General features: G+C 42.9%; 3 protein-coding genes and 1 pseudogene across 9 annotated transcripts; 2 read left to right on the top strand and 2 right to left on the bottom strand.

Annotated features, from left to right (window-relative positions):
* Positions 1-5,442: 5,442 nt before the first annotated feature.
* FAM89A (family with sequence similarity 89 member A) lies at positions 5,443-24,909 on the top strand. The gene is made up of 2 exons (XM_055588020.1): positions 5,443-5,778; positions 23,822-24,909. The coding sequence occupies exons 1-2, from the start codon at positions 5,506-5,508 to the stop codon at positions 24,083-24,085; spliced, it is 537 nt and encodes a 178-aa protein (XP_055443995.1). The 5' UTR covers positions 5,443-5,505; the 3' UTR covers positions 24,086-24,909.
* Positions 14,266-14,620, bottom strand: LOC129641221 (short coiled-coil protein B-like; annotated as a pseudogene).
* A 12,270-nt stretch (positions 24,910-37,179) lies between the features above and the next one.
* Positions 37,180-58,378, bottom strand: ARV1 (ARV1 homolog, fatty acid homeostasis modulator). Its single transcript, XM_055588010.1, has 6 exons — positions 58,114-58,378; positions 49,220-49,339; positions 46,531-46,684; positions 41,570-41,794; positions 40,408-40,554; positions 37,180-37,624 (listed from the first exon to the last, which is right to left on the bottom strand). Exons 1-5 carry the CDS (start codon positions 58,318-58,320, stop codon positions 40,412-40,414), a joined length of 849 nt encoding a protein of 282 aa, XP_055443985.1. The 5' UTR covers positions 58,321-58,378; the 3' UTR covers positions 37,180-37,624; positions 40,408-40,411.
* A 125-nt stretch (positions 58,379-58,503) lies between these two features.
* Positions 58,504-140,429, top strand: TTC13 (tetratricopeptide repeat domain 13). 7 transcript variants are annotated; one of them, XM_055587961.1, is made up of 23 exons: positions 58,504-58,866; positions 76,535-76,629; positions 80,153-80,228; positions 83,580-83,650; positions 93,716-93,781; positions 95,310-95,402; positions 98,094-98,210; positions 99,156-99,266; positions 104,621-104,703; positions 106,320-106,461; positions 107,420-107,594; positions 110,718-110,874; positions 122,256-122,386; positions 122,906-123,038; positions 123,546-123,638; positions 126,458-126,541; positions 127,366-127,450; positions 130,883-130,989; positions 133,540-133,675; positions 135,040-135,119; positions 137,709-137,787; positions 137,930-138,009; positions 139,653-140,429. In XM_055587961.1, the coding sequence occupies exons 1-23, from the start codon at positions 58,602-58,604 to the stop codon at positions 139,765-139,767; spliced, it is 2,574 nt and encodes an 857-aa protein (XP_055443936.1). In that variant the 5' UTR covers positions 58,504-58,601; the 3' UTR covers positions 139,768-140,429. The 7 variants fall into 7 exon arrangements, with proteins under 7 accessions (XP_055443936.1, XP_055443933.1, XP_055443944.1 ...); XM_055587958.1 differs by having other exon boundaries at positions 130,880-130,989; XM_055587994.1 differs by lacking the exon at positions 58,504-58,866 and adding an exon at positions 82,469-82,567 and having other exon boundaries at positions 76,575-76,629; positions 130,880-130,989.
* The last annotated feature ends 3,750 nt before the right edge of the window (positions 140,430-144,179 follow it).

Below are 144,179 nucleotides of genomic sequence, written 5' to 3'. Positions count from 1 at the left end.
CCAAGTACTGGTTGAAAGGTACTCTCACAGTGATCTCTTCCATTTCAGGTGTTAACCATCACCTCTAAGTGTCCACTCTGGTCCAGCCTTTCACAACCAAACAGCTCCCTGGATTCTGTCTCTGGCATCTCCCCAGTAAAAAAAACAGTGGCCTTTGTCAAGATCCCATCATTAACGAGATAAGCAAACCTAAGCAAACCAGCTACCTTATTCATCGGATGGAACTCTAATGCTCACCTCCCAGAGGTTGTGCAGGCTAAAGGAGAAAAATCTATGATAAATCTATCAAGTGTTAGTTTTTTGTTTCCTATCCTTTGCTTCAGGCCTTCATTTCCTCTCAATTCAAATATGCTTTAGCAAGGACTTCCCTGGCAGTTCAGGGGATAAGACAATGCAGGGAGGGTAGGTTCTATCTCTGATCTGGGAGCTAAGATCCCACACGTCTGGAGGCCAAAAAACCAAAATACAAAACAGAAGCAATATGTAACAAATTCAATAAAAACTTTCAAAATGGTCCACCTCAAAACAAACAAACAAAAATCTTTAAAAAAATAAAAGATCCATTTGCCACTCAACTATTCTCCCTGGCTCTAATCTCTGCCTCTACCTGCAGTCTACTGAATATGCAAGTGCCAGAATGATCTTCTAAGTCTCAGGCTATGCTGCTTTAAGGGGCTTATCTGGTGGCTCAGACAGTAAAGAATCTGCCTGCAATGCAGGAGACCACGGTTCAATCCCTGGGTCAGGAAGATCCCTTTGAGAAGGGAATGGCTACCCACTCCAGTATTCTTGCCTGAAGAATTCCATGGACAGAGGAGCCTGGTGGGCTATACAGTCCATGGACTCAAAAAGAGTTGGACACAACTGAATGACTAACACTTTCACTTTCATGTTGCAATTAAAATGCTTAATAGCTACCCCTGGCTAAGAAATAGAATCTAAACTTCCGAGCACTCATTCTGAAACCTTCCCTGGTCTAAGGTTAAGAGCTGTGACACCCTTTGTCTCCCAAATGTAACCCTCCTTCCAAACAACCAGGACTCTTCCCATCCCTCCCTGGTCTGGCTTCACTTACTGAAAGCCTACTTACCCTTCTAACCCAGTTTAAATGAACACGCTCCTAGCATACCTTTTCTAAACCCCTCAAAGAATCTTTCCCTGCTGGAGCTGCCAGTGTTTGCTTTCTACTTCTCTTACAATGTCATCTCTCCTGATAGACTGTACATGACTTGAAGTCATGGATTGAACTCCAGCCATCTTCATGTTCATCATAGAGCTTAGCACTGGGGTTTACATATAGTAGATACTCAAAGTTACATCTAATGATACATTCTTGAATTTTTTGAAATATCATTAGGTGCCTAGCATCATGTCAGTTGCTATGGCAGCTACAAAAAGCCTTGCCCTTGTACCTGACTAAATAAACAAAATATTGTTGCACTCACAAAGCAACCATGTAAGAGCAATGTGTAAGAATCTAGGAGACACTGCTTTGGGAAAGAACTGCAGTGTGCTTCCTTCATTCCTTCTCCTGGAAAGAAAAAAAAAAGAAGAATAAGAATCTATGATTACATGCTAAGTTCTTAGTTCACTTTGTGTCTACACAGTTGTATATAAAGTTCTTTGAAAGGCTTTGTGTACATTTTAAAATTTAAAATGCTTTAGAAATGACAGAAACATAAGAAATTTTATCTTGGAATAAATACATTTGCTAAAATTGAGGCCAAATACATTGCACAACTCATCTCAAAGTATTCTAATTTTAGGTCTGGCCACAAGAGAAAAATGTTTACCATGGACAAGGAAACATGGTTCTCACTGGTTAGCAGAATTTAGGGCATCAACTCTAAAAAGACAGCTCAATCAACTTACAATGTATTTTTCAGGTTATTTCTATACTATCCACAACCTAAGTTATTAAATGTTAAGAATTACAAAAAAGCACAAAAGGACTCTGTGATGTTCCAGAAAGCACATGCCAAGTGGGTAGGGATTAGAGATGGAATGAAGAAGTGGCTGGATTGGTGGAAGGAGAGGATGGAGGGAGATGAGGATGCTCTCAGTGAGTCTTCGAAAGTTCACCCTGAGATCAAGTGCACAGCTGCCTGAAAAGGCTGGGAAACGAAGCTGAGATCCACTGAGTGTCATCAGATGTGAAGTCAGAGCTCTCAGGCCCAGGACCTAGATACTGATCTGCAAAAAAGTCTAAGAAGAGGTATGGGTTAATGACTACAGCACTGAAATAAAAGTCTGTATTTTCTGAGCTCCAAGAGCTTGTGAACAACAAACAAAAGAGGGAAAAGACTGATTTAGCTGCATAGGAGATGGCTAGGGTTCACTCTGATTTGAGGTCAGAAGGCTGGCATTTCAGACTTAAAGCAAAAACACGTATTTTCAGAAGTTTTTAAAAATTACTTCATTCCTGACATAAGCATGAACCTTAAAGGATACTTATATTTGCCTTGAAATAGATGGGGAAACAGTGGAAACAGTGTCAGACTTTATTTTTCTGGGCTCCAAAATCACTACAGATGGTGACTGCAGCCATGAAATTAAAAGACGGTTACTCCTTGGAAGGAAAGTTATGACCAACCTAGATAGCATATTCAAAAGCAGAGACATTACTTTGCCAACAAAGGCCCATCTAGTCAAGGCTATGGTTTTTCCTGTGGTCATGTATGGATGTGAAAGTTGGACTGTGAAGAAGGCTGAGCACCAAAGAATTGATGCTTTTGAACTGTGGTGTTGGAGAAGACTCTTGGGAGTCCCTTGGACTGCAAGGAGATCCAACCAGTCCATTCTGAAGGAGATCAGCCCTGGGATTTCTTTGGAAGGAATGATGCTAAAGCTGAAACTCCAGTACTTTGGCCCCTCATGCGAAGAGTTGACTCATTGGAAAAGACTCTGATGCCGGGAGGGATTGGGGGCGGGAGGAGAAGGGGACGTCAGAGGATGAGATGGCTGGATGGCATCACTGACTCGATGGACGTGAGTCTGAGTGAACTCCGGGAGTTGGTGATGAACAGGGAGGCCTGGTGTGCTGCGATTCATGGGGTTGCAAAGAGTCGGACACAACTGAGCGACTGATCTGATCTGATCTGATCTGATATTTGCCTTTGAATAAGCACAAACTATTGAAGAAGGAAATGGCAACCCACTCCAGTATTCTTGCCTGAGAAATTCCATGGGCAGAGGAGCCTGGTGGGCTATGTATTCCAAGGGGTCACAGAGTCGGACATAGCTTAACTACTAAACAGCAATAAAGCAGGTACTGATATGCCCCATGGGTGTTAAAATATTTAATGGGCTTTTGCATAATTATGTTTTGAGTTTATACAAATAAAATCTTAATCAGTATCACAGACATTCTGCAGAAATTTCTCTTCACACTGGATGTTATTGTTTGTTAATATAAATGATTTCCCCTCATTGAGCATATACCTGAACATAGAACCTGCCTTGAAAATTGTAGGTTTTGCATCATGTAAACTGTCTCTCTTGTCCTGGCACCAGGGACCTCATTCTGCTATCCCACTGGCTCCAACCCTCTTTCCTTCTGGTCATGTGTAATCCTCTCAAGTATATGCTTTCAGTAATTTAAGTGCCTACATACTTTGAAATTATTTCTTTTCTTATTGCACCATCACATAACCTGCTACCACCTTACGTCAATGATTTCTGCTAATTATTGTAGGACAGACAGCAACTTGACACACCAAATTAAAACAATCCATGCCAAGGTGTGAAGGAAAGATCAAATGTCCCATCCCTTCCTCTCCCCCGTCCCTTACTCTCTCACACAAGCAAATCTGTAACTCTCCCAGACACCCACTGTTTAAATAAGCAAATGAATGAATATCTGAAATCAGGAAATGTAACTAGGCTATTAGTGGAAGGTGAGGCGCAGAGATGAGGATGAAAATTCTGGGCATTGGGTGGGGTGAGCCTTCATGACACCCTTGCATCACACTGCTTACACTGGGGCTTCTCCATGTTCCTCTCACCAGGTTGCAAGGGTGTATCAAGAACATCTGCCAATGTTGCAGATTGATGCTGGAGAGGAGTCTATGGGGAATGGTAGATAAAGGGGGAAAAACCCCAAAAGTGCAGGGCTCTTTAATGTCTGAGAGTGTTCAGAACACTTTATAATTGTGATCCCATCGAATGCATTTAGAACAATCAAGTCCCTTTTATAACGAAAGCCAACAGTAGGCATTATAATGTATCCATTCTCTGTATACGCATTAGTTTTTAATCTGCAGTGAGGCTGTCTCTGCAAATCGATCTTAACTTCTTATCTTTACTGTCTCTAATCTGGTTGTAACATCTGTCATTTTTATTCTTCCTCCAAAAGATAGAGCCTTCTTTCTTTTCTCTCCCTCTCTGAGATGTGAATCGTATTTGTTTTTGCCTCAGAGTTGAATAGTTTCTGAGATATAATCCTTTTCTTCACTCTCCTAACATCTCCATTGAGAACTACTCTTGTGTTCAGAGTAGCCAGGTTGAAGGACACGTTTGGTCGCATTTTGAGGTTTCTAAAGATGACTCTTGGCTCCTCTTGGCCAAGCTCTTCTTGATTCAGCGCTCCTTTTGGCTGCTGTCGGTACGGACAATGGTATGGACGTTGCCATTTACAGAGAAGGCCTGTGGGCCCTCGAGTGAACTAGTGACTAGCCCGAGCCTGGGGGCCCCAGCTCTCCCGGCAGGAAGTCACACTTAGCAGGAGGCGGTCTAGATTCAGCCCTCGCGGACGGGCGGGAGCGGGGGTGGGGTGCGGTGGGTTCCCGTGGCCAGAGCCCCGCCTCCTTCCCCGCGGTCTCCGCGGACCCCGTCGGCTGCGACCACGCCGCCTCTAAGGACCGTGACCGCCGGCGCGATCCCAGCACTACCAAACCTTCCCGACGTCCTGCCTGCCCCGAGGGGGAGCCTTTATACCCCGATTCGCCGCACCAACTGGCCTCGTCAGATCGCATCTGAGGTGACCCTCGCCTATCAGTAATTACAAGCAGCTTTGAGGTCTCTTGGCGGAGCCCACCTTGCCGGGAGTGGGGCAGCCAGGGCAGGGCTCGACTCCACGAGGAGGGCCGGCAGGCGAGAGTCCCAGGAGGTGCTAAAGGTGAGCCAGGGACCGGCCCGGGGATGGACGCAGGGGTGGAGGGTGAGTGGGCGGGGCCGCAGGAAAGCCGGGGAGGTGGGGCCCCAAGAGGGCGCGGGCGCGGGACGGGGACGCAGGGAGGGGGCACGGGAGGGGACGGGGCGGGGCGAGGATGGGGGCGGAGCGCGGGGAGGGGACACAGGGAGGGGGCGCTGAGAGGGGGCGGGGCGTGGGGGGGTGGAGGCACGGGGAGGGGCGGGGCGGGGCGCGGGGCAGGGCAGCGATGTGGGGAGGGGAAGTGGGCGGAGCGCCCCCGGGAAGGGGGCGGGCTGGGGAGCAAGGGCCCCAGGCGGCGGCGGCGGCGGTGGCTGCGGCTGCGGACCGGAGAGCGCGCGGTCAGGCCGGACGGGATGAGCGGAGCCGGGGCTGCCGGCTCCGTGCGCGGGCTGCGGGTGGACGGGCTGCCTCCGCTGCCCAAGAGCCTGAGCGGGCTGCTGCACTCGGCGTCGGGCGGCGGCGCGTCGGGGGGTTGGAGGCACCTGGAGAGGTTGTACGCGCAGAAGTCCCGCATCCAGGACGAGCTGAGCCGCGGGAGCGCGGGAGGCGGCGGGGCTAGGGCGGCGGCGCTGCCCGCCAAGCCCCCCAACCTGGACGCCGCGCTGGCCCTGTTGCGCAAGGAGATGGTAAGGGAGGTCCGCGGGCCGGAGCGGGGGTCCTTTCCAGCCGGGCTCGCCGTTCTGGGAAAGTTCGCCGGAAGTCCCTGCGCCACCCGCCCGTCTCAGGCTCTTTGGCCCCAGGCGCCGACGCGTAAAGAGGGAAACTGCCCTCTCAACTACCCCGTTTTGCTTGTCCTCTCTGTGCCCACTACTGGACCCTCGCCCAGGGAGGTACCCCTTTCAAAAGGCAGTTTTCTGGAGACCCGGCGCTCCTCGTCTGGCCCCAGCTGGCTCAGAGACCCATGAGGAGCTGCGTGGGGCTAGCGCTTGGCCTCGGGCCGGGGGCGGCTGGTCACCCCTCCCCAGGGGGCAGCTCATGTCCCGGGGTCGGGGGGCGGCCTTCACTGCGCCCGCGGGGTTAAGAGCTGTGTGCAATTGTGTTTTCCTGCCCTGAAGAGAATAGCTTTTTGTCCTCGCGAGTGTAGACTGCGGATTGGAATAGCCCTCGCCCCTTCCTCCCCGCCCAGGGCGCGTGCAGAATCGGATTACAGCGGAGCGGCTCCTCACCCTGATAGTCTCCGCGTGGTGGCCGGTTCCCCAAGCCCGCTAGAGAGGATTGGGGGGGTGGAGTCCTCGCCGTGTGGGTGAAGTCCATGTGGGTTCTTCAGGTTGTGCCTGGGCTGCAAACAATGGGGCTTAGTTTTTCTCGGTCGTTGGAAAGTATGTTAGGTGTTCGTGGACTAGGACTAATGAGTTAAAGTGAAGCCGAAAGCAGCTCAAGGGTCTCCAGCTTTCTCCAGGCTTAGGCCAGCTCAGAAGACAACAGAAAAACCGTCTAACGCTCCTGCAGGCCTCTGATCACCTTTCTTGGCCACTCTCTCAGTTTAGAATTTGCACTTTCCTTTTACCTAATGCAGATTACCCCCTACAGGTAAGTACTTTATTAAGGAAATCTAATATATGAAAAATTTTTTTTATCCCCCCAAATAAGTTGGCACCTAAATTTATAATAGGAATCCTTTAAATATGCTTTAAGTATATTACGATATTATTTAGAAAAATTCAATTTTGCATTTCTTTCGGGAAAATGTCTGTCCTGAAAAGTAAGAATTAAATCTAGAAACAGCGTTAACACCTTTTAAGCAATTCAGTATTGTCTTCCCACTCTGTGGCTGCCACTGAAGTGATTTCCAGTTCTGCCTGAGAAGATTTTCTAAGCTTCTTACAGAATGACTTAAATTTCAAGCCAACTGTTTTTATTTATTAATCAGCATTAATCAACACCAGGATTGCACAGCTGGTAAGCTGTATTTTCATTAGATAAGCCTACACCCAGTATCTTTAGAGTCTGAACTTGGATGCAGCATAAATAAAGAGGGTGAAATAGGAAGACTCATCCTGGTTAATTTAAGGGACCAGAGACAGGAAAACCTCAGGCCACTCCCCCTGTGAAGCTCTCTCTGGTTTATAAACATGCTCTGGAGTCTTGCACACTCCTAAGTGGTAACTTGGGAGTAACCATGCTGTTCCCAAAAGTGTTTTTCCAGGTCCCTCCTGGTGCAACTAAAGTACAGTCATGGCCTTCTAATTATGCCCTGGACCAGAGCTCTCTCTCAGCCTATCGGAAACACAAGAAAAAAACAGCCGTCTGATATTTAGCTGAGATAAAAACAAAACATGGCTACAGGCCTTGACAAGTCCCTTTCAAGGAGTGTCACAAAGTCTTTAGGAGTATTCTGGGGTTTTTTTGCCTTTTTGAGATTTACTAACTTAGGGCAGTGGGGTCTCAGTGGTCGCTTCAAACTGAGGCTCCCATGAGGGTGGGGGTGGGGGCTTGCAAGATTAGAGTTGAGAGTTTGTGCTTGAATTATCTGCCCAGTAGTCTGTGTTGATCTATTTAATTTGAAGGCCTTAGGTCAAATCTATGCCCAGGGAACTAACAAGAAGTCCTGGCAGAATGTAGTTAGTTCCTTTTTAAAAAGTATACAAGCACACAGGAGCAGTAGTGTGGAAGCCCTCTGAATTGCGACTGCATTTTAAGAAGAGAATGGGTGATAGAAAATGCAGACTGACGTGCGCTCCTGTTGGAATAGGGCAGGCGTGGACATTCCACCTGAGAGGACCGGTTGGGGCCAAGTGGGCTGCGGAAAGCCTCAAGAGTAGCAAAGGAACAGGTAAAGCTGGAGAACTGGCTTCGAAGAGTTAATGTGAACGCAGGGTGCTTAGAGGGGTGAGCTGGCTGAGCTTGGGAGGTACTGGAGATGTGCTTGGAGAGATGAGAGCCTGCAGCAGCCTGGGGATCCCAGAATGTGAAACGAGAATCACGTGGGAGACACTTCATTGAAATAGAATCCACAGGACTTGCTGGGTAAATATCAGAGTCAGGATGGTGATGATAAGGAGCCAGAGATGACTTTTTTTTTTTAATAATTTTATTTATGTTATTTATTTTTGACTGTGCTGGCTTTTCTCTAGTTGTGGTGAGCACAGGCTACTGTCTAGCTGCAATGAGAGGGCTTCTTATGGTGGCTTCTCTTGCAGAGCTCAGGCTCTGAGGTGCTCAGGCTTCAGTAGTTGTGGCACGTGGACTCAGTAGTTGCCACTCCTGGGCTCTAGAGCACAGGCTCAGTAGCTGTGGTGCACGGACTTAGTTGCTCTGTGGCGTATGGGATCTTCCTGGACCAGGGATTGAACCCGTGTCTCCTGCATTGGCAGGCAGATTCTTTACCACTGAGCCACCAGGGAAGCCCCCAGAAATAAGTTTTTTAATGGAAAGTGCCCCTAAGCAAAACAATTAATAATTACAGTCGAGCTTCCCTGATGGCTCAGTTCAGTTCAGAGAAGTCGTTCAATCAAGTCCAACTCTTTGCCACCCCATGGACTGCCTGCCCCATGCCGGGCTTCCCTGTCCTTCATCAACTCCTGGAGCTTACTCAAACTCATGTCCATCGAGTTGGTGGTACCATTTAACCATCTCATCCTCTGTCATCCCCTTCTCCTCCTGCCTTCAATCTTTCCCAGCATCAGGGTCTTTTCCAATGAGTCAGTTCTTCGCATCAGGTGGTCAAAGTATTGGAGTTTCAGCTTCAGCATCAGTCCTTCCAATGAATGAATATTCAGTAATTTCCTTTAGGATTGACTGGTTGGATCTCCTTGCAGTCCAAGGGACTCTCAAGAATCTTCTCCAACATGCTTCTTCAAAAGCATCAGTTCTTCTGTGCTCAGCTTTCTTTATAGTCCAATCCTCATATCCAAACATGACGACTGGAAAAATCATAGCTTTGACCAGACAGACCTTTGTTGGCAAAGCGATGTCTCTGCTTTTTAATATGCTGTCTAGGTTGGTCATAGCTTTTCTTCCAAGGAGCAAGCGTCTTGTAATTTCATGGCTGCAGTCACCATCTGCAGTGATTTTGGAGCCCCAAAAACGAAGTCTGTCTCTGTTTCTGTTGTTTCCCCATCTATTTGCCATGAAGTGATAGGACTGGATGCCACGATCTTAGTTTTCTGAATGTTGAGTTTTAAGCCAACTTTTTCACTCTCCTCTTTCACTTTCATCAAGAGGATCTTTAGTTCTTCTTCCCTTTGTGCCATAAGGGTGGTGTCATCTGCATATCTGAAGTTGTTGATATTTCTCCCAGCAATCTTGACCCAGCTTGTGCTTCATCCAGCCTAGCATTTCACATGATGTACTCTGCGTATAAGTTAAATAAGCACGGTGACAATATGTAGCCTTGACGTACTCCTTTCCCGACTTGCAACCAGTCTGTTCCATGTCTAGTTCTAATTGTTACTTCTTGACCTGCATACATATTTCTCAGGAGACAGGTAAGGTGTTCTGGTATTCCCATCTCTTTCAAAATTTTCCATAGTTTATTGTGATCCACACAGTCAAAGGCTTTGGCATAGTCAATAAAGCAGAAGTAGATGTTTTTCTGTATTCTCTTGCTTTTTCAATGATCCAACGGATGTTGGCAATTTGATCTCTAGTTCCTCTGCCTTTTCTAAATCCAACGTGAACATTTAGAAGTTCACGATTCACATACTGTTGAAGCCAAGCTTGGAGAATTTTGAGCATTACTTTGCTAGCATGTGAGATGAGTGTAATTGTGCAGTAGTTTGAACATTCTTTGGCATTGCCCTTCTTTGGGATTGGAATGAAAACTGACCTTTTCCAGTCCTGTGACCCAAATTTACTGGCATATTGACTGCAGCACTTTTATAGCATCATCTTTTAGGATTTGAAATAGCTCAACTGGAATTCCATCGCCTCCACTAGCTTTGTTCGTAGTGATGCTTCCTAATGCCCACTTGACTTCGAATTCCAGGATGTCTGGCTCTAGGTGAGTGATCACACCATCGTGGTTATCTGGGTCATTCAGATCTTTTTTGTATAATTCTTCTGTATATTGTTGCCACCTCTTCTTAATATCTTCTGCTGCTGTCTCCTAATGGGTCAGTAGTAAAAAATCTGCCTGCCAGTGCAGGAGACATAGGTTCAATCCCTGATCTGGGAAGATCCCACATGCTGTAGAGCAACTAAGCCCATGTGCCATGACTATTAAGCCTGTGCTCTAGACCCCGGGGGGCTGCACCCGCTGAGCCCACATGTCACAATTCCTGAAGCCCATATGCGCTGGAGCCCGTGCCCAGCAACTAGGGCAGCCACTGCAGCGAGAAGCCCAAGCACCACAACTAGAGAGAAGTCCTCGAGGCAAACAAGATGTGTCACGGCCATAAATAAATAATATTTTAAAAATTACAGTCCTAGCACCTGATCACTTTACTATTTGGGGATATCTCCTGGTAGGCACAGTGTAAATGTTTTCCTTACATCATCTTATTTGATTTTTATAACTTCTCCATGAGATAGATACTGAAAGTCTACATTTAAAAAAATAGGATTCAGAATTTAAGTAGCTCACCTAATGTGACAATCTCAGCCAGACGTGTCTGGCTCCAAGACCCTGTTAAATCATAGGGTTTTACTGCTATGGGGGGTGGGGGGGCACATGTTGCAAGTATTTTCTAGGTCAGTGTATATTAAAATGTCAAACTCCATGGCGTGCCATTAATGTGGCAGTAATAACTTTAGTCATTCATCATTGGGAAAGGGGGGGTCATCACAGCAATAAGGGAGTCAGGAGAAGTGGCTGCTTATGGGGGAAGGTGGTTTGCCGTCGCATCAGTGGATGTTAAACATTTCAGAACGCGGAGCTGGAGGCTGGCAGAGCCTGGCCTGCAGATAACTGATTGCCGGATGATCAGGGCAGAACACAGGGAGCTAGTGTTGAGGGGCGCCTGTGTGGGTGACGCCCTGCTGTGCTTTGCGAGTCCTGATGTCCGCTGGAGTTTCAGCACTTCCTGTGCTAGTAATGGGCTTACTCTGAAGTTCTGTGCCATTGTGAGCTCCCTTCCCCTCCCCCAGCGAGCCCATTTGGAGAGCTGTGAGGGTCAGACAGATGCTTTTTGCTCTTTAGACCTGAAAGCATCCTTTAAAACAAGAAGTTCAGATTGTTTCCCCCCACCCCGCCCAACAGAGTATATTTGGATTGTATCAGACAGATGTTTGCCACGTGTCTGCTGGTTATAAAGTGCTGTAGAGGATACAGGGCTGAACTAGGATATAGGGCTGAACTCTCCAGGTGTTAAGGAGCTTATAACATCTAGCGGAGGTGGGCATCTTTACAGGAGTACCATTGCTGTAGTTTAGACCTTGTGTCACTTTTCATGTCTGAAGACTTTATTAATAATAGAGACTCAGTTTGAACCAGCTCTTGCAAAAGGAGGGCCTTGTAGGGCCGGATGTGTACAGAGGCAGACCAGAACCAGGGTTGGTGGGGAACCCAGGAAGACTACTGTAATCTTCTTTACCCTCCTTTTTTCCACCCCCCGCTACATTTTGGAATGTGACTGTCTACAGTGTCCACACTCCCAGTTTCAGCCATGCTTCTTACTGCCACTTTGGAAATACTGTGTGGAAGAATACCAGTGGGCCCAGCTTGGGGCGTCTGGATAGCTATTGGTGACTGAGGCCAAGATGGTGTTTTATTTACTAAGGTGGTGTGACTCTGCAGATGGGTGCAGGGCTGGGCATCCCTAAAAGAAAGAAGAGTTTGCAGAAATGGAGCAGGGGGCTACTGCTGGACAGCCAAAATATAAGATCGCTAGTATTTTTAAACATTTTTTCTTTTTTAACTTTTTATTTTATATTGGGGTATAGCCGATTAACAAAACAATGTTGTGATAGTTTCAACTGAACAGTGAAGGGACTCAGCCATACCTACACATGTATCCATCTCCCCCAAATTTCCCTTGCATCCAGGCTCCCACATAATGTTGACAGAGCTCCGTCTGCCATACAGTAGGTCCTTGTTGGTTATCCATTTAAAATATAGCAGTGTACATGTCCATTGCAAACTCCCTCACTGTCCCTTCCCCTCATTCTCCCCACACCCCACCCCACAGCCACAAATTTGTTCTTTAAGGCTGTGAGTTTTTTTTTTCTGTTTTGTAAATAAGTTCATTTGTATCATGTTATATTTCACATATAAGGGATGTTGGGTTTCCCTGGTGGCTCAGACAGTAAACAATCTGCCTGCAAAGCAGGAGACCTGGGTTCAGTCCTGGGTTGGGAAGATACCCTGGGAGAGGGTGTGGCAATCCACTCCAGTATTATTGCCTGGGAAGTCTCATGGACAGAGGAGCCTGGAGGGCTACAGTCCATAGGCTCACAAAGAGTCAGATATGACTGAGTGACCAACACTTCTACTTTCTTATAAGGGATGTCATACGATATTTGTCCTCTGCCTTCCTTCACTCAGTATGACAATCCCTAGGTCTATCCATGTTGCTGAAAATGGCATTATTTTGTTCTTTTTAATGGCTGAGTAATATTCCATTGTGTATGTTCCATATTTTCTTAATCCATTCCTCTGTTGATGGACATCTAGGTTGCTTCCATGTCTTGACTATTGTAAACAGTGCTGCAACGAACATTGGGGTGCATGTATCCTTTCAGATCATGTTTTTCTCCAGACATATGCCCAGGAGTGGGACTGCAGGGTGCTATGGTAGCTCTATATTTAGCTTTTTAAGAAACCTCCATACTGTTCTGCATAGTGGCTATACCAATTTTATTCCCTGCAGACCTCTTTCTGGATAAATATACTTTGGCCTCAAGGGCCCCACAATTTGAAAGATTTTTATCTGGTATGCTGACAGGCTAGCTTGGCTCAGAGGATCTTTGTTGGCATTTCAAATCCTTGCATGTGGTTGAAGCACACACGTGACTCTCAGAGTCCACAGGGATCCTGGCACACATCTTTCCTTGCAGGGTTCTTCAGAGACCACTGCCCAGCAGCCCTGTAAGTTTAGCTCATCAAGCTTATTAGGTCCTCAGAAGCGTCATATGAAAGTGTAGAGACAGAAAGAGAGCCTCAGACATGGAGACGGGAGATGGTAGATCTCTGAGGATTCTTGAGTTCCACTTCTCAAACCATCAGCAGCGCCTTTCTAAATAGTAACTTTGAAAACTCTCTGCCTCATTTTTTCTTTTTTTCAAACTATCCAATAGTTGCTTTGGTCACCCACCTGTGAGTGGGAAGTTGTCCACACAGAACTTTTGAATTCCTGAACTGCAATGGTTTGGGTGAAGAATTGAATCTGAGAAAAACGGTTTGATTCCTGAGAGCAGCAACACTTAACTTTCCCGCATTTTAGTTGTTGTTCAGTCACTAAGTTGTATCCAACTTTTTGCCACCCCATGGATGCAGCTCGCCAGGCTTCCTTAGCCTTCACCATCTCCTGGGGCTTGCTCAAACTCATGTCCATCTAGTCGATGCTGCCATCCTGCTATCTCATCCTCTGTTGCCCCCTTATCCTCCCGCCTTTAATCTTTCCCAGCACCAGGGTCTTTTCCAAAGAGTTGGCTCTTCCCATCAGGTAGCCAAAGTATTGGAGCTTCAACTTCAGCATCAGTCCTTCCAATGAAAATTCAGAGTAGATTTCCTTTAGGATTGACTGGTTTGATCTCCTTGCGGTCCAAGGGACTCTGAATAGTCTTCTCCAGAACCACAATTTGAAAGCATCAATTCTTCAGCATTCAGCCTTCTTTATGGTCTAACTCTCATATCTGTACATGACTACTAGAAAAAACCATAGTTTTGACTGTATGGACCTTTGTTTGTTGGCAAAGGGATGTCTCTGCTTTTTAATACACTGTCTAGGTTTGTCATAGCTTTTCTTCCTAGGAGTAAGGGTCTTTTAATTTTAGTTGAGACAACACCTAAATGCCTGACAGCCTTGTGTGGTGAACTAGAAACTAGGAGACGGCCATGAACTTGAATAGCCCAGATCCCTGCAGAGTTCAGTCTTCACCCTATATGAGACAACAGGGTCTCAGAGAGGGGGTTTGAGTCTTTAAATGGGCTTATGGTTGGAGGCCAGTCTCAAGTCAAGCCCATGCAGTGCCATCTGGAATAAGAGTGTTAGCTCTCAGTGTAGGATTCTTGGTTAGCCTTGGTCAAAGGAGACTGGGGATGGCCACTGGCCTTTAATATCGTGTGGACACCAACCCTTTCTCTTGCTTTTTATGTCAGTTGTCTAAAAACACTAGACACTGACATGAAGTTTTCTGTTTATTGTCCAAGAACTTGGTTTCCTGATTTTTAGCTTCAGATTTTCTCTTTTACTGAATCTACTCTTGCAGAGAGGCAATTTCAATTAGTTATCATTCAAGAAAATGACAAAATGCAAACTAACCTTCAAATGGGTGTTGAATTCCCATGTGTCATTAGTTAAGTCATGCTTTTTCCTCTAGTCCCACTTGATTTTTAGAATCAACTGCATTCATGTGTGCATTCATCATCTTAAGTAATGAACTTGCAGGCCTTTGACACATCCTTGATGAATAGTCCACTGTTTGTGATCCCAGAATTGAGGGATTGGAAGGAAAGCATCCCATTTCCCTTCTCTGCCCTCTCCCCTGCAATTTCATTTTCATAATTTAAAAAAATTTTCTTACAGAAATAGTCACCCAAGGGAATAACAGTACTTATATAGGAATATCTTTTGCAGTGATATATAGTAGTATTCTATAATAATAATATATAACAGTGATAGAATATTATACAATTGTTGAAAAGAATGTGGTAACTATGTAAATGAACATACGTGTTCAAGGTTTGGAAAAGTAAATTACAAAACAGTACATATATACATTTGTATGTGCATTGTGTCTTGAGGGAGGTAAACAGCTAAACAGCTAAAAGTGGATATGTTTAGAACAGTAGTTCTTAAATTATGGTCTGAGGACACCTATGGGTTCCCAAATCCTTTTGTGGGAGTGTCCATAATTAGGTGGTGATCATATGGGCAAATGTGACTTTCCAAAATAGTACCTAAGGAAATATATCAATATTTGGAAGGTCTACATTCAGTGAATCAATTTTCCACATTTTTCATATAACTAATGCTTGGTGCATGGTTAAAAGATCCATTCAAAATGCAAGACTGGTGGATTTTAATGAAACAGTGTTAAAAGCTCATTGGCATAGTTTCAAATTCCACACTGGAGCCAGCTTAAGGATAGTGCCAAACAATAATATCCACTGTTAACTTGAAAGGTGGTTTAAATACTCCTTTTTCCCAAGTACATATCTATGTGAGGCCAGGTTTATTTAAACCAAAAGAGCATGTTATGAGAGATCAAGTACAGAAGAAGATAAGCCAGACATTAAAAAGATTTCTTACACAATCTCATTTATAAAAATGTGATATATGTTAGCAGTGGGTGTCGTGTTTTTGAATGGCTTTATATGAGAGTTTCTCAATTTTCATTTCTAATAAGGTAACTATTGATACGTATAATTTACATAAATAGGAGCTCTTTGGGACCTTCAGTAATTTTAAGAGTCTAAAGGGGTCCCAACCAAGACCAAAACACTTTAAGATTGCTGCATTAGGATATGAAATTAGGGAAGACTATATAATTATGAGCCATTGAATTTTTAATACAGTTAGAATATTTTATTTTTGTAATTGGGAAAGAAAATAAAGGAATGTGCAAAGACATGTCTTAAAGACAGTGGTCAATTGCTTTTTTTCTTTTTCCTTTTCTGCGTAGGACAGAATGAGAGGAAATGGGCTTCATTGGTACAACCATTATTGTAGGTTAGAGATGGACAAGGATGTCTTCACTCACACTGCTGAGCTGCAGAATGGGCTCCATCCATCGGTGTGGGCGCCTTCAGGTGTAGCACCTGGTCTGCTTGCTCTCTCTGAATCACCAGGGCTCTTTTGAGGCAGTCCTCAGCTCGGTGGGGCTGCAGCATTAACAGGAGATGAGGTTGACAGATGCATACCCCCTGGGGAGGAGCCGAGTGACTGATGGAAGCCTGCTTAGGGAGCCCAGAATCACAGTTCACCTGGGAGCTTGGGGTCCTGCAGGAGTATCTCCGGCCAGCTCAGGCAGCTGAGTTCATAGCTCTTTCTCTGTTAGATCAACACTGATGAAGCTTTTCTCTTTGGTCTTTTTTTTTTAAACAGCATGCAGGTCAGCGTTCTGTCAACACATCCTTTATTCAGAAATCAGGTTATGATCCATTAAGTCAGTCACTGCAATCTTTAATTACATTCCAGTCCTGCGGATGCATACTAGACACTCATTAAATTTGGGGCATTTACTAATAGTATTGTCTAAAATAAATTTACAAGCCATTTATTATGTTTTTAAAGGTTCATTATGAGTTAATGCATATTCATAGTAGAAAATCTGGAAAACTCAGAAAGGTGAAAGTCAAAGTGTTAGTCACTCAGTCATGTCTAACTCTTGTGACTGCATGGACTGTAGCCCACCAGGATCCTGTGTCTATGGGATTCTCCAGGCAAGAGTACTGGAGTGGGTTGCCATTCCTTTCTCCAGGGGATCTTCCCAACCCAGGGATCGAACCCAGGTCTCCTGCATTACAGGCAGGTCCTTTACCATCTGAGCCACCAGAGAAAATTCAGAAAGGCTAATAATAAGAGTCACTTGTGATCTCAGCAGCTTGCGGCCCCCAGCTGACATGGCGCCCTCTCCCAGCATAGTCTGTGTGGGCAGTGCACGCTGATGGTCGGGCACGCATGCTGGAGCCCCACCACCCGGCTGCAGCCCCTGCTCTTAGTGAAGGACCTGCATCTTTCAGGGCTCAGTTTCCTCATAACAGAATCCACACCTACTTCACAAAACAAGGATGAGGATTACCTATTTGTGTACAGCTGAGATTTTCTACTCCAGAGTCACTAGCGATGAACTGGTTAGCTGGTTAAAAGTTACATGATATTTTAAGGCTTTTGATAGATATTGCCAGTGAGTCCTGCTGAGAGGTTTTACAAGCATGCAGCCCTACCAGCAATGCACATAAGTTATATACTTTATTATAACTAGTTTTTAAAATTAAGAGTAACATGCTTGTTGGAAAAAAATTTTTTTAGCAGTACAGAAGGCTGTAAATATCCAGTCCCACTTTGCAGAAGTGAATTCTGCTCACAGACATTTTCTCTTCTAGTCAAAAGCTTGCATGTGTGTATGGATAATGTATAAAGTGAGGTCCTACTCAGCGTACTATTCTGTACCTTGAACTTTTCTGCCTAATGGTGTGCATTGGTCAGTGATCTACTCTTGTACTTAGAGAGCTGCTCTTTTAAGTAACTGCCTGGTTTTTATTGTATGTGTGTGTGTGTTCAGTTGCTAAGTCATGTCTGACTCTTGCGACCCCATGGACTGTTGCCCACCAGGCTCCTCTGTCCATGGGATTTCCCAGGCAAGAATACTGGAGTGGGTTGCCATTTGCTTCTCCAGGAGATCTTCCCAACCCAGGGATCAAACCTGGGTCTCCTTCATTGCAGGCAGATTCTTTACCACTGAGCCACTACAGAAACCCTTTTATTGTATGACTATAATTTTTTCAGTCAAGTTTCTATCATCCGTTACGTTTCAAACTAAATGTTCACCCACCAGACTTTTTCTGCATCTGTCTCCATATTTTGGGGCCCCCTGTTCCTGATTCTGTAGCTTAACTTCAGACCTATGCATCCCTTGTACCATGTGAGGTGGGGTATCTTTCATCTTATGGTTGAGGAATCACAGTAGGAGGAGATAGTGGACTGGCACGGGAGAAGCTCATTGCAGAGTGACCCCAGTGTGACCCCAGTGTGATCACTGGGACTAAACTGTGCTGGCACCAGATTTACTCCCCTGCCCCCACCCTGGGCCCAATTTCCTATCTGGACCTGGGTAAGACCATCTCCTCGTATGTTTGTCTTGTTTTCTACTCATTGCTATATTTCAGAAAAAGTTGCTTTTATGTCTCTTGAAAAAGACAGACATAAAAGAGCTTCATACAAGCACGAGAATTACCCCCAACTTTTGTTTTTGGGCTTCCCTGGTGGCTTTTAGCTTCTTAAATAAAACAGACTATTTTTCTTAAGTATATTTTTTACTCCTAAAAACTTCCTAAAATTTTTCATGATGCTTTGTTTTCAATCAGTTAATTTCCCACCACAGTTCTCTTTCATCTCCTAAGCCTCATATCCTAATGGTAACATTTCTGTTATCATCTAAAAGTCAGGAAGAACTTCCTCCTTAACATCACCTTCCAGGGATATTCAGAGACTTGGTGACCCGAAACCCAGCTGGGAACCACCATCCTGTCTGAGGTGTATACATGCGGCTAGCCCATTGTGAGTTTTGAAACTGTTTTGAGGGTGGTTCAGGATTGTTTGGCCCTATTGTTGGAGATGCTGGGGATGAGTGAGCCACCTGTGTGTACAGCAAGTGGGGTGCAGGGAGCTCTGTTTGTGGGACAGGATCAGGAAGGAAGCAGGAAGCCTGAACAGAGAGAGGAAGGAGTCAGGCCAGCAGTTTAAAGCGTGATGAGTGGCTTGTTCTTGATTGTCTCAGAAGTCTACAACAAGGGGCTACAAATTACAGGGTCTAAGAATTCTGTACTTTTCTAAAATGAGGCTGTCTGAATTTTTCAACTGGGTTTTCAGGAAAGAGCTGTGTTTTCTGAATGCAGCTGTGACTCAGCGCCTGTCCTTTGGGGAACACATCACTAAGGTGACGGGCTTCTGCAGCAGGATGAGGACAGAGGTGAGGGATAGTGGGCTTGCTGAGGGCATGTGCCCCTGCCTCTGCCCACTTTTTTTCCGGAAAGATGAGAAGTTCTTGTTTGTGGGTGATTTAATCATGTCCTAAAATGTAACTGCAGTTTAGTTCTGTGGCCAGGCCTTCTTTCTGCTTCCCACACCCCCGAGCCTCATGCCCTCCTGTTGAGAGCCTGCTCTCTGTCCCTGCCTCCCAGCTGTGGGCTCTGCAGTGAGCACTCAGGAAGGAATCTTCGTTTGTCTCTTCTCCTGTCAGGCAAGAGGTGAGTGCTTTTCTGATGACATGGCGAGAACCATGTGGCCTGTGGCTTTCCTCAGGGGCACCTTGGGGTGGAGCCAGGGGCCTGTGGATCCCAAACCCACTGCCAGGCCACTTCATCATGAGGCGTTCTCTGGGAAGGCATCGGGGTCTCTATAGCTTTCCCTTGGTCACCAGTGTCTGAGTTTCCTCCACCAGGGTCTGCACTGGGTGCTGAGGGACCCAAGGGGGAGATGGGTCTGTGCCTTCTGGGTGTGTCCTCAAGTAGAAGGAAGACCATGTGCACCCACAGCAAAGGTAGAGAGTGAGCATCGCCATGAGACAGGCAGAGATGGTGAGGGAAGGTGAGGAGCACTGGTGACTGAGTCCATCCAAGTCAGAAGAGGAGGGGGAGCTGGTGTTGCACTTTAAAAAATAGATATATTTATTTATTTGTTGCTGCGCTGGGTCTTCAGGCTTCTTGTTGCAGTGGCTTCTCTCATTGTGGAGCATGGGCTCTAGGGCGCTAGGGTTTCCGTAGCTGAGGCTTGCAGGCTCTATAGCACAAGCTCAAAAGTTGTGGCGCATGGGCTTAGTTGCTCCATGGTGTGTGGGATCTTCCTGGATCAGGGATCAAGCCGTCTCTCCTGCATTGGCAGGCAGATTCTTAACCACTGGGCCACCTGGAAAGCCCGGGATGCAGTGGGAAACAATTATCTCCCAATTTAAAAAAATAAAAAAAGGTAAGGAAAAAACTTGGAGAATTAAATAAAATGAATCTGACGCTATTTAAAAAAAAAAACACAGAGCCAGGGGACAATCAGGATGAAGGGACCTCGCTGACCGGTGGAGGAGGAACAGGGAGAATTGTTCCAGGTCAGATTATGGGATGCCGCCTAGGGATTTTCAGTTTACCTGTAGAAAATTCAGGTGAAAATGTTTAAACTACCTCAGCAGGGGAAGAGGTGTCCTGGGTGGGAAGCTAGATTGCTCCTGTATGTACTTAGCTCCTGTCCTCCTGGCTAATCTGGAGGGTTGCTGGTGAACCAGAGGAAGCTGAATCTCATGTCTGAAGGAGGCCCTGAGAAGCCAGGCTGTGGGCGTGCACATGTGCTGTGTTTAAATCCCTGTCAAATTAGTCCAAACCCTCGGCATCTGTTGGCTTGTGTAACAGGCGTGTATAGGGCTCTGCTGTATTCCTAGGTGGGTCAGACTTGGTTTCTAGGCCAGCGTTCCGCCCGATGACAAGGCAGCTTTGTGAGTCACCGGCCGCCACAGTGCAGAAAGGTCCAGGTTATGATCCAACCCCCAGCCTGTGCATTTCCCACATAGGCCTGGGAATGCCTCGGACACTTCAGCACCTAAGGAGAACAACCTGGAGCCGCACTCGGGCCAGCACGGTGTTGAGGGAAGTCAGGGCTTCTGCAGTCACCAGGGCCCACCTCCAGTGGTCCAGGAGAGTGGCACACCTGGGCCGATAGCACATCGCTCTACTACTTTTTCCTTTACAGTTTTGGGTTCGCTAGAGGTAAAGAACCCACCTGCCATTGCAGGAGACATAAGAGATTCGGGTTTGATCTCTGGGTCAGGAAGATCCCCTGGAGGACGGCATGGCAACCCACTCCAGTATTTTTGCCTGGAGAATCCCATGGACAGAGGAGCCTGGTGGGCTGCTGTTCATGGGGTCACAGAGAGTCGGCAAGGCTTAGCAACTTAACAACAACAAAATAGCCCATTAACTTTGAAAGTAGGATGCCTTGGGGCGGAGCGTGCCTGGAGGCCACGCCCCCAGCGTCCTGGAAGTCTCTTCCTGGGAACAGCTTCTTTAGAAGTTCTACCATAGAAGGAATTCTGGAAGGACAGGAATCACGCCAGAAACAACAGGATCTGCCTCTCTATCTGGGTCTTCCTTTTGAGTGTCTTGGCTAACACGCCAGATCAGTGTGAGTGGCTCCGTTTCCGTGGTCTGTTCAGCTGTACCAGAGAGGTCGCTGGTGAATAAGAGTGGTTGATGGTGGGAAGAGTGACCTGGAATTTAGTCTTGTCACCGGATAGCTTCTCTTGTGTAGAAAATATCATTGCCGGGTAATTATAAAGACTAAATCCTTTGACATGCTCTGTGTTTCTTTTAAAAATATATTTATTAATAAATATTAATATTTAATTTATTTTTAATAATTTTTAAAATATTTTTTATTTTTTAAATTATTAAAGTGTGATAACATATTTACAGGAGACTTGGAAAATACAGACCAAGGTTACATATCGTTCCACTATCAGTTCAGTTCAGTCGCTCAGTCGTGTCCAACTCTTTGCAACCCCAGAACCGCAGCACCCAGGCCTCCCTGTCCATCACCAACTCCTGGAGTCCAGCCAAACCCATGTCCATTGAGTCGGTGATGCCATCCAACAATCTCGTCTTCTGTCATCCCCTTCTCCTGCCCTCAATCTTTCCCAGCATCAGGGTCTTTTCAAATGAGTCAGTTCTTTGCATTAAGTGGCCAAAGTATTGGAGTTTCAGCTTCAGTATTAGTCCTTCCAATGAACACCCAGGACTGATTTCCTTTAGGATGGACTGGTTGGATCTCCTTGCAGTCCAAGGGACTCTCAAGAGTCTTCTCCAGCACCACAGTTCAAAAGCATCAGTTCTTCTGCGCTAAGCTTTCTTTATAGTCGAACTCTCACATCCATACAAGACTACTGGAAAAACCATAGCCTTGACTAGACGGATCTTTGTTGACAAAGTAATGTCTCTGCTTATTAATATGCGGTCTAGGTTGGTCAGAAGCTTCCTTCCAAGGAGTAAGCGTCTTTTAATTTCATGGCTGCAAGCACCATCTGCAGTGATTTTGGAGCCCAGAAAAATAAAGTCAGCCACTGTTTCCCCATCTATTTGCCATGAAGTGATGGGACCAGATGCCATGATCTTAGTTTTCTGAATGTGAGCTTTAAGCCAACTTTTTCAGTCTCCTCTTTCACTTTCATCACACACCACTATATATTACAATTATTTTTTTAAGTAGATAAATTAAGCTTTTTAGTTGGGGTTTTAATATCAAACTCTCAAAAATTAATGGAATAAATATACAGAGAAGCAGAGGGATATAGTAGACCAGAAAAAACACTGTGAACCAATTCAACATAATTAAGATTTATACAATTTTCACACAACAGTAGGATACAAATTCTATTCAAGTTCTCATACAGTGTAAACTAGGAGACACTGAAACATATCCGGGGACATAAAAACAAGGTGCAAAGATTTCATGGTCTAAAGGTATTGAAATCATACAGTCTGTTCTCATATCACTGTGGAATTATGTTAGACATCTGTATCAAAAGATATGTGAAAATAACCCACATATTTCCAAGTGCACTGTGACATTTACCAAGAGAGATCTTCAACTTAGCCATTGAAAGCCTCAATAAAGTTAGACTGAAAAAAACACATATTCCTTGTGTTATACATATTTATATATAAATATGTTACACACATACATATACATATGTTACACATATTTCCCTTGCATCTTGAGTGCTTTAGTGTAGTGCTTGGTACGTGGGAGACATTTGATTGCTGTTTATTAAAATAGTTGATAGTTCATTTAATCCTCCCAATAGATTAAGAGAAATTATTTCATTTTGTCATCAAGGCATAGAGATGATAAATAACTTGCTTGAGAGCCCAGAAGCAGAAGGGCCCAGGGCAGGTCTCCTGGCATCTGTTTAGAGTTTCCCATCTTGAGAGTCCCTGAGGTTGACTGCTCAGCAGCTTGCTCGGCGTCCCCATTCCCAGTGGCCCTGGACCTGGGCCGGAGTCAGAGTCTGCAGGCTTCACAAGAGTGGTTCTCACGCACTGGAGAGAGTAGTAGATGTGCTGGTCTGCGCTGCATTTCTAGATGAATTAACCCTTCTCTCTCTGGGATTGATGCATTTTCCTGTCCTGACTATTCTCTTTTCCCTGGGATGGGCCCCTGGGGGAGGGAGGAACTTGAAGATAAATGTGTGACTTTGAAATGTTCTTTGTTCTGTTATCACTTGGGGAAATAGTTCCCAGGGGAATCTGTAGAGGCCCAGGTTTTACTAAGGCTTATTCGGTGGTTCTCTCTGGGGAGTGACCCCACAGCCATCTTAGGAGGAGATGTCCTCTTCTCCAAAGGAGAGGGAGTCTGACTCCTTGTGAGTCTGGAGACCCAGCTGATTGGAGGTGGGTGCTCCAGGGGGCAGCGTATGACACTAACTGCTGAGCTGCTGGTTCTGTTACAGAGACTGTTGCCCCAGGAAGGAGAGAGCACGTGGGGGTCTTCTCTGAATCTGATCGTAGCAGGAAGAGATGACACCCTTGCATCTTGGTGTCCAAAGTGAAGCTGGCTGGGGCTTTCAAAATGTGCAAGGCTGTTGCTCTGCAGGGCGGGCCAGATCACCAGGCGATGTTCTGCAGGCCAGGCTCGCTGCCCCACACATGTGGTTGTTCCCTGACATGTTGGGTAACGTCTGAGGTGTGGGCATTGCATAATTAAGGTTTTCTCAAAACTGAAGAGCCAGAGCATTCAAGTGATGCTCTGAGTCACTGGCCATGTGGAAAGAACATGCCGGCACGGGCAGATTGCTGACTGAGAGCACCGCTAAGATTTCACTCTGTTGCTGACTTCTCGCTTTTACCTCCCTGCCCCTTCCCTCAAGGTTGGCCTCCGACAGCTGGACATGTCCTTGCTCTGCCAGTTGTACAGCCTCTATGAGTCCATCCAGGAATACAAGGGAGCCTGCCAGGCAGCGGCCAGCCCAGACAGCACTTACGCTCTGGAGAACGGCTTCTTCGATGAAGAGGACGAATATTTCCAGGAGCAGAACTCCCTCCAGGATGGGAAGGAGCGAGGCCCCCCAAGGGACCTGACGCTGCCCGTCTCCCCACTCTCCAGCGGCGACTGGATCCTGGAGTCCATCTAAAGGATGCAGGAGGCAGGCCACTGTCAGCACGGGCTTCTCTTCTGTGGGCCGTCCTCGAGCCTGTGGGACCAGCACTGCCAGCTTAATTTGCAGGCGGGGACATGTGCCTGGGCGTGGGGGCCGTGGTCTGTTTGGAGGGCCACTTTCTGCTGAGTGATCTGGAGGTGCTCAGCAGTCTCCTCACACCCCGGTCCTGAGACCCTGTGGCCAAGGGGTTATACTGAGAGAATAATGAGAGAATCCCTGGAGAAGACCTCTTGTATTCTGGGCAAGATGAAACAGCTTGTATATAGCTAGTTACTTTTCTGCTGGTGGGGTTTGCTTCCAGTTTGCAGTGTGTGAGAGCTCACATTTCACTACTGCCCTTCCTCAGGACCTTCTGCTGCCTTTCTTGCTGTTTCATGAGCTTCAGAGCCACTTGGTTGAGCTTTATTTATTTGTAAGCTGCATTACTAATTGTCCAGGGGACTCAGTAAAAAAAGTGTACTGAGAAAGTAAACCTTTCAGGCCACACCAATCAAGAGACTTGCATTCTCTGAACCTGTCCAGATATTTTGTGTCCTTCTGTGTGCATCAGAGATGGGTGGAAGACAGTGCAGAGTTACCTCGAGCTGGGAAACAAAACGGGCAAGCGATGTGTATCATTCACTGTAAGGTGGTGAACGGTTTTGGTTTTAAAGATTCTGGGTATCAGCTGTAGTATGTTAGAAAGCAAACTCTTCCACTCAATACGGTGATCACCTGAAGCCTTACTATATTTATTAAAATCTTTTATGAACACTTTACACTTTGTAGGTTAAAAGTAAAGATAAAAGGCTAAACTATCTGTGGTTGTATATTATTTTGGTCTGACTTTCATAACTCGAACGCATTGAATCCAGTGACTGAAAGAAAACTGCAGTTTGCTCACTTACCATTAAGAATTTTGAAAGAAGCTCTGTTCCTCTGTTGGCCCATCCTTAATGTTGATTTATCAGTAGACTGCAACATACTTAGGGCTCAGTGCTGTTCAGTCATTGCATACTCTGGACCCCTTGCTCCTCTTCTCTTTGGTGCAATAATTGCTTTATTAGCACCTTTTTTGGGTCAGAGTGAGGAAGGAAAACTCACCATTGTTAATCAGCCTGTTAACAGCCTGTTATGAACACAACTCTGTGTCGGGAGCTGGGGTGAGGGGCAGAGGAGGAAGAGTTCTCCTGTTCATTTTCTATGTTGCGAATGGTCACTGAAATGAGGGGTGGCAGTAAATTGCCTTTAGCATGTGGCCTGACTGGTGGGGAAAATTGAAAGTGGTAAAACCCGGTGAAGGAGAAGGGGGTGACAGAGGATGAGATGGTTGGATGGCATCACTGATTCAGTGGTCACAGTTTGAACAAACCCTGGGAGATGATGAAGAACAGGGAAGCCTGGTGTGCTGCAGTCCATGGGGTTGCAAAGAGTTGGACACAACTTAGTGACTGAACAACAGCAACAAAACCAGGTGACGACTGGTTGTCTGCTGGGACCTCTTTCTTTGAGGCTGGCCCCTTCTTCACATGAGTTGAACCCAAGACCAGCTGACCTCAACCTTGACCACACTAAAATGCTTGGGGGAACTTTTAGAACAATATTGTTTGTTGTCGTCGTTTAGTTGCTGAGTCCTGTCCGACTCTTTTGTGACCCCATGGACTGTAGCCTACAAGGCTCCTCTGTCCATAGCATTTCCCAGGCAAAAATACTGGAGCGGGTTGCCATTTCCTTCTCCAGGGGATCTCCCCAACTCAGAGATAGAACCCGTGTCTCCTGCATTGATAGGCAGATTATTTACCACTGAGCTACCAGGGAAGCCCAGGACAGTATTGGGCCTGGATTAAGACTCCCCCTTGCCCTTGTCCCCTCTCCAGCATCATTTTTGATTTAATTAGTAAGGAGTGAGGCCTGAGCATCCCTGTGGTTCTAAAAGTCACCCAGGTGATTCTCATGTAGATCTAGTTACAGTCTAGAGTTCAAAGTGTCCAGGTAGCAGGCATCACCAGCAATGTGGTACGGAATCTCACCCCACCCGGCCTTCTGCCCCAGGTCCTGCATGCACCTTGACAAGATTCCTCCTGTGTAGATGATTCTTCTGCACAGAGTTCCAGAAGAATGCTGCTTTAAGTTAGCCCAGCACCAACAGAGCTGCTTGGAGAGGGCTGTGGTGCCCCCCTACAGCACTAAAGAATTGCCTGGCCTGCCCCAAACCCTGGTCACTGTCCTCTCAGAGGGCCAGGCTTGCAGGGCTGGGAGCCCTCTGATTCAGAGTGCAGGCATTCCCTTGTCTGCTGCCTCTGGCTCCTTCTAGACCTGCGGTGACTCATGGTGCCTGTGAGTCTCTGAAGGCAGGAAGTATGTCAGAGTGTAAGGTGGGATGAATCAAGGTGAGCAAGGGACCCTTCCCTTCCTGTTGGGCTGAGATGTTCCTTGCTCCTGTAGTGAAGTAGTGTATACACGTAAACCACTGTGGTGGCTAATGCTCCGCTTGAAATATATTAATATATAAACCACCCCAAACTGTCTCTTACTCCACAGGTAGTATACTGCTGTAAGTATTGCTTAGCAAGGAGTATTAAAATTCCCCAGATCGTAAAATGTTTTCTAATAGACCCTTCTACAAAGGTGCCTTAGATGATTAGAAAATAAATTCCATCGGTGTCCTTTTTTGCTACCTGGCATAAATCATTACCTGTAAGTTCAGAGTGGGTCTGTCTTGGTACTCAGTGACCAGCAGAGAAATGGAGGTGATACAGCCATTCAGTGTTACCTGATGAAAGCTGAAGAAATTGTGAATTAATTTGAAGGCAACATCCATAGTAGTTAAACACCTTCAGCTTTCTAGGCATAAGTGCAATGAACTCAGAATTGTTGCTACTTTAAGTCCTGGAATTCACAGATGATACCATTCTTGTTATGTGCCCAGTGGAATTCACAGTTAACCAACCTGGCTCCTTGCTTTCATTTCTCTGTAACCTAGGGTGATGTCATTCATTCACCCAACATTTGTCTAGCGTTTTTCTGGATCACATTGATCCAGGCGGCAAGAACAGGTGAATAACGAAGAACGTCTGGCAGATGTTGCACTTCCACAAATAGCCTCGTACATGACAGTAAGTTTTATGACGGGGCAAGTACCGTGGACCGCTGAGTCCTAGAAGACTCAGCCACTACTTGAGGATGTTGGTGAAGATAACATCTAAGCTGGCTTTGGAGAATGAGTGAGTTCTTCAAGAGGCAAAGAGTAAGAAGGAATGGTGTAAACAAATTCTCCAAAATCATTTATGTGCAGTACTGTGTGTGTTCATAAAACATTTTCATTTCTATAAATGGATTCAGCCACTTACTTAAGACCATGGCTAAATAACAGCAGAGCTGCAGTTCTCAGATGCAGTTTGTGCTTTGTGTTTAAGGCACAAGCAGGCGCAGGTATAACGTGAAACCTAAGGAGACTGTCTGGTCTAGCCCCTTCACTTTCATCACAGAGCTTTAGTATTTAATGATTTGTTGTGTAGTGCATTCTGCAGGATCTTGGTCTAACGTCTACACGCACAGGCCGTATTTCTTTCAGAGTCTGTGGTAATACGTATATGCCAAGTGTATGTGACTGAAAGCAACCAGCATCACTTCACTGTAGGCAAGTTGGCAATTGAGTCCCATCTTTTTTTTTTGCAAATTAGAATTCTTCATACGTGTGTGTGTGTGTTATAAAACAAGGACAAATGCTACTTCAGTGTTTGTAACCTTGTGTGTATGTGTGTGTGCTCAGTCATATCCGACTCTTTGCGGCCCCCTGGACTGTAGCCTGTCAGGCTCTTCTGTCTGGAATTTTTCAGGCAAGAATACTGGAGTGGGGTGCTGTTTCTTCCTCCAGGGGATCTTCCCGACTCAGGGAATCTGCGTCTCTCGAGTCTCCTGCATTGGCAGGCAGATTCTTTACCACTGAGCCACCTGGGAAGCCCATATGTGTATAAAATATACTAAAATATATTTTATTTATAGAATTTTACTAAAATACTATATACTAAAACACCCAGGTGATTCTGCCATGTTATTTGCTCTCAAGAAAGGGGCAAAGTGAAGAATCCCAGTGCAACTTGGTGGGCCCAAATATGGACCTTCCCACAGTCTATGTCGTGCTTGCCCCCACTCCCAGACCACTATCCCTTTTGGTGTTCCAACTCCCAGTTCCTGCAGCAGGAAACCCCAGTGGTCTGGCGTGGGCACTGGGGGAGTCGAAGGTACCGGAAGGGCTGACTGGGTGAAGGAGGACACGTGACCTTTAAAACAACGCTGCATTGTGGGGAGTGGGCCATGTGACTCGGGCAGCTGCCAGGGCCCTGTCTTCTTTGGTACAAATGCATGTGGGACGGCCACTCCTCCAGCAGAGAGTATTCCAACAGAGTACTTCTCAATGTTGTTTTTGGTACAAAATAAATGCAAAGGAGATGGCGGGGTAGGGAGTGGCGCAGGCTGGGCCAGCACATTCTGCAGACCTCAGATCATGGCAGCGCTCTCGGGGGCTCAGTTGAGGGGGGTGGAGGTGCTGCTGCTCCAGAGGATTTGCAGGCCCAGCAAGTAAAAGCCCAAGCCTGTCCCACCTTGTCCTCATGGACTGTACTTTCAGTTCACAGACATGTATCCGAGCCTGTTATATATGGAGGTAGCAGAACTCATGTTGGAAGATAGCATCTGGAGGTTACGCCTGAAGAACAGCTGACACCTGCTGCGTCGATGTCACGGGTGAAAATGCTTTGGGGCCGTGTGGGCCTGCCGAGCACCTAGTGGGGGCTTTGGAGAGGGTGTCAACAGCCTGCCTGATGCCTTTGTTCTAATCAATTGTGATGAGGATGCCTGATTTTCCACCCCACTTCTCTGGCCTCCAGTTAACTGAAAAACAGGCCCCTGGATACCCAGCTTCCAGCCTGATTCTCTTGACTCCTTGAAGAACTTGCACAAGCCAGTTGAGTATCTATGGAATGCTGAGCAAAAACCCTTATTAAATACATGACTAAAGCAAAATTAGCAAAATAAAAGCAGAAAGCAGTCATAGGTAAGGAAGAGTTATGACCCTAGAGAGGCAGGTGCCTGTACGAGGAGAGGGCAAGGAGACAAGAGAATTACACACTGCCAGCCTCAGGCAGAAGCTCAGAGACCCCTCTCCCTGCTCTCCATTCCATCTCCAAGAAGGAAGCACTAATGAAAGCCAATGACCATTGAGGTCCCAGGAACACAGAAACCGCTGATAATGGGAAGGCCGATTTTGGTGGGAGGAGTACTTGTGTGAGACATACACATGGTTGTACAGGCTCTTAAAGCCTGTTGTACACAGTGAAGTAAGTCAGAAAAATATTGTATATTAACACATATATATGGAATCTAGAAAAATGGTGCTGATGAACCTATTTGCACGGCAGAAATAGAGGCACAGACATAGAGAACAGATTTGTGGATGCAAAGAGGAAAGGAGAGAGTGGGACAAATGGAAAGAGTAGTACTGAAACATATATATTACCACATGAAAAACAGATAGCTAGTGGGAAGCTGCTGTATAACAGGGAGATCATACTCTGACAATGAAAAGGGGTGGGATAGTGTTGGGGAGTGGAAGGGAGGTTCAAGACTGAGGGGATGTATGTATGCTTATGGCTGGTTCACAGTGTTGTATGGCAGAAAGCAACACAACATTGTAAAGCAATTATGCTCCAATTTAAAATAAAGAGAGAAAGAAATAGACACGGTTAAAGCACAGTCACCGTATGACCTGAGAGCACTTCCCTGTCTTACAAGGGCACAGAATCAGAGAAGAAGAGTTAGGACTTAGCTCCGCTGTGTTTCAGGATTTAGGGGAGAGAGCAGCTTACCTTTCATTCTGTCTGTCCTGTCCTCAGGGTGATAAGATGCCAGGGTGGGCTCAGGGAGAAAGGGCAAAAGAGGAGACCACTTAAGATGGCCTCTAGAACATCATCTGTGTTAGAGACAAGTGAAGTCAAGTGAAGTCGCTCAGTCGTGTCTGACTCTTTGCGACCCCATGGACAGTAGCCTACCAGGCTCCGCCATCCATGGGATTTTCCAGGCAAGAATACTGGAGTGGGCTGCCATTTCCTTCTCCAGGAGATCTTCCCAGCCCAGGAATTGAACCCGGGTCTCCTGCATTGCAGACAGACGCTTTACCGTCTGAGCCACCAGGGAGGCCCTTAGACAAGAGCACTCTGAAATTCCCAAGTCCAGCACAATGGTAGGAAAACCATAGGGATCTGAGGTTGGAGGGCAGGCTGGGAAGAGCACTCATTCATCTGATGTGTCATGTGCAGGGATGCCCCAGGAATCTAGATGGAAGTGAGTTTGCAGAATGAGGAGGGTACTCGCTCACCAGACTCCACTTGCAGCTACTGTGTGTCCCTAGTGTGCCCACTGAGCGCTTGTACTCTGGGCTGATCCCCCTCTGCCTTCCTGGCAGAAATACTGAGTTGGCCAAAAGGTTCGTTATCAGTTCCCCCCACAGGCTGTTGTGGGGGAAACCGAAGGAACTTTCTGGCCAATCCAGTACTAGCAAAGATGTATTCAACTCATTTTCCCCTGGGGTCATACACCATGTGACTTTTCTCAACAAGCTAGTATCAAGACACATCCTGAATGACCATGTCATTGAGCAGTAATTTACACCAGCTCAAGCACCCAAGCTGAAGCACTTTCAGTGTGCTGGGACCTTGAGTTGGAAGAAGCCCAGTAGAAGACGTGCAAGTTGAACTTCTCTACCCCAACTGTGGAAGGAGGAGAGGGAACATGCCCCCAAGGCAGAAGGCACACTCTAGTGCTGACACACGCCTGGTCACACACATTGATCATTTTCAATGGATTGATATGATTTATGTATCACCTTCATTGAAAGAACTTTTCTTAAGGTCTTCCCTGGTGGCTCAGTGGTACAGAATCCACCTTTTGATGCAGGAGACACAAGTTCGATCCCTGATCTAGGAAGATCCCACATGCCACAGAGCAACTAAGCCCGTGCACCACAACTATTGAGCCTATGCTCTAGAACCTGGGAGCCACAACTACTGAAGCCCAGCATGAAGCCCATGCTGAGCCAGTGCTCAGCAACAAGAGAAGCCCATGCACCTACCGCCACAAAGAGTAGCCCCTGCTTGCTGCAACTAGAGGAAAGCCCTTGTGCAATGAAGACCCGGTGCAACCAAAAATGTGTGCATGCTAAGTTGCTTCAGTCGTGTCCAAGTCTTTGTGACCCTGTGGATTGTAGCCCACCGGGCTCCTCTGTCCATGGGCTTCTCCAGACAAGAATACTGGAGTGCACGCAAGAATACTGGAGTGGGTTGCCATTTCCTACTCCAGGGGATCTTGACCCAGGGATCAAACCCACGTCTCTTGTGTCTCCTGATGGGCAGGTGGATTCTTTACCACTGGCACCATCTGGGAAGCCCAACCAAAAATAAAATAAGTAAAATTATATTAAAAAAAAAACTCTTTAAGACTGCTTTATAAAAATTCACACAACACAATGCAGGCAATTTTTTTGAAAAGTGGGTTTAGAAATCAGCACAAGGGCACGGAAGAGAAGATGAAGCCAGGGGTAGAATCAGCACAATAAGTATCCACTGTAAGACAGACACAGTGTTCTATTCGCCTGCAGCATGTAAATGCAGGATTTTCTGACCTTGAATTCAAATTGAGGCCATGGATCGATGGTGAACGCGCAACTCCAGAGCAGGTGTTTGCCTGGGTATTTCCTGCCAAATGTGCTCGAGCAAGGTGACTTCTGGAAAATACAGGGAGTTAGAAGACATTCTCTACATGTCATGAGAGAACATCAGAGCTGCATGGAGTCCACTCCCAGCCAATGCAGAAAGTCCCTTGTAATGCCCCAAAGACATGGGTTTGATCCCTGTGTCTGGAAGATCCTCTGGAGGAGGGCATGGCAACCCACTCCAGTATTCTTTTTTTTTTTCTTTATTATTTTTAATTGAAGGATAATTACTTTACAGAATTTTGTTGTTTTGGACAGAGGAGCCTGGCAGTCCATAGGGTAGCAAAGAGTTGGACATGACTGAAATGATTTAGCACATACATGTCTGAGTGTGTGTGTGGGGCTGTTATTAGCCAGATAATTTTGTGGCAGGCTGAAAAATGACCCCCCCTCAAAGATATCTGGGCTAAAGATGTAGTCTCTGGAACTTATAAATGTTACCTTATTTGGAAAAAAAGTTCTTTACAGATGTGCTTAAAGATCTTGAGATGACCAGATCATTCTACATGACCTGAGTGAGTCCTCAGAAGACAGAGGCAGAGGGATGACTTCCCTGGTGGTGCAGTGGATGGGAGTCTGCCTGCCAATGCAGGAGACACAGGTTTGATCCCTGGTCCGGGAAGATTCCACATCCTGCCGGGCAACTAAGCCCGTGTGCCACAACTACTGAGCCCGCGGTCTAGAGTCCAAGAGCCACAACTACTGAGCCCCTGCGCCTAGAGCCTGTGCTTCACAGCAAGAGCAGCCACCGCGATGAGAAGCCCATACACGGCAATGAAGAGTAGCCCCTGTACCACAGTGAAGACCCTACACAACCAAAAGTAAATAAAATCAAAAAACGATCCTATTTAAAAAGAGAGAGGTAGTGGGGAATTTGACTCATGGAGGAGGAGGTGATGTGAAGATGGAGGATGGACTGTAGTGACATGCCCACAGGCCAAGACCTGGCAGAGCCAGCAAAAGCTGGAAGTGGGGGCGGGGTGTATTCTCCCTTAGAGCCTCTCAGGGGAGGTGGGTGGCTGTCCACCCTTGATTTGGCCCAGTGAGACTGACTCTGATTGAGCGTGGGCTCGGTAGTTGTGAGGTTCCTGCTTTTGCAGTGTGTTTCCTCTACTGGCTTGTCAGCCAGAGAACATTTTAATTTCATCTTGGGTTACTAACTTTCTCTTCAGAATGAGTCACCAACTTTGTATTGTAAATAAGGTTATGGCTCGGTTCAGTTCAGTTACTCAATCGTGTCCGACTCTTTGTGACCCCATGAACCACAGCACATCAGGCCTCCCTGCCCATCACCAACTGCCGGAGTCCACCCAAACTCATGTCCATTGAGTTGGTGATACCATCCAACCATCTCATCCTCTGTCCTCCCCTTCTCCTCCTGCCCTCAATCTTTCCCAGCATCAGGGTCTTTTCCAATCAGTCAGCTCTTCGCATCAGGTGGCCAAAGTATTGGAGTTTTAGCTTCAACATCAGTCCTTCCAATGAACACCCAGGACTGATTTCCTTTAGGAAGGACTGGTTGGATCTCCTTGCAGTCCAAGGGACTCTCAAGAGTCTTCTCCAACACCACAGTTCAAAAGCATCAATTCTTCAGTGCTCAGCTTTTTTTATAGTCCAACTCTCACATCCACACAGGACTACTGTGAAAACCATAGCCTTGACTAGATGGACCTTTGTTGACAAAGCAATGTCTCTGCTTTTTAATATGCTGTCTAGGTTGGTCATAACTTTCCTTCCAAGGAGTAAGCTTCTTTTAATTTCATGGCTGCAGTCACCATCTGCAGTGATTTTGGAGCCCCCCAAAAATAAAGTCTGCCACTGTTTCCCCATCTATTTGCCATGAAGTAATGGGACTGGATGCCATGATCTTAGTTTTCTGAATGTTGAGCTTTAAGCCAACTTTTTCACTCTCTCACTTTCATCAAGAGGCTCTTTAGTTCTTCTTTACTTTCTGCCTTAAGAGTGGTGTCATCTGCATATCTGAAGTTATTGGTATTTCTCCCAGCAATCTTGATTCCAGCTTGTACTTCTTCCAGCCCAGTGTTTCTCATGATGTACTCTGCATATAAGTTAAATAAGCAGGGTGACAATATACAGCCTTGACGTACTCCTTTTCCTATTTGGAACCAGTCTGTTGTTCCATGTCCAGTTCTAACCTGCATACAGGTTTCCAAAGAGGCAGGTCAGGTGATCTGCTATTCCCATCTCTTTCAGAAGTTTCCACAGTTTGCTGTGATCCACACAGTCAAAGGCTTTGGCATAGTCAATAAAAGAGAAATAGATGTTTTTTCTGGAACTCTCTTGCTTTTTCGATGATCCAGCAGACGTTGGCAATTTATCTCTGGTTCCTCTGCCTTTTCTAAAACCAGCTTGAACATATGGAAGTTCACGGTTCACATATTGCTGAAGACCTGGCTTGGAGAATTTTGAAACATTACTAGCATGTGAGATGAGTGCAATTGTGCGGTAGTTTGAGCATTCTTTGGCATTGCCTTTCTTTGGGGTTGGAATGAAAACGGACCTTTACCAGTCCTGTGGCCATTGCTGAGTTTTCCAAATTTGCTGGCATATTGAGTGCAGCACTTTCACAGCATCATCTTTAAGGTTAGGGTTAGATGTGTTCGGTATCAGAAAGTAATGACCCAACTCTTAAGGATCACAGCAATTCTGAGGAATGGATACAATAAAATGCTCATCTTCTTCTACAGCTTCTTCCTTGTAGCCAGAGGACTATTTAATCTGGTCCTAGGCATTTGAGTTCCTTATTTAAAACTCTCTTTTCTCTGTCCCTAACTGTATTTGAAGTACATTACCTTTTTTCTTAGCAAAGAATGACCTGGTTAACCACCCTAGTCCCCACCATTAGATGAGGGGTGGAGACTAATATAGATCCAGGGACCCACCATTAGACTAAAAGTAGAAACTAATATATATACCCAGGAATCCTTCATTAGACTATGTAGCAGAGACCAAGACAGACCCAAGGATCCCCCAGGGATCCTCCACTAGACTACAAGTGGAGGCCAAGAGAGACCCAGGGATCTTCTATTAAACTCTAAGTAGAGACTTAGGTTTTAGTCCCAATTGTATCATATGCTTGTGTGACCATGAGCATATCCCTGAACCATTCTAAGCTTCAATTTCTTCCTGTAAGACTGATTTCTAAAGTACCTTCCACTTTTCGATTGATGTTTGCCTTGTCTTGTTGTAAACAGCTAAAAACATGCTTTCTTTGGCTCTCATGGACACTATGATGTTTTCTTCCTAATTTAGTTCAAAGGGCTTCAAACACTTTGATAGAAAATCTTTTAACAGAAGACCACTTGTCTATTTTCTTTGTGCCTTATCATCTACATTTTGCTCTCATAAACTGAGTATTTTTTTCTTCTGTGGTACTTGGTGTGTTGAAAACTCGTCATCAACAGGTTGGGTAGACACTGTGACCATAACTGATCCACGATTGTGATTATAAGGTAATTTTCTAGAATGGCTTGGGGGGTGCATATGCTTTTTCAATAAAATTGTGGATATCTGAAAGTAATTTAATTTTATACTTTCAAGAGAATGTTCACATAAATACCTTTTTTGTTGTTGTCAGACCATGTTTCAGTGACTGGGAGAGAGGAATGGCTTGGAAAACAAACATCATTCTAAAGCACCAAGCACCACCCCTACCTCATCTTCCCAGTATAATTCTAAGTTCTGCCGTCTCAGGAATCATAGGGCAAAATTTAACAACTGTAAAATCTAGGTGGTGAACAGATGTTTTCACTGTACAATTCTTTCAACGTTTTTGTGAAAAAAAGCATAAAGAGAAGATGAATGAATTCCTGGGCTGGGCAGTGGGGCCTAGCCTGGGCACGGGAGATCACTCTCAACATGACCTGGAAGGCAGCCTCTCTGCCTTCTTCCTGGAGACTTGCCATTTCTTTTCTCACTTTGAGTGATGTGATAAATACACTGAACGGAGTCTAAGATCATAGCTGATGAGATGGATTTCCTTGGCAGTCCCTCCCACCCACCCATTCTGCTGCACTTAGCTACCTACTGCTCATGGACACCTCACCGGCACCCAGGAAAGGGGTTTTGAACACTTGTCTTTAAAACTTAACAAATACCTTTATGGTGATCAAGACAGACTGGGAAGTAGACAATATAAATTTATAAATAGATGATGTAGTTTATTTATCTTAGCCAAAGATTTGAAAAGCTATGATCAGTGTATTTTTTAAGTCATTTTCCCCTCATACTTGTTTTTTAAATGATTTTTTCCCCTTTGATTGTGTCTTTGAACCATGTTTTCTCCTCCTCTCCTTAAACTGACAGGCTCCATCTGGTGGTCAACAGTCCTCTCCATTCTATGAGTACTCTGTGATGTTATTCCAGTGGGTTTTGTCCTGTTTTTTTTTACTTTGCTGAGCTGTGTGTGCTAAGTCGCTTTAGTTGTGTCTGACTCTTTGTGACCCTATGGACTGTAGCCCGCTGTCAGGTTCCTCTGTCCATGGAATTCTCCAGGCACGAATACTGGAGTGGGTTGCCATACCCTTCTTTAGATTTTCCCGACCCAGTGATCAAACCTGTCTCCTGCATTGGCAGGCAGGTTCTTTACCCCTAGCGCCACCTGGGAAGCCCGTTTTTTTACTTTGGATTCTTCAGCTTTCTGTACTGGTTTCATCATCCTTGGGATAATTTACAACTCACGAGGCCCTTCATAATCCGAACCGTACACATCCTCCATGTATCACTTGTGGAACTCCCACAGCTCACACTCTACCCAGTTGGACCATTTGCTTTCAGCCCCAGCCTGTGCCCCTTGGTGCTCTGCCCTCCACGAGTTTGTGTGCATTGTCCTCTCTTCCAGGCTACTGGAAAGCTCTGTCCCTTCCCCTTCCCTTGGAAGACGTTTTTGACTTCTGACTGGAACAGGTGTTCCCACCCTGCCCTTCCCGAATAGCCTATACTCACCGCTTGATAAAAAGACAGTTACCTACAGTTACCTCCTCCTATTTCTAAATCCATCACTACTCAGTGTCTAGCGGGCCAGGTGCCACGTCTCTTTTACTGCTGCATTCATACTGTCTGACCCTAATAGACTAGGTGCTCAGTATGTGTGGAATGAATAAGTGAAAGAACAAATGAGTGAAGCAGGCAGAGAGAAAAGGAGAGAGGCGGTGTTTATTTATTTAGTAACAGCTCTACTGAGATATAATTCACTCTTGTTAGATGTACAATTCAGTTGTTTTTAGTTATTTATTTCTGAATCAGCTGATTTTAAGAGTAAGTTACAGGGGAAGATTCTGAATTAAAAATTCACAAAAGCTCAGTTTACTGTGACTTTATTGAGAAAAAAGTATTTCTCTTGTAAGAATACAAAGTATTATTTTAACCATTAACATTTAAATTAAAAAGATATAAATATGTCAAAGCCATGAACAAAGATCTTTTCTTCTGTGTGACTCATGAACTCATGTTCCTTCAGTTCCAGCGCTTACCTGAACCGTCCATAATGTATAATCTTCACTCGTTGCATACATTAGTTCCCACAGCAACATTCCTTGTGTTTGTGTGAGTGTTTCCGTACGTGGTTTAGTTGTTTCGACATGGGTTAGCAGTTCCCAATGCCATAACCGTCGCTTTCTTTTTCAGGAAGTATATCCAAAGCTTTGCTTCGTTTTACACAACAATAATGAGAAGATTGGTTTGTATTTTTACGTCTTCTATTTTACAGATGCAACCAGTCATGCCACAGACAGTAAAAAACGAAACTGTGGATAATAAAAACAGTATTTAGAGTGGCACATTCCGCAAAAAATCAAATCAACAAATACTTATTAGGGCAGGCTCTGTACTACAGGAAGACACTGTTACCTCAGGCCTGGTCTGTCCGGGCACCAAACCAGGTTGAGGGAGGTAGACATAAACACACGGCACTTTAATGTAAAGTGTAAACAAGCATAAAACATGAGATAACCTAAAAAGGAAAATGGCTTTCAAACGGCTGCTAAAGACAGGGGACCTTCTCCTCACAGAAATTATACTGGATAGCTCAAAAGGCAGAAGCACAAAAAAAAGTGGGGGCAAGGCCTTCAGCACTGGGACAGTCTCAGGAGCTCTGGGAATGTGACTGAGCGGGGCCCCAGGAGCTCACTGGAAGGAGCAGGCGTGACAGACTCAAAGTCTTGGAAAGTCTTCATTCCACAGAGAGGCAGAGGTGACTGAATCTGGTTAGTGGAGAGGAGTGTGAACTATCTGGCGATGAGGAAAGGGTAGTGGAGAATGTGGGTAGAAACCTGCCCACAGAGGAGAAATGAGCACTAACGCTCACAGAAAACTGAAAGGGGGTGCTCAGGAAGGGACCGAAACTCTGGCCAACAGTAAGAAGGGGTGGAGAATCCAAAGAGGTGCCAGAAGTGGTGCTCTGTGAAGATGGACTGAAGGTCAGTGAGGAGGTTGTTACAAACTTTGAAACAGGAGATGATGAGGGTTGAGCTGGGGGCTGAGTGACAAGATGAAAAGCTCACAGGGGACTTCCCTGGTGGCGCAGTGGATAAGAATCTCTCTACCAACGCAGAGGACACAGGTTCGATCCCTAGTCCAGGAAGATTCCACAGGCTACGGGGCAACTAAGCCCGTGTGCCACTACTTCCGAGCCCAAGTGCTACAACTACTGAAGCCCATGCACCTAGATAGAGCCTGTGCTCAACAAGAGAAGCCGCCGCAGTGAGTGGCTCAAGCTCTGCCACCATGAGAAGGCCCTCCTCGCTGCAATTAGAGAAAGCTGTATGCACTGCAGAAGACCCAGGGCAACCAAAAATAAATAAATATTAAAAAAACAAAACAAAACTAAGAACAGCTAAAAAGGCTATTAGGAAGATTCTGTTTTGGTGAGGGCTGGGGATACTGAGTTCAATTTTAGAGGTAACAGCCAGGCTGTCCTGGAATTATCTTGAAGGCAGTGGAAGGGCATGAGTGACCTGGCAGAGGGGGGAGACTGGAGGTATCGGGTCTGGAAAGATGTGGAAGCGACCTGCCCTAGATGGGTCAAGCCATGCTGCTGCCAAAGCCAAATGTCTGTACAGCAGGTGAGAAAAGTGGAGGGCTGAGGCAAGACATGGGAGACAGACAGGGGTAGGGAAAAGGAAGGTCGGATGCCAGGAGGGGCACAGGCGGCCTGTCTGGGAAGGCAGCAGCTTCTGGAGCAGAGCAGTGAGCAGGGCCCTAGCAGAGCTGGGGGCTGGCTGCCTTCTGTTATCAGAGCACTGACTCGGGAAACTGGGGAGAAAGTGTGTTTTACAAAGAGGAGAGGCAGTGGAGAAATGGGCTCAGAGCAGCCTGTCTAAAGTAAAGAGCTGCACACGTCTGCTGGCAGAGGGGAAAGAGTCACTGTGGAGAAGAGAGGGTGAGGAAGGAGCAGTGTCTTTGAGGACCTGGAGAGGAAGAGGGTGAGCTGAGAGTGGAGGGTGGGAGGGCTGCTGAGGAGAGGCAGAGAAGGCTCAGAGCTGCGCCTGTGGGATGAGGGGGGTGCCCAAGAGCTGCTTCAGCTTACCCTGCCTGCTCCCTCCCTTCCTTACCACCTGCCACTCCTTTATGTCTACCCCATCAGCCACCCCAACACAGGCTGTGGGGGGCTGGTGGTGGTCCAGAGGCTGACAGTGACCAGAGGCAGGAGGATACCTTCAGGCTGTACTCAGCTCTGGAGAGAAAGACAAGCTGAGCACAGTGCCGGAACAGGAGGGACGGAAGGAAGAAAGAGGGCAGATGACCAAGCAAGTGCTGAAGGGAAAAGGAAACTTGGGAAGTCTGTGGTAAGTTTCCATTCTCAGCAAAGTGAGAGCAGACACAGGGTTAAGTAAGGCGGGGAAGATTTCAGAACAACTGCTCCAAGGCCACTGTGTGTGTGGTGGGGGCGGAGGGAGGGAAAGGGGTCCGTAAAGGTGACCTTAAGACAGAGAAGCACACCCAGCCGCGCTCTGTGCAGACGCAGGGGCGACCTGCCAAGCTTAGCAGAGAAAAGAGCTGATGGACTCACCCCAAGAGCTCTAACGAGGACGCTGATAGAAGGGCAGGGAACCGGCTGTTTCAAGGGACTAATGGAGGATGATGCAAGCTGCCTATAGGTTCCAGGCCCAGTTAAGAGAGAGGCAAATGGACAAAGGTAAAGGAAAGTAAGAGGTTTGGGGGAGAGAGGTAAAAAAGGCAGCAGAAGGCAGTGGTGGTGGGAGGGAGGGAGCAGAATGGTTGGAAAGGGTGGGAGACAGCTGTCAGCGGGACAGACTTCAGCGTCTGAGGTTTTGGTGGGAGTGAGCTGGAAGGGAGGTGTTAGAGAGCTCTGAGAACAGGGACCCGGAAACAAAAACATAGCTGCTGATGTCACTGAGGGTGACAACAGAACTAGAGTGCAGAACCCTAGCGTCCCCCAGGGAGACAGAGGTGACCTCGAGGTACCCAGGTGCTGGGGTGGGGACAGGGGGTTACGTGTTCTGCAATGACATCTGTCTAGTTTGAGGACACCTGTCTGGCTGCAAGAACACTGAGACATGCTCTGTACCTCTTCAAAAGTCTTGAGATTTATAGATGGCACAGTCACTTCCGACTGCCCACTCCATCCTCTGGAAGAAACACACCATGGTGCTCTCCACCAGTAAGCCACTCAAGATGGCCAAGAAGGCAAGCTTGCGGTTGATGTTTAGGGTCACTGAAAAAGAAAAGGCAACTGATAAGTTCTTAAGAGTTTAAATGAAATTGGCATGTAAATTGTGTGGCAGTGTGAATGGAATGGTTTTGTAAAACTGTTTCTTAGAAAATCTCTATTTGTTCTTATTAATCTATATTGTTATCTTTCCATCTGCAAAGCTTTTGGGAGAACCAAAGCATCTGCTGATAACAAAACACCAAGGTTCTTCTGCTCTCATCAAGACAGAGTCGCATGAATATTAAACAGGAAACTAAAAGCTAGATCTTAAGGTTATAAAGAGAATAGCAGGAAAAAAATGGATACTCTTGGTTTTATAGTTTACAAGATGCTAAGCATTATAAGAAATATCATATTAATACACTCATTTACAATAGCACTCCTCACAATGTATGGGATAAATGACAACACGCAGGGCTGCTTTACCCTTCCTCAGTGTAGTAAGAACTCTCCTGAGTTGTGAGGCAGATACCTGGCATTCTAGCCTGGCTTGACAACTGCCTGGCCATGTAGCTTTGGACAAGTCACTAGGAGCTCATTCATAAAGTGGAGGTAATAATAGTTGCCCTACTGACTCCACAGGACTTGCCTGAACCTGCCAATGCATGAGACACAGGTTCGATCCCTGGATCAGGCAGATCCCTGGAGAAGGAAATGGCAACCCACTCCAGTATTCTTGCCTGGGAAATCCCAAGGACAGAGGAGCCTGGTGGGCTACAGTCCATGGGGTTGCAAGAGCTGGATATGACTGAGTGACTGAACAACAATAGCTGACCCCACAGAATGGATGCAATGCGTAAGGGAGCACTCTGAAAACTAAAAAGTACCATGTGATTAAACTGAACTAATACTGAATATGTGCCATGGATAAGGTACTATGAAAACGTTAGGCATTGTTATTATTCTACAAAGAGTTCCAGTGTTTAATAGGTTATATAAAAACTGTACTCTAGAAACAAGGCTTTATAGATTGTCTATGGGTTGAAAGCTGAGAAAACAGAGTAAGATGTAAACATACCTCTGATTGCCTGGAAGTTTGATGTAAGAACAAACACTTTAATGAGTCTGAGGCACAGGGGTGTGTAATCATGTTCCCAAATCACAGCTGGGATCAGCAAGAGTTTTCCGTAGCTAGATAACAATAATGCCTTCAGCAGCAAAGTGAAGTTGAGTTTTTCTTTCGCTCTTATGGGTCGTTCTACCCACAGGAAAGCGAAAATGCCAATAAAATAGGCAGTCTGTTCTAAGGAAGAAATGGAAAATAAAGATACAAATGTCTCGATCCAAACCAGAGCCCCCTAAAAACAAATAAACCACAATTCCAAAATACAGCCTATCAGCTGATGACAAAAGAAATGATTTATCAAGATCAAATTTTCTGGACTTCCCTGGCGGTACGGTGGATAAAAATCCACCTGCCAAGGCAGGGGACATGGCTTTGATCGCTTGTCTGGGAAGATCCTACCAGCATGGATCAGCTAAGCCTGCGTGTGATGACTACCGAGGCTGGACACCTAGAGCTTGTGCCCCACAACAAGACAAGCCACAGCAATAGGAAGCCCACGTGCAACAACGAAGAGCGGTCCTCGCTTGCCGCAGCTAGAGACAGCCCGACAAGTACAGCAACAGAGACCCAGTGCAACCAAATAATAAATACTACTATTAATAATAATGGCTTCCCCGGTGGCTTACTGGTAAAGAATCTGCCTGCCAATGCAGCGGACATGCGTCTGATCCCTGGTCCAGGAAGATCCCGCATGCCACGGAGCAACTAAGGCCAGGTGCCACAGCTACTGAGCCCACATGCTGCAACTGCTGGAGCCCTTGTGCCCTAGAGCACACGCTCAGGAACAAGGGCAGCCACTGCAACGAGACGCCCACACCGCAACCAGAGAGCAGACCCCGGTCGCTGCAACTAGAGAAAAGCCTGTGCAGCAGTGAGGGCCCAGCACAGCCAAAAATTAATTAATTAAATTTTTAAAAAACAGTCATTAAAAAAATTAATAATAAAAAAAGAAAATTTTCTTTCTTTCTCATTATTATTTTTTAAATAACCCCTGTCTTTTGTGTCAAATCCTGCTGGTATCATTTCCAAAACATTTTGATAATTCTTTCATGACGTATTTCGCTCACTGGAGAAAAAGTAATTCTGGAAGAATTGTAATCATCAACTTTCCGAAGTTCCTTTCAGGAAATCAGGTTGTTTAAGCATTTTTACTCCTAGAGATCTCCACAGAGAAAACAGACAGGAGAATGGAAGCTTTTACATCTTGAAGGTGGGACACAGCCTAGGAATTACATATGAAGATGTTTTTCGTTGTTGATTTACCTACTCTTTATGAAGTGCCTCTTAGCCATAAGACCGTGAATAGTCTGTTACCTAAATTAAAAACATTCCGTATTCATCTTAACAAACTTTTTGAGTGTAATTCCATATCCTTCCAGAAAGTATGAAGAGACAGAGTCCAGACTAGAAGAAGCAATAGTTCCCCTGGTATCCCACAGTCAGAACAGAGTGCAATCTGTTCTGTCCCCAATTAGGAATTTAACAATATCTTTTAACTGCATTATTTTATGAAGATTGTTATTAATAAGATTGTTAGTGCTCTGACTACCCAGCTGCATACATTTTGATTGGTCTGTCCCTAATTCTACTTTCTCCTATGCTGTTGTTCAGTCGCTCAGTCATGTCCGATTCTTTGCAACCCCATGGACTGCAGCATGTCAGGCTTCCCTGTTCTTCACCATCTCCCAGAACTTGCTCAAACTCATGTCCATTGAGTTGGTGATGCCATCTAACCATCTCATCCTCTGTTGTCCCCTTCTCCTCCTGCCTTCAGTCTTTCCCAGCATCAGGGTCTTTTCCAGAATCAACTCTTTGCACCAGGTGTCCAAAGTATTGGAGCTTCAGCTTCAGCATCAGTCCCTCCAATGAATATTCAGGATTGATTTCCTTTAGGGCTGATTGGTTTGATCTCCTTGCAGTCCAGGAGACTCTCAAAAGTCTTCTCCAACACTACAGTTCAAAAGTATCAAAGTGGACAAAACATGGTCCACTGGAAAAGGAAATGGCAAGCCACTTCAGCATTCTTGCCTTGAGAACCCCATGAACATATTATGAAAAGGCAAAAAGATTTTCTCCTATAAGCTGTGTTATTTAGGTTTCTACAGGATCATGTTTTTTTTTCTGGAACACATGTATTATATCATAGGAGAAATAACTGCATTCCTTCTAAAGTGTTCTATAACTGAATCTAGCCAAAATAACAAAGGTCCATCTAGTCAGGGCTATGGTTTTTCCTGTGGTCATGTATGGATGTGAGAGTTGGACTGTGAAGAAAGCTGAGCGCCGAAGAATTGATGCTTTTGAACTGTGGTGTTGAAGACTCTTGAGAGTCCCTTGGACTGCAAGGAGATCCAACCAGTCCATTCTGAAGGAGATCAGCCCTGGGATTTCTTTGGAAGGAATGATGCTAAAGCTGAAACTCCAGTACTTTGGCCACCTCCTGCGAAGAGTTGACTCATTGGAAAAGACTCTGATGCTGGGAGGGATTGGGGGCAGGAGGAAACGGGGATGACAGAGGATGAGATGGCTGGATGGCATCACTGACTCGATGGACGTGAGTCTGAGTGAACTCCGGGAGTTGGTGATGGACAGGGAGGCCTGGCGTGCTGCGATTCATGGGGTCGCAAAGAGTCGGACACGACTGAGCGACTGAACTGAACTGAGCCAAAATAAAGAGGTTCTAAATATAGGTAATTAGGATCCATAGTCCATAATTAGGATTCATATGGGTCAATTAGGATCCATAATTAGGATCGCAACTCGGTGGGACCTTCCTGATTGTTTGCTTCCCCAGTAGCTCAGTTGGTAAAGAATCTGCCTGCAATGCGGGAGACCTGGATTCAATCCCTGGGTTGGGAGATCCTCTGAAGAAGGAAAAGGCTACCCACTGCCGTATTCTGGCCTGGAGAATTTCAAGGACTGTATCACCCATGGGATCACAAAGAGCTGGACATGACTGAGCGACTTTCACTTTCAGGATCCATAAACGTAATTTAGGATGGTTAGCCCCCATGGAATTTGGTATAGTCTTCAGGGGAAACACACCATCTCCCTTCAAAATGACTGAAGGGCTCATCCACTGCAAGGATCTGTTCAAACAGGCAGATTATATATCCTGGGTTTTTAACTGATAATAATGAAAATAATCAAAATACACAACTTCCTCACAAGAACCATCTAATAACAATGGTGGGTGGTCTCCTGTCACTGGAGACACAGTCTTGCAGGAATCAAGAGAGAAGGGTTTCCTGCACTGGAGGGAACGGCAGACTACATCACGCCTTTCTAGCTTAGAACTTGGGAGACTGAGGAAGCTGCACCCGCTTTGGGCTCCACACAGTCTTTCACAGGCAGGTATTAGGGAGCCCTAGCCCTTAGAGCTTTCACACATCAGATGGGTTCAGGAGGAGCAGCAGTGGAGAAAGAACTGCAGCGGGGAAAACAAGAGACGGGGCACCAGGAGACCTTCCCTGGCTCTGCACTGACGCTAACCTGCTGGGGGAACTTCAGGGAGACCACTGGCCCTTCCTGTTTTTGTTCTTTGACAACTGCAGATAGGGAAGGCAACCCAACCCACCTACCAAAGAGGATGGTTGTGAAAACTGAGTTGATGATACTGTAGAAACAGTTTTTAAGTTATAAAATGCTAGATTTGTGTAAGACATTCTTTATAAGCTGTTTTAGGGATCTGCAACCTAACTAGGGATTAGATTAAGACACATATAAATGTAATAGGAGAAAAAGTTTCTGTTCAAGTGTCAAAACAGCCACTATAGAGTAAGTGCTACAGAAATTCCAAACTATTTGAAAACAAGCTTGGTTAGTTTGTTGTTTTGTTTTGCTTTTTAATTATAGACATAAAGCAGCTCATCTATAGCAATTCTAAGAGGTTTGCTTTAAAGCTTAAAATTATATTAGGTTATAGCTCTTGGTTTAGGTGATTTGTTCAAGGAAGTTTTTAACATTATGATGTACATTTGGGAATTCTCAGCAGATAGATGAATTTTAAAGCCACTGGGACTGGATGAGAGGGCCAAGGGAGTGAGGGCAGCCCGAGAACAAGGGACGAAAGAGGACACAGAGCCCACAAATACGACGCTGCAGTGGTGTGCAGGCCGCACTGGTGGTGAAGAATCTGCTAATGCAAGAGGCCCCCTGGAGGAGGGCACGGCAACCCACTCCAGGACTCTTGCCTGGAGAATCCCATGGGCAGAGGAGCCTGGCGGGTCACAGTTCATAGGGTCACAGAGAGTCAGATGTGATTGAAGCGACTTAGCATGCAGGCATGGAGACTTAATTGTACTAGAATAATATTTCAGTATAAGGAAAAAGATTTTAGAAGTAGAAAGGCATAGAAACCAATCAGTAATAACATAGTCACAGAAATGAATTCAACCCAATTCTGACCTAAGTCACAAATTTCAAATTCTGTAGAAAAGCAATTTCAGAACTCAAAGAATTCTGGGGAGTAGCCCTTTCCCTGCACATAGTATATGAGTAGGTAATTAGTATAATAATTAGTAACTATTATAATTAGTAATAATAGTAATTAGAATACCCTGAATAATGTCTGGCAGTTATTAATCTGTTTTAATAAAGATGAGATTCAAGTAATCTTCAGATTAGATAATCATAACTTAAACTGAAGAATTTTACCTAAGATACTGTGTCTCAAAATACTTTATGAAACACCTGTATCTGATAAGCATAATTATTTCCATGACCTATGCGTGGTAACAAAAGTTAAAAAGCAGGTAATTTAGACAAACTCACCTAGGAGATTAGTGGCAGAGCTGAAATTTAGTCTCAAGTCCTCTAGCTAGCTCCTCTTACCAATGATTAAAACCATGCACCTTAATTTTAAAATCAAAATAGTCGGTCAAATAATAGTAGAAAGCATGGCTTCTTCCTACCTAGAGAAGCAATTGCAAACATTCTATAGAAATCCCACTCCTTAGCGTATCGGATAAAATCGTCAGGATCAATGCTTCGGCTGGAATCTTGAAGCTGCCACCATCTCAGGTATGCTTCGCAAAGCAGACAAAATACGCAGAGTTTTCCGTGCATCTGTCAAAAAGACATTGCCATTCAAGCAGGTAAAGAAACAACTACTTAATATTGACCAGCACAGACAGAGCTAACTTTGATCGGTTCTGAAGAATGTCCGATCTAGTAGCTTTTCGAATTCAGAAACTGCCCAGTTAAATGCAAATTGTATTCAGTATGTAACCACTAGGTTTTAATCAGCGATGTTCAGCAGAAGCATCACATGGAGAGATTTTTCAAAATACAAATGTCTAGGCCCCAGTCCTGATTCAGAATCTGCAGAAGGACACTCCAGGCAGCCTGAGTGTGTGAAACACTCAGGCAGAGGATGAGCGCTAATGTGCACCCCTCCTTAAGAATCACTGCTTTAAATAGCAGTTCACTTCATCCTTTGTTATATTCTCAACATTTGTCTGATACATAGAATCAAGCAAGAATTTATGTGACTCAGGATGGGTGGAAGCAGCAGTAAACACATTTAATCTTAAGATTTCATGACACCTCATAAGAAACTATTAGTCTGAACATGATTTTTAAAAAATTGCCTCTAGGTTGGATGAGTATAAACTAAAATAGTGAAGGACAGCAATTAAAGGTGGCAAATCAGTTGGAAGTTTTAGAGTCTGAAATTTTGGCAAAAACAGAAAATGCTAGGCAACAAAAACTGGCTTTTTTCTATACATTTCTCCTACTCGTTGAAATTTATCTCTGTAAAGAGGGGAAGAGAAAGTGTGTGTGCAAAGTTGATGTTGTCCAGGGATAAGCATGGGTGTGACCCTCTAGGGCTGCCCCATGAGCACACTGCTTCTCCTGGCTGCACTTTGGCATCCTCTAGGGAGATTCAGCGGAGAAGGCAATTGCGACCCACTCCGGTACTCTTGCCTGGAGAATCCCAGGGACGGGGGAGCCTGGAAGGCTGCAGTCCATGGGGTCGCTAAGAGTCGGACACGACTGAGCGACTTCACTTTCACTTTTCACTTTCATGCATTGGAGAAGGAAATGGCAACCCACTCCAGTGTTCTTGCCTGGAGAATCCCAGGTCCAGGGGAGCCTGATGGGCTGCCGTCTATGGGGTCGCACAGAGTCGGACACAACTGAAGTGACTTAGCAGAGCAGCAGGGAGATTCAAGGAATACTCATGCCTGGATCCCATTGCCAAAGATTCTGATTTAACTGGTTCTGGGTAAGGCCTTGGCTTAGAATAATTAACTTGTGCCCCCACCCACTCCCCCAGGTGTTTCTAATGTATAGGCAAGTCTGAGACTTCAATTATATTACAAAACAGCCTGGGTTATTTAACTTGGGGGAAGGAGGACAGGCGAAGAAGGCAATGGCACCCCACTCCAGTACTCTTGCCTGTAAAATCCCATGGACGGAGGAGCCTGGTGGGCTGCAGTCCATGGGGTCGCTGAGGGTCGGACACGACTGAGCGACTTCACTTTCATGCATTGGAGAAGGAAATGGCAACCCACTCCAGTGTTTTTGCCTGGAGAATCCCAGGGACGGTGAAGCCTGGTGGACTGTCGTCTATGGGGTCATACAGAGTCGGACACGACTGAAGTGACTTAGCAGCAGCAGCAAGGAGGACAGGGATAATAAATTGCACTGTTACTGTCCCTGTTAGCCCAAAATTAGGGTTGCCAGATTTGGCAAATAAAAATGCAGGACATCCAGTTAAATATACACTTCAGATAAACCACAAATACTTTTTTCATGTATGTATGTTCCGTGCAATATTTAGAACATATGCTAAAAAATTAGTTTATCTGACTTCCAAGTTTAATTAAGTGTCCTGTATTTTATCTGTCAATCCTAGCCAAACTATTAAGAGTATTCAAGTCAATTCATTAAATTGTACAGTTGAAAAAAAAAAAATTCAACTGTATCTATTAGGACTTTTCTGAGTTTTCATCTCATATATTCCCTCAACAGGCTTCTCTGGTGGCTCAGTGGTAAAGAATCCACCTGCAATGCAGGAGATGTGGGTTGGATGCCTGGGTCAAGAAGATGACCTGGAAAAGGAAATGGCAACCCACTCCAGTACTCTTGCCTGGGAAATGCCATGGGCAGAGGAGCCTGGTGGGCTACAGTCCCTGGGGTCACAAAGAGTCAGACACAACTTAGCAACTAAACCAATCAGCCATTCCCTTAATAGCAGAGTATACCATGCAATGTTACATTTAAAAAACATTTTTATTTTAATGTTTGCTTAGTTTTAGGGATAATTCTCTCCCTACCAGGTTATGTTTAATTTTATTCTGTTCAAAATTATTGACATCTGTTTCAAAAGGTAACCTACTAAAAAGGCAATCCAGATGATGGTTTGTCAACTTCCTGCCAGTGACCGTGTTCTTAAATACACACTCAACATTGCACACCTTTTTAAAAAGCAATGCCTGCTACTTCCAGAAATTTCCAGACATTGTCTATGAAAGACTCACTCTTGTTAGAATTTCTTTTTTTAAATAATGTTCTTTAATTCGGTTCAAAAGTATTATTATTTCAAAATGCAAAATCATCAAGCAAAATTAGAAAAAAAAAATTATCACAACTTACGTTTATTTTGGTATTGAAAAGAATATGCCTGTAGGCCTGGGCTTTGCATAAAATAGCATTAATCAAGATGATTACAGGATCATACTCGATGTATTTGTCTACAGGTTTCTGGCAGGATTTCTGAAATAATGCAAGACAATATTAGAAAAAATATATTCATACATTCTTAAATCTTAGAGGATTTCAAAGCAGCAGATTCTATTTTGGATTTGTATAGCAATAATGGCACCCCACTCCAGTACTCTTGCCTGGAAAATCCCATGGACGAAGGAGCCTGGTAGGCTGCAGTCCCTGGGGTCGCTAAGAGTTGGACATGACTGAGCGACTTCACTTTCACTTTTCACTTTCATGCATTGGAGAAGGAAATGGCAGCCCACTCCAGTGTTCTTGCCTGAAGAATCACAGGGATGGCAGAACTTGGTGGGCTGCCGTCTATGGGGGTCGTACAGAGTCGGAAACGACTGAAGCGACTTAGCAGCAAGGTTGTAACAGCATTTATTTAATGATGGCTTCCCAGGTGGCGCTAGTGGTAACAGAACCTGCCTACCAATACAGGAGATGTAAGAGACGCAGGTTTGATCCCTGGCTGGGGAAGATTCCCCAAGGAGAAGGAAATGGCGCCCCACTCCAGTATTCTTGCCTGGAAAATTCCATGGGTAGAGGAGCCTGGCAGGCTCCAGTCCATGGTGTCGCAAAGAGTCAGACACTACTGAGCAACCCAGCACGAGCATTTATTGAAACTTCCATTCAGATATAAAATGTTCATCTATACAAGCCTTGGTTTCAAATGAGTAAATATAATCTTCTAGGGTAAAAATATTAATCTTTTAACCTCATATTAAAAAGCTAAAAAAGATATTTGATTTAAAGACATTTCAGGCAGGAAAATATTTCAGAAAATGCTACTTTCTGTCTGTAGGAACTGTTAAAAAATAAATAAGTTCAGAATGTACTTTCATTGCCTGTTGACTAGATGGCTCCAACTTTGTGGCTCTTGAAATATGATTTTGAGAAAGGGGTTCAGAAAAGTAACCCTACACCCAGAACTTCTGAGAGCTACAGGCGGGCAGGAATCCTGGGGTGGCACCTACCAAAAAGAGCCTTTTTCTTTTTCTCCATTGAGAAAATGGCAAGAAAATGGTCTTTCTCGGCTACAGTAGACCCTGGAGACCGCTGGCTGTATGTAAGGAACTGGGTTGTGCTGCCTGGTTCTGAGTTGCCCAAATTAAGGCCCTTGGGCCCTCAGTAATTCCTATTAAATGGCTTTTTTTTTTTTTTTTTTCCTTTTGGACAGGTGATTACAATGTTATGAAACCCCAATGCCATTAGAACATACAAAATGCAAGTACAGGAACAAACTCATTAGAATTGCAACATCTGAATCAGTATTAGCTACAAAGTTGCAGGGAAACTAGTCCCTGCATAAACTAATGGCTACAATTAAAAAACAGAACAATTTTGAAACTCTGAGAGGATAAAGTAGAAATACAAGAAATGATGGATATGCAAACATACTAGGAAGACCTTTTGATTACATCAAAGTGCTAGAAGAAAAATGGAGTGCCTTGAAGAACAGTAACCCTGCATTCCCAATGTCATAAAGAGTTAGATTCAATTCCAAGTTTCTCCATTTCACTCACGTCATTACAAGAAGTGTGTGTATGTCTAGTCATCAGGTGAACCAATGGAGGGAGATGTGCTATTATCCTGAATTTGCTGCTACTGCTGCTAAGTCACTTCAGTTGTGTCCGATTCTGTGTGACCCCATGGATGGCAGCCCACCAGGCTCCCCCATCCCTGGGATTCTCCAGGCAAGAACACTGGAGTGGGTTGCCATTTCCTTCTCCAATGCATGAAAGTGAAAAGTGAAAGCGAAGTCGCTCAGTCATGTCTGACTCTTAGCGACCCCATGGACTGCAGCCTACTAGACTCCTCCGTCCATGGGATTTTCCAGGCAAGAGTACTGGAGTGGGGTGCCATTGCCTTCTCTGTACCCTGAATTTAAATCCACTTAAATGAGTGCTGAAGAATTGATGCTTTTGAACTGTGGTGTTGGAGAAGACTCTTGAGAGTCCCTTGGACTGCAAGGAGATCCAACCAGTCCATCCTAAAGGAGATCAGCCCTGGGTGTTCTTTGGAAGGAATGATGCTAAAGCTGAAACTCCAGTACTTTGGCCACCTCATGCAAAGAGTTGACTCATTGGAAAAGACTGTGATGCTGGGAGGGATTGGGGGCAGGAGGAGAAGGGGACGACAGAGGATGAGATGGCTGGATGGCATCACTGACTCGATGGACATGAGTCTGAGTGAACTCTGGGAGATGGTGATGGACAGGGAGGCCTGGCGTGCTGCGATTCATGGGGTCGCAAAGAGTCGGACACGACTGAGTGACTGAACTGAACTGAATTGAATACATCTGAGGTGTAACAGGTTAGGTTTTTTAGCTGAGCAAAGAGAAAGCCAGTGTCTAAACAGTAGCCACAGAATCAGAAATTATATATACACAACAGAGCAGTTTTCTGGATCTTCTCCCTGTGCTACTCACGTGGAGAATACTTCCTGTCTTTAAATAAATAAGAATGGAAGGCCAGAGATGCTACTTCATTTTAAGACGAAGAAACCAGAGACTGGTCAGGGATCTTCTCTCTGTCCTTTAAAAATTCTTTGAAAGCCACTCCGGACAGCATGAAAAGTCTAAGATGGGATTTGGACATATTTCAGAAGGAGGGAGGCAGAAGCCAGCAGCAGGAGACAGGGCAGCGCAGCTATTCCTTTTGCAATCACTTACCTGACACATGTGCCTGGAATGACTACTACACTCAGAGCAACAGCCTCTCTTTACTTGGCCATTTCTATGGACCGGGCATATCCACAGTGCTGGATACCTACCCTGAGACATAAGCTCTAATCTCAAGGACCTTACAGTTTAGAAAGTGAAAGTGAAAGCCGCCCAGCCGACCAACTCTATGAGACTCCATGGACTACAGCCCACCAGGCTCCTCTGTCCACGGAATTCTCCAGGCAAGAACACTGAAGTGGGTCTCCATCTCCTTCTCTAGGGGATCTTCCTAACCTAGGGACTGAACCCAGGTCTCCCACACTGCAGGCAGATTCTTTACCCTTTGAGCTACCCAGGAAGCACTGCCCTGGTGGCTCAGACAGTTTAGAAGGGGAAGGGAAATAAACATGCTACTAAAAGTGCTACAGTGGAATAAGCACAGGGTGACATAAACTGAACAGAAGAGGCGGCTCCTGGTGTCACGTGACATGCTATGTGCTGTGCTCAGCTTCCCTTCCCAGCGTGCTGCGGATTTTAGAAACACTGAGAGTTCATTAAAGTCTGCTGTTCCCTCCCTATCAGTTTAGGCTGAATTTTTCCCTTGTTCTGCCTCCATTATTTGCTTTTCATTTGAGTGCTTTCTTCACCTTGAATGTAATGAGTAAAACCACACACACACACACACACACACACACCACAGATATAGTAAAGCATCCTGTGGCCAGATAGCTAAATTGAATAAATAAGTTTTCTTATTTCTGGAAGAAAAGCTATGACCAACCTAGACAGCATATTAAAAAGCAGAGACATTACTTTGCCGACGATTGTCCACCCAGTCAAAGGTATGGTTTTTCCAGTAGTCGTGTATGGATGTGAGAGTTGGACTATAAAGAAAGCTTGAGCACTGAAAAATTGATGCTTTTGAACTGTGGTGTTGGAGAAGACTCCAAGGAGATCCAACCAATCCATCCTAAAGGAAATCAGTCCTGAATATTCATTGGAAGGACTAATAATGAAACTGAAACTCTGGTCCTTTGGCCATCTGATGTGAAGAACTGACTCACTGGAAAAGACCCTGATGCTGGGAAAGATTGAAGGCAGGAGGAGAAGGGGACGACAGAGGATGAGATGGTTGGATGGCATCACTGACTCAATGGACATGAGTTTGGGTAAACTCTGGGAGTTGGTGAAGGACAGAGAAGCCTGGCATGCTGCAGTCCATGGGGTTGCAAAGAGTTGGACATGACTGAGTGATTGAAATGAACTGAATGATTCTGGCAAAACTGCTCCATTCTATATAATTTACTATTAATAGTCAAGTATCCTGAAAGAGAAGTTTGTCCTCCAAGAAATCCCTACAGGACAGGGACCATGAACACCCAGGAAACTCAAATACTGCTTCCACCAGCTCAGTCTTAACATGGATATGACTTAGTTTCTGCTGCTATGTTCTCTAATTCTACAATGCATCACATCTCTTTCAGAATATGAATTGGTCATTTTTTTTCATGAATATTCTTGCTGCTTCTTCCTTCTCATCATCTCCAGGACAATTTCCTTCCCCACTCATTCTCAAATCTCTTTAACTTCAACTCCACAATAAGCAAGCACATATCTGAAAAGTGAAACCCATGAAACTTTCCATTCCTGCGAGGGCAGTGCTGTCTTATTCATCTTTGCACCCAGCAACCAGGGATGAAAGCTGCCTCCTGTTGTCCCGAACAGAACTAAAACTTGGGACAATCTCAAAGGAGTCTTGTTTTGTTACCATAATGGATTTAACAAATATCTGAGCAGTTAAAATAGGTCAGGCTCTACAGGATATTAAAAGTACAGTATCTTTAAGATAACTATAATAAATTGTGAAATGCTGAAGTAGAGAGAGTGACTGAAAACAAGGGACATGCTTCCATTAGAAAAAAATGAGAGAAATAGAGATAGGCAAGCTGGAAGGAATGGCAAGAGAAAAGCAAGAAGAGCAAAGGGAAGGGAGATTAGAATAAAAAATACTGTGAGGAGATCAAGTTGAGTATACTGCTGACTCCAAATACAGCAGAGAAGAGACCAAAGTACATATAAGTTGCTGACTGTAACCACCTAGAAACTTGATGTTTTTCCCACAACAAATAGCATTATGTCAGACTTCTCTGGCGGCAGAGTGGATGAGAATCTGCCTGTCAATGCAGGGGACACAGGTTCAATCCCTGGTCTGGGAAGATTCCACATGCTTCAGGGCAACTGAGCCTGCACGCCCGAACTACTGAAGCCCAATCGCCCAAGAGCCTGTGCTCCACAAGAAGAGAAGCCGCCGCTATGAGAAGTCCGCTCACTGTAATGAATAGCCCCCATTCACCGCAAATAAGCCCTCATGCAGCAATGAAGATCAAGCGCAGCCACAAATAAGTAAAGAATAATTATTTTTTAAAAAATCTGTAGCTTCATCATATATAAAAAACAACATGATATCTAAAACTCTTTTACTTTTAATCACAGGACTTTTGGACAGCCTTTAAAAAATTATTTTATGGTTTAATTTTCAGAGTCTGGCACCAAATGAATGATTTTTCTGAGTAATGGAATTATGCATATTACTAAGCATTAGTATAATATAAACAAGGTTAGTACAAACTCCATCTCATTATAGAATGATTGTGTACAATAATTCAAAATGTATAGTACCACCATTCAATATTCCAAATATTACTCTAAAATCTGTCTCCTGGGTGAGAAGGTGTAATGCTGGGAGTCTGGGGGTGGAGGGAAGTGGGTGATAGTATAGCTGTTGACCTAAATAGCTATCCAGTAATTATCTTTACATAAATAAAGGTATAGAGAAACCAGTGTCTGATGGTTTGAGAGGGATTTTGTTGTTAGCCTAATGCCAGTAATTAAAAAAAATATATAAATTATTTTATACTAATAATGATTGCTAACTAAAATGCATAGGCATTTACTAGCTTTTCTTTGGACAAACAATATTCATAGTTATGTGACTGTCATCTTTCAGATGGGCTATTTAATTGGACTAGCCCAAAGTCATTAAGTTCAGACCACATATAACTTACTGTTCTCTCCCTCAGACCAGGATGGCTAAGGATATGATCATCTAAAAAGCTAGAAATGGTTCATTCATTCAACAAATACTTATTTAATAACCATGTATCAGACACTGTCCTGGGTGATCCAACCACATTAATGAATAAAATGTACACAATCTCTGTCCTTGTGTAGCTTACATTCCAGTGGAAGGAGACAGACAATAAATAATAAGGTCAATTACAGACAATATTAGAAGACGATAGGTACTATGGAGAAAGATAAAGCAGGGAAAGGTGATAAAGTTTACCAGACTTGAAAGGGAGATCATAATTTTTAATAGGGTGGTTAGAGTAAGCCTCTGTGATAAGATATTTGAGAAAAGTCCTTGAGGAGGTGTGGGAATTAGCCATGCAGCACGTGAGAGAAGAGTGCTCCAGGCAGAGTGCAAAGTCTCTGGGCAAGGAACTCTCCTGGTTTACGAAATATGAGGCAGCCAATGGGAGTGCAGGACAAAAAAGGGGGCCTTAAAACCAGTGCAAGGATTTTGGCCTTAACTCTGAGTGAGATGAAAGTCACTGGACAGTTTGATCAAAGGAATAACAGAATCTAACTTAATTTTAAAAGAATCAGTCTGGCTGCCATGTCATGAGGTGCAAAGAGACATAGGGAGGCCACCTGGGAATTGTGACAATAACCCAGATGAGACACAGTGGCATGTGGACCACATTTGTAGCTGTAGAGGTGATGAGAAGTAGACGATTCTGAACGTAATTTGAAGATAGAGTTAACAGGACTTGCTGAGCAACTGAATAAGGAACGTGAAAGAGAAGAATCATGGGTGACTATAAGATTTTTTGGCCTTAGGAATGAAAATGATAGAATTGCCATTAACTGTTTGAAAGTTTGAGATGATTGCTGCTGCTGCTGCTGCTAAGTCGCGTCAGTCGTGTCTGACTCTGTGCGACCCCATAGACGGCAGCCCACCAGGCTTCCCCGTCCCTGGGATTCTCCAGGCAAGAACACTGGAGTGGGTTGCCATTTCCTTCTCCAATGCATGAAAGTGAAAAGTGAAAGTGAAGTCGCTCAGTCGTGTCTCTTCGCGACCCCATGGACTGTAGCCTATCAGGCTCCTCTGTCCATGGGACTTCCCAGGCAAGAGTACTGGAGTGGGGTGCCAATGCCTTCCCCTTGATTAGTTATGTCCAAATGGAGAAGTCAAGTAAGTAGCTGGATATTTGAGTCTGGAGTTCAAGGGAGTTTAGGCTGAAGGTATAAATTTGGGAATTTTCTACATTTAGATGGTATCTAAAGCCATGAGCAAGAAAGAATTCTTCAAAGGAGAGTATATAGACAGAAACAAGAACCAAGCATCAGGGTACTCCACGGTTAAGAGATAGGAAGGGAAGTGAGGCAGAATCAGAAAGGAGATTGAGAGAAAAAAGCCAGCAAGATTAAGAAGAAATCTAGAGAGTATGGTGTCCTGGCAAGTGATCATAGCATTTATGGGGTGGAGGAAGCAAGGGGGGCACATGCTGCTGACAGTTAACTGGGAATGACTTCCATCAAAGTGGAAGTCAATGATGATCTTAACAAGGTCAGTTTCTAGTGGAGGGCAGGGGTGAGCCTGGAGTGGAGAAGAAAGCCTGTCTCAAGTAGATTCAAGAGAAAGTAGGAGAGGAAATAAAGAGAACAAGTGAAAACATCTTTTAAAGAATTTTTGCTGTCAAACGGAGAAGAAAGAACAGGAGCTAAAGAAGGAAGTGGGGTCAAGATTTTTTTTCTTTTTTTTTTTTTTAATGGAAGAAATGATAGTACTTATGTTAATGAAATGATCAGCAGAGAGCAGAAGAGTACTGTTATAGGGGTGTCCTGAAGTAAATGGAAGAGGGTGGTGCATGAGTGGAGGCATTGGCCTTGGACATGTTTATGAATAGTTCATTCTTAGTAACAGAAGGGAAGATTGAGCAGATGCATTTCGAACACTAGTACTGGGTTTATGTGGTTGCATAGTTTGTGGAAGTTGTCTTGGCAAAGCAGGAGAGGATATATGTGCAACTTGAGGAGAGACAGGGTATTGTTCAAAGGAGTGGGAACATGAATGGACTAGTGAAGTGTTCCATGATGGACAGATGGTATCAAGGCATACCTGAGGTTAGTGGTCATGAATTTAAGGTGTTTTCTCCCCAGCAAAGCTCAGTAGCAAGGGTGTAGGGTCAGATCAGGAAATATGTTTCAATTTTGCCAAATGAGAGAAACAATTTCAAAGAACAGGAAATTGAGAGTGCAGGCACAAGAATGATTATTAATATGATGGTTGACAAGAAACAGGTGCACCTTCACACTGTTGACTCCCTTGCAAATTACTCTTGCCATGTTTTTGAAATGAGAATTATTAAAAAGTCATCAGGAGATCAGAAAGGGGACAAAAATGTATTGACTGCCTATATTGTGACAGATTCTTCGCCAATGTCCCCCAAAGAACCTCCAATTTTGTGGTTTTTTAAAACATAAAGTTATTCTCTGTAAACAGATTATGGAACACCTCGAAAACAGTATTTTTACTTCCTCGTTTTTGGTTTTTATATCATCAACGTCCAGCATAGTGCTTCGTACATAATAATGTATGTTCATGAAACCTGAAAAAATAATCTAGGAGAATTTACTGTAGGTTATGAAGTGTTAAGACGGTAACATTTGTCTAATCAAAGGGAGAATAAGAATGAAATAGTTTTGACGGGAGCCCAAATGTCAGCCTAATCAGATCTTTAAATTTCTCTGCACAACGCATGCATCCATCTCCGTCCGAGGATTTGTTCGCCTGGGTCAGCAAACACGAGCCGTATGGGAAAAGTGCTATAGGCAGCACTTCTCTACCACTACAGGTATTCATGCAAAGGTTCGACTGAGCCGGAACGGAAATGTCAAGCCTCGAACTGAAGTCTGTATTAAAGCACTCTGAAACTCGTTGATTTTTCATCACCCTAAAAAGCTGGCAAAGATTCCACGGTCTCTCACGGTCCCCAAATCTCGCTGCGCCATTTTTTCCCCCAAGGACACCCCACACCTGACAACTCACACAGATTGTTATCTTCAACACGCCGTGGTTATAGTCTCGGTACAACTCCTTGGCCTCTTGGTTGCATTCGATGCACCTGTACTGGCCGGAAGCCGAGGCATCAGTATTCGAAGTCACTGTCACCTCATCCGTCTTCCCCTTTCCCGCTGTAACCCCTTCGGTGTTTCCTTTGCCAGGCCGAAGCCCATTCTGCCCACCAGTGCCCATTTCCACGCAACTGCCAGCCAGAACTTCCGATTCAGTGGCGGGGGAAGACGTCAGACGGCAGACCGGAAGCCTTGCGCCTGGCGGTGCTTGCTGGGACTCGCAGTCCCAGCACCGAAACGGGGCGCTCAGTCTAGGCTGAGCTGGGACTACAACTCCCAGCAGGCAGTGCTATGACCACCCCTTCTCCCGCCCCCTTGCCGCAGCTCACCTGCCCGCCGCGGGTTAAGGCTGGGAGGGCGCAGCGTGCCGCGAGGGCCGCCGCACATGCGCCTTGAGGGAAGATGGCACCTGCCGGCTGCTGCTGCGGCGGCTGCTGGGGCGGCGCTGTGGCCGCCGCGGACGCCGCCCGGAGCGTCTTGGTGCTGCTGCTGCTGGGGGTTCTGTCTGCCGGGCCGGGACCCGGCGCCTTAGCCACCGAGCACTACTCGCCGCTGTCCCTGCTCAAGCAGGAGCTGCAGCACCGGCAGCAGCAGGAGGCCCCGGCGGGCGGCGGTTGCAGCCCGCAGTCCGGGGACTGGGGGGACCAGTACTCTGCCGAGTGCGGCGGTGAGTGGGGGGCGGCGGGCGGGCGTCAGGGTTGCGGCGGAGTGCCGGCGTGGCTGGGCCGTAGGGGCTGCGGGCCTTGGCGCCGGTGCCGTCCGCCCTGGCCTCGCTGCAGCCGGCCGCGGCGTGTATCCCTGCGGGAGCCGGCTTCTCGAAATGTTGCACCAGGGCCGCTTCCCGCCGCTCGTACCCACGCAGCTGCGCGCTCTCTTCCTGAGGCCGCCTTGGGGAGGGCGGTGAATAGTGAAAAAAGCTGGCAGCATTCTCCCGAGGCCAGGGCGGGCTCTCTGCAGCCCTAGCAACTTTCCAAAGGGTGGAGGAGTAGATGGCAGGTGGCCCGTGGCAGCCTCAGGCTCTGCTCCGGCCCCCCGCGGGTGCTGTGTGAGCGAGAGAAGGAGCAAAAAGGACCGGACCCGTGCCCGGAGCGGGGATGTCTGGTTCATCTTAGATCTGGAAATAAGATTTCCTGACCTCCCTATTGAGGTTTTGTATTATACATAGCCTCCGAGAATTTGATCCCTGGGGAAAAAGGAGGGAACCGAAGAGTAACCTCATTTTATCTGTTCATTGACAGATGTTTAAGACTGACCTGTGATCTGTCAGGTGTCTCCCAGAGAGTAAAAATAGCCCTGTGGGCTCCCATGTATGTCAGAGCAGTGTGTGTGTCTTGGCACTGGGCCTGCTCATTCATTTAGATTGGGCACTACTGGTCTCAGTAGAGGCAGGGTACATATGTCCATTTTTTGAAGTTCTGTAGTGGGTCCTTTTGGGCTTCCCTGGTGCCTGTAATGTAGGAGACCTGGGTTCAATCCCTGGGTTGGGAAGATACCCTGGAGAAGGGAATGGCTACCCACTCCAGTATTCTTGCCTGGAGAATCCCATGAACAGATGAGCCTGGTGGGCAACAGTTGTCCATGGGGTCGCAAAGAGTCAGACACAACTGAAGCAACTAACAACTTTCACTAAGTGGGTATTTTTACCTTTCAATCCCCTCCCTTCTCCTTCCTCTTGGCCTGTGTGAGTTTCCTTGAGGTTTGCTTTTGAAACGTCGGGGTCTGCTTGACTCATAGGAGCTGGCTGGTTGGTTTTATGGCCTGACAGCAGTCTAGCATTGTTTACCTAGGAAGACGATAAGTATTTTTGGTTGAGATGAAATGTTGAGATTAGCACAGTGTGATTTCCTTTCACCACAATCTGACTTCCTTGAGGGAGTCTCACTCACTGAGGGCTATGTGACTTCTGTATTTTGTAGTAGGCCGTGGCCAGTAACAGCATAAATGCACAGTGTAAAGACAATAGCTTTTACCTCTGTCACTTTCTGTGACTCTGATCAGGTTAATTGCCTGTCTTTGCATAATTGCCTCCTCTGTAAATTGAAGACTGTTCCCTAATGACAGGGTTTCCTTTTCTTCACAAGGATGTTGTGAGGAAAATGAGAAATAGCTGTCATGCACTTTTGCAGTGCTTGCTGTGTGCCAGGTGCTGTTTTAAGAACTTTAAGTTGGTGAGGCAATTCTCTTAGCCTGTTAGAGCCCTGGTTACTATGTCATTGGATGGTAGCTCCTTTTCTAGGAGGAGAAAACGGAGGCACAGTGAAATCATCACTTTCCTGAGGGCCCACAGTTGGACAGGGAGGAGCCCAGGTAGTCAGACTCCTGACAAAATTTGTCTGAAACACTCAGTGGTTATAATTAGGAAAACACATTTGTCATATTTATAGGCATATAGAAAGTAGTGCATAAACCTTCCCTTCCTTTCCCTCCTATATTCATATGGTGCTCACTGGCTAAAGGAGACCCTGATTCTAGGCAATGAAAGAGACAAATCAGTTTAATTATGAAATCAGTGGATTTTGTTGATCTAGGTGACACATTTCATTTTGTAGCATCAGGCTTATGCCAGTGGCTAAGAGTCCTCATTGGAGCCAACTCTGACCTGCATTATGCTTTTCCCCCAAATAATGATAAATGTCAGTTTTCAGAACCAGGGCATTTGGAAGAATCCTGCTCATCCTCCATGCCTTCACATACAGAGCCTAATGGTCTCTGCTTCAGAGGATGAACAGAGGCTTTAAGCATTATTTAAATGTTTCAGTTTTCTCTGTATCGCCTCCACGTAGTACTTATTTTCTCAGTCTTCCAGATAGCCTCCCCTGGGCTGACATGAATGTTCCAGTAGCAGCCGAAGTGGCTTGGCTGCTGCCGTTCTCACCCGGGAAGTAATTGCCAGGGGCAACTGCTTATTCTCTGTGGGTCCCCAGGTGTTCCGGTTAGCGTCACTGGTGTTGTGTGTGACAGAAGCCCTCTCTTTTGTCATAGAAACTTGCCCATATGTTTCTCATTTCTCCATCCTTGTCCTAGACAACCAGGTAGAAGCAAGTGAAACCTACCTGGATCCCTCTCTGTTCCAAGAAGAACAGATGTAGCAACAAATTCAGGATTTAGAGCGAGCCAGATCATAGCCTGAGGGGCTCATGCTCTGCATCCCAAGCTCCTAGGTGATCAGTATCAGGTTTAAGCAAGTGTCAGGATCCAGAACTAATCAGTTATTCAAAATCAAGACGTGACCTCACCAACTATTAATCATGTCACTGGACTGTCCAGCCCCAAATCAAGCCAGCCCCTTTTCAGAGGCTTTACAGTGGCTTTTCAGAAGCCTTCCCACTACTGCTAGATATAAATAACTGAGTTGATGCCTGCATGAGCCTGAATCTGCACACCTTTGGATGAGCTGTGTATGTATTCTCTGAAGACAGAAACTTCAGTGACTGTAGGGCTGAGGAGAGTGGCTGTTGGGAGCTGTCAGTCTGGAGAGGACAGTGGCCAGAATCTAGGCCTCAGGGAGCAGCCTCGGGGAGCCCAGTTGCCCAGACGACAAGCTTGGATGGTCTCAGTGCCATGGGGCTCAGCCTGGCTTTCCTGTTCCCTAGCCCCCCTTCAACTTTTTCTCCTCTAGCATGTTTTTACATTTTGCATTTTGTTTGAATAGCATGTGTAGCCTCAAACTTCTGATACTCTGTTTTCCTATGGTGAAAATCATCCTACTCTTTTAAAAAATGAATACTGTAATGTACATATTTTTTTAAATAAAAGTAAATGCTCCTCCCCTTCCTTGTTATCTTTGCCCTGTTTGTAGTTTGGAATTGTGGGAGAAAGGAACAGAAGTTTACTCCTAATTCTTTCCTCTGGTTTTATACTTGTCAACACTGCATCCTTATTTAACACAGTGCTTGACGCTGAAGTAGGTACTGTTTTTGTCTCCATTTTACATGGGGAAACTGAGGCAAAGAGAATGGTTACTGAGTAGAGAGTCAAGCCAGGGTTTGAACCTAGCCTATCTGTGAACTACTTGTCAGTAATATTTGCATATTAGTATAATTTGTGTGGGTTGCTTCAGTCATGTCTGACTCTTTGCAACCCCATGGACTATAGCCTGGCAGTCTCCTCTGTCCATGGGATTCCCCAGGCAAGAATACTGGAATGGGTTGCCATTTCCTTTTGCAGGGGATCTTCCCAACCCAGGGATTGAACCTGTGTCTCCTGTGTCTCCTGCATGGGCAGACGTATTCTTTACCACTAGTGCCACCTTCTTACTAATATTATTGATAAAGTCCTATGCCCTTTAGATTTGTTTGTTGAGAGTTATATTCTTAGGTGGCTTGTCCTAGAATTTTATGCTTACATATGTGCAGGGTTGTTCCATTGAATCTGACATTTTGGACTGTAGAGGGGACTGGTCTGTTATTTAACTGAAAACCTGTCTGTATGCCTCCTGGATGCTCCTTAGTGTTGTAGGCGCTGGGGTCACAGCACAGTTGGCTGAGCTCCTCCCTGGAGCCTGTGTTCTGCTGGAATAAGGAATCAGCACGCACTAGGCCTGGGGAAAAGTACCTCCAGAAACAGAGTGATGTGGGGATGCTTCTTTGAGAAGCCCTGGGAAGACCTCTGCTAAGGTGACATGAGCAGAGACTCGGATGGAGTGAGACTTGGAGAAATCTTAAAAGTGTGTTAGTCGCTCAGTCCTGTCTTACTCTTTGTGACCCCATGAACTGTAGCCTTGCCAGGCTTCTTTTGCCTGGCATGGATTCTCCAGGCAAGAATTCTAGAGTGGGTAGCCATTCCCTTCTCCAGAGGATCTTCCAGGGATCAAATCCGGATTTCCTGCATTACAGGCAGATTCTTTACCATCTGAGTCATCAGGGAGGGAACCGCGGTATCCTTAACCTGACACCCTGAAGTCACAGATCCGGTAAAGTAAGGTTTAGTTAAATTGTCACTTGTCCACTGATTCAAGAAATCAGGTTTTCATTTCTGCTCTTCCAGCCAAAGTTAAGCTGCATCTCATTCCAGTGCAGCATTCATCTGTATTAAATATGTCTTTACGTGTTCTTTATAGAAGGTCCAGCTGTATTTTAGTTAAAACGTATGCACTTATAGTACTTAATTCAAAAATACTTTTGTTTTCCTTATTTGAAAATGTATTAATAGAACAGTAAATTTATGTGAGTTTTTTCTTGCCACTGTCTTCTTGAGAGTTTTTTGTCTACTCCTAGGTGAGGTGTTTTAGTACTTGATGTCTTTATGGTCATTTTCAGATAGCCACCTTCATCCAACTGGTGGTGTTAGCAACTGTCCGTGCTTAATGCCTCAGTCAAGTCCAATAATTACTTCACAACCTGAAGTAATTTTCTTTAGTTTGTTGAAATTAATAATCCCAGATTTGAGTTCCATTTTCTCACCGTTCTTTATGGAGAACCGAATATTAGTGTCTGTCTGATTTGGGAGTTTTAACTGCCAGATAAACAAGGAAGTGGTTGTGAATGTAGCTCTGTGTTTTTGACAATCAGACAGACTTAAAGATTGTCAGTATTTATGATCTCTCTCTTAATTGAGGAACTGGTTTTTTAAATACATGAAATTGATCTTATTGCTCATAGCCTTAAATTATGGCTGTGTCTTCAAGGTGGTAAGGAATCAATAGAGGGAAGCTTCAGTAATGAGAGCCATTTCCTCTTTTGTTCTGGCTGCGGGGAAGCTGAGAGCCAAGTTTTATGCCCAGTCATGGCAGCTGTAAGTAACCCTTTCAGTTTCAGTGTTTCCTTGACCCCTCCTTCCCTTGGCCCTGATTTTCTGTGTTATTTATCATACACAATTTTGTGGCTGATCTCTTCTGATCTTTTTAAAGCACACAAACAAATTTGCCAGTGCAAAGGAGTTAGCTTATTTCAAGCACAGAGGTTCAGGCTTGGAATGATGAAGAGATCCGTGTATTGTTACCTTCGCCAGCCCAGGCCACTGATCACTGGGAGGGTGAGCAGCATTTTTCAGAAAATCATCTGATTTAGGGGTGGTTCTTTGTAGTGAGCACCCAGTGAAGCTGATACCCTATGGTATCTGCATTTGTTGTTCAGTTGCTCAGTCGTGTCCAACTCTTTGTGACCCCATGAACTGCAGCTCTCCAGGCTTCCCTGTCCTTCACAATCTCCCAGAGTTTGCTCAGACTCCTGACTATTGAGTTGGTGATGACATCCAACCATCTCATCCTCTGTCGTCCCCTTCTCCTGCCTTCAGTCTTTCCCAGCATCAGGGTCTTTTCCAGTGAGTTGGGTCTTTGCATCATGTGGCCAAATTATTGGAGCTTCAGCATCGGTCCTTCCAATGAATATTCAGAATTGATTTCCTTTAGGTTTAATCTCCTTGCTGTCCAAGAGCCTCTCAAGAGTGTTCTCCAGCCCCACAGTTCAAAAGCATCAGTTCTTCAGAGCTCAGCCTTCTTTATGGTCCAACTGTCACATGCATACATGACTACTAGAAAAACCATAGCTTTGACTATATGGACCTTTGTCCGCAAAGTATTGTCGGCAAAGTAATGTCTCTGCTTTTTAAATGCTGTTTAGGTTTGTCATTGCTTTTCTTCCAAGGAGCAAGCGTCTTTTAATTTCATGGCTACAATCACCATGGTATTTGCAAATGGTATTTCCATACTCACTAGCTTTTTCCTGTATGAGCTGTTGTCATTAAAAATTACTTTTATCTTTTACAAGTTTCTGTATGCTGCTAGATGTGTTCTGCTTTGGGTGACTTGGTGGCTCAAACAGTAAACAATCTGCCCTCATTGCTGGAGACCCGGATTCAATCCATGGATTGGGAAGATCCCCTGGAGGAGGGCATGGCAGCCCACTTCAGTATTCTTGCCTGGGAAATCCCGTGGACAGAGGAGCCTGGCGGGCTACAGTCCATGGAGTCGCAGAGTCAGACACAACAGAGTGACTTAACACTTTCACTTTTGGATGTCAAGGGTTATTTTTTTCCCCTCTGGATGGTGGCAAAAAATACATGGCCTGGGTTTTAAAATCTAACTGCATGGAGCATGACTACGGGAAGTGGCAGAGCACTTTCTCTATAAAAACTTTTCAAAAAGTGTCTTTTACAATGTGTAGATACAGCTTGGCTTCTTTCCACTTGGTAAATACTTGGCTGACTGACCAACTTATACAGCATCTCCTTTTCATAATGTAGTGTTTCAAAGAGGTCATCTCTTCTTTTTGTTTAAGCTTGTTATCTTACAGAATAAATAAAAATTGATCAAAGCAGAATTTTAATACTTTTCACTTTGGGTTAATGCTTTCCAACATTTTCCATCTGCTGTCCTTTTTATTTTCACTCTTTATTGAAATATGACATATGCAGAAAAATGCTCGTATCACAAGTGTAAAGCTCCCTAAGTTTTCACAAACTGAGTAATGGATGTAACCAGATAGAACCCCAAACCAATAACTGCTATCTGTTCTTAAGCGAGTTGATAGTCTTATTCTGTGTCACCCTTGTTTCACTGGGAAATACTTGCTGTGGCTTCATCTCTGATTCAGGAACTGGCACAGTGCATGGACTCTGCTGGGGTGCCCCCATTCTTCACATGGACACCCGGGGGTCCTGTGTCAGGAGGTCTGTCCTCTACTTGGCACCACTTCCGCACAGGAGACCAGTTGACTTCTCTTGTGACTTTTTTCTGCCTGTGTTTGTGATGTTCTAAGTGACACCATGTTTCATTGTCAATAATGGTTTCACATTACTGCCTAGATCTGCTTCAGCTTCCCCAGTAGAGATGATGATGTTTGACAGTAGGTGTGGGCTTATGAACAAGTCTTCAGCTTGTAAAAGTACACCTTGAGCATCGGATGCATTTTCAGTCCAGCTTAAACTCCAGGCTAAATGATCAGCCTTTGTGGATAAGGCCCACTGCCCTGTTGGTCGCCTGCAGCACCTGCCACCCTATTCTGTTTTTGAATTGGTGCTGTGTAATTTGCTTCCATGCTTCTTTTTCCATTCTGTGCAACTGACCAGCTCCTTTACATTCTGTACCTGTGTTAATACTTTCATGTGAGTTAATGTGTGAGCTTCAATCAGATTATATTCATGTTTTGCTAAAAAGCCATTCTCTCTTTAAGATGGCTTTTGCAGATCCTTGTTCTAGAGGATTAATTATGTTGACTTTATAATCTTAATTCTCAGTGGGCAGCCACTATTTTCAATTTGTTTTATGATAACTTACACATCTCAGGTAAGTAATCTCAGTAATTACACATTACTGATGAATAATATTAGAATAAAAGAAACATATAAATTCTTGAGGAGAATTTTCCCAGTTACTACTTTTCCTTTTATTACAGTTTGAAAGAAAATACCACTTGGGACCCTCCAGGAAGTTAATATACAGCATCTCTGTTACCGAACCGAACTTGAGTCTGCTTGCCCATAGCACAGCAAAGCTGATCTGCTGATACTGGGTTGTCATGAAGGAAAGTTCAGTGTGTATTTGCAGGGCACCAAGCCAGGAAGAATGGCAGCTTATGCTCAAAAAACCCAAACTCTCCATAAGCTTTCAGGGAAGGGTCTTAAAGGCAACCTTTGGGATGAGAGTTATAGGCTGTGGATTTTCTTTTCATTGGTTGATGGTGAGGTAATTAGGTGATGTTTTGAAAATCTTAACCATCAGCCTTCTGGTTCCAGCCAGCCTGGGGCTACAGGCTTGTGGTCAGCAGGCAGTCACCATCCTCCACCTGGGTGGGCTCTCCGCTTCTGCAGAACATCTCCAAGGTATGCATCAGATTGTTATGTATATCCCTTCAGGAGGAACTGGGACTTTTATTGCTGAACCATTATTTAAGCTACCATTACTTTTCTTGCTTTGAATTGACGCTTTTGAATTGTGGTGCTGGAGAAGACTCTTGAGGATCCCTTGGACAGCAAGGAGATAAACCAGTCAATCCTAAAGGAAATCAGTCCTGAATACTGATGCTGAGGGTACAGTACTTTGGCCATTGATGTGAAAAGCCAACACATTGGAAAAGACCCTGATGCTGGGAAAGATTGAGGGCAAGATGAGAAGGGGGCCTCAGAAGATGAGATGGTTGGATGGCATCACCGACTCAGTGGACATGAGTTTGAGCAAACTTAGGGAGATAGTGGAGAACAGAGAAACCAGTTGCTATAGTCCATGGGGTTGCAGAAAGTTGGACACAACTTAGCAACTGAATAACAACAACTTTCCTTGCTTGACTGCTTTTCCTTAGTTTCTGTATTTCCTAACTTCCCCAAATGGTTACTGCTTGAATCTGCTCTTTGAAACTCAGGGAACGCCTAGGGAACTAAAGCCTTTTTTCTACAAACAAGAAAAAGGGTATATGGAGGGGCTTTTGTACCTGGTTTTATACTTGGTTTCAACAACTCCCACTTTTCTTTGATGCTTCTCAGTCTTGAGGGGAACAGGGGCAGAATGAGAAAGAGAATAAAGTTTTGAATAGAAAGGTTAATCATAAACTTGGCAGGACAATTGGGTGTTAGGGGGACCCAATTTCATCCTCAACAGTGGTTGTCTTACAAATGTGGAAATTGATCAAAGCAAAGATACTGTAACTTAATGCCATGTAGCACCTGCTTGGCCTTCAGGTAGCTGCTCCAACCACAGGTTATCCTTCGGTTGGGACTACAATTGTCAATAAATGTCTGGCACTTGACTTCCAAGTTCTAGCTCCTCCATGGGTAAAGCCCAGTCATCCTTGTGTTCAGATGAACCAGGCCCACCATCTTTCATACCTAGAGTGAAGTGGTCAAGTGATGAGCACGGCAGCAGCTCTGGAATTCCTTATAAAACACTTTCCTTCATGGATTGGCCATGGGGTTTGCTATTGGCAAGCTTTCCGTCAGTTTTTACTTGCAGGACGGGAATGTGTGTCACATACACTCTCCTTCCAGTGACACGTCTCTCCTTAGCAGGAGGTAATGCTCTCCGCTTACTTGGTTGAGAAGGAAGCAATCAGGAGAGAACTTCCACACTTTCCCACCTAGCTATGGTCTGGTTGCCTTGGAGGCTGCTTCAGCCTAGTGCAGCATTCTCCTTGTGCCCAGAGTCATTCCTTCACATCTTCCATCAGCATACAAATGGTTATAATAGTTTCCATCTTGCAGCAAAGACAGGACCACCGAGTCCTTCCAGCCACCACCTCATCTCTCTTTACTTTTACCGCAGAATTCCTCAAAGAAGATGTTTGTATACACTGTCTCCATGTCCTACAGTTGGGTCCCATATCTTCACCCGAGACACTCTTAAAGTCGGCTGTGTATACGGCTTAGGAAAAAAAAGAAGTCGGATGGCATTGCTGCAGTAAATTATTACTAGGACCCTGCATTGGTGTGATGAGTGATGGCAAATGTGCTGTGTACCTCTGTCCATGGAGTATCCTGGAGCATAGCTGTGGCAGATCTTCATCTCACTGTTTCTCTGTTTTGTGACCTTGAACATGTCCATTAACATTGATCGTCATTCCCCTTGGGTACAATGAGCCCAAAATATGTTCTACCAGTTTCAGAGAGTGGAGCATCAAAAAAAAAAATGTTCGTGAAATTATTTTGAAAGCTGTAAAGTACTGTGGAGGCCAAAATAAACTTCAAGAAAGCAGAAGGAAGAAATTTTCAGGAAAGAACCAGCAATTTTAGCCTAGATGTATATACTAACATTTCACAGTAATTCTGTGAACTGTATACATTATGTCCATTCCTCACAATTGCCCTATGAGGGTGTGTGGTGGTACTCATTGCTGTTTCACAAATGAGGAAACTGAGGCTAAGAGAAATTCAAGAGAAATCTTGCACAAAGTCAGACAGCCAGTTAGGCATCTAATCTGAGTCGTCCTGTGCTCTGAACCACTCTATTACTTTGCTGCCAAACTAATTACATTTGAAGCCAGGGAAAGAGTAGATTTAAATATTAAAAGAAGAGCTGGTTCTTTGAAAATACAGACATTAATTAGGCACTAATTTAGCAAGGCTAATCAAGAAAAATGAGAAGAAACCAGTACAGCTGGCCCTTGAACAACATGGGTGTGAACTGTGCAGGTTCACTTATACGTGGATTTTTTTCAGTAGGGGATGCTACGGTGCTACATGATCTGTGGGGTAAATGCGATTGTGGAACTGTGAATTGGGAGGGCTAACTATAAGTTATACACAAATTTTTAACTGTGTGGAGAATCAGTACCCCTAACCCCTGTGTTGTTCAAGGATCAACTGTATTTCCCTTTAGGAATCATTGTAACTCGGTATATCTTTATGACAAAGATGTAGAACAAGTCTAAGAAACAATTATAAAATCCCTCCTCAGAAAAAGGTAAATTACCAAGTTTATTTTCCCTCTGCTTCTTAAATATCTTGTCTCCATCAGAGTCAGCTCTTTCCTTCTCATTGAACTTAGGCTTCCTAAGCTTTCTTAGAGATCCTACCTGCTTAATCATCCACCATTTATGATTATCAAATTTATATCTGTAGCTCTCTCTTTCTCTGAAATCTCCTACTACACACAAGGCAGCTCCTGGTTTAGCATCTCACGAACACTTGCTTAAACTCAAAGTTAGCGCTTTACTCCCCTCTAAAAGCACTCTTCCTCTTAAACTCCCAACTTCAGTTACTGGCACAGCTCCGAATCTCTAGCTGCACAGACTGGGAATAATGCCTCTTTCCTCCTCCTGTGCCCAGTTTTACGCAAAAAGCCTTGTCCTTTTTACTTCATATCTCTTTAGACTATGACCCTGTTTTAACTCAGTGGCCTCTACGTATGTTGGGACTTTGCTGCTTTTTAACTGGTCACAGCCTCCACCTGGCCTTCCCGCTCCAGTCTCCAATCCTTCTGTCACCACCATCAGTGATCTTCCTGCTGAAGCTTTCTGTGGCATCTTAGTATTAAAGAGGAAAGGAAATAAATGAACTGGATACTAAACTTGAGAAACTAGAAGAGGAAATAAGGGAAATTTCAGGACTAAAAAAAAACATAGCCAGAATAAATGAATTAGAGCAACAGTGAAATTGGTCAATAGATCCAAGAGCTGCATCTTCAACAATAAAATAGATCAATCTGAGAAGGCTAACATGTAAATAGGGAGCAGATGCAACTGTGTGTGATGAATGAGGGATATGTGCACCACTGGAGAAGCCCTTAGATTTAAGAGACAACTGCATAGAAATCTCTGTTAATAGGTGAAAAATATGAAGCAATAGAGAAATATCCAGAAAAATGATGTAGAAGAAAAAAATGAGATTCTGTAATGTGTTTTGAGACTATTTCTGTGGTAATCACAATTCAATTACTTGTATGACCTAAACAATGAGGAAAACAGACATTTCCTAATTTCATGGAATCTATAGCATTTAAATACAACTAGGTTATTATTCCACTCCAGTACTCTTGCTTGGAAAATCCCATGGACGGAGGAGCCTGGTAGGCTGCAGTTCATGGGGTCACTGAGGGTCGGACACGATGAGCGACTTCTTTCACTTTTCACTTTGATACATCGGAGAAGGAAATGGCAACCCACTCCGGTGTTGTTGCCTGGAGAATCCCAGGGACGGGGGAGCCTGGTGGGCTGCTGTCTATGGGGTCGCACAGAGTTGGACACGACTGAAGTGACTTAGCAGCAGCAGGTTATTATTAGAAGATAGTTGACTCCATAGTGAATTAAATATTTTTAGGTTAAAGAACAAATTTAACCTCCTAGTCCAGACAACTCTAGTTACAACTAGAACAAACTATTTTCCTATCACAGACCTTACCAAACCACCAAAACCACTGATGCCAGAATCCGATAAAGTTGGGGAGTGGGGGAAGGAAAGAAAGCTGTTAACATAGCCATAAAAATCCTAAGTAAGATATTAGTAAACTAAAGCCAGCAAATAAAAGAATAATCTGCCTTGATCAATTAGTTTATTCTAGAAGTACAAAAGAGTGTTCAACTTTGATCACTTGATAGATCAAAGGAGAAAAATCATACGATTAGCATAGAGAAATATCCGAAAGTCACCCGATAAATTTCAGTCAGCTTTCCAGATTTAAAATTTGTGGTGAAGCGGAGAATTCTTCCTTTATATGGTAAAATGTATCAATCTCAAAATAGCTACATAGAGCAGCTTCCCCCTGGATGTTTAAAAATGTTAAATGAAAAAGAATTATTGTCAGAAGTTGAGGAAATTCTGGGTCATCAAATGACATGTTAATGTCAAGAATAATCTGGGGTGCCTTTTATCACTAGTGTTGTTGAGCACTTTGGGGAGGTTTTATCCAGTACAATAAGATGCTAAGTGAGTATAAGTATTAAAAAGACTTTGATATAATTATGTGTAGTTGATATAGTGATCCACTGTAAGACATTAATAGAGCAGTTAAAAGTTCAATAATGTGGAGGTAAAATATTCACCTCTAGTCAATTAAGAAGACAAAAGATTGACAGCAGGCTGTGTCTCTGCCTGGACGGCTCTCCCAGTCCTGCCAGTCTCCCATGGACCTTCACCTGTCAGTCCTTGACTTTCTTCGTATCTGCCTTCACTGTCAAGCTCTGGGAGTTGGTGATGGACAGGGAAGTCTGGTGTGCTGCAGCCCGTGGGGTCACAAAGAGTCAGACACAACTGAGTGACTTTCACATAAATCATCTCAAAGATTTTTTTTAAAAAGAAGTCTAGAAATGTATCCTTGGAGAAGGAAATGGCAACCCACTCCAGTATTCTTGCCTAGAGAATCCTGTGGACAGAGGAGCCTGGTGGGCTGCCGTCTATGGGGTTGCATAGAGTCAGACACAACTGAAGCGACTTAGCATGCGTGATGCATTGGAGAAGGAAATGGCAACCCACCCCAGTATCTTGCCTGGAGAATCCCAGGCACAGGGGAACCTGGTGGGCCGCTGTCTATGGGGTCACACACAGTTGGACACAACTGAAGTGACTTAGCAGCAGCAGCAGCAGAAATAGGTTCCAATGTCTAAATGTCTTATAAAGGTGGCATTCAGTTGATAATTTCATAAGTGGCCCTGAAGCAACTCGCTAACCATTTGGAAAATAGATAATTAGAAATGATTCCCTATATCTTAGACCAGAATAGATCACATGACTTACAGATTAGCAAAGGACATACGCAATTTGGACTTCCCTGGTGGCTCAGTGGTACAGAACCCACCTACGAATTTAGGAGGTGTGGGTTCGATTCCTGGGTAAGGAAGATCCCCTGGAGAAGGAAATGGCAACCCACTCCAGTATTCTTGCCTGGGAAATCCCATGGACTTTGTGCCTGGCAGGCTACAATCCATGGGGTTACAAAGAGTCAGACATGACTTAGCGACTAAACAACAACAACAAAATCAATTTACAAAGAGATACAAATGGCCAATAAATCAAAAGGTTACTCTTACTAGTACTGTGTTCAGACTGGGAAAGATAAAAAGAATGGCAATACTCTAAGTAGAGAGAGATAGTGATGCTATACACTGCAAACAGGAATGAAATTACTTTTAAGTATTGGGATGGAAATGGAGCAGTATAATGGAAAGTGTTAGAATTTTTGCCTCAGCAATTACATGTGTTATACTTTAATTGCCCAGTTGGGTAAATTTGCAAAAAATATAGCCCAAGGATACTCGCTGAAACAGTATCTATATTAAGGAAATAAGAAAGGACATCTTAAGTATTCAATGTGAGGAGTGTGGTTAAATTCTATGCAATGGAATGCTGTATAGCTGTTTTAATTATATAGATGTGTATTTGTTGAAACTGAAAAGAATCCCACAGAGTGGAGGGATTGTTAGAATACAGCCAGTGTCTGTGCAGTGCTTTAAGCACAGTGCTCAGTGGGTGGTGAGTTCGCAAATTGTACCTTTTTTAAAAGGTAGGAGAGATAGGTTATAAATTAACGCATACTCAACTACTGATCAACAAGCATTACTGCTTCTTCATTCTTGTCAGACTAACGTCTTTCTCTGGGTCCATTACTTACCCTAGTCTGACCACTTACCTTTTAAACTCATATTTTTTTATTTTCCAGCAGCAGCTCCCTCCTAGCTAGGGTCGTCAGCCCACTGCCCCTTTGCATTTGCTTGCCATTGTCTTTTTGTATACCACTCCTCCTGCCTGGAAGACTTCTCCCCTTTCTGCACCCCAGTCTGAACCTATCCATCCTTGAAATCCCTCTGTGCTTTGTGAGACTAAACATTCCGGCTTCAGTCTCTGCTCTCCACCAGGGCTCAAGGGAGAATTCAGCTAAATTGGTTCATGTGGCTCCTTGAACATGACTGCTGAATTAGAGCACATTTAAAAAAATAATTTATTGAAGCAAAATTCACATAACAAAAAGTTAACCATTCTCTAGTGGATAAGTTCGGGGTGTTTAGTACATTCACTGCTTAGTGCAGTTACCCTAAGACATGTCCCATCATTCCAAGGTAAACTCCTATGGCATTCCCCTCCAAAGCGCAGGCTGTGTCTGTGGATTTTCCTATTCTGGGTATTTCATATAGACGGAGTCATACTCTACGAGACCTTTTGTGTCGAGTTCCTTTCACTTAGTTTTTGCTTTGGAGGTTCTTACATGTTGTAATACGTATCAGGACTTCATTCATTTTTAAGGCTGAATAATACTCCGTTGTATATATGTATCAGAGTTTGTTTATCCATTATCTGTTGATGGACATTTAGGCTGTTTCTACCTTTTGGTTATTGTAAGTAGTGCTGCTATGAATATGTGCGTATGTGTACTTGTTAGAGGCCCAGTAGTCAGTTCTTTGGGCTATGCACCTAGGAATGCAGTAGTGGGACCAGATGGTAATTCTGTGTTTAACTTTCTGAGGAACCACCCAACTCTACAGTGATCACACCATTTTACATCCCCATCAACATTGCACAAGGATTCATTTCTCTATCTTTGTCAACACTTGTGATTTCCCATTTTAAAAAATTATACCTATCCTAGTGGGTGTGCAGTGGTACCTCACTGATTTGTATTCACTAATTAATAATGATGTAGAGCATCTTTTCATGTACTCACTGCTTGTATATCTTCGGAGAGTTGCCAATTCAAGTCCTTTGCTCATTTTTAAATAGGATTGTCCTTTTTTGTTGAATTTTACAATTTTTTTTATATTCTAGATACTAGACCCTGGGTACATATCTTTTAAAAATTTAAAATTTATGTATTTAGTTTTTCTGTTGCACTGAGTCTTCATTGCTACACGTGGACTTTCTCCAGTTGTGGTGAGTGGGGGTTCCTTTCTGGTTGTGATGTATGGGCTCCCGGGCAAGGGCTTCAGTGGTTGCAGTACATAAGCTCAGTGGTTGTGGCTCCCAGGCTCAAGAGTGTGGGCTCAGTTGTGGCAAATGGGCTTAGTTGCCCTGTGGCCTGTGGAATCCTTCTGGACCAGGGATAGAACCTCTGTCCCCTGCACTGGCAGGTAGATTCTTAACCTCTGGAATACCATGAAATTTCCTTAGCACATATCTTTCAACATTAGGTCTTCCTGGCTTAACTTTGCTCTTCTCTTGGTGACTTTTTTTTAACCTCTGGTTCAGTTCCGTTCAGTTCAGTCACTCAGTCATGGCTGACTCTTTGCGACCCCATGATCCGCAGCACGCCAGGCCTCCCTGTCCATCGCCAACTCCCGGAGTCCACCCAAACTCATGTCCATTGAGTTGGTGTGCCATCTAACCATCTCATCCTCTGTCCTCCCCTTCTCCTCCTGCCCTCAGTCTTGCACAGCATCAGGGTCTTTCCCAATGAGTCAGCTCTTCCCATCAGGTGGCCAAAGTATTGGAGTTTCAGCTTCAACATCAGTCCTTCCAATGAACACCCAGGACTGATCTCCTTTAGGATGGACTGGTTGGATCTCCTTGCAGTCCAAGGGACTCTCAAGAGTCTTCTCCAACACCACAATTCAAAAGCATCAATTCTTCGGCGCTCAGCTTTCTTCACAGTCCAACTCTCACATCCATACATGACTACTGGAAAAACCATATCCTTGACTAGACGGACCTTTGTTGGCAAAGTAATGTCTCTGCTTTTTAATATGCTATCTAGGTTGGTCATGATTTTCTTTCCAAGGAGTAAGCTTCTTTTAATTTCATGGCTGCAATCACCATCTGCAGTATTGTGGAGCCCAAAAAAATAAATTCCGCCACTGTTTCCACTGTTTCCCCATCTATTTGCCATGAAGTGATGGGACCAGATGCCATGATCTTAGTTTTCTGAATGTTGAGCTTTAAACCAACTTTTTCACTCTCCTCTTTCACTTTCATCAAGAGGCTCTTTAGTTCTTCACTTTCTGCCATAAGGGTGGTATCATCTGCATATCTGAGGTTATTGATATTTCTCCCGGCAATCTTGATTCCAGCTTGTGCCTTTTCCAGCCCAGTGTTTCTCATGGTGTACTCTGCATATAAGTTAAATAAGCAGGGTGACAGTATACAGCCTTGACATACCCCTTTTCCTATTTGGAACCAGTCTGTTGTTCCATGTCCAGTTCTAACCATTGCTTCCTGACCTGCATACAGGTTTCTCAAGAGGGAGGTCAGATGGTCTGGTATTCCCATCTCTTTCAAAATTTTCCACAGTTTATTGTCATCCACATAGTCAAAGGCTTAGCATAGTCAATAAAACATAAATAGATGTTTTTCTGGAATTCTCTTGCTTTTTTGATGATCCCGCAGATCCTGGCAGTTTGATCTCTGGTTCCTCTGCCTTTTCTAAAACCAGCTTGAACATCTGGAAGTTCATGGTTCACATATTGCTGAAGCCTGGCTTGGAGAATTTTGAGCATTACTTTACTAGTGTGTGAGATAAGTGCAATTGTGTGGTAGTTAGAACATTCTTTGGCATTGTCTTTCTTTGGGATTGGAATGAAAACTGACCTTTTCCAGTCCTGTGGCCACTGCTGGGTTTTCCAAATGTGCTGGCATATTGAGTGCAGCACTTTCACAGCATCATATTTTAGTATTTGAAATAGCTCAACTGGAATTCCATCACCTCTAGTAGCTTTGTTCTTAGTGATGCTTCCTGAGGCCCACTTGACTTCACATTCCAGGATGTCTGGCTCTAGGTAAATGCTGCCAAATAGTAGGTGTCCCATGTTAGAATCTTAACCACTGTGTGTGTTGTTGCAAGGACAATCACTGGCGGGTGTGTAAGATTCTGGGAAACTATAAAATGTTACCCACTTGTAAAGGTTTGAAAGATGGAGCGCTCCTTTTAATGTTGTTTATGTTTATAATTTTTTTTGTTTTGTGGATTCTTCACATTGCAGTGCATAGTTAAGTGCTTAAGAGCCATGAATCTAAAGTGAGGAGAATAACAAGGACTGTTTGCTTTTCAGAGTCATCCTTTTTGAATTTCCATGACTCCGACTGTGAACCCAAAGGATCACCACCCTGTGACTCTCTGCTTTCCCTTAACACTGAAAAGATTCTGGTATGTATCTTTTGTGCCTCCTGTTTTGGAAACACAGTGATAGTAGTTCCATAAGGCAGAGATGGCCTCTGTTTATCAACCAGGAGTTGAATCCAGTTGCATAAGATAAAGATAGGTCATCTGTTGTTTATTCACACTGAATCATTATGTCTTATGACTTGGATGGTTGGTCATTCTGGACCCAGGACTCTTTACTTTTAAGTTCCAAGGAATAAAAAATAAATAACTTTATTTCTAGGCGCCTTATGATTTGCAGGTGTAGTATAATCTTATTTTTCTAGCCTTGCCTTTGTATCTTTATGTCTGTTTTTTATCAGTACCAACTAAACTGTACAAGAGACCTCTCCATTCCGGAGATGAGCGCCTGGCACTGTGTCCCTGTCTATGCGTGTGTGTCCTCCTGCAGCCCAGCTGCCTCAAGGTGCCAGGGTTATTTGGTCACACTTAATTCTGTGAGGCTGTTCTCCTTTCAGTGCCCAAGGTTAACATTTTTCCTCCAGACCTATAGATTGTTTGCTTCTTTTGCTTCAGAATTTCCCTTTAGTATACTCTTTATTTTCCAGACAAAGCTCTGTCTTTTTACGGAAGAACTACAGAATATGGGTAGGAATTGCAAGCTAGTGAATGGTCAACTGATTATACCTAACTCATTGCATAGCCGTCAACTTGATATAGAAAAAAAATGTCCAAAACCGGAGCGGGCTAACTTGTGAAGTAGTGAGTTAACCATCACTGAAGACATTTGAGTAGAAACTGGTTAATCCCCATCTTGGAGAAGCAATTAGATTATGAGTTATTAGGGACCTTCTCACTGACTCAAATATTAGCTACTAGTTGCATTTCAGTTTAAGATGGCACTAGCTAGAAACCTATGGGAGAAAACTTATTAATCTAGGCTTTTTGTTTTCCCTAGGTTGAAAATATGGGAGTTAAACTATTCATTTATCTGTTAATTTTTCAGGTATTTATTTTGTACCTGTTTGTGCCAAGCGTTGTGCTAAATAAGTACTTAGCCAGAGAATGGTAAGCCCAATAACCTTGGCCCCAGGACTTAGGGCTCCTGTAGCTACTAATCAAATAATTATACAAATAAATATAGAAGTACAGTTGTGCAAATATATGAAGAAAAAATAAAGGGTCACTATTCCTGAAGATATCAGGGAAACCAGGCAAGACAGCTTTCAGGATTTGAAAGATAAGCAGGGACCGAAAGGTGGATTAAAATTAACCTACTAGCAGTGTGCGGCTGTATGTTTAAACTACTCTGATAATAGCTGCCCACTTTGTCCACAGGAGATATCTATAGGTGTGATATTAGAAGTGGGAGAGGTTCTTTTTTGATCAGGAAGATAATTTGTCCATATTACACTTTTCCTGCCCACTTCTGTTATAGAATAAAATAAAAACACTTTAAACTCACCTCTGCTCTTCAGTATAAATATATATATATTTTAAATTCCCATCAGCGCAGTGCGTGCCACTGTGCGGCTGTGCACGCCCCTGCCCGGCTGTGTGCGCCCCCATCGCCGCTCCACCGTGCGCACTTCAGTATATTCAAGAGGTTTCTTGGTAAATAATTTATTTTCATGAGATTTCATTTCTGTTCTCATCCCATCTTTTTCATGAAGGCTTGGCAAATGGTAGACCCTCATTGAATACTGGATGAAATAATAAGGTTTTTAAAGTATTAAAAAGCCTTGTTTATGGCCTGGAAAATCCCATGGATGGAGGAGGCTGGTAGGCTGCAGTCCTTGGGGTCACTAAGACTTGGATACGACTGAGCGACTTCACTTTCACTTTGCACTTTCATGCATCGGAGAAGGAAATGGCAGCCCACTCCAGTGTTCTTGCCTGGAGAATCCCAGGGACGGGGGAGCCTGGTGGGCTGCCGTCTTTGGGGTCGCACAGAGTCGGACACGACTGAAGCGACTTAGCAGCAGCAGCATAGACTGCTTTCCTTGACTCTACACAATTCATTTATTAGAGAAATGTTTTGCACCTGTGTGTGTCTGTGAGCAGCTGGTAAGGAGGAAGGCCTTGTGTCTGGTCCCGGCTGGCCGTGCATGCAGCGCTGTGCTTCTCTCATGCGTTGTCCAATCTGTCGCTTCAAAAGAAACGGAACCTGGTTCCCTTGTATGGAAGCTCCCAGCTGTGGAGCAAAGCAAGAAGGAGCTGACAGAGTTCCTCTCTAGCCATCAAGGTTTTACTGGAAGAAATAAAGTGTAAATGTTCCCAAAGGAGTAGAGTTCTTTTTCATTTTGTTTGGGGTCCTGAATGGAATGAAGTCCCAAGTCCTCTGAGGTGGGATGCTTTTCTGAGCTGTATCTTCTAACTTATGTTCTAAGCAGAGGTAGCTTATTCTTGGCCTGTTTTGTAGGCAAACCTTAAAACCACTCTGTATCTGAACATCAGTCTGGACTTCAAGAGTATAGGGAAAATAGGTGGAAATGCCTGTTATTCTGTAGAGTCAGTGAAGCCCAAGAGACTATGGCTAATGAGAGCCAATCATTAGCTAAAGAGCATACCCATCAGTCAGAAGAGTCACCCATGGGGAAATATTTGACTGTCATACCTGCCTGTAGGCATTGATATGGTAGATTTAAAACAAAAAAAAGAGCAATTCAAATAATTGTCACTGAGATGTCACTGAGTTCTGATCCTGAAGTTTTGCCAAAAGCAACATCTTTAGTTTTATCCTAGCTTTTCCTGTCTATATTGTGTTCAAGTTTTAATCATATCTTAGACGAATCTGGTATGAAGTTATCATTGTAATCTGTATCCTGTAGGCTAAGCACATCATACCATAGCATCTACAGTAAAACCTTCTGACAAAGTGACGGCTGTTTGCATCATCAGATATGATTCGTCTCCAGAGCACAACAGAGCCATCATTTTGTATGTTGGACCATTACTGCCTGTAAAATCACTCCACTTACTTTGGAGTGATTAACTCTACTTTGTTTCCCCCTAGTTTCCACTTTTACTTTAGCTGTTATGCCAAGTGTGCATATGTGTGTCTGTGTGATTTCTTGTACTGTGTCAGGCAGGATGGTTATGTTCATTGCCTGCTATGCATTGTTTAAGTGCATCTTGCTTCTTGGTCAGGTTTTACTGGCCCTGTTATGGTGTCATCCCTGTACACCCTGTGTCTCTTACTTCTAAAGAGTTCTTTACAGTTTACAAAGCAATGATCTGTTATCAAGCCACTTTGGAGACCAGTCACTAGAATCTGATCTTTGTAATGTGATCGACGTCATTGAATAGTCTGTGGAGGGAGCTTTGAAACAGCCAAGAAGATGAATCCTCATGAAAGTAAAAAGATAGGTGTTCCTGGGAATCGAAAACCACTCAGTCGGTCACAGCACAAAATGTGCCTTAAAGTACACCATTGATATGACTGAATGTCAGTGTTTTCTTGCTTCCATATAAATTAAATGTAACTTTAATTGTTTTAAATACAGGTTTCACTGTAAGTTTCTCTTCATTTAAGATAAGCTAAAATGTATGTTTGTCTTTATTTCAGAGCCAGGCCAAGTCTATTGCTGAACAAAAGAGATTCCCATTTGCTACTGATAATGAGAGCACAAATGAAGAATTAGGTGAGACTTGACTTGGGGACTTTTCTTGGGACATTTGCCTAGAATTTATGATTAGATGTAGAGTGGGTAGGCAGGGTGGTGAGGCAGAAAGGACACAGAGCCTGGCTCTGCCAGCATGAGCGGTTTGATCTTGGGTAGGGCATTCAGCCTTTGTCAGGGTTTGATATTTATTATGTCATAAAATAAAAGGTCTGGATGGAATCAGTGTTTCTATGGAAATTAATTATGGTATGAGTTCTAACGAGCTATTAGCATCCATTAAAAGATTATTTGTATACTGTCATCAAATATGAACAACATAGAAGTGAAAGCAGAAGAGAACCACACCTCATTTAGTCTTCTGTGTCATAACATAGCTAGGTTTGATTAGTCTTACTCATGGGGCCAGTCAGTTATTGTTGGTCCAGACTCGTGGGTGTAGAAGATTGAGCTCATTCTGATCTGCAAATGGGTCATGCTGTTTGGCTTGTTCAAGGCGTGTCTTGAAACAGCCTGGTTTCGCCAGGGTCTGATATACTTTGGGTGTGTCTCCATCATTGCCTAATCAGCTCACACTTGAAGGAGTGGAAGCAAATTGAATATAGGACTGAAGAGTGCAGTTGGACAGATTTCACAGAAGGGTGTGCTCCTGGTAGCCCAAAGCACCTGAAGAAATTTTTCTCTGTCTGATTTACACGTAATTATTTTTATCCTTTCTGCTGCCATATCCATTTTATGTTAAGGTTGAGCACTATTTTCAAAATATTAATCACCTTTTATTTATATTCTTTGAGTAAGCTTTGAGAATTACCCTTTAAGGCATCACAAATTTGGTCTCCTTTGTAATCCTTGAATTTGATTCAATCTTATATTCATTTATTAAATAATGAATTAAGAGTGTAATATGTGCCAGGCCTGTCCTATGCTCTAAGAGTAATCCTAGTACATCCTGGGATAGTATAGGCTCCAAGCTGGTTTAGGATCTTCTGAACGTCAGTATTTATTTATTTTTTTTTTTGGAAAAATGACCTCTGTAAGCATACATGTTGCAAGGAGGTGTGTAATTGCTGGTTAATAACAATTTCTGGGAGATTCCATTTATCCTAGTTTTCTCTTTATGTTTTTGAACTCCCTTAACTAAATTTAGATCCTAGTAGTACTTTTTTTGGACAAGATTTAGATTACTTTTCAATGCATATATATGTGCTAGTCATGTCCGACCCTTGTGACCCCATGAGCTGTAGCCCACTGGGCTTCTCTGTCCATGGAATTTTACAGACAAGAATACCAGAGTGGATTGCCATTTCCTCCTTCAGGGGATCTTTCCAGCCCTGGGATCGAACCTGTGTGTCTTTATGTCTCCTGCATTGGCAGGCAGATTCTTTATCACTGGGCTACCTGGGGGTTTTCTCAAAAAAAAAAAAATCTACTTTTAGATGGAAAGATTTGAGAGCTGCATTTGATTTTATTTGAAAGGAGTTCAACACCTTGGCCATGAACAGCAATTTAAGCAAGTTCCTAAATGTAATATTTATCTGCTAAAGCTGTATTTGTTTTTATGGGTCACATTCATTTGTTCATTCAATAGATACTCACTGATTATGAGAAGGTAGATAGGAAATTCTGAAATTTTTAGATCTGAAAGAATGTAAGAAAATTTTCTACAGGCTTGTTAAGCAAGACCCAGAGAGAACAATTTCCCCATGGTAACACAGCCGGTGAGTGGCAGGGCTAGAGTCTGAGCCCAAATCTTGGCTTTCTAAAGTATCTTCCTGCACTCAAAAAAAAAAGTTTTATGTTTCAGTCCCTGTTCATCCAGTCATCAAGGGATTCAAACCATCTTTCAGTCCAGCCCAGTGTACAGTAGTTTCCGTGCAGCCTTGATTTTTCTCGGGGTAGCATGTTGGTTAGAATGGTGGGTCCTAGAGCCAGGCAGCCTGCATCCTTGTCTCACTGCGTGTTGTCTTTCAGCAGTTTAAATGCTTCACTTCCTTGTCTGCCCATGAGGATGACAGTTGTACCTATCTCACTGCAATTAAGGAGTAATTGAGTTACAATACGTGTAAATGGTTAGGATTGTGCCTGGCACCTAGTAAGAACATAGTGCATGTTACTATTATTGTTATTGTTATTTTTACTACTAATGCTCCTGATTCCCACCAAAGAGGTCTCTGGCTAGCCCATTATCTGCTACAACTATCTGAATAGTATCCATTCCTGTTATTCTGAATATGAGTTTGACTTTAATTATCTTTTCAAAGAAATTAGGATGGAAACAGACCTCTTTTCATGTTGAAGAATGCATCCCAGAGCTCTTGTATTATTATGATGCTCAGTGTTTTGAACTTTACTTTTCTGAGGTTAGTTATAAAATCTCTTTCTGCATTTAATGTATTTACTACTTTTTACTGTCAGGGAATTTAAACTGAATGACATTAAAAGTTTCAGTTGCCCATCTTCTTGAACACTTATGTCCTTAAACTAGAGGGTCACAATAAAGCTTTTTTTTTTTTGCAAAGAAATAGATCAAATAAGATCAGATATTGAATTAAGAATATAATTTTTCAGAAATATTTGGGGCTTTAGGGAATTAGGGCAAATATTGCAGGTGGAAATATATTCTAGAATATTAAAATTTATTGGGTTATTTTTGGACAAGTGAAGTTTAGTCAAAATACTGCCATGTTTTAACAGGTTGTCCTGACTCTAACTTCAAAATACTACTGACATAAGCAGTTTGATTAAAAACTGTTATTTTCTTTAGAGTATATTTTGAGTAACGTTTTGACTGTGTTTTGAATAGAAGAGCTAGGGAAAAGACTGCAGCTGCATACTGCAGTGGTGTGAATTATACCTACAGTTAAGCATTATGTTAATACTTATATAATACTATGGTAATTGGAACCTCTCTTTTTGTTCTTAGTAGGTAATTGGCAGTAAATTGAGCACCTGCAGATATTGAGATATGTGATGCTCTTTGTTTATTTCTTCTAATGTTCATAGTAAAGTCACATTGCAATGTTATATGAATATTATGCAGGCTTATTACTAGCTCTTTTGAAATATAGATAGGAAATACCATAAAGATTATTTGGTATTTGAAAGTGAGTTATGGGCTTAGACAAAGATAATTGCTTTTTGCAGGCAGATGTTTTATAGATGGCTTTAATAATTTAAACCTAGATAGAACTAGACTGACTAGCAAATACCAAATGGCAGGAGAATTCAATTACATCTTATTAACTCTAAGTTTCCTTTAACTGCTTCTAGTCCTTGGAGCTGCCTTTTAAGATTTGGTAGAGAATGTAGTTGCCTATTTCGGTCTGAGACCCTTTATTCATTCCTCTAATGTTTCTGTCTTCTTTATCCCAGCTATTGCGTATGTGCTGATTGGCAGTGGTCTCTATGATGAAGCAATAAGACATTTTTCAACAATGCTTCAGGTAATTTTTCTTCTTAATCATATAATTGCAAGTTTATAGTAATGACAAAAATACGGGCTTATGTGTAACTAAAGTGCTACAATAAAACATAGATTTTAAGATTTTACAAGAAAGTAAAGGAAATCAGCCCTGACTGAGCCTTTCTTGGTGGTGCAGGCCTCATAACATGCTCTCATTGAATCTTTGCAGTGTTACTTCATTTTAAAGGAGATCAGGCAATTTGCTTGTAGTCTCCCCACCATCAACAGGCAGAGATAAGATTCAAGTGCAAGTTTCAGAAGATAAACATTAGCTTCAGTTCATTTTACTGTCTACCTTCATATCTCTCATGAGATGCAGACACTGGAAATTCTTGGAATTATGGATGTTTACTCTCTGTGCAGGTCCTGATCTGCACAGTTAAGTCCACTCATGGATTTGTTTCTCACCGTAAAGTATAAGACCCTTCAGGAGGAGCATTGGACCTCTGCTTATTGATGTCTGTGTTAAAGTCTGGTTCAGACCAAGTGCTTAAATACCTCAGTATAAGAGCTGCATAGGAGACCTGTAAAATGCAGCCTGACATTATTGTCCATATATTTTGGGTATTTAACTGTATTCTGGTAGATGCTTGGCCATTATCCATTATCTGTTCAGGACGGTCAAGTAAGGTTAGAAATACCTGAGTTCTAATCTATCTTTGCTGTTCACTAGAAAGTTATTTAACCTCCTGGATTATGGGCATGATAATAACTACCTCCAAAAATATTCTAGTTCGGTTTAAATGAAATATCTTTAAAAAGTACTTTACTAGATGCCTGGCACATATAGTAAGTGCTCAGTTAATTTCAGCTACTCAAAGTACCATTCTGGTATATTTGTCTGTGCTAATACAATAAGAGCCAGTAGATAGTTTAAAATTCAGCAGGCTGATTAAATTTTAAAATTTCAGTTTTGCAAATTTTACTCTTCTTTTCTCTTTTCAAACATAGAATTAATTATGTTGATAACTTAGTCTTCACTCTCAAATAATCAGTGAGATGTTTTTATAGTTATTACTTTAAACTCCTTGCATCTAACTGGCTGTGTGTTTGAGTGGTCATATGGGATAATATTCTTCAGTGGAGTTTAAAGTACAATGGGTAGATTATAAAGTTTTAAAAATCGTCCTTTTGTTTAGCACTGCAATATTTAAAAAAGGTAAGAAAGTACTGGTTTGAAAGGGGGGCTTTGATACATTTATAAGAGCGTATATCAGTTAATTTATGATAGCAACCAAAAGACAACAGTTTGAGCTTGCAGATGTCTTATCAGTTCATTCAGCTTTTTGAAAAATATTATCTGTCTAGTTGAAGGTAATACAACAATGTTAAATAAAATAAGTAATAAAAAATTTCTTAATTCTGCCACTCTAACATTATTTTTTTTATGACCTTTTCAAAGTATGTGTTTGTTTTTTTATAATCTGAATATATATACTATTTTGTATTACTTTTTCACTTAATTTTATAAAGTTTTTCAGTGTTTCTCTACAGTTATTATTTTAATGACTCTATAGTATCTCTGGTGTCCATTTATTATTGTAAAACTTCTCTTGCAGTTGTGATCTCAGAAAGTAGATCAGAATTTTTCTGTTTGTGCTAAGAAAAGATATTAATATACTGAAGTTTGATATAGTATTTTCATCAGTCTACATTGGGTTGCTCTCAGCCGATAGAGTTTTCTTTGAGAATGTGTGGAGTATAAATTAGACTGCGGCTTCTGGTGATCCAAACTACTGATGGGGCAGGAGTGGCAGTCAGGGGAGCAGCAGGAAGTTCAGATGCTCCAGGCCCATGGAAGACAGGCCTGTGTCCTCATTCATAGCACGTCTTCACACGGAACTCAGTGCCCTGGCTTTCCTGCTGGTGCTCTTCCTTGTGATGTCTCTCTTCCCTTTTGTTTTGGTTCTTCCCAGCCTTTTCTGCATCATAAGACATGTGGAAAATTGTATTTTCACGACACACTGGAATAATAAGCAGGAGCAAGTTTAGAGGCATCCAAATAGAGCTTGGTGAAAATCTGTCACGTTTTCTTTATGTTATATGACTGCAATAAATATATAATACAAAGATTTGATATTAAATGATAACATTCTTTTTTCAATTTTAATAAGACTTGATCCTGCTTTTCTGGATGTAGTTTTTCTATATTAGGCTTTATGAAATTGATGCACATAATTCCTACGAAAGAGGAATTTGATTTCTTCAAATTCTTGATAGCCAATCTCATCAAAGAACTCTACAACCAGGTGGGAGTGAAGGTCCAAAGAACAGTTATTGCTACTTCTCTAACTGACCAAAACTCTTTTTCTTATCATGAATCAGAATTTACATGTCAGTCTCTTTAATTGTATTTTTACAGTATGACCATTCTTTAAGTGCTCTTCCTTTTCTCTTTTTGGCAAGTGTAGCAGTGCTTTGTCTTGCAGTAATGAAATTGGTTTTTAGCCCAGCAATACTTTTTATTTTTATGGTCCAGTATTCAGAAGGGTGGTACAGTGTTTCTTCGAGCATGGAGAGCTGCCTCATTAGGACTCAGCCCAGGATCACTGGAGGATCGTTTCTGTCAATGCATTGTGTCAACTATTAGACGCCCATCTGTTCCTTGCAGGACCTCCTACATGTGCAAAAACCCCGTATTTTTTTTGGCTGCGCCATGTTTTAGTTGCAGCATGTGGGATCTAGTTCCCTGACCAGGGATTGAACCCAGGTCCCCAATGTTGGGAGCATGGAGTCTTAGCCACTGGACCACAGGGAAGTCCCCCAAATTCTATATTTTTGACCCGGTAAACATACCTTAGCAAATCTTCAGTGATAACCATTCACAGACAAACTTTTCCACTTTTTTTAGTTTGTTGTTGTTGTTGTTTAGTAGCGAAGTCTTGTCTGACTCTGCAAAACCATGGACTGTAGCCGGCCCAGCTCCTCTGTCTATGGGATTTCCCAGGCAAGAATACTGGAGTTGGTTGCCATTTCCTTTTTAGCTCATTAACTCTTGACAAAATGTTTCTCTTGGACAGACTGCAAGCTCCAGCATGAAGCAACAAGGCATGGAATCAGATTCCATTCATAGAAAGCTGAAGACAAATGGGGCCATGGGTGCTGGGATTTTATTATATTTACTGTATATATAAGATCATTTAATGTGAAATTTGGATCTATGCACGAGGACACTTATATTCCAGAATGACCTTTTGATGTAAAGCTTTTATACCTTCTCATTGGCTTAGTTGCAGGATCAGAGAACAAACTTATGGGATATTTCTATAATCTTTGTTGTTTCAATGTGTTCATTTTAATATTTATCCAAATATGGATTGTTTGGCACATCTTTAAAGGAAGACAGTATTCCCTGAGCATCACAGTTTCCAGCTGAACACAATCGCGAGATTTATTAGCTCTGTCCATCTTCGTTGGAAACTCTTGATTTTAAAAGCTTGTCAATCGGTATTGTCTCCATGTCCATGTCTTTGTGTCCTTTCCACACGTGTTGGGGCCTCCATCGTAGTGTTCTTGAAAGCAGGAACCTCTCCTGATTTCTGTGCTGCTTCGATGCTCATGCAGGGCTGGGTGACCCAAGTACTGTGATGATGTTCAATGAGGCAGTTGACCTTTGCTATTAGTTGTGTGACTTTGAACTCATCTGATTCTCATCTGATTGTAATGGAACTGAATTCATGAAAGAACTTTGTTTTTTTTAACATTACCAGAGAAAATGTAAAACATTCCTTTGCTCATAATCTTGTAGTCCTACTTACGTAGACACGTATTGCATCTGCCACTCACACAGAACTCAGTCCTCCGTACACTGCTGTGCAGTGTCGTTTTTTACTTCTTTGTCTTTGATCCAGTGACTTGCAGGTTTTAACAAAAAGCCAACCTTGTGGTGGAAAAATGAATATTTGTAAATTTTAAAATCACTATGTAAATAATATAATGAATATGGTAAATTAGACATTTATGGGTTTAAAAATTTTTATTTATTTATTTTTTTGATTTGAGACATCTAAGTGGACCTGACTCCAGTGAGCTAACTATCTTATTATACCATGATTTTGTATTTGCATAAAGTGAGTAATATTGGACAATTGAAATATTAGTTTAATTCATTTAAAATTCTGAAAATGTTATAAAGTGTAAATATTATTAAACTCGTGTATTCAAAAATACTTCAAAATGATATTCTGAGCTCAATTTGTTTTTAGAAATAAACATTTTTTATTTGAAAAAATAGTTCATCGTAACATTTCATAAAGAAAGAATTGTGTCTTGTTGTTAACATCCAAAGCCCATGATAAAATAATAAAGTTGTATCAAAAAAAGTAATGAAATCTACCAATTAAATTTAGGAACCTGTTATACTAGACTGTATTGTGGTATGATAGCAACCACAATAATTATATGAGGCTTCCCAGATGGCGCTAGTGATAAAGAACCCACCTGCCAATGCAGGAGACATAAGAGATGTGGGTTAGATCCTTGGGTTGGGAAGATCCCATGGAGGAGGGCATGGCAACCCACTCCAGTATTCTTGCCTGGAGAATGCCCATGGACAGAGGAGCCTGGAGGGCTACAGTCCATTGGGTCGCAAAGATTCAGACACGACTGAAGCAACTTAGCACACATACACAATAATTATATATTCTTTTATGTTGTTGGAAAAGAATTCTAAAAAAAAAAAAAATAAGTTGAATAATAGAGGAAACTTGAGTAACATGCATCTGTAAAGTATTTAGGTTTTCTCCATTCAATTTACAACAATGTTCTTGCCTTGAGAATCCCAGGGACGGAGGAGCCTGGTGGGCTGCCGTCTATGGGGTCGCACAGAGTCGGACACGACTGAAGCGACTTAGCAGCAGCAGCAGCAAAGGATGTTTAGTCATTGTGATTGTCATCGTGGTTATAGTCTAGTATTACGGGTTCCAACTCAACGGCATACTCTTCCCTGAACCTGCCACATCCCCCCACCCACAACTGAGAAAGAATCCCTAGTCATACCTTCGTGTCACCAAGCTCAATGAATGGCCCCCCTCCATAGGGTTACAACATGCTTCGCACATATGTGTGTCGCTTACTTCATCACAAGCTCTGTCTGTATATCTCCTAAGTATCTCCTTCATCCATCTGCTGCTCCCAGCTCTGTTCAAACCATGGCCAGCCACTTTGATCTGCCAGATGACAGATGGGGCCAACGTTTCCTGGCTTCTCTCCTCACACCCTCCACACACATGCACATGTGCACACCATACAAACATGTACTTTAAACACTCATATACTTTGCTGTTGGTTTTAGGTTAAAGATAAAAATCTTTAATATGGTTCCTACCTGCTTCTCCAACCTCAGCTTGCACATGCCGTATTCCTTGCTTCCCTCAGAGTCTTTGCACCATCTGGACCAGTCATTCTGGGATTCCCTCACCCCCTAAGATCTCAGTCCAGGTATTTAAGTCTTTATACATTTTATAAAGCACCATTTATCTCTCTCACACTTACTGAGGGTGTGACATTTATATTTTTGGTTCTTTGGCTGTGCTCCAAGAAAGCAAGAATCTTTTGCCATCTGTGTTGGTTTTTCTTCCTGTGGTATTATTTGTAGCACATGGGATGGGGCATGCTCATAGCTGGCCCTGAGTAAATATTTGATGAAAGAATGACTAACATCCATATGACATATAGTGAAACAGAGGAGAGGAGCATACCTATTTTCCAGGGGCATCTGTAAGGAGTTAGAGAAGAGGGGGTGTTTGAGCTGAGACTTGGAGGATGGAAAGATTTTCCTGGGCATAGAGACAATGGGTGAGTGTTTCAGGCAGATGAGAGCATTTGCAAATGCACCCAACTTGGGAGCCCACGTTGCATCTAGGGAACTACTGCTGCTGCTAAGTCACTTCAGTCATGTCCGACTCTGTGTGACCCCATAGACGGCAGCCCATCAGGCTCCCCCATCCCTGGGATTCTCCAGGCAAGAATACTGGGGTGGGTTGCCATTTCCTTCTCCAATGCATGAAAGTGAAAAGTGAAAGTGAAGCCGCTCAGTTGTGTTCGACCCTCAGCGACCCCATGGACTGCGGAGCCTTCCAGGCTCCTCCGTCCGTGGAATTTTCCAGGCAACGCTACCGGAGTGGGTTGCAATTGCCTTCTCCAGGGAACTTCTAAGTAATGCCAATTTTTAGAGTATTAATTGGGAGTGGGGGAGTGAAAGGAGGTGAATGCTGATGTAGAAAAGTGATCAGTGATTTTTGCAAAGGCATTTAGATGTCACCTCACTGTTTTTCAAATTCTGAGGACCCTTTAGTAGGTGCTGCAATTAATTGATGAGTCAAGACTAACACTTTTTAAATGAAATGTACCTGATAAGGAAATATCAGATAACATTGTGTACAGCAAGGCTTGATGAGACTTAGTGAAACTTTTGTTTCTGATGTGTTTGTGTGTATATTTATGTATATGTGTATGAGTGTTCTGCGTTACAGTGTAAAATGTATTTCTTAAAGTGAAAAATGTTTGAATTTTGCTGTTGTAGATGTTGGGAAGCCAATGAATAGTTTCAGCCAGGGAAGTGTCATGATCAGACTTAGTGTTAGTTAACTCTTAATATGGGCCTGGAGACTGGATGGGAAGAAACAGGAAGTGGTTGAGGCCATTGCATTAGCCACATGAGAGGAAGTGGCTGCTGGATCAGGAGATAAAACTGCCAGGATTTCTTGAGAAGGTGTGTTGGCTGGAGAGATGAGGGTGACTCCCAGAGTGGCTGGTGTGGCCACAGGGTATATGAAGATGTCAGTCAAATAAGAATAACTCTTCATTTATTTTTAATTTTTTTCTATTGGAGGGTAATTGCTTCACGATGTTGTATTGGTTTCTGCTGTACAATATGAATCAGCCATGTGTGCTGTGCTGTGCTTGGTCACTCAGTCGTGTCCGACTCTTTGTGACCCCATGGACTGTAGCCCACTAGGCTCCTCTGTCCATGGGGATTCTCCAGGCAGAAATACTGGAGTGGGTTGCCATGCTCTCCTCCAGGGGATCTTCCCAACCCAGGGATCGAACCTGGGTCTCCGGCATTGCAGGCAGACGCTTTACCCTCTGAGTCACCAGGGAAGTCCAGGAATACTGGAGTGGGTAGCCTATCCCTTCTCTAGCGGATATTCCTGACCCAGGAATCAAACGGGCCTCCTGCATTGCAGGCGGATTCTTTACCGGCTGAGCTACCAGGGAAGCCCAAATCAGTCATAAATATGCATATATCCCCTCCTTCCTGAGCCTCCCTCCCACTCCCCATCCCACCTGCAGGTCCTCACAGGGTACCAAGCTGAGCTCCCTGTGCTATACAGCAGCTGCCTGCTAGCTGCCTGTTTTACACATGGTAGTATAGATACGTCCGGAGAAGGCAATGGCCACCCACTCCAGTACTCTTGCCTGGAAAATCCCATGGGCGGAGGAGCCTGGTGGGCTGCCGTCTGTGGGGTCGCACAGAGTCGAACATGACTGAAGCGACTTAGCAGCAGCAGCAGCAGCAGCAGTATAGATATGTCAGTGCTACTCTCTTGATTCATCCCACCCTCTCCTTCCCCTCCTGTGTCCACAAGTACATCCTCTATGTTTGTGTCTCTATTCCTGCCCCACAGAAAGGTTCATCAGTACCGTAACTCTTTATTTAAATATACTTTTTTTTTCTAATTTACCTCTTGTCATTTGTTATAAAAATTTTCTCAGTTGAGGAGAAAAGCTTCTTGGATAGTGTATTTGGAGACACATCTGAAAGTGGGGTTTGCTTTCACCGGAGACTGTCCTCAGCAGGCATGCGCAGCATGGGATCTGCAGCCGCCCCGCTCTGCCCAGCCTGGCACTGTGCGGTCTTCCGGCAGGTGCCGGTCCTAGGGGAACACCTGAAGACTGTCTTAGTTTGATTCCTCAGTGGGGAACTCTCTTTCCTGCTTTTCCTTACCCTCTGGCCCTGGATCCCACTCCCAGACTACTTGCTCTGCCTTTCTTTCAGCCAGGAAGAATATTTAAATATTGAAGTTTTATCTCCAGGTGATAGAATTATAGGGTGCCCTTTACCTTCTTTTTTTTTTTTTTTGCTTTTCTTCATTTTCTAAATCTTCTATAATTTATAATAAGTTTTCTATTTAATTTATTTAAATACAATATTTTCAATTGATAGCAAAGTTTTCTATTACTTTCTGTAATATGTTTTACTTAACATATTTTTTTTTCCTGATTATAAACGTATGTGTGTGTTAAACAATTAAAAGGAATGCATCAGTGTATTAAGCAGAATAGGAAGAGATCTAGTAATCCCACTTCCCAGAGAAAATTACTGTTAGTGTTTTGGGGAGCATTTTTCTGTGCACATATTGACCCACATAATCATATACAAGCCTTATTTATAGGAGGTGACTACCATTCTTCTGTCATTCTGTAACTCGTAGTTTTCTCCAGTTAGCGAATAGCATGGGCAGCCTTTCATGTCAGATACACACATGTTATAAATCAGAGATCCAAGACTATATGGGAGCCAGAGAAGCAAATTAAATGAGCAAAGTGAATTGATGTAGTGTAGAGGCTCATGGTGAGCTGGTGAATACATATCCTTCTAAATAGGCATCCAGTACTTCGCTCTAGTTGGGTGTTGTTGTTCTTGTCACGTTCTCACATTCTCATGCCCAAATGTGAGTCTGTCATTGTTGGATTTTTTATTTTCCAAGAGAAGCTAGAAATGTGTAATTGTTTACTTATTTCAACTTTCCATATACCGTGAGGCCCATCTGCTGGCTGGGTTGTAACCAGTGATGCCTTGTGTGTGTTAGTCACTCGGTGGTGTCTGACTCTTTGTGGCCCCATGGGGGATAGCCCACCAGGCTCTTCCATCCATGGGATCTTCCAGGCAAGAGTCCTGGAGTGGGTTGCCATTTCCTTCTCCAGGGGATCTTCCTGACCCAGGGATTGAACCTGAGTCTCGTGCATTGCAGGCAAACTCTTTACTGTCTGATCTACCAGGGAAGCCCCAACCAGTGATGTACCAACTTACTACTTGATGTGGTGTACCTGATTCTGTTTATGGTAGCCTTTTTTTGGGGGGGCGTTGTTTTTTAGTGAATAGCATCTTATCCTTTGTTTTTTCCCATTTACTTATCATTTAAGTTGATATGTCTTTTTCTACAATACTGGCAGACACTCAGTCGCAGATTTGAAACTGATTATAGATTGGTCTGCAAGATACATCATCTGATGTAGTCCTGTTAAATTCTTCACTCAGGACCTGATAGCCAGAAGCTATGTACTCTTTTTTCTCCAATGTATAGGGAAGGGTTCAAAGAAGAGGGTAAGAATTGCACAGGTTACATGCGGACAAATGCTGTTTCACTCTGCAAGTGAGGCAGTTCATACCGCTGGATGGTGTATGGGACTGATGGAGGGGCAGCAGACTCTGTCCTTGGGCTCGAGAGGCATTTTATCCAGGGCACATGGGAGCAGGTTGCAAGAAAGGTTTGCTTCTTATTCTGACCTATTAGAGTAAAGGATTGTATTATATTAATACCTGATAGATTGTGGAGCCAACTCATCTCTTGTTCCTCATTGAGCTGGCTGTGATGGGTTCTTTCCTTCTCAGATTATTTCATGACTATCTGAAAACAGATGAACCAGGAAGAGGCATCACCCAGTCCATTACTCCTGTCTCTGCTTCTCTGAGCACCCGTTTTCTCTCTGTGCTGTGACTGCTGGTGCTGCCAATATAGAGTTGTTGAGAGGATTACAATTTAAATAAGATGACTGTGTGAAAGAAGCTAGCACAAAGCGCAGTAATATTGGTTTTATTTTTTTTTTTTAGTGTTTTAAAATGTAAATCTCTTATTCGTGTCTCATTCAAATGAGTTTTAAAAATGTAGGCTCTTTTGGTCGGGGACTGTGTACTGATTGACACGAGTGATGGTAGCATAACATAGAGCTGTCATTTGCAGCGTTAACGTGCTTTAAGCAGAAACTGATTTGTTTTGTTTTGTTTATAGTTTTTGACGTGTTTCTGTTTTGGTCTGACTAGGAGGAGCCTGATCTGGTTAGTGCAATTTATGGCCGAGGGATAGCCTATGGAAAGAAGGGACTACATGTGAGTATGGAATAGTCACGCTTACCATAGTGTCTACATGGCTGGACTCAGACCAGGGTTTCCATGGAGCCCCTCCCTGCTCTCTGAGCTCTGATGGGACAGCGGTGGTAGTATCCCAGTTCACAGATGAGACAGTGGCCATAGGGGACTTCCTCAAGGTCAAGTGGCTGGAAAGTAGAGGGCTGGGAATTTCTGCCCAGGTCTTCTGAGGTCAGTTTCACCTCACTTTCTATTCTAAAAGGACAGCCTTTGCCAGCCTAAACTTTAGTTCATGATGAACTGAACATAAGCCAAGAAAAGCATGAGACCTTGACAGAATCCCTGAGAAATACTCATCAGTGTAAGAGAGAGACTGGGTATCAACAGTTTACAGTACTTAGAATCCTTCAATTTTTAAAGGTCGAATAGAAGAACAGAAGTTTTTTTGTAAAATATTATAAAAAATAAATTATTTTAAATTTGTTATATATTATTCTTAGATAGATATATCTTTGGAGCCTTATTTCACTTATTTCTCTGAGGAGTGTGGGAAGAAGGTTATAATAAGTATATTTTTTGGTCAAACAAAGGCACTTTGGTGTAAAAATGAAGACCTTCCTGAGATTATATAGTAAATAATGCAGTGGTCTAGGTCACATGTCCAAATTTTCAGTCTTAAACAGTATACATGAACTTTTTTCTTTTATATTAAAAATATTCAAATGAAATTATGCTTTGAGGGAGAAATGTCACTTTGTACTTTTGTGAATTAAAAAGCAATTGTCCTAATTGCCTGCTGGCCTATTGGAGAAATCTTGTATAATATTGTATGCTTCTGAGACATGAGAAAGCAGACTGCACAGGAACACAGGTTTGGAAATGACGAAGATGTTTAGGAAGGGAGCATCAGTAAGTAGCCCTACTTAGGTTCAGGGCATCAGTAAATGATCAGAGTTGACCTAGTAAAGGTCAGAGATAAGCTGCTTCTTCCTTATTCTCATCTCTCTTCATTTTATATCTTGATGTGAAATTTGCTTATATCTTTAATGTACTTTTAATATAAAAGTAACATCCTCATGTATTTTTGATATGAAAGTAATGTGTAATTTTAAAGAGAACAGGCTTACCTAGGCTCCTCTAGGAGTAGGTGTATAGGCCCAGAGGGGTTTTGACTGACACTAACTTGGCCCCTCTGTCCCCACATCGCCACTAGTCAGCATCATTTTGCACACTGGTGTCCACATGCTCATCCCTTGAAATCGGCTGATGTACTGTTTAAATAGGTTAAATTGAGAAAACATCTTGCCACCTGTGCTAGACGTAGCCAAGAATTTGTGCTAGGTAGCCAAGTCCAACGTGGGTAGGTAGACTTGAGCAAGTTAAATAATTACAGCTTATTTAACTTGGCAGATCTCTTACACAGAAGCTAAGTTCCTGTTTATTTCTAAATAAATAGTTATGTCATTACTAAATTGTTAGTTTTTTCAGAAGTCTGTTCAGCTGGCTTTGCGTAACAGTACATCTCACACTGAGCTAATGCCTTTTCAAGGACATTAAGAACGCTGAGCTTGCTCTGTTCGAACTGAGCCGAGTAATTACCTTGGAACCAGATCGTCCAGAGGTATTTGAGCAGCGAGCAGAAGTGAGTGTGGTTTTCTTTTTCCCTCTGTTGTTATTGGATTTAAAAAAATTTCAGATTTTTTTTTTCCTTTTATTTTATTGCTGATAAATTTTAAGCCTCCTGTAAACCTATTGTATTTTCCTCCATAGGTATATGATGCATTTAAACAGTTGAAATTACTAGAAAACTATGGGCTGAGTGACACTCTTTCCTGATTTACCATGTTAAATCTTTGCTGATTTAACATGTACTAGTGACATTTAGTATTAAAAATACAGTTATGGTGTGAACCACCACTGTCCATGTTCACTGAAAGATATGACATGTGTGTTTACTGTGTTTATGACATACTTTATTTGGCAAAACAGTATGGCAGTGTGGTCAGATGAGGCCTGTTGCCTTTCGAAGCGTGTGTGTGTGTGTGTGTGCGCACGTGCTCACTTGTATCTAATTCTTAGGAGATACACCTATCTACATAGAGATGTAGACTAGGTAAGGGTGGCCATAACCGGAACTTAGGACTCAAGGTGGAGACAATCCCAGGTAATACGTGTGACAGTGGACACCACGGAGCGGGTGCTTGTTCAGGGGCAGAAAAACATGGTCTGCTAGATCCCTGGGACAGATTGGCAAGGGGACAGGCATTGGCGGTGTCTGCAGAGGTCTCGCTGAGGAGGTGATGCTGGAGCTGGGTAGGAACCATGTCCTGGGGAACAAGGTGGAGAAGGGTGTTCAGGCCAGAGAAAGGACTGTGTGCAAGGCACCCCTTTTAATGTTTTTAAATGAAACATGTCCATTTTACCATTTTCATTAAACAATAGTAAACTATCCAAGTTTCATATTGTATTTATTTTATTGCACATTTAACCATCTTAAGAGCTTGAGAATTTATGTTAATATTTTCAATCTGACTAGAACTTAACTTTTAATTATCTGTTCTGGTGGGATTTTGTAGTTGGACTAAAGGGACAAATGACTTTTCCTCCCTCTTTTGAGGGAGAAAGCTTAACAAGCAAAGGGAAGGCTAAATGTTTTAGTATTTTTAAAACTGCATTTGTGATGTTTTTGTTCTCAAAATTATAGTGTGTTAAATTACAGTTCAGTTTCTTAAAATGAGTTTTTTTGCTTTATTGGGGATTTGGCTTTCTGAAAGAAATTCTTTCTCAAATAATGAAAGAATTCATTATCTCTCGTCTGTTTTGGATTGCTACCCTAAGGGTTGAATGACTGTAATCTGTTCGCTGCTGCATGAGAAGCCTGTTGGTTTTTAGGGTGAGCACTGGGAAGCTCACTTGGTGACGCTCTGCTCCAGGGAGTGGGTGCTGGGTTCTTCCCTGCCATCACACCGGTGCTCTGCTAAAATGTTACGGTAAAGCATGAATTTAATTAAGTGCACTTAGAAGGCTGATTTGGCAGCTTTGGAAAATTTGTATAACTAATAAAAAGCTAATTGTATACCCAGAATGATATTGGTAATCAGAAAAGTGATTTCCAATGATCTTAAAAATATATAGTAATATCCCCCTTTTCTGGCATTGTCAGGCAATAATATCATGATATAGTGAATTTTCCAGCTAAATTACAATATACTGTTTATGTCAGAAATTGTTTTATGAGAAACTTTTCACTTTTATACTTTCTGAAATTGTCTATATTTAGTGAATGTAATTTAACCTTTTTTAGTTACTCTGGTCATTATTATGCATATTGATTTTTGTGCTAGGGTGCAATCATTCAGTTATGTTAATACTAATATACTAGGTTGGGGTATTTTTCCTTCCAAAATATAACCCTAGACCACTATGTTTCTTGAATTCTAAGGGCACATATTCCATTTCTTTCCTCTCTCTGAGCTGTCTCTCTTGCTACTGGTGGTGTGCCTGCCTCAATCTTCTCTCTTGCTGGTTTTTAAGTTCCTGCAGAGGAGGAAACCAGTTAGTAAAACTTGATGGAAATGACCTGTTATGAGAACAAATTTAACCCTAATTTAAGAACATTTGTTCCAGATGAATTGCTTGAGCTTGACTGCATGAATACTGATACCCGTTTTGGATGATCTTACATCTTTTGGGTGGGCTTTTGCATTCTGAGCTGTCTTCTGTGTTGTCATTGTTGCCTGAACACAGCTGATTGCTGGATCAAAAGAGCGTTCAGAACAGGCCTGCAGATGTTTTTTCATTACCTTGCAGATCATAACTGATGAGTTGAGAGTTGTTCACATCAGAGGGCTTCCACAACACCTGGAATCCCAGAAATTGCCATTCAGCACTTAATACCACAGATGGTGTAGCTAGATACCATGGGGACTCCAATCTGTGTTGATCAGTTCCTCTGTTTTAATTGTTTAGAGTTAACTTTCAGATTAATTTGACATGCCAAATTTTGTTCTGAAAGGTAAATGATAGGTTGGGGAAAAATGGTTGCACTTCAAGAAAAGCAACATCCGTTATGAGACAGAACATGAAACAGGGACAGGGCAGTTGCCATGGTCGTAGTTCTTCAGCATCCCCTTGACTGGACAAGGTCGGCAGCCCCTCAGCTGTTGACTTTGAATCTCACTGCACAGTACGTGGAGTCAAGGGTTCTAGGCTGCTGAGACAGTCGCATTGTAAGTGTGGGGTGGTGAAGCAGACTTGAAAAGTCAAAAGCGTTGGCAGTTGTAGGGGCAGTCACTGGGACTTTTCTCCCCTAATTACATTTTTGGGTTTATAGATTCTGTCCCCTCTGGGACGAATTAATGAAGCAGTGAATGATCTCACTAAAGCTATTCAACTTCAGCCCTCAGCACGGCTGTACAGACATCGCGGGACCCTGTACTTCATATCAGAGGTGAATTATTTTTGCCTTGAAATGTGTCCTTTCATGGTGGTAAAAATTTCAGCTTTCCTTCTACTTCAGAAAGCTACTATTTGGTAGATTTGGGTTTGGGGCTGTAGATTAATAGTTTGTGATATAAGACAATTATGAAAGCATTTTCTGTAGCTGAAATTGAACTCAGTGGAGAAATATTAAGTACCAGAAACACATTTTGTTGCTTCAGTTGTCAGCAGTAACTAATTCTGGGCTAGGGGAAAAAAGAAAGAGAGGGAAACAGAAGAAGAGAAATTTGGTTTACAGATTATACCTTAACTTTTCTTGGAAATGTCAGCATAGAGAAGCAGGTGTGCATGTTATCAATGTGATCATTAAACTTAAGGGTTTGAATTTCTTTGGGTATCACAGCCCAAGAATCATCACCTGAACTAATGTGGCTTCCTAGACTGTAGCTTCTCAACCTAGCAAGATTACCTTTTATCATGGGTGGTATTTATAACTGCCATAGCTATTTTTGTTGGTTTACAGTCATTTCAATAACAATCTTCTATTGCAAAAGAAAATAGATTTTAAAAAACCTCAGTATAACACATTTTAAGGTTGATCTATATCATAATTATCTTAGACATCAAAATAATGGAATTATTTTGTAATAATACTAAAGTAATTTGTAAAGTATCTGTAGCAGATTATGACTTTAATAGTATTTAAAATAATATTCTTTTGTGGTTGCGACAGTATGCTTAGATTAAACCTTTGTGAGTTTCTCTCATCAATTAAAATCAGCTCTTTCAACAGTGTAAGCATGCTTCTAATATTTGTAGTCATGAAATGTTTCCTTTAAAGCCAGAAAGGGTGCAGAATAAATTGGGAATTTTTTTTTTCCTCTATCAATTAAAAGTAGGACGTGTCCAATATCTAACGAATACTACTTTTTTTTTTTCATTCTCCTTTTTGTAGGACTATGCAACAGCCCATGAAGACTTTCAGCAGTCCTTAGAACTGAACAAAAACCAGCCCATAGCTATGCTATACAAAGGTTTAACTTTCTTTCACAGAGGACTTCTGAAGGTGAAAGTGCTGTGCGATATGTGTACCTGCAGTGATGCTAGATCTCCCCCGTGGTGGGAGGAACTGAGCCGGGGTTTAGTTTGGCAGGTTTTGAAATGACATTTCACATGTCCAGTTGGTTTATTTTAGAAAGTAGTTTGAATCAACAAATTCATTGAGCTCCTACTGTCTGATACGTACTTGGAGGAAGGTGCGAAAGGGGAGAGGATGAAAGGTTATAAAGGAGGAATAATGCTTTACACTTAGGACAGACACAGTTTACAAAGCCTTTCTCCACATATGATTTATCACGTGGTGAATAAACCAAAGAAAGTAATATCAGCAGCGTGCTTTGGAAGCCATGGTGAGAAGCTCTCATTTGAACTCAGGAGTTAGGAAGGTCCAGAGAATAAGTGGACATCATCTTGACTTGGAAAGCAGAGCATGGTTGGGAAGGACTCTGAGGCTGAGAGGAAGGTGTGAGTAATGACCTGGGAGACACACCCACGCTTGGGAAGGGAGTCCTGGAAGGTCAAGAGCACTCTACTGAGCATTTTGACTTTAGCTGGTAGGCCCGGAGGAGCTCTAAAGTCTAGATTTAGGGGAAATAGAGAGTTGAGATTCAATCTGTACTAAGGAAATGGTTGCTGATGTAGCGGTGGCTGAAGAGGGGAGGAGAGATGCTCCCCTCCACCAGGAGATGCTGCCGCATTCAGGTCAGGAGTGGTCAGATGGCCTGGGGGGGTTCTGGGGGCTGCAGGAGGGGTCCCAGCACTGTTGCTTGAAGACTCTGTCGGGAGGAGGGGTCGAGGGACAAAGGAGATGCTCTGTCTTAGCTGAGTGGGGCTGAAAGTCACCACCAGCTGCCCCCCCCTCCTCTGGCTGGGACTCTGTCTTCTCCAAGCCTGTTCCAGGAGCCTGTCCTGCAGTAGCTTCACTCTTGTCAGGGCGAGGGGCAGAAACACAGCTGAGGGTGGAGCTCTGGCTCTCACCCCAGGCCTGGCACATCCAAACTGCCTGATTGAAGACAGGCTGGCCTGAGAGCCACAGACAGTCCACCTGGCTAGAAGACACTCATTCTGACCAGGAGGCGGAGAATTCAGAGTAGGTTGCACTTAACCTGAACTTTGGAAGATGGGAAGAGCTTCAGTAGCACGTAGCAGAGAAGAGTACATGGATGTTATCATTGAAAATAACTGAGGATCTGATACACACATAAACACACTCACTTGGAGGGTGGGGAGAAGGTTTACCTTTTAAAAGGCCACGAGTTGTAAATCCTCCATGTTACAGATGGTGCCTGTCACATAGTAGGTGCTCAATAAGTATCAATGGGGTAAATTTCAAGGGCAGAGCGTTGAATTGGAAGGTCGTGCTCTGAGCTCTTGCTCTGAATCTTATTATCTGCACTGCTGGACATGCTGCTTCAATTCTTTCAGCCTTTCCTTCCATATTTATCAGGTAGAGATGATGCTACTCTGTGTCTCTTGAAGTGGGAGTGAGAATTACATGAAATAAAATGTGTGAAAGTCCTTTATAAACTGTAAACATAAATCTGGTATTATAGATTATTTTCCATGTGAGAATTTAATCTTAAGTCTTATAGACTCTAAAAAAAAAATTAACTCCCATCCATTAAAAACCAAACTAGAAGGAATTAATTTTGCAAATCTTATTTCATATACTTCATCTCCATTTTTGCAAATGTGCAGAGGTGGTCCTAATAAGGACCTTTTCTGTCCCCCTCAGGATTCAGACAGGCAGTGCAGGCTTTGAGTTATTTAAAATGTGCTTTGAGCAGCTTCCAGATGATTTCTTCCAGTTTATTTTGTCTCTGCCCTCTATTCCTCTCATATTCTCTTTACCTTCAAGTCACCTTCAATTAAAAAATTCAGAATTAAAATACTGTGTTCAGAATCTATCCCTTGAGTATCACATGAAGGAGAAAGAAATTTGAAATAGAAAAAAATGCCAATTATTAGTACCGAGAGGGTAAAAATATTTTTTTAAAGTAAACAAATGTAAACAGTTGATTTCACTTTTAAGCCACATTGAGGAATGTAGGCAAGAAGGGCCCTTTGTGTTATTTCAAAAAGAATTTTTTCAGAAAAGAGTGGTAATAGAGACACTGAATAGAAACCGAACATGGACTAAAATTCAGTTTGGTTTATTTCACATCTACCTGATGAAAACCTAAAAACAACGCTTTCATCCTCTGCGTGTTAGAAGCCCCTCAATGAACCAGTCTCACCAAGCGACTTGGGCTTTCTTCCTTTTCACCACGCTCACCAACACAGCAGTGATGTGTGTAATAGACGGGAACTTTCTTTTTGCATTTTGTAGATCTGCTGTCCGAGGAAGTCAGAGTGTTTACGTATTGTCTCATTCATCCCAGCGGCATCACCATGATGTATAGAAGGAGCAGAGGGTGTCCCCGTTACAGAGATTGGAAAACTGAGTGGTGAAATGCCTTAATTAAATTAATGAACCTAGTTTAGATATCTGTCTTTTTCTTGTTAAATGTAGAGACTAAGTATTAAATGGACCAACGAGTCTGAGCTATCTTTGTATCCTAAGGGTGGTCTCTCCAGGTCAATAGTCCTGAAATTAAGTGGACGGTTGTTTATTTAATTTATGATATAATACATTAGAAATATATTAGGGTATATTACATGACAAATTCACAGTTGTCTAATTCAGTAGATATATCAGACATTTTGGATATTCCTAGGTAATAAAAACAGCAGAAACTTTTCTGTTGAATTCTACTCATTTTGTAAGGATGTTTCAAAAATGGTATATTCTGAACACTCATTTTTATAAGCCTTTACTTTGAGGGTTACCTGTTATGGTTCTGTTCACTTACGCTGAACAGTCCCAGGGTGATGGCCGCCTCCCAGATAGTAAGGAAGATGGAGACTTAAATGGTGATGATTGCATTTGCTATGCAGACGACTTCAGAGCCAGTTCATGTGCTTAGAGATAGGTTCAACAAACATAGTTTCTTTGTTCCCAATGGCTTAAAATCTTGATTCTGCTATGTCCCCTCTTTGGCAGAATGAGGTAGAGAGCTGTGCAGTGATTAGACAGGAACCCCGAAACCAAAGACTCTTAAAAGCTGAAGAGAAATCAGACTTTGAAGAACTGTGGCGTCCAAGCATGCCGTAAGTGCAGTGGGCAGCAGATGTGCCCTGGGCATCTCCAGTAGACGTCCACAAGTGCTCCAGACTTCACTCATCCCGGTGGACTCACACCCTCCCCCGCCCCACGGCTGTCCGTCTTCCTGTACTTCTTCACGATGGTTAAGCCCTGCCTTCCACCCAGGCTCCCAGCCTCAGCTCTTCCTGCCCACTCCTCTCCCTCATCCCCAGATAGCCACCACATTCTGTCTTAGTGTGCCTTTTAAAAATCTCTCCTGAATTCGACCCTTCTTTTCTGTCCTCAGAGACACTGTCTCAGTCTGAGCCTTGATTATCTCTTGCCTGGACCGCTACAGCCACCTCTCACCTGGGTTCCATCCTTCCCCCTCTCCAGTGTGTCTTTTCTGTTTTTGCCAGCAGTTATCATCTCTGTGAAGAGTAAACTTTGTGAGGTATCCCCCTCCTCACAGCCCTCAGTCCTTGTTGCTTCAGGGCGGCACCCAGACTGTGGAGCACAGCAGAGGCCCTCCCTTCTGGCCTCCGCTCTCCCTTTCCCCCGCTCCTACCCGTGCACCCCGTGCCCCTGCCCCTCTGACTTTCCCTGCGCCAGCGAGCGCTCTGTGCCCCTGTGTGGTACCACCTCTCCTGTCCACGATGCCGTCTTTCTTTACCAAACTCCTCGTGCTTTAAGACCCAGCTCGGTTGTCACCTCCTCCCTGTAGCCTCTTCTGCTCTCCCGGGCTCAGTCAGTCGTTTCTTTCTCTTTTTCCCAGAGACTTTTACTCATACCTCCGTTGTAGCTCTTAGTTTGTATTCTAGTAACCTGGTTACGTAATTGGCTTTCTAATGATACTGCGAGTGCTTAGAGGACAGAGATGATGACCTGCCCCTCTTCATGTCCCCGTACCTCCTGCTGTCCCTGGCACATAGTGGGCACTCAATACATGTTTGTTGAATTAAAAATGCAGTTGTAAAACTCCTGAAAGATCAAGACTGTGTCGCAGCAGGTAGTCTAATTAAGAGTGGTCTTTAACATTTCTTCAGTGTTAAAAAGTTATCCATTTTCATCTGTCTCCCAAACAGTAGCTATTCAGTGAGATTTCTTAATGAGGAGGTTTTGTCCCCAGTATTGCCTTTAAAGAGTTTCAAAGCCAGCCTCTCTTGGCCTGCTGGCCTCCCCTGAGAAAATCAAGAATCAGGGGACGAATGACTTTCTGAAAAGACTCAATATTGTTAACTTGTGCAAAACTATTTTGTGTGTCTACCAGGGCATTAAATATTTATTGAGTGCCTACCATGTGCAAGGCATTTGATATCTCTAATGATTTTCTCCTACGAACTATCTAATTGAGTTGAAATGATCTATGCCAGAGTTTTTTAAGTTTTTTCTCAATTAAAGCTCTTAGAAGTTGTGATATTTTACAGGCATTAAGTAAGATATGTCTTTTCCTTGGGAAATGTGTGAAATATCTGTGTTATTTTTTATTACAATAAATAACATCATAATGAAAAGAACATTGAATACCCAGTGTAAGCCTGGGATGTTTACTCTGAAACAGTGGCATGTTTTATCACCGGTTTCCACAGGGAGTCCCTTTGCAGCCAGGGCTCCCCCCAAGAGCATAGATTGTGCAGTTCTGGAACCTTAGCGCCTCCTGGAGCTGTGCTGGTAGGAGCCATGCACCGCCACCCCCCCCCCAACTTGAAGGTTTCTCTTCTATTTTTATGCTTTCTTTTCCCTTGTAGGTCATGGGAATCCTTTAGTAGCTATCCTAGGAGCCTTTTTTCTTGTTTTACCAATAATTTCATGTTGGGCTTGCTTTTTTGTCTCTCTTGTTGGTTTAATTTCAAATGCTGCCTGTTGTGATCATTTTAGATTATTTCATGCAGCTGTTAGGTTTACTTTTGTTCCACAGAGTTTTCATTAAGTAAATGATATTAAAATGAAGTTGTTATTGGTAGTCAAAGTCCTAATGAAAAACAGAAGCTGTTTTCCCACTTTGAAAGGAGAAACTTAAGGCTCTGTTGTTGTTCATAGTAATGTATTTGTTTACTATTGAAATTAAATCCCCATAGTTTATTGTAGTTTCTACCTCCCTTTAAGTTCTCCTATTTTGAAAAAATCACTCAGAGACCATGTATTTTATGTATACTGTATTAGTCCTTTAGTAGTTTGAGAGAAACTCAATTTTAACAGTTAAGCAAATGAAATAATTTTCTGTGTTCTTTTTATAGGAAGCTATTGAATCCTTCAAAGAAGCTCTGAAGCAGAAAGTTGATTTTATTGATGCATATAAAAGCCTGGGACAGGCCTACAGGTGAGTAAAGCATCAATACTTGGGGTAGGAGGGAGGGTGTATAGTGGCATAGCCTCTCGTAATAGGGATCTGGTTTTTAAAAATGCGTTTCTTAGCCTAAAGAGATGGTCGTTCTAAATCACATAGGTGTTCACATACTTGTTGAGATCCTCTCTGGGCATAGAGAAAACCATGGGTAAGAGGTAGATACCATAATGCATGTTGCTGCTGCTGCTGTGCCCTAAAGTAACCTTAGTCTGTATATATTGGCCGAGAAAACGGTAGTCCTTCAAACGTAGGTGCTTTGAATAGTGGCATTCTAAGGTGTTGAGTTATGGATGATACTGCCCTTTTTAGGCAGTAGCTAAGGTTAATACCTACATCACAAGGATCTGTTTAAAGATCCTAGAATTGCGAGATGGAAATGTTACAAGTGTGTTGCATCTCTATCAGGAACAAGCAGCAATGCTTGGCTTCCTTATTACATGCATTACTCTGACCATCAAAGCTATTCTGACTTCCAGTTCAAAAAATTTTTTTAGCATTCTGACCTGTATGCTGCTGCTGCTAAGTCACTTCAGTTGTGTCCGACTCTGTGTGACCCCATAGACGGCAGCCCACCAGGCTCCCCCATCCATGGGATTCTCCAGGCAAGAACACTGGAGTGGGTTGCCATTTCCTTCTCCAATGCATGAAAGTGAAAGAGTGAAAGTGAAGTCGCTCAGACGTGACCAACTTTTAGCGACCCCATGGACTGCAGCCTACCAGGCTCCTCCGCCCATGGGATTTTCCAGGCAAGAGTACTGGAGTGGGATGCCATTGCCTTCTCCGTCTGACCTGTATAAAGGTTCTATAAATGTTAGGAAAGAGAAAGATAGTGACAGAAATCTCCTGTGAAACTGTTAGGTGCCATACTCAAAAAGGATTTAATTCAAGAGCTTATTTATCTGACTCCATAGTTAGAAACCCACTCCAGTGTTCTTGCCTGGAGAATCCCAGGGACGGGGGAGCCTCGTGGGCTGCCGTCTATGGGGTCGCACAGAGTTGGACATGACTGAAGCGACTTAGCAGCAGCAGCAGCATAGTTAGAAAAAGTCTTTTATACTGACTTGGAGAAAGTGTGTTTGGATTCATTCTAGGTTTAAGGGATGGTATTTATCTGTCCTGTCCCATGGAATTGTTGGGAATATAAGCTGAAAACCTATTATGAATATAATGAAAACCTATTAAATAGTAAAGTGCTGTATAAATGTAAGTGGGTGTTATATATATATTATATATTTATTGTTTATATAAAATTGACATGAGATATTTTAAAGCTTCTATTATTTATAAAATTTTTAATATACAAAATAAGGCAAGGCTGGTCAGTAATAACCATTTTCACTCTGAAATGACCACAATTCTAAAGTACACTTCTTATTTCAAAATTTAAATTAGATAATGATTTATTAGATTTTAATTGAAGTAACTTAACAGAAAAAATAAATTTTAAACCTATGAATTTGGTAAAATAAAGCAAACGCCCACATTAAAGTATCTAACTTATAGATTGGATCATAATTTTGAGGGTAACTTAATTCTGTATGTTGACTAAAACACCTGTATTATGTTCATCACTGTTGTTAAATACCTAGGGAACTGGGCAATTTTGAAGCAGCCACTGAGAGCTTTCAGAAGGCTCTGTTGCTCAACCAAAATCACGTGCAGACCCTCCAGCTCCGTGGAATGATGCTTTATCACCATGGCAGCTTACATGAAGCCCTTAAGAACTTCAAGGTGAGCATCCGTAAGAGAGAAGCACTGGAACTGCAATTTTATATTATTATTCTACAAAGTTTCGTGAAATGAATGGAGTCAGTGGGGGAGGGCAAGAATAGCGCTTCAGTTCAGTTCAGTCACTCAGTCGTGTCCGACTCTTTGTGACCCCATGAATCGCAGCACGCCAGGCTTCCCTGTCCATCACCATCTCCCGGAGTTCACTCAGACTCATGTCCATCAATTCAGTGATGCCATCCAGCCATCTCATCCTCTGTTGTCCCCTTTTCCTCCTGCCCCCAATCCCTCCCAGCATCAGAGTCTTTTCCAATAAGTCAACTCTTCACATGAAGTGGCCAAAGTACTGGAGTTTCAGCTTTAGCATCATTCCTTCCAAAGAACACCCAGGACTGATCTCCTTTAGGATGGACTGGTTGGATCTCCTTGCAGTCCAAGGGACTCTCAAGAGTCTTCTCCAACACCACAGTTCAAAAGCATCAATTCTTTGGCGCTCAGCTTTCTTCACAGTCCAACTCTTGCATCCATACCTGACCACTGGAAAAACCATAGCCTTGACTAGACGGACCTTTGTTGGCAAAGTAATGTCTCTGCTTTTGAATATGCTATCTAGGTTGGTCATAACTTTCCTTCCAAGGAGTAAGTGTCTTTTAATTTCATGGCTGCAGTCACCGTCTGCAGTGATTTTGGAGCCCAAAAAAATAAAGTCTGATACTGTTTCCACTGTTTCCACATCTATTTCCCATGAAGTGATGGGACTTAGACTTCAACAAAAAGAAAGAGGAAAGAACCATTGTCTTGACCAACAGACTGATTTACAGAGTATGTATTTGGTCTGATTTAACCTGGAGGGAAAACTTTCCTAATTCCAGTTTATAATTCCAGGTTAAAGAGTAGGGCACTTTAAAGGTTCCTAAACTGTATGGATTCTAACACAGCCTTTTTTCCTTCAATGCCTCAGCGATGTCTGCAGCTGGAGCCATATAACGAGGTGTGCCAGTACATGAAAGGACTCAGCCACGTGGCAATGGGACAGTTTTATGAAGGGATAAAAGCACAAACTAAAGTTATGCTAAATGACCCTCTTCCTGGCCAGAAGGCCAGCCCAGAGTACCTTAAAGTGAAGTATCTCCGAGGTAAGTCCGACAGCTGCAGAATCATTGACTGTATGAGGGCTTAGAGTTGCAGGAATCATACTGCTCGTCTCTGAGGTTACCTATTAGGCAGTTGAGTCTCAGGGAGGCTGGGTGACTTGCCCCCAGCCACCCTCTGGTTAGTGGTGGTATCTGGACTAGAGAGAGCTCATATCTCCTAAAGGCCAGTCTTGGTTTGTTTTTGGTTTTTTTTTGCCTCTTCCTCACATTTTTTCTTTCTAAAATTAAAAAATTTTACTTATGCAGAAACAATGTATTTTGAACTAAATATGACAGTCATCTGGGTATCCTTGTCTTGTCACATCTCATCCAAAAATATAGGAATGACAAGAAAGTAATCTTAAGTTTTCACTGTTAAATAAGAATTTAGTATCTTTGATCTGTCAACTCCTTCATATCAGAATTCTCACATATTTTGGAGAATTTAAATTGAGATGAAAAAGAAAGCAAATCTTTGAGTTATCCTTTTATTAGTCAGTCTTACCCTTTTTCTGCTATACATAGACATTTTTATTTTTCATGTAAAGCCCAGATACTTACTTTTATTTTTTCTCTTTCCTTTTTCATTAACCCTCTATTATAGTACTATCCAGTGAAAAAATTGCAAACCATGTATGTAATTTTAAATTTCTAGTAGCCATGTTAAAAAAGTAAAAACAAACAGGTGGAATTCATTTTACTAATTCATCTTATTTAACTCAGTACCTCTACAATATCAGTTCAGCATATTATTATTATTATGAAAACACTATTTATTGGCTGTTTTATATTTCTTTGTACTAGTCGTTGAATACGGTATATATTATAGTTCATCTCAATTTGGATGCTAAATTTTCATTGGAAATACTTGGTCTGAATTTAGATTTAATAAAATTTAAAATTAGAAAAATAGACTGATAGATGCAAGTTGTTCCAAACATACCGCAGTTTTCTAATAATTGAATAAAACATCAGTTTTAAGTTTAAATTTCTAATTAAATAAAATTTAAAGTTCAGTTTCTCAGCCACATCTCAAGTTCTCAATAGCCAGCTATTAGGGACTACCTTCTCCAGTACTCTTGCCTGGAAAATCCCATGGATGGAGGAGCCTGGTAGGCTGCAGTCCATGGGGTCACTAAGAGTCGGACATGACTGAGCGACTTCACTTTCACTTTTCACTTTCATGCATTGGAGGAAATGGCAACCTGCCGGGGTCCAGCCCCGGCTGATCCAGGGTATTCGAAGCGGGGACGGCGTCGGCGACCTATTTAATTATTTATTCATCAAAGATATAAAGAGTAATAGAATGAGGATAGCTCAGTAGGAAAATTCAGTGGAGAAAAGAGGCTGAGTAGCTTGGTTTACGCGGGAGACCAATAAAACTTCAAGACAAGAAGTTTGCACCACATACGTAGGCCGCAGGCGTCCTTCCGTTCTCCCGAAGGAGAGGAGACACTGAGGCCTCCCCGGTCGGATCTTAGAAGCCCAGGCATAATTAGCAAGCATGGCGGGTTCCGCGCTCCAGATGGAGACTCAGCCAGAAGTTGAAAGAGAGAGCGACATGGGGAGACCAAGTTTTGGTGAACAAGGCCCGCACTTTTTTTTCCAAAGTAGTTTTTATACCTTAAGGTATGCATAGAGGATAATGGGGGAAGGGGTGGAGTCATGCAAGGACAGCAGTTCCTGGTTCTAATCTAAGCCAGGCTTTCAAACTTATCATATGCAAAAGTTCAGGTGATTGACATCATCTTCTGGCCCGGAGGCCTGTTAACATTTTAAGAAACTTATTTTTCTCTAAAGGTGATTATTCCAAAGTCAGGCACCAGCCTTCCAAAAAGCATTGGACAAAGCTGCATTTTACATTTCTATACACCCATTATATCAATCAATACACTGCCAAGGACACAGTAGGTAAGGAGTATGGAGACTTAGCAGCAAACATTGGCCCAACAAGTGAAAAACCCTTCACCAATACAATTTCTAATCAATCTTTTAACTACTCAAAGGAATCTGTGTTTAGGCAGTTTAGAACATCTCCTGCCTCTCACAGTTGGGAGGCTCTGAACAATCACATGTGGCCGGAAAAACCCATTCAGGCAGGCTAGAGGATTTCCAAAGGAGTTTGTAGGTTGAAACACTGTCACATCCAAGAATTATTAACTGGAGCTGTAAGCTAACTCTTTTTTCAGAGAGAGGTAGTGGGAGACAGCCCCCCGTAAAGTCAGAGGTGTAGGTGAAAGCACAAAGCAGAAAGTAGGCAGACTCTGGTTTTGGGGGTAGATGCTCGAGAATTTCCAGGGGGACTCCTGAGGCTCGATCCCGCCTTTGCGTATGCCGAGCCTCCTTCCTCATGACCTTTGTCATGGGCGGAGTTCCTCACGCTGGCTCCAGGCAGTGATAGAATTCCAGTTGAGCTATTACAGATCCTTACTCAATATGCAATATGCCGGCTCCCGGCAGCAACCCACTCCAGTGTTCTTGCCTGGAGAATCCCAGGGATGGCGGGCTGCCGTCTATGGGGTCGCACAGAGTTGGACACGACTGAAGCGACTTAGCAGCAGCAGCAGCAGGGACTACCTTTTGGACAGCACAGCTCTTTACTCTAAGTTGTAATTCCCTCTTTTTTCCTCATTTAGAAGAACCTGGACTTGTGAGCTATAGACTGAAGATGGGGGTGCTCCATATCCTGTTTCTTTCTACACTGCTTCCCTAGAGATAAGCAGCAGTTGGTCAGTCAGTTGATGAAATTGAATACATAGTCAATACATCTATCAGTTGACAAGGAACCAGGCTCTGTCTAACACTGAACTTGCATTCCCAGACTCTGGAATTGAATAGTGAGATCTTTCATATTGCTTATGGAAAGGTGGTTAAAATTTAGGCAAGGTGGACCCAGATGGACTGGTTTGTATTTGCCCCTGGTAATAAGTCAGCAGCAGGCACCTCCATTATCATATAATAGTGACTTTCTAAAATTTGGAGTTTCCACTTAGAATTCTTGATATTAAATAACAGTTTGTTATGAAGTAATTGTACTTTGTACAGATTGGCTATAAAAAATTATAATTAGCTGTAAAAACTGTTTCAGCATATTTGGGTGTGTCAGATCTCGTTTCCTATCTGCAGAGTATTCTCGATATCTTCATGCACATCTTGATACTCCCCTAACGGAATATAACATTGACGTGGATCTGCCTGGAAGCTTTAAAGACCACTGGGCTAAGAATCTGCCTTTCCTCATAGAAGACTATGAAGAGCAGCCAGGGCTGCAACCCCACATAAAGTGAGTTATTTAAATGAAGACTGTTTTTCTTTTTTAACACTAAGCTGTCAAGCTCATCATAATATCTCTTGCCTGATAATAGCTTTGTATCCACGTTTCTGATGAATTTATTTTTGAATTTGATATGTCTGGAAATACTTCTTTCAGTTTACCTTTGGATATATGATTTCCTTTTTAAAAAAATTTTTAATTGGAATATAATTGCTTTATAATGTTGTATTGATTTCTGCTACACAACAATGTGAATCAGCTGATATATACATATATCCCCTCCCTTTTGAGCCTCCCTTCCACCCCCTATCCCACCCTTCTAGGTCACCACAGAGCACCAAGATGAGCTCCCTTCGCTGTAATAGCAACTTCCCACTAGCTATCTGTTTTACACATTATAATGTATATATGTCAGTGCTACTCTCAATTCGTCCCACCCTCTTCTCCCCACCCCACTGTGTCCATAAGTCCTTTCTCTACGTCTGTGTCTCTGTTCCTGCCCTACAGATATGATTTCTTTTAGCCCAGCATTCCATGGTAATTTGGGGTACTTTCAGACTTCAAATGTACTTAGAATTCTTGGTAGCCTTTGATAGGCATTATTTTTTTTTACCGTATCACTTTAAAACAAATTTCTTTACATATTAAAAGTTTGAAATTAGAGTTCTGGCCAATACTGTTGCAGTATGGCAGAATAGATCTGCTAAAAGGCTATCTCATTATAGAACAATTAGATTTAGAATAGAAATTAATTCCTGGGAGTCTAGCTGCCTTAAAAATTAGGAAAAATCTGTGAAGATCAGCCCCCTAATTCTTAAAAAAAAAAGAAAGAGAAGATATTCGACCAGAGTGATGGGTGGTAAACACATATTAAAGGAAAAGATACCCTACCCAGTGGAGTGCCTTGAAGCATGAGCAGGATGGGTTTGCTGACCTTCCAGGGGCTAAAGTGATCCAGTATTGGAGGCATTCCCAGGATCTCAATGGAAGCAGATACAAATCCTTCCTGGGAAGAAATTGGTGCCAATTTGTGCCCTCAAGTATTCCCACAGCTTAAGATCATTAGCATCAGAATCAAAACCAAGATGACCAGAGCCATTTGTGAGAATCAACAGAAGCAACAAACAATAGACTTTAACCCTTAATGGACTTCACATATTGAAACTGTTGAATACAGTCTCTACAATAACTCCAGATGACGTGCTTAAAGAAGTTATGAAATCATAAACATGAGCAAGAAACATGAGATATAAAAGACCAGATTAAAAAAATAAATAGATGGTCTAGGAATAGAAAATACAGTCATTGAAATGTAGAATTCAGTATACAGACTAAAAAGCAGATTAGCTATAGCTAAGAAGAAATTGCAGGATTAGAAGAGAAAGCATTAGGAAGTATCCAGAGTGGGGCACAGAGTCGAGGAGTTGGAAAACTTGAAAGAGAGAAGATGTGTAAAAGGTAAGAAGGGCTAGCATGTATCTAATTGAAACTTCAGAAGGAGAAAATAGAAGAGAGGCAATGTTTGAAGAAATAATGGCCAAGAATTTTTCAGGAAAAAAGGAAGCTTATTAATAAATCTATAGTTTTTTTTTTAATTTTATTTTTTAACTTTACAATATTGTATTGGTTTTGCCATATATCAAAATGAATCTGCCACAGGTATGTGTTCCCCATCCTGAACCCTCCTCCCTCCTCCCTCCCTGTACCATCCCTCTGGGTCGTCCCAGTGCACCAGCCCCAAGCATCCAGTATTGTGCATCGAACCTGGACTGGTGATTCATTTCATATATGATATTATACATGTTTCAATGCCATTCTCCCAAATCATCCCACCCTCTCGCTCTCCCACAGAGTCCAGTAGACTGTTCTATACATCAGTGTACCAATACAGTATACTAGCGCATATATATGGAATTTAGAAAGATGGTAACAATAACCCTGTATACGAGACAGCAAAAAAATCTATAGTTTTTTTAAAGCGTGGGGTAAATACAAAGAAATCCATTCAGATACACCATAAGTAACTGGAAAACACCTAGGGTAAAGAGAAAAACCTTAAAAATAGGGAAGTCATATCACTTAGGGTCAATTATTAGATTGTAAACCTTTTAACACCAACAGTTTATACAAGTTAAAAAGTAAAAGTCAAACAACCCATTCCAATTTTAAAAAGTGCAAAAGACATGAACAGGTAGGAGGGAGTCAAGATGGTGGAATAGAAGGACATGAAATTTGTTACTCCTGACAAGTGCGTCAAGAATACATCTACAAACGGAACAGTTCTCACAGAGCACCTGCTGAATGTTAGTGGAAGACTTTGGACAACTAAAAGAACAGGAAAAATGCCCTTACAACCAAGTACGATGAAAGATCAAAGGAAAAAAAAAGAGGAATCAAAAAAAGGACTGGCAACCCTGGTGGGAAGCTGAAGGTGAGGGGAAGTCCCCATACTCAGATAAATTCCCTCATGGTGGGGAAATCAGCTGGGAATAGAAAGAGACCTTTAGGGGATCAAGGGGGAACACAACAGATGGTCTGTAGAAGGTAGGACAAAGTAAGAACTGCGTGCATGGTCTGTGCTGCAGCTCTGCACAGCCCAGCGTGAGTTGTGAGTCATGCATGCTGGAAAGTGGGGTTTGGAATGCAGACCCAGGGAGGGGACAGCTGTTGTCTTTGAAAAGACAGCCTGTAGGGAAAGGAGTACCGGGCTCCAAAACTGGGAAAGTTTGTGGAAAATGTCCAAGACACCATAGAATTAAGGCTTCCTTGTTGAGTGGCATTGCAAGCGGCACGGCTGCCATTATAACCCCCTTCCATACCTGCTGGCTTATGCCTCTGCAGGCACTGGAAGGGGCAGCCATCTGAGCAGGCTTGCCCACCCCTTAAGCCAAGGCCTCCTCTGCCCAGGTAGGCTCTGGGGTCTGAAGCAGTGCCCTTGTCAAAGCCTCCTTGGGCGCTCCTGCCTGAGACAAAAATCCACCAATGCCGGCAGAGGCTGAGTGCTAAAGCATGGAGTTAAAAAGAGAGCCTATCTGGGGAAAGGAATACTATTGCCTGAACAGATACAACGAGGGACAGAAGTGAAGGGCTCCGTTGCTGGGAATGGCCCTAGCGGAAGCATGGTGTGCCTAGGAAATGAGGCATCATTGTTGAGAGGCAGGGAAGAAGTGGGCCTGCTACATCCCCCCACATGCCAGCCCCTGCCTCCACCAGCACTGGGAGAGACTCCCACCAGAGTGACTGCAGCCTAGTCTGTTGCAACTGCCTTCTGGTCCCTACCACTGCAGGCAACGCATGCAAACCCTAGATGTGGATGCTCTACTCCTCACCAGCCTGAGGGAGTGTGTGTCCATCAGCCACTGTTTTCATTCCTTCTCACCTAGGCAGGACACAGATGCGAGAGGGTGGTGCACGTTCAGAGTTGGGGCCAAAACCAAAACTGAGCCCCAGGGGCGGGGCAACTAAGGAAAAGGAACAGAAATCTATCTGTGCAGATGCCCAAGCCACAAATTAAATTCCTGAGATCAGCTTGGTAAATCCTGTGTCTGGGGAGCCCCTGAGTAGACAACAACTGTTCCCACGAATGAGGTCAGTCAGCAGTGGACTTTGAGGGCAAGTACATGTGGGAGTCAGGCCAGGTCAAAGTCTGAGCTAGCCCCACAGTGCCCACAGCAGGTCCAGGGACCTACCTAGAGGTATTGGAGGGCCTCCTGGGGAGACGGAGACTGGATCTGGCCCACTGTGAGAGTAAGGATAACTGATAGAGGGGGCCCCAGGAAAATATTCTTATTACTATTATTCTATGTTTGTTTCATCTTGTTCAGTTGTTGGTGGTAGTGTTTTATTTTTATTTACCAGTTTTTCTAATATATACTTTTATTTTCCGTTTTTACTTTTTTGATATTTTGTAGTTTTTTTCTGTTTGTTCTTTGGTTCTTTGTTAATCCCTTTATTTTTTTCCTCTTTGTTTTTGATTGTTTTTATAGGTTTCTTTTATGTTATCTTCACTTTTTTGTTTATTTCCTTTCTACATTTGTTTTCTTTTTCTGTTTTTATTAGTTTAGTCCTTATTGATTGTTTTCATTTTTTAATTCTCTGTTCTCTTTTTTTCCCTTTTATTCTTTTCTGTCTGCTTCTTTGTTTCTGTTTGGTTTTGTTGTTATCATTTGTCTTGGATTTGTTGTGTCTGTTTAATTGTTTTCTTCTGTTTTTTCTTCTGTATTTGTGTTGTTGGTACTATGTGTTTGGTTTGGTTTTTGCTATTTGTCTTGGGTTTTATTTGCTTTCTTCTTTTTTCTTTCTATTTTCTCTGGCTGCAGTGCATGGCTTGCAGGCTCTTGGTCCACTGGTCAGGGTTCAAGCTTAGGCCTCCGGAGTGGGAGTACTGAGTCCTGGATGCTGGACCGCCAGAGAATTCCTGACCCCAGGGAATAGTAATTGGCATGTGCTCTCCAGGAGGTATCCATCTCAATGCCAAGACTTGTCTTCACCCAGCTGCCTCCAGGCTCCAATGCTGGACATGCCAAACAACTGGCAGGATAGGAACACGGCCCCACCCATCAGCAGACAGGCTGCCTGAGCTGTACTAAGCTCACAGATACCCCAAAACGCACCGTCTGACATGGCCCTGCCCATCAGGGGGGAAAAGCTCAGCTCTACCCACCAGAGCACAGGCTTTAGTCCCTCCCACCAGGAGGCCTGCACCAGCCCCTGGGCAAGCCTCACTCATCAGGGGGCAGCCAACAGAAAGGAACAACCACCTTGCACAGTAGGTTAGACAAAATGGCAGAGAAATATGTTGCAGACAAAGGAGCAAGGTAAAATCCCAACAGACCAAATAAATAGGAAGAGAAAATAGACAATTTACCTGGAAAAGAATTCAGTGTAATGATAGTAAAGATGATTCAAGATCTTAGAAATAGAGTGGAAGCACTAATCGATAAGGTACAAAAATGTTTAACAATGATCTATGAAAAATAAAGAATAGTCAGTGATGAACAACACAATAACTAAAATGAAAAATACAGTAGAAGGAAACAATAGCAGACTACTTGAGGCAGAAGAATGGATAAGTAAGTTGGAAGATAGAGTGGTAGAAATAACTGCCAGGGAGCAGAATAAAGAAAAAAGAATGAAAAGAAATAGAAACAGTCTCAGAGACCTCTGGGACAACTTAAACACACTAACATTTGAGTTATAAGGGTCCCAGAACAAGAGAAAGGGAAGGGCCTGAGAAAATATTTGAAAAGACTGTGGACAAAAACTTCCCTAAAATGGGAAAGGAAATAGTCACCCAAGTCCAGGAAGTACAGAGAGTGTCATATAGCATAAACCCTAGGAGAAGCACACTAAGACACATGTTAATCAAACTAACAAAAATTAAATACAAAGAAAAAATATTAGAAACAGGAAGAGAAAAGCAAAAAATAACATACAAGGGAATCCCCATAAGGTTATCAGCTGATTTTTCAACAGAAACTCTGCAGGCCAGACAGGAGTGGCAGAACATATTTAAAGTAATGAAAAAATATGCAATCAAGATTACTGTACCTAGTAAGGATCTCATTCAGATTTGACAGAGAAATCAAATCTTTGCAGATTAGCCAAAGCTAAGAGAATTCAGCTCCACCAGATCAACTTTACAACAAATGCTAAAGGAACTTTTCTAGGTGGGAAACACAAGAATAGAAAACCTACAAAAACAAACCCAAAACATTATGAAAATGTTAAAAGGAACATATATATCAATGAATACCTTAAATGAAAATGGATTAAATGCTCCAACCAAAAGACGCAGACTGGCTGAAGGGATACAAAAACAAGACCTGCATGTATGCACTCTACAGGAGACTCACTTCAGACCTAGGGCACATATAGACTGAACGTGAGGGGATGGAAAAGATATTCCATGAAAATAGAAATCAAAAGAAAACTAGAGTAGCAATACTCATATCAGACAAAATAGTCTTTAAAATAAAGACTACTGCAAAAGACAAAGGAGGACACTGCATAATGATCAAGGGAGCAATCCAGGAAGAAGGTGTAACACTTGGAAATATTTTTGCACCCAACATAGGAGCACCTCAATATATAAGGCAAATACTAACAGCCATAAAAGGGGAAATCTACACGATAATAGTAACATAATAATAGTAGGGCACTTTAATATTCCACTTATACCAATGGAAAGATCATCCAGATAGAAAATTAATAAGGAAATGCAAGCATTAAATGACACATTAGACCAGATAGACTTGATATTTATAGGATACTCCCCCTGAAAGCAGCATACGCTGTCTTCTCAAATGCACATGAAGCATTCTACAGGATAGATCACATCTTGAGTGACACATCACGCCTCAGTAAATTTAAGAAAATTGAAATCATATCAAGCGTCTTTTCCAATCACGACACTATGAGATTAGAAATTAATTACAGGAAAAAACTGTAAAAACACAAACACATGGAAGCTAAACAGTAGCTTCCTACTAAATAACCAAGAGATCACTGAGACATCAAAGAGGAAATAAAGAAATACCTAGAAGCAAATGATGATGGAAACACAACTGCCCAAAATGTATGGGATGTGGCAAAAGCAGTTGTAAGGGGGAAGTTTATAGCAATACAGTTCTACCTCATGAAAGATAAATCTCAAATAGACTACCTGACCTTACATCTAAAACAACTATAGAAAGAAGAAGAAATAAAACCCAAGGATAGTAGAAGTGAAGAAATCATAAAAATCAGAGCAGAAATAAATAGAAATGAAAAAAATAGCAAAGATCAATAAAACTAAGAGCTGGTTCTTTGAGAAGAAAAACAAAATTGTTAAACCTTTAGCCAGACTCATCAAGAAAAGGAGAGGACTCAAATCAATAAAATTAGAAGTGAAAGAGGAGAACTTAAAACTGACATCACAGATATACAAAGGATTAAAGGGACTACGATAGGCAACTGTATGCCAATAAAATGGACAGCCTGGGAGAAATGGACAAGTTCTTAGAAACATACAACCTTCTAAGACTGAGCCAGGAAGAAATTAGAAAATTATAAACAGGCCAATCACAAGTAATGAAATTAAAACTGGGATTAAAAGCCTTCCAACAAACAAAATCCAGGATCACATGGCTTTACTGGCAAATTCTACCAAAGATTAAGAGAAGAGCTAACACCTATTCTTACTCTTCAAAAAAATCGCAGAGAGAGGAACATTCCCATACTCATTCTACAAGGCCACTATCACCCTGATACCAAAACCAGACAAAGATGTCACACACAAAAAGAATGTTATATGTCAGTATCACTGATGAACATAGATGCAAAAATCCTCAACAAAATACCACCAAGCCACATCCAGCAACACATTAAAATGATCATACACCGTGATCAAGTGGGATTTATCCTAGGGATGTAAATCAATGTGAGACACCAAATTGAAGAATAAAAGCCATATGATTATCTCAATAGATGCAGAAAAAGCTTTCGACAAAATTCAGTAATCATTTATGATAAAAAAAAAAAAACCTCTCTAGAAAGTGGGCATAGAGGGCACCTACCTCAACATAATAAAGACCATATATGACAAACCCAGAGCAAGCATTATTCTCAATGGTGAAAAGCTGAAAGCATTTCCTCTAAGATCAGGAACATGACAAGGGTGTCTACTCTTGCCTCTATTTTTCAACATAGTTTTGAAAGTCCTAGCCATGACAGTGAGAGAAAAAAAAATAAAAGAAGTCCAAATTGAAAAAGAAGTAAAACTGCCGCTGTTTGAGATGACATGATAGTATACACAGAAAAGCGTAAAGAAGCCACCAGAAAACTACCAGAGTCCATCAGTGAATCTAGAAAAGTGACAGGGTACAAAATTAATACACAGAAATCTCTTGAATTTCCTGTACACTAGCAATGAGAGATCAGAAATTATGGAAACAATCCCATTTACCATTACAATGAAAAGAATAAAATACCTAGGAATAAATCTACCTAAGGAGGCAAAAGATCTAGATGTAGAAAGTTATAAGATATTGATGGAAGAAATCAAAGATGATAGAGATACTATGTTCTTAGATTGGAAGAATCAGTGTTGTGAAAATAACTGTACTGCTCAAAGCAATCTCTATCACATTACCAATACCATCTTTCTCAGAACTAGGAAAAAATTTGCAATTTGTATGGAAATACAAAAGATCCCAAATAGCCAAAGCAATCTTGAGAAAGAAGAATGGAGCTGGAGGAATCAACCTTCCTGACTTCAGACTATACTATAGTAATCAAGACAGTATGGTACTGGCCCCAAAACAGAAATATGGATTCAGTGGAACAGAACTGAAGGCCCAGAGATAAACCCATGCAGTATGGGCACCTTATCTTTGACAAAGGAGGCAAGGATATACAATGGAGAAAAGATAGCCTCTTCAATAAAAAGACAGCCTGTTCAATAAATCGTACTGGGAAAACTGGACAGCTACATGTAAAAGAATGGAATTAGAACACTCACTAACATCATACACAAAAATAAACTCAAGATGGATTGAAGACCTAAATGGAAGGCCAGACACTATAAAACTTTTAGAGGAAAGCATAAACAGAAAAAACTCCTTGACGTAAGTTGCAGCAAGATCTTTTTTGATCCACCTCCTATAGTAATAAGAATAAAAACAAAAATAAGCAAGTGGGACCTAATTAAACTTAAAAACTTTTGCACAGCAAAGAAAACCATAAACGAGATGAAAAGACAACCCTCAGAATGGAAGAAAATATTTGCAAGTGAAGCACCTGACAAGGGATTAATCTCCAAAAGATACAGACAGCTCATGCAGCTAAATATCAAAACAACAAACACCCCAATAAAAAAATGGGTGGAAGACCTAAATAGACATTTCTCCAAAGAAGACATACAGATGGCCAACAAATACATGTAAGGATGTTCAACATCATTTATTATTAGAGAAATGCAAATCAAAATTATAATGAGATACCACCTCACACTGGTCAGAATGGAGCAAATGCTAGAGAGGGCGTGCACTGCTGGCGGGAGTGTAAATTATTGTAGCCACTACTGAGAACAGTATGGAGGTTCCTTAGAAAATTGAAAATAGAACTGCCATATGAACCAGCAATCACATTATTCTGTATATACCCAGAGAAAACCATAATTTAAAAAGACATATGCACTCTGATGTTCACTATACCACTAAATGTTCATCGAGAGCAATGGATGAAGATGTACATATATACAATGGAATATTGCTCAGCCATAAAAGGAATGAAATTGATTCATTTGTAGAGACTCATACAGAGTGAAGTCAGGAAGAGAAAAACAAATATCATATATTAACACATATATGTGGAATCTAGAAAAATGTATAGATGGTCTTATTTGCAAAGCAGAAGTAGAGACACAGACGTCAAGTATGGATACCGAGGGGAAAGGAGGATGGGATGAATTGGGAAATTGGGATTGACACACATATGCTATTGATACTATGTATAAAACAGATAACTAATGAGAACCTACTGTGTACCACAGGGAACTCTACTTAATTAATGCTCTGTGGTGACCTGAATGGGAAGGAAATCCAAAAAAGAGGGGATATATGTGTACGTATATCTGATTCACTTTGCTGTACAGTAGAAGCTAACACAACATTGTAAAACAACTAATAAATCCAATAAAATTAAAAATTTAAAAAAAAGACATGAATAGGTATAATCTTACCAAGGGGAAAACATGAATGGCAAGCATAAGGCCACATGAGATGTTTCACCCACTTAGGTAAACAAATGTTGCAAAGTTTGATAATAGTAATATTGACCAGAAGCAGGAGCAAGGGGAAATTTTATATACTTGGCTATAGATTACTCCATTCTTTGGCCAGCAGCACTTTTCATTGTCATGTAAAATGGAACATTTGCATGTCCTACAGTCTTTCTGTCCTGCTCCTGTGCATATTCAGGGCAGAACCATCTGCTTGCGCACATAACTACCTGGAGACCTGTTGAGAGCAGTATTTGTTCACAATTGGAAACAAAATCATCCCAGATGTTTATGAGCAGAAAAATGGGTACATGTGACCACACAGCGTGGTATTCTACAGCAGTATAAACAAATGACCCAAGTCAGAGTGTGGACCAATTTTGCAATATAATGTTGAGTAAGAACAGCAAGTTGGTACATTGCAATGTCACATCATTTTTTCCATAAAGCTCATAAGCAAAACTATAGAATAAAGATATACATATGTAACCTATTTTTTTTTTAAAGATAAAGGTAAGGAAATTGTGAACAGAAAATTCAAGGTAAGTAGCCTCTTGCTGGGGGGCAGGAGAATAGGATAGTAGAGTGACGTACACATATAGGTAGAGCTACATAATCATGTTGGTTCTTCAGTTGAGTAATAAGGTTGTATGCTTTTGTAAGTTTCAATAATCAAGATAATAAAAACAAAATAGATTGCTGAAAGGGCTATATATGTTCTCCAGCACCCCCTTTTAGAGAAATACATGGTGCAGGAAAGCAGGGGGTATGAAAGCCAGTCACCAGGCTGGCCCCAGGCTGGTGTCTGGAAACAGGGATTTCAGAATCTCCTCCCACCCGAAGTGCCCAGAGCTAAGAGTGGCTCCTCAGTGCCTGCGCCCTGTGTGTGAACAGTGTGGTTCACACTGAACATCTGCTCTCCTCTGGGGACTTGGGGTACCTGCCGGGCAGGTGTGTTCACATGAGCGGTGCCTGGTACAAAGTATCTCATGAGCATTTCACTCGGGGAATTAGTGCCACCTGTCTCCCCAGGGTCCTGAAAGTGTGCCTGGCTTCCTCTAGACTTCATTCCCCGCCCCCTCTCCATGCCTTTTCCCTCTGCCAGCTGTGCTGTGTCCTCACAGCGCCCAGGAGTCCTAGTGAATTACTGAACCCAGGGGGATCTTGGAGACCCCAACACAGCCTGTAACTTAGAATTGCAGGCCTTGTTAGAAAACTTTTAGCAGGTTGACAGTTAAACAATAGTAGTCATATACACACTCAAGTACTCTTGGCATAATATAACTTGGAGCCCAAGTAGGGGATGGACTTACTGTCGGGGGATTGGTTACTTGTCAGAAGAGGCAGTCCATGCAGGTTATGTGTTCTGGAGCAGTTTACCAAGTAATTAGTTGATTGCGAACTAGTTACCAGCATTACTAACAAGCATGTGACAGTCATTGTGCACACACTGTCATAAAAAGTCCTTTTAACTTGTGTCTGGTTGGGTACTGAGCACTGAAATAAAGATGATGTGGTCAGAATTTCCTCAAATATGGTTCCACTGGAGGAAATGACTGCTTTTCAAATGAAGTTGGATAACTGCTATCTGTTGTAAAAGTCTTTATCGTGTATGTAACGTTTCTTCCAGAGATGTGTTACATCAGAATTTTGAGAGTTACAAGCCTGAGGTCCAGGAGTTGATTTGTGTGGCTGATCGTTTGGGATCCCTGATGCAATACGAAACACCTGGTTTCCTGCCAAACAAGAGAATACACAGAGGTATTTTAAAACGATCTGAAAATGGAGCAAGGATTGTTCAACTGTGTCGTACTTTTGAAAAGAATCATTTGTTGTGCTTACTCGAAGTCTGCATGTGATAAGAACAGAAATGAGTAGATTCATTCATACTGAATTCTGAGAGACGAATGCTTCTGGCTTTGGCTCTTACGCTGTTGCTTTGGGGTAGGTGTAGAATGTAGGTCATCAGTTATTGCTTTAAGTCAGACAGCTCATCCACCAGAGCCATCCCCTTTCTATAGGGTGAGGAGGGATTTGAACCTCAGTTCCTTCAGGATTGAGAGGAGACAAGTCTGCAGTTGTCTCCAGTTTCCTCTAATAGAGCTGAGTTTTAGTCAGGCTGTCATGATGGTAATGCATCTCTGGTCTTGTTGAATTACCAATACTTGTGATTCTCTTTCAATATAATGATTCCTGAATTGTTTATTGAGTTGTTGCTGAAGATCATTCCCTCTAAAGGGTACTTACAAACTCTGTTTTCCCCATATTTCCTTCTTTTAGCCATGGGTTTGGCAGCATTAGAAGTCATGCAAGCTGTACAGCGTACCTGGACGAATTCAAAGGTTCGAATGAATGGGAAAACACGGCTGATGCAGTGGAGAGACATGTTTGACATCGCAGTAAAATGGAGACGGTAACTGGCATTTAAATGAAAATAAACCGGAAGTCGAATCAATGTAATATAATGTTAAGTCTCCTCTAGTTAGCAGATTCTGAATCCGTTTTATTAACTAATATGTGTGCATGTGCATTCAGTCACGTCTGACTCTTTGTGACCCCCACGGACTGTAGCCTGCTAGATTCCTCTGTCCATGGGATTTTCCGGGCAAGAATACTAGAGTGGGTTGCCATTTCCTTCTCCTTTATTAACTAATAATAGATCTTATAAGTTATGTTTCCTGCTGTTATTCATTTTCATGAGAAAAACACTGCTCTGCTGGTAAACCTGCACTGACTTTTACTTGGTCCAGTTGAAATATCTTTGGAATTTGCAGGTTTGTGTTTCATATTTTTAGATGTAATGGACCGAGAAGTTGTTTTCTCCCCACTTTCACAAAGACTTGTACATGTTTTATTTTAATGCTTTTGAACATTTCTAGGTTTTATAAGGTCTTCATTTTCAATAAGCCCTATTTTATAGGATTGCTGACCCAGACCAACCAGTGCTGTGGTTGGATCAAATGCCAGCACGAAGTCTCAGCAGAGGTTTTAACAATCACATCAATTTAATCAGGTATGAACATTCTGTTTATCTTTCCTGTTTTCATAGCAGGTTTTTCTTTTTTAATTAGTTTTGGCTGTGCTGGGTCTTTGTTGCTACATGCAGACTGTCTCTAGTTGTGGTGCGCAGGCTTCTCGTTGTAGTGAGAAGTGGCTTCTCTTGTTGCAGAGCACAGGCTCTCGGTGTGCGGACTTCAGTCGTTGCAGCATGAGGGCTCAGTAGCTGTGGCTCTTGGACTTAGTTGCCCTGAGGCATGTGGGATCTTCCCAGACCAGAGATCAAACCCCGTCCCCGCATCGGCAGGCCAATTCTTAACAACTGGACCACCAGGGAAGTCCAAGGAGATTATCTTAAATGATCAATTTACAAAGACTGCAAACAACCCGTTTCTCCTTTCTTGGTGACTTTTGAACACAAATTAGCCCTGTACCTGCAGGGTCCTGCCTGCGTTCCTTTGAGCTGGCCTGGTTGCAAAAAGAAATGTTGTACCCCTTTTCCAATCTCTTTGATGCAGAGCTCAGTTGAAGGGTAGAATGCCAGATTTTTGCCTAGACGTCCATCTTTTGAATGGTCCTAAATTATCATAGAAAGTACTTAGATGGACGACATTACGTTACCATTATATTTTATACTTATAATATTGTGGCTCAAAGAATTCTTGTAGTGAGGGAAAGGCTTCCCCCTTGAGCCACCCTGCAACACACAAAGGGTTTGGTTTAAAGACACTGGGCGCTAAGCTGCCTTCCTGGGAGGTTGAGCAGGTTAACTGGAGAGCTTTTGTTTTGTCCAGAGGCTTCTGAAAAGTCGGGGGTATGGGTGAAGTGCTTACCCTGTTATTCCACCCTCTCAATAAATGATGAGCAAATATTAAAGAGCAACAGCTCCAAGGGGACCCACTGAATTTAATTTTAGCTAAATTTTACAAATATGGTAGTATTGTCACATTTAAAATGGTTCTAATTCCAGAAGCCTGAATCAAGAAAATATTCTACTATACAACTTCAACATTTGAGTTTAATGGAAATGTTATTAGGATATTTATTGTTTTAATTTCTAGAAAATACATTTCCTTTCCCCTGTGACTTGTATATTCATGTTTCTTACAGAATAATCGGTGACATTTACAGGTAGACTCAACTAGCTTTAACTGAAGGCCACTCTGCATGTGCTGAGCTGCATGGTGGTGAAGTACAGCTCCTGACTTCAGAAGACTCCCAGCTTAGTGAGGGAGGCAGACCAGTGAGCTGCCATGTAATGCTGCTCTTTTTTTTTTTTTAATTTTATTTTATTTTTAAATTTTACATAATTGTATTAGTTTTGCCAAATAGGCGTCCCAGTCTGGCCTCACGTGATGCTGTTTGGATAGATGGAAAACAGAGGTGGATGCGGCATGAACAACTGCCCTCCCCCTCAACCCTGACACCAGTGAGTTAGGCATGGTCAGGGAAGTACAAATGTGATTAGTTTATGGTTAAGGGACTGTCAGAAATCAACCCTAGAAAGATAGGCAGTAGCCAAAACATAAATAGCTTTTTTTCCTCAACAAATAACTAACATACCCATGCTAAGTCATTTTCCGTCTGGAAATGATAGCCATTCAGAGCTCAGAAGCAGAGATGTGACCTGAACAGATTTGTACATCTGGATGATCACTTTGGCCACAGATGGCAAAGACAGCGACTTCCCTTGGAGGGATAGGGAGTGGTCAGAAAGTTGTGTAACGTTCGGGTGCGCTGACGCAGAGGTCTGGAAAGCTCTGTGAAAGTGAGCCAAAGGGGACGAGTGGACACGAGAAGGCAGGGTCAGAGCACTGGTGGTGGGTTAGAAGTGGGGGTGAGCGTGCAGCTGCGGGGATGTGGTTGCCCCAGGAGGCCAGGTTTGCCCCAGGGCAAAAAGCAGGTGAACACGTTTGGGAGCTGGAGTGAATTCCTTAACTTGATGTTTGACACGCCATTGGGGAGCCCAGGGAGCTGTGTCCAGGGAGTAGTTGACTCTGTGTGCTGTTGGACACATGTGTCGGCATGTTGGCTATACATGAGGTTCTGGGAAGGTTTGTTGCTGTTGTTTTTTAAAATTATTTATTTATTTATTTTTGGGGCTGCACTGGGTCTTCATTACTACAGCCTGGCTTTCTCTAGTTGCAGCGAGTGAGAGCTACTCTCGTTGCAGTGCACGGAGTTTTCATTGCAGTGACTTCTCTCGTTGTGGAGCACAGGCTTAGTAGTTGTGGCACACAGGCTTAGTCGGTCCGCAGCATGTGGAATCTTCCCAGACCGGGAATCGAACTTGTGTCCCCATCATTGGCAGGTGGATTCTTATCCACTGTACCACCAGGGGAGTCTTGGGATAGTTTTGAAAATGGAGGTTGGGGTAGAAATGGGAGGAAAATACTATTTAGAGTGGTGGAGGGGATGAAGACAGTGAGTAAATTACACAGTCAGAAGGAGTATTAGCAGCTAACGCTGTCAGGAACACTGAGAACAGGAGGGGGTATATTGCTGGGAAAGGGAAGGGATTCTTAATGGTAAAGTGGCAAATAAGTCTGGGCCTCATTTCAGCACTTGAGAACTTTTCTCCCTGCTTTTTTGGCATCTCTGGACTGAGTTTGGTACCTTTCTTCCAGAGTGCTCTCCGTTGCTGACCATCAGTTTTGCTAAGACAGGCATTTGTATCTCCTGTTCTTTGACTGCAAACAAACCAATGCCCCAAACCTCTTGGCTACATTATTCTCACAGCTCTCTTACTGTCCTTTTGAATTAATGTTGAAATTAGATACTATGGAACATATCTTACTGTGAAAACATTCTCAACATATATTTTTTTCCTAACAGGGGTCAGGTGATCAACATGAGATACCTGGAATATTTTGAGAAAATTCTTCATTTTATTAAAGATAGAATTCTAGTTTATCATGGGTAATCTTTCAATTTTCTTTTTCATGGTAATGGATAGATTTTATATGTTTTTCATTAGTTATATTTATGAAACTTGAAAACCACGCCTATTGACAGGCTGAACAAAATATATCACATTTTTACATAGTGTTTGGAATCATAAAGCCTTTCATAATCATTTGTCAACCTTTTTTTTTAATAGCTTTACAAAATCCATGGACCTCAACTGAGTGTTTTTAATCTTACAGCCCTGTGGCTTTTCTAGCCTCTCTCCTGTCTTTGAATTCAGTGAAAGCAGGACGTTTCTTTAAATTTCTTAATTAGGGATTAAATGGTGGATTTCAGCCTTAATACTCATTCTCCCTCAACTGAAAGGCTGTGCAGTGTAGATAGGACCGTGGACAAAAGGCTGGGGAAAAAGAATTCTGAAGGTTAGTTGCCACCAAGTAAATATAACATTGGTCTAAAAGCCTAGTGGTATACTTCCATTTGAGCAACTTTAGGAATAAAAAACATATACTTCTAATTTCGTAGTTGGAATAGGAGAATCAAAAGTTTTCTGACCAAGCCCAGAGCCATGCATGTCCACATAGACACTGGCTGTCCATCCGTTTTGGTTTTCCCTATTTCACATCTGGACACACTGCTGTTTCCCTAGTTCTCATCTGTAGCCCAATACTTATTAGATTAAACTATTCCCTTATTTCAATACTTTGGTTGTGGTCCACCATTTTGAATATTGAGCCACTTGTAATTAAGATTTATCTAAATTAAAGGTAATAGCGTAACTAATTACTGATTTCTGTGTTAATTTTAGTTGCTCTCTCTCTGTTTCCCCTTTAAAGAGCTAATAATCCTAAAGGATTGTTGGAAGTTAGAGAAGCTCTGGAAAAGGTCCACAAAGTGGAAGACCTCCTTCCAATTATGAAGGTAAATTTATCATCAAAATCACAGCAGTTGTTTTTAGGGGATAAAATTAGTACTCTTTGAAAGAAGAACTTATTATCATTAGATGCATATTTGTTAATGTTTTTAGTATTTTAAGTTTTATAAAGTGTGCCACTTAAAAACATTGATAAAAACACATTCTGAATAATAACCAAAATTAAAGCAGACCCTAGAAGGTAAGAAAATGCAATAAAGAAAGCAAAGTCTGTTCAACTAAAGGTTTACAGAAAGAGAAGGGGGAACATTAAGATCAGGAGGGAATGTGTATAATGGCTGATATGTCGTGAGTGACTGATTCCCTCCCTGAAAGAATAAGCATCTCAGATCGGTGTTTTAAAGCCCAGCTGTGTTCTGTTCACTGGAAACACCTGCGACAAGATGATATCCAAACTGTTCAAAGCTGAAAGGTAGGCCAGGCAAATGCTCCTGGAGAAAAGCAGGTATGGCAATGTCAGTATCAGAAGGATTTGAATTCAAGATAAAGGGCCTGTCAAGGGGAAATAATTATATTGTTTTAAAAGTATAATCCATTAAGAAATTAGAACTTTATGAACCTTTTCTCCAAACTACCCCAAATGTGTCCACAGCAGGTACATTTGATTTTTTTTCAATTAATAGTTTGACCTATAACATAAAACTTGAATAAATATTCTCCTTGTAGCTATAGTAGATAAGACTGATGTACATCAAGTAAATGATAAGACATTTCTGTGTATGACAAAGCTCACACATTTCTAAAGCATAACCAGGAGGCATCTTGTCATGGGCAAAGCCACGAGCTGGCCCCGCGCCCCAGGCCCGTCTGCTCGCTGGGCTGGGCCGTCGCTCCTGGCCCTCCTGGAGGCTCTGTGTGCTGATGAGCCTTGTTTCTGGCCAACCTGGTTATTTTGAGGGTCTCGTGAACTGAGGTGTGGTTCTCAGTCTTCTCAAACCCGTCTTAACTCAGCAAACATGTTCAGATGGCCCCTTTACTACACTAAAATCAAATCCATAAGAATGTACATACTCAAAAAACCCCTTAGAAGGTCACCATAGTGCTCTAAAGGAGCTCTAAAAGCTAAGTCGTTTGTAGGCAAGAAACAGTAGGTCAGCATTCAGGCATATCTTCATGAGAAGCCACCAAGAAGTAGCCGGTTGCTTGCACACGCGTGTAAAGTCTTGGTGAACGTGACGGCTCCAGAGGCAGCCCTGCAGCGACCTGTCATTTGGTGACTCAAGTATCATGAGCTATGACTTTGGTGATATGGTTTTCCATAATGGTAAACCACACTTAATAAAGTTCTGTACAGTGTACAGATATACTCTTTCCTCAGTTTATATGCTGTTTGCATTTCTAGAAAAGTCAGTGGGTGTTTCAACTGTAACAGATATTTAGCGTGTGAGGATAAAACGGAGTCTGATTCCAGGCCTAGGTAATTATTACATTATAAACAGCTTCTTCATCCATGTGCAAATCCAGTGGGAGTCATGCCTGTGTGACTGTCCCTTGCACCTCATCCTTGTAGACACACGCTCCCCTGAATTCCCCAAATGTCCTCCAGGGGGCAGAATGGCCCCACCGAGGACTGCTGGATGCACCAAACAGAAGGAAACTGGAGCCTGACTCAGATTTTAGTCTTTAGCTTTCCAGTGGGTGTTTTCGGCATTTAAATTTACTATATTAGGCAGAATAGGGAAGCAGCTGAGGGATATTTTAACACATATATATGAAAGTGAAAAGTGAGAGTGTTAGTTGCTCAGTCATGTCCCACTCTTTGTGACCCCATGGACTGTAGTCTACCAGGCTCCTCTGTCCATGGAATTCTCCAGGCAAGAATACTGGGGTGGGTTGCCATTCCCTTCACCAGGGTATCTTCCCAACCCAGGGATTGAACCCGGGTCTGCTGCATTGCAGGCAAATTCCTTACTGTCTGAGCCACCAGGGAAGCCCATAGTATGTGTGTATGTCTGTGTGTGTGTGTGTGTATTAAGAAAAGCATAATGCACAAAAGACTGCAGTTGCGTGGAGAGCTGCTAAGGGGCCCAGCATCACCCCGCCACCCACCCAGTGTCTGACTTCGAATGCAAAGTCATTGCCTGTTTGGCTATATCTGGGAATGGCCATCTCACTGTGGCCTTGCACGTGGCCTTGCACACCGTGCCTCCACGCAGGCTGGGTGTGTACTGGTGTTTCTAAAGGCACACATAGAAGTAAATAAAAATATGCCTTTGTGTTTAAAGTGCTTGTTGAATGTGATGCCCTGACAGGTTCTTCAACACGATGTCCTTCTGCCAAACTGCCAGGTTCAGAGGTACCTCAGTTCCCCTCTGGGCAGCTGGTTAGTGAATTAAGGGACTGTGTGTCATGAGAGCCTGGGCCCCTGTTTCCATGTGCAGCTCAGGCAGGACCTCACCTTGCCTTATCTCACCAACTGGGTTTCCTCACCTGTGAGATGGAGGTCGTGGCCTATGTTATAGGCTTGCAGGGAGCATCAAAGAGAATTGACGCATACCCTTAAGTGTTAGCACATTCTGCCCCTAAAAGTCCTTGTCCTCATACAAAGACATCTCTTGTCTCAGCCCCTGCTGCCAGCCTTCCTGCCCACATCCACACATGTTCACCCTTCCCTGGACCTTAGTGAATGCCCACTGGTCGCTGTTTTTAGACAACCTTTTCCTCCAATATGTTTTGTGGAGCACAACCTCTTTTTATTTTACCGTCGATTCTCTTATTCAAGTCTGTCAATCCTAAAAAATGTTGGCTACACTCAATAACCGAATTTGGGGAGGATGTTTCTGGAGCAATGACAACACCTATTTATTGGCTTTTCAGTTTATCAGAAGTGTTTTAAACAGAAAGCTGTGTTCATACTCATCACCCTTAAGAGCCATTCTTACCTCTGATTCCTTTAGAATACTCTGCTTTGTTACTCTGTGGTATGCACAGTTGGGGTATGTGCGTATGTGTATATAAAATTCTCAGTTGACAAAATCCTGAGTACTTTTCAGACAGATAAGAGTCTACTTTGAAGAAGCACTAGCAAAAATGCATGGTGCTATTTTGAGTTGTAGGATTGAATACAGCTATCCTGCTAAGTGTCAAAGTTCCTGCCGATTAAGATGAACAAGAGAAAAGACCCAAATGGAGCTCTTAGGAGTGAGAGTTGCCACTGAAGAAAGGCGGTGTGCCTTTTGCGCCGAGGTTCTCTTCTGGCCTCTGGCAGGGGCCATGGGGAGTGCGACTTGGGCTGAGAGAGTGGATGGGGGCATAGGGACAGGCACAGGCGTCCTAGACACTAACCGCCAGGGCAGAGGACACCATGTCTTACGTTCTCTGAGCCTTTTAGAAACATCAAAGTCAGAGTTGGCGCTGCAGATTGGGAATTTACAATGAATCTCACTAGTAATGTGAATTTTCTTTTTCCTTGAAAGCAGTTTAATACTAAAACAAAGGATGGGTTCACTGTGAACACCAAAGTTCCCAGCCTCAAAGACCAAGGGAAGGAATATGATGGCTTCACGATTACGATTACGGGAGACAAGTACGTGCACTTCCTAAGTGTGGGTGTACAGAGGGGGGCAGGTGTCAGAAAGTGTGCAGACACTTGGTATTGCCAGAGCAGGGTGGACATTCCGGGCTTTTGCTGTCTCCTGAAATGGAGATTATGAAGCTCCAGTGTATCACTAGAACCAGCTTTTTTGAAGCTTGTTGTGAGGAAGACTTTTACCAATTAAGTGAAAAAAAGATGAGAGATTGGCAGATTGAAGGCTGTTATTCGAATTTTAAATGTAGTTTTAATTCATTGTGGGAGTACAAGTACGTCTTATTGAAAATTTAGAATATAGATAAACAAAGATAAAAAAATTTTAAATCATTGTTTCCTTAAAAACTGAGATTATACTGTACATATTGTTTTATAACCTGTTTCTTTTCTACCCTTAATATGAACATTTTCCCATACCTTATTCTTAAAAGCATTTCTAAAAAATTGCCTAGTATTCTATTTTTGGAATATTGTAGAGTTACTCCTACTAGTTTTTACTTGTCATTGCACCAAATGAAAATTTGTGTTAATAATCATTTTATGTCCATCTGAAATCCAAACTTCACCTCGGAGCCTCCACATCCTTGAGCTTTGGTGGCATGATCTTGACCCTCCCCAGTCACTGCCCTCCCCACAACACACGTTCCTCAGTTGCTGCCCTGAGCTCCACCACATCTGCATCAGGGGTATCTGGCAGCTCAGCGTTGGGCCCCACATCCTCTCAGCCCCTCTGCCTCCTGGTCTCTTGCTTCCATGTCAGAACTCACACCAGCCTTCAGGAAGAAACACCATTTAGCAAAGATTCTGTGACTTTTCCTTTGAGGTCTCCATCTCTACCCCAAGCCACTTATCAAAGTACCTTCCCAATAAAGATGGTTCTCCTCGCATAAAAGGAATTCCAGGGTTTTCTATTGATGTAAAATTATTGTCTCCTTCCTCTTCACCCACCCATGATTAAGTTCCCAGCAGAAATGAACTACTAAGTAAGAGTACATAAATCCTTCCCCCAAACACAGCATCTTCCTCAGCTGTCTCTTTTCATCCCATTTGTTGTCAGCCTTGCTTGGGGCCTCTGACCCCAACGAGGACTCATGACTCGTATCTCCATCTCCGGTCTCCTGGTGCCTGACCAGTGCTTCAGTGGGCTCCACCCCACTGGGTGTTCCCCTGGATCCCAAAATCCCTCCCTAGTCCGTACCCTGCCACTGCCTGTTGACTCCAAAATCATCTCCCCTGCCAGACAGGCAAGGCCTTTTGTAATAATGGCCTCAAACAGTGCTTCCTGCTTTACCTGAAGCACTTTGCTGCCAGAACCAGGCCTGCCACTTCAGCTGGATGTCTTGTTCCCCGAGGTCACCTCCTACCTCTTGGGTCTGTTTCACTCACAGCCTCATCTTGAAGATCCAAGTTCTGGCCCCTTCTCCCACAAAGCATTTCTGTTTTCTTCCACATCTTCCAAATTAGATCAACTTTCTCCTCTGAATCTCTGATCAACTGTTACCGCCCTACGCATAGACTCATAATAATCTGTGACCTTGTTTCCCCCTCCTTTCCTTGATAAAGACAGCTGCTTTGCCTTGTTGTTCTTCATAGGATCTAAGGACTATTTTCAGCATTTTGGTACTGGTATTATACAGTAAATACCTGTTGCATGGAACTTTTATCCTGCCCCGGGCCTCACATGGAGCTGCACATGCAGCCGAGTTTTAAAAAATGAAACCGTGGAGGCCCAGAACTTGTTTTCTGTGCACAGCCCCAGCTCCTGCTCTTCTGATGTAAAAGAGTGATTGTCTGATAAAATTGAAACACATTGAAATATGTTGTACTCTGTGTAGTTATATCCTTCTCTGTTGGCTTAAGCTCATAAAAGATGTACATCTGAATCTAGAGCCTATTATACAGATTGAAGTTAAGTCAAAAACAGCTATTGCGTTTTAACACATATATATATGGAATCTAAAAAGATGGTACTGATAAACCTATTCTCAGGGCAGGAATAGAGACACAGACATAGAGAAAGGACTTGTAGACACAGCAGGGGGAGGAAGGGGTGGGACAAATTGAGAGAGTAGCACTGACATATGTACATTACCGTGTGTAAAACAGATAGCTAGTGAGAAGCTGCCACACAGCACAGGGAGCTCAGCTCAGTGGTCTCTGGTGACCTAGAGGGGTGGGATGGGGGGTGGGAGGGAGGGAGGTTCAGGAGGGAGAGGATGTATGTATACTTACGGCTGACTCATGTTGTTGTATGGCAGAAACCAGCACAATGTTGTAAAGCTATTATCCTCCAATTAAAAATTAAAATTAAAAAACAAGTTTTTTTTTTAAAGAAGTACGTACAGTTAAACTGAGCAAAATCTATTTGTGACAAAACCGCCTGCTAGAGACACGCCTCGGCAGTCTGCTTGGAAAGGCGCGGACTCGCCTCGCATGTCCTGCCACATCAGCGAGTGCCGCCTGCTGCTGCCCCACACCCCCGCCCCCTGTGTTTAGCTCTGTGAATTGTATAATACATGCCTCTGACATACATTCTTGTATTTCTAGGATTGGCAATATACTATTTTCTGTGGAAACTCAAACCACAGAAGAGAGAACACAATTATATCACGCCGAAATAGATGCCCTTTATAAAGATCTAACAGCAAAAGGAAAAGTACTGATTCTCTCATCAGAATTTGGGGTAGGTTTCTGTTTGTCTTCATTTTATCCATGCTGCTATGATTCTTTTGTCCTCTTTCACTGAGATCGTACATTTATGCTTGAAATCAGCCTTAAATAACCAGGAAATATTTCTTTTAATGTTCTTATAGAGACAGTTCCGTATTTAATAACTACAGAAACGGAGAGAGGGGAATGTATGTAGTTACTGTGTTATGCTATGCTATGCTAAGTCACTTCAGTCGTGTCCGACTCTGTGTGACCCCATAGACGGCAGCCCACCAGGCTCCCCTGTCCCTGGGATTCTCCAGGCAAGAACACTGGAGTAGGTTGCCATTTCCTTCTCCAGTGCATGAAAGTGAAAAGTGAAAGTGAAGTCGCTCAGTCGTGTCCGACTCCCAGCGACCCCATGGACTGGAGCCTACCAGGCTCCTCCGTCCATGGGATTTTCCAGGCAAGAGTACTGGAGTGGGGTGCCATTGCCTTCTCCGAGTTACTATGTTATATTATCATAAATTGGAGCTTTGTCAGTATTTAAGTGTATAGGTTGTCCATGATGGACGTGACTGTTTCCTGGACTGCAGGCTCCTCCACCATTGCTTTCTGATTCAACGGGGAGCTGCGTCCTGCCCCCCAGGAGCTACAACGTCACCTGCATGCTTGTAGCTGTCACTGTGTGCAGAGTATAGGGGGTGCTCCATCCACGTTCTGGATGGATACCCATGGCTTTTGGAAAGTTCCTTTATTTCTCTGGATTTTATTCAGTTTATACATATAATTGGAGGAGGGCATGGCAACCCACTCCAGTTTTCTTACCTGGAGAATCCCATGGACAGAGGAGCCTGGCGGGCTACAGTTCATGGGGTCACAAAGAGTCAGACACAACTGAAGAGATTTAGCATGCACACACATATATAATTAAGTATATCGATCACCTAAATCTCAGTGGCGGGGGTGGGGGAGGGGTGATGCTAATCAGAATCTTGGAGTAGAAAGGCCTGTAGTCTGAGAAAGTATATTCAATATTAATAAGCACTTTGTTTTATTTTAATCCTAATTTTTTTTTGACTTTGCAAAATCCTAATTTAGACTTTGCAAATAATGTTATAGACCAAAACAGATATCTACGTTTATCAGAAAAATTTGCTGTTTTGAAGGCAGCTGGGAGCATACTGCTTAAAACTAAATTGTACATATACCCTTTCATTAGAAAAAAATGATGTGAAAGAGTATAATATATTCAGGGATGTGAAAAGTAGGTCCTTGTAGGAGAAGAATGAAATAATCCTCTTCCTAGTAAATGATTCTGCTGTGTCTTGTCACCTCATAAAAATGAGTTTATAATCTATTATTTAAGTTCACGAGCACATATGTTTTTTTTCCTAGGAGGCTGATGCTGTTTGCAACTTAATCTTATCCTTAGTTTATTATTTTTACAATTTAATGCCGCTCTCTCGTGGATCCAGGTGGGTGATATCCTATAATCTGACAGTTTTGTAGTGAAGAACACACGCCTTTTGCTTGCATTTGCTGTGTGGGTATGAGTACAGGTATCCTAGCAATGGCGAGAAGCCCCCTTTGATTTTCCAAAGTCCACCCGAAAGTGATGTCCTTGATCTACTGCATCATCAAGGATTCTAGAAGGTGGTTCTAGTAAAAGGGTTCTTGGTGTTTACAGGCTGGAGCTCATTCATTCACAAAAATGTATCCAAGTCTCACTCTGTGCACACATGCTCTCACTGTGCTTTAATTCCTGGTGTTTGCCCAGACTGTTACCCTGCTGCCCCCAAATTTTGGCCATTAATTGACCTTTACCCCTAAAGTTTAATACTTGTGCATCACCAACCATCCCAAAGTATTATTACTGTTATAAATAAATTCTACTTAGCGAATTCATCAGGAGTCTTTCAAGTGTCATTCAAACAAGGGTGTGTCTGTAGAGCTTTCTTTTTATTCCCTTTTATTTGGTCCCGTGTGCAGCGCATCAGGTGAATGGTGTAAGCTGTTGTTAGCACATGTTTGAATTTAAGATGTTTTGGTTAAAATCATATACTTAAGTGTCTTGATCTCTGATTAATACTTTAGAAAGTAAAACTCTCCTAAATGTGGTAGTAAGTTTTCTTGTACTATTAAAAAAGCATTGGGAGTTGGGCATAATGGGCGCAGGGGGTCCACTGTGTGGTGATGGATGGAAACTGGGCTGGTGGTGATCACTCTGTGGTGTAGACATGTGTGCACCTGGAACTTATGAAATAAAAATGGCCCTCAAGTAAAATAGGAACAGAAATATTGTACCTTAGGCACAACTGTTATAGGAATGCTAACTAGATCTATAACATGCAGGGGGCCTCCATGTGCCTGTTCATCCACCGCTTGCAGGCACTGTGCACACGCGTGTGTTCACGCAGCAGCTCTGTGGGCTTCTGTGTCACTTGAGAAGGAGGTCCAACTCCAGTCATCCCCGTCTCCCCCTCAGCCCCTGCACCTGTCCGGTCCCTGACTAAGTCTCGTTGACTCTGCCTCCTGAACCTCTCCTCTCCTCTCATGCTCCCCGAGCATGCCATAGCTCAGATCGGCTCATCTCTTGCACTGACCTTTCTTTTTTAAAAACATATTCATTAAATTCTCTATTTTTGGCTGCACTGGGTCTTCATTGCTGTGTGGGGGCTTTCTCTAGTTGCAGTGAGCTGGAGCTACTCACTGGAGGGCATGGGCTTCTCATTGCAGTGGGTTCTGTTGTGGAGAACTGGCTCTAGGCGCTCAGGCTTCAGTAGCTGCAGCTCTCCAGCTTAGCTGCCTCGAGACACGTGGGATCCTCTCAGACCAGGAATCAGACCTGTGTCCCCTGTAATTCACAGGTGGATTCTTAACCACTGGACCACCAGGGAAGTCCCCCTGCTTATCTCTTGCACTGACCTTTCTAACTGGTCTCTCCATTTCCAGGCTTTTCTTTTTCCCTCTCTGTGCCCCAGTTCTTTATATCTGTTGGCTCAGGTGCCAATTCAGTGGTGTGATGCACAGTGCCAGCTCCTCCCTGCCCTGGTTTACCATGGCCTCATCACCTTTCCTGTCATCTACCCTCTCTCCATCCTCACTCTGGCCCCTCCACCACACCCCCTGCTTGTCCAAACACCTTCCTGTCCCGCCCAGCCAGCCCACTTCCGTGCCTTCTCCTCTATCTCCATTGCCCTGCCCATGGCCTTCAAAGATAAAGTGCATGTGTCCGTGGCCTCTGTGAGGGCTTCCCTATTAGGTGACTGCAGGGCTGACTCCCTTTCTCTGGCATCCACTTGCAGAGGCAAGAGCTCTGTCTTAGCTGTCTTCGTCCTGAGGTGCCTCTCACAAAGCACACAGCTGGCGTCATAACAAAAATGTCAGAGCCAGAGTGAGTCTGGACATGCCAGGAAGGAAGTGCACATAACCCAGCCTTCAGACCAGTCTGTTAGTACTTTCTGAGATGCGTTCTTTTTCTTCTTTGGGGCCAAAGTTTTTATTGTTAAACTCTAATAATATGTTTGCATTTACAAAGTATATTTTTTATATATATATATATATATATGCATTTTAAAGCCAAGCCTCATGCAGTTAAAAATATAACTAAGCAAGGACTTCCCTGGCAGTCCAGCTGTAAAGACCCCATGCTTCTAATGCAGGGGGCTTAGATTCGTCCCTGCTTGGGGAACTAAGATCCCACATGCCATGTGATGTGGCCGATAATGAATTTTTTTAAATAATAGAAAGCAGGCACATTTTCTAACTCAGTGTTTTCCTATAAGAATAGGAAAACCAATTGAAAAGAAAACTCCTAATTAAAAGAAACTTTTTGTCTCAGAAAAATATTATTGTTACATATTTACCCCTAAATTAGTAAACCAGTAAATATTTTTCTTAGTAAATTAGCAAATATTTTTAGAAATATTTTAAAATGAAAATATTCTTTTAATGTCCAAAGAATTGTTAAAAGAAATACAATGTCATCTTTTAGGATGGGAAGTCCATAGTGTGGTAACCCTCTGTGGCCTGGACTGACTGGTAATTGTTCTCTATCTGAATAGTGTGATCGCTTACTCAGTGATTGTGGGAGCGCTGATGGCAAGTGGAAAAGAAGTAGCAGGAAAAATTCCCAAAGGGAAGGTATGTTGGAGCTGGAGCCAGAAGGGAAAAGGTTTCAATTCCAGTCTGTGGAGTTTTATGTTAAGACACACAAAGGAACCGAATCCCAAAGGGAGCCTCCCCTCCATCTTTAACCACATTCTTAAATCTCTTTCTCTTTCAGTTGGTTGACTTTGAAGCTATGACTGCCCCTGGTTCAGAGGCCTTTAGCAAAATAGCTAAAAGCTGGATGAACTTGAAAAGGTAACTTCTTGATAGGGGTCAACAAAAGGATGTGAAACTGGAATTGTACTAATTTTTTATGGGTTATGATTATATAATGAATTTAATCTGCTTTTCAATTTTTTGTTGTCATTTATGACCCCTTAACAGGTGAGTGTATGGATAAAAATGAATAATGAATAAAATAAGGAAGCCAGTTTGTGAAGGAAGGGTTATAGATGTCTTATTTATATAGTCAGATATTCCTGTCTCTTGGCTCACTGATCCTTTGTCTCAGACTCGCAGAGTCAGTATTCAGGAGTGATTTTGAAAACTGAGCTGGACCTGACTCAGACTTCTCTGGGTGGTGGCACCTGCCTTTCAGCTGCATTTTTCCTTTCCTCTTTGTTTGGGGAAGGTGGTGCTTTACTGTAATTGAGGTACAAAATACATAGGAGTCAGGGAAAGCTGCAAGAAATTACCCCTGACGGTTACCGTGGGAGGGCCCAGTACTATGATCTTCCCTGGCTCTTGTTTTCAAAAGCACCACAGGGGCACATAAATAAATATATATATATGGGCTGAAATTAAACTCACAGGTGCTTTCATAGTTAATTTTGTTGTTGTTGTTGTTCAATCCTAAGTCATGTCCAGCTCTTTGCAACTTCATGGGCTACAACACACTAAGTTCCTCTGTCCTCCACTGTCTCCCAGAGTTGGCTCAAATTCACGTGCATTGAGTCTATGATGCCATCCAACCATCTCATCCTCTGCCGCTGCCTGCTCCTTTTGCTCTTAATCTTTAAGCACATCTCACTATTTAACCTTATTGACTCTTGCTCCTTCTCCTTGGTTTTTTTTTAATATCATAGAAACTTCCAGTTTTGCCTTTCCATATCTGTTCAACATAGCAACCACTCTAAAAATCGCTGGATAATGTGTGCTCTGTTTAAAACAGAAGTTTGGTCTGTAAGATACTTTGGTCCCATTTGTAAGTATTCCATTAGCTTTGTAATGAAAACTCCTAACAGTTACACCTCCTTCTGGTATATTTTTGTCTCAGTTTACTAGTTTACATGTATTTTAGTAACATGATCATAAGGTCAAAGGCCTTGCCTCTGTTTCCTGCATAATTTTACAGTGTTGATCTTTCAACAACTCTTTGAGGGAAAAATAGCAACGCTACCTTATGTTGTGCAGCTACAGGTTCACAATGTAATTGAGACCTCTTCCACACTCCTTACCAGGAGTAAGTAACTCTGGGAGTTAGGAATACTGTCCTTCTTGCTGCAAATACAGGGAAGTGGGTCTGAGAGGAACCACTAAAGCTGATAAGGATCAAGGCTGGACCCAAATCATGTGTCTTCAGGTTCCACGTCTAGCGTGTCCTTCGGAGGGATGTGTTTGCATAACACTCATTGTGTAAGTCCGAGATTGACCTTATTTCCGAAGGCTGGTTGACTTTACCTGCATCTCATGATGGGAGCCTGCTGATAGCCCATTCATTGCTACAACAGGATCTGCTCTGCTCACAGGTCCCCCTGCGATGTGATGTTGTCTGATGTCACGCATGTGGAGTACTGTAAAGTGAATATTGTAATAGGAATTGGTGTAATATAAGCTTTGCCTTTTTTGGTAAAATTGTGTTGATTTTCACACCCTTTCTTTGCATTTTTCTCTTTCAGTATTTCACCTTCTTATAAGACTCTGCCATCTGTGTCAGAAACGTTCCCAACATTAAGATCAATGATCGAGGTGCTAAACACAGACTCCTCTCCACGTTGTCTTAAGAAACTCTAGTTATGCTGTGGTATTTATACAAGTAAAGGGCCGGACCTCTTGCTTCTTAAGTTATTTTTTAAAACATGGAATTATAAAGAAATTAGGTCCTTTATTACTTTTGATACCAATTTTTGATAGGAATTGAATACTTGAAATCATTTTATTTACCTTTCTGAACCATAACAGAAATCATGAAAGAGGGTTTTGAGGGGACAGAAGAGCTCTGTGTCTGGGATGGGAGGCATTTGCATTAGCCAGTAGCCACTTGGTTTCTACTTACAAAGTCATACGACTCCTTCCTCATGGCGAAAAATGTTTACTCCAAAAACCAAAAATTAACAATTAAAGGGAACAAAAGCTACAACAAAACAGGAGTGTTTTCATTCCTTTAAAAATCTGGATGTTTTTCAAAGACCTTCTTTTTATGCACACTGTGATAACGCATCTTGTTTTCAACTGACATCGTCCTCACGTGTGGGTTCTCCATTTCGTTTGAACCGTGGAAGATTTGTGGCCATCAGCATGCCTGGAGCTCATGACCTGGGACACTTACGTTGAATGATACAGACAGTATTTGCCAGTGACTCAAACACTGAATTATTGAAACATGTTTTATTTGTTTTTTTCCTCTTTATTGGAAAAAATAAACGGGGTGATTTCTATAAATCACCAGTTTTTGACACTGGATTATGTATGTTTTTATTTTGTGAGCCAGTTTCACTTTCAGGTATAAGAACAGTCAGAAAATTGCTAACTTTCTTTTGCAGACAGGGTAATGACAGTGCATAAATGGGTTCAGTTAAACACCATTTCCAGTCATTTTCATTTTTCTCTGGTCTCTGTGAAAGAGTTAAGCTAGTCACTGCTTTCTGTTATTCACTTTCTGTCTCGCAGACTCTTGTGAGCAGGACACAGCAGTGTCTGCATGTCTGCAGGTGTCCATGCTTGGCAGAGACGCCACCCTGGCACTTGCTGCATGGTGTGGCACTTGCAGCGTGATCAGCAGAAGGCCGCTCTTTGGACAGATAGGACCTGCCCTTTGGACAGGTGCTGTTCTGGGCACTGACCTGTGTTTCAAAACACTGAGATGTGGCTCGTGTTCTCATCTCATCTGGATGGTGATACAAATCGTCAGGCACACCTCATTTTATAAAGAGAGCTCACACACCCACAGCCAGCTTTCCCCAGAGTCTTTGTTTTCATTTTACAGATAAGAGGGTTGAGGCTTTGGGAGCTTGATGACTCTCCCAGGTGCCCCCAAAGCCAAGGTGCTAGGATCCAGCCAGGCCTTTCTGGCCCCAGGGCCTGTCCTGCCCCACCGTGGTCTCAGGGCACCAAGGATTCATTCCCAGGTTCTTCTCAAGATTCAGCATACTTAACTGCTCCATGCAAAATGTTCATCGATGCGTTATGTTGCTCTGCACTCTCAACTTGCTGCTGTTTGACCTGCATCCAGATATAGGCTACAGGATTGCAAAGTGAGAAGGGGATTGTAGAGATTAAGCAAAGGAGAAATGAGTAAGTTTTTAAACTTTTCCCTCTTTTTGCCTATCATCCCAAAGTCAAAATCTTTCAATTTCTTCAAGGATTTTTCTTCATTTTATCACCAATTCTTCAAAATTTTTAGTTGTGAGACATACATTTTTCAGTTAGGGAAATGGTCCAGATAAATTAACTGACTTTTCTAAAATATGACAATATGTCCACACCCCAAAGTTAGAATGTAATTTTTCCTTAAAATTTAGTTTACCAACTCCAAATTGCTACATTTCAGTTTTTATTTAAGTATTTTATTTTCTCCTCGTGCAGGTATAACCCTCATATAGGGCTTCTCAGGTGGCTCAGTGGTAAAGAATCCACCTTCCAGTGCAGGAGGCGCAAGAGATGCGGGTTCAATCTCTGGGTTGAGAAGATCCCTTGGGGTAGGAGTGGCAACCCACTGCAGTATTCTTGCCCGGAAAATTCCATGGACGGAGGAGTCCGGTGGGCTGCAGTTTATGGGGTTGCAAAGAATCAAACACGACTGAGCATGCATGCATCATTAGACATACTGAATGCTGAATTCTGTGATTGCAGGATGATCTGGGGAAACCTTCCGTCTTCTGCCTGAGTCCCAGAACACTTGAACCAACTTGACTATGGTCTGAACAGAACATTATGAGCAGGTTTGTTTGGTGGCTGAGAAGATACTGTCTATTGGGCTCCTCTTCCATCGTTGAGGCTTTTTGTCTCAAGAACACCATGAAGTTTTGGCATGCATTTTTATATCATAATATTTAAAATTCTCTTACCATATCTTCTGTTAAATTGCACCTAGAAATCTGAGTTCCATCATGCAAGTTGTCCTTTGTTTATTTATTTTATTTTACTTTATCATTTTGGCTGTGCGGGCTCTTCATCGCCTCTCAGGCTTTCTCTAGTTGTGACCTACAGGCTTCTCTTGTTGTGGAGCATGGGATCTAGAACACGCAGGCTTTAGTAGTTACAGTGCATGGGCTCAGTAGTGGTGTGAGAGCTCAGTTGCTGAGTGGCATGTGGGATTCTAGTTCCCGAAACAGAGATTGAATCCATGTCTTCTGCATTGGAAGGCAGATTCTTAACCAGGGAAGTCCCTGTCCTCTGTTTAAAACTAAAAAAAAAAAAGTTTTTAAAGTTAGAATCAAGTTTGCCTTTATCCTAAAAACTTCATATTGAAAACTTTTGATCACACTGAAGAGACAAAACTGCTCTTTGTCTTTTTGTCTGTGTTTGGTTTTTATCTCATCAGATACCCTGATCCTTTTGATCTCATGGTGTGAAAAATCAGGTGCTCTCCTGCTAGACTTGTGGTACCTGGGCCTACTTCCCCCAGCCCTTAGCTTGGATGGCAACCAGAAACACCAGATTTGAGGGGCTTCCCTGCCCCAGGTCAGATTTGAGTGCAAGAGGCTGGGTTCCCAGTGTTTTATGGGTTGATCTAATTGTGTCCCTGAATTTTAGTTCTCTTATATTACAACTATTACCATTAGAAATTCTTCACATATTAAGAATTCATTTGCCTACTAGTTGTCAATCTTAGTATCCCTTTACCCCCAGATGACTTGAAGTGTGTGTTAGAGGGAACTGTGGATTGGTCCACAAATGTCATCCAGGATACAGTCCATTAACAAGCCAGCTCTTCTCTCCCTCTTACAAAACAACCCTCCCCTCATTGCTCCATTTCCCCCTCAGCTCCCCTGCTACCTCCTCCATGCACTGTGATCTCTCTTGACCACTTTTGAGGTTTCTGACTTTTCTTTCTAACGCTGGTCTGATTAAACCCATCACAGCATCTCACTGTCCTGAAATAAAACCCAGTCTCCTACAGTAATGCCACCCCCCACCCTCACCCCCAGTGGCCTCTGTTTCTCCAGCCTCACCTCTCTCTGCTCTTCCCCTCATCTGCACACTTCAGCCAACTCCCCTTGTGTGCCATCAGCTCTCTGAGGTATTTCCTTCTGCGGGGACCTCACAGTTAACTCAGCACTGTCCAGTGGGACTGTCTGCAATGACGAGGCTGTTCTGTATTTGCCCATCCAGGGTGGCAGCCACCAGCCACATGTGACTGATGAACACTTGACTGGGGCCAGTATGACTGAGCAACTGTTTAATTTAGTTTTAATGAATTTAAATTTATGTAACCGTACATCATTAAGAACTACTACATGGGACAGTACAGCTAAAGAGTTCTTAATTTGATTTTAGAATAAGCTTTTTCACAGGAATAATCCCAAATGATTTTCTCTGGTGACAGTTAACTGTATCATGAACTGGACATGGAACAACAGACTGGTTCCAAATAGGAAAAGGAGGACATCAAGGCTGTATATTGTCACCCTGCTTATTTAACTTATATGCAGAGTACATCATGAGAAACGCTGGGCTGGATGAAGCACAAGCTAGAATCAAGATTGCCCTGAGAAATATCAATAACCTCAGATATGCAGAAGACACCACCCTTACGGCAGAAAGTGAAGAACTAAAGAGCCTCTTGATGAAAGTGAAAGAGGAGAGTGAAAAAGTTGGCTTAAAACTCAACATTCAGAAAACTAAGATCATGGCATCCGGTCCCATTGCTTCATGGCAAATAGATGGGGAAACAGTGGCAGACTTTATTTTTTGGGGCTCCAAAATTGCTGCAGATGGTGACTGCAGCCATGAAATGAAAAGAAGCTTACTCCTTGGAAGGAAAGTCATGACCAACCTAGACATATTAAACCTAGCATATTAAAACCTAGCATATTAAAAATCAGAGACATTACTTTGCCAACAAAGGTCCGTCTAGTCAAGGCTCTGGTTTCTCCAGTGGTCATGTATGGATGTGAGAGTTGGACTATAAAGAGAGCTGAGCACCGAGGAATTGATGCTTTTGAACTGTGGTGCTGGATAAGACTCTTGAGAGTCCCTTGGAC

Source organism: Bubalus kerabau, chromosome 1 (assembly GCF_029407905.1).
Source record: "Bubalus kerabau isolate K-KA32 ecotype Philippines breed swamp buffalo chromosome 1, PCC_UOA_SB_1v2, whole genome shotgun sequence".
Lineage (NCBI taxonomy): Eukaryota > Metazoa > Chordata > Mammalia > Artiodactyla > Bovidae > Bubalus > Bubalus kerabau.
This window is presented reverse-complemented; position numbering and strand designations above follow the sequence as displayed.

Coding starts and splice junctions, on each gene's coding strand:
- FAM89A (XM_055588020.1), top strand. CDS start 5,506: ATGAGCGGAGCCGGGGCTGCCGGCTCCGTGCGCGGGCTGCGGGTGGAC. Junction 5,779..23,821: donor CCCTGTTGCGCAAGGAGATG/GTAAGGGAGGTC, acceptor CCTTCCCTCAAG/GTTGGCCTCCGACAGCTGGA.
- ARV1 (XM_055588010.1), bottom strand. CDS start 58,320: ATGGGCACTGGTGGGCAGAATGGGCTTCGGCCTGGCAAAGGAAACACC. Junction 46,685..49,219: donor TTTTCAATACCAAAATAAAC/GTAAGTTGTGAT, acceptor TCTTTTTGACAG/ATGCACGGAAAACTCTGCGT. Junction 41,795..46,530: donor GTTTGCAATTGCTTCTCTAG/GTAGGAAGAAGC, acceptor TTTCTTCCTTAG/AACAGACTGCCTATTTTATT.
- TTC13 (XM_055587958.1), top strand. CDS start 58,602: ATGGCACCTGCCGGCTGCTGCTGCGGCGGCTGCTGGGGCGGCGCTGTG. Junction 58,867..76,534: donor GTACTCTGCCGAGTGCGGCG/GTGAGTGGGGGG, acceptor TTTGCTTTTCAG/AGTCATCCTTTTTGAATTTC. Junction 137,788..137,929: donor GAAAAATTCCCAAAGGGAAG/GTATGTTGGAGC, acceptor TTTCTCTTTCAG/TTGGTTGACTTTGAAGCTAT.